The sequence below is a fragment of the Cryptomeria japonica genome, chromosome 4 (genome assembly GCF_030272615.1).
Source record: "Cryptomeria japonica chromosome 4, Sugi_1.0, whole genome shotgun sequence".
Classification (NCBI taxonomy): Eukaryota; Viridiplantae; Streptophyta; class Pinopsida; order Cupressales; family Cupressaceae; genus Cryptomeria; species Cryptomeria japonica.
The window spans coordinates 424,615,433-424,759,611 of NC_081408.1; the positions used below are offsets into that span (position 1 = coordinate 424,615,433).

Sequence of the window (144,179 nt, forward strand, 5' to 3'; positions counted from 1 at the left end):
TATGTTTGTTCTTTTACATTATGAATGAAGTTCTAGGAGTTGGTCTAGTGCAATGGGCCTTTGACAGACCCGTAGGAGTTCAAATCAGAGAATACTTATATATCTTCGATGACTCTAAGGTCTGGAATGCAAAAATCTGGGGATTATTTAAGAATTTTCAGAAAAAGATGCATGAGAGGGAAATAATTCAAGTAAATTATGGAGAAATAACAAGACACAATCTATTCAATGGTGGACACTAACCAGTGCTTGATGGAGGCTGTTGAACCAAGGATTTCATGGATCATGCCTATGGGATATGGAGTAGATGAATAGATTTTGGAACTCTATGCCCAACACTTGTTGAGTAAGTTGGTTGATCCCTTAGAGGAAATATCTGGAACCTATGCAGAGAAATGCCTAAAAATGCACCGACAATTCAAAGGCCAGAAATCTGAAAGAAGGTGAGGAAAGAAGTTGAATCCTATGAAAAGAGTATAGGGATTTCCAAGGAAGTAGTCGAGGAGGCAAGAAAAAGAAATATCTTATCAAAAGACCAGACAGTTAAAAAGGCTAAACTAGAAATTGCTGCACCTAAGCCAAGGCAATCAAGAAGTATTACTCCCTCCTCTGGTCCTGTGAAACCATCAGTCAAATCATTCGGCAAGGGAAAGAAGAGAAAGATGGTAAGATTTGTTACCATGGATGATGAACAAACTGAATCAGATGAAGCAGTGAAGGAGGTAAAGGCCAAAGCAGCTAAGGCCACCAAAGTCACAAAGGAGAAGCCATCTGGTGGAACAAAATCCAATAAGAAACCAAAATCATCCGAAATTGATTAGGTAATAAAGAAAGGAAAACTTGAAGTTAAACCTCCTATGACCTTGAATGAAACTATTAATGAAGTAGTAAAGAATGGTAATTTGAAGCCTCTGATGGAGTGGTGTGACAATTTTGATGCAAATTGTAAAAGATCATTAGAGGAAGCTATTGTAGAGCACTTGAATGTATATAGTAAAGCTCTAATTGAGATAATGTCAGAGATACCCAAGAGTTTGTATGAAATTTTGGATGTAAGAAGACTAATGACTAATAAGGAATATGAGAGACTAAGAGAATATATATTAGTTAATTTATGCTCAATGATTTCTAAGAAGGGGATAGCTAGAATTCTTAAATTATCTAAGAATAATTTCTAGAGTAAGACAAGGGTAAATGAGATAATGATTGGAAAGACAAATGAATTTGTATAGGACACTGAGACAATTTTGAGGAAAATTTTACTACAGAATCAATATGAGGTTTTCCCTAAGAAAACTCAAGATGATCCAGAAGAGGAGACGAAGGATGATACTCCTTTTGTTCTGGATGTGCAGGTAGATGATCATGTAGAGGCGAATGTTATGGAAGATACTAGAAATGAGGATGCAGTGAACAAGAAATCAGAAGAAGAGCATGATGGAGATGATGTAGTTGGGGATACTCAGAATACTTTGGCAGCCACTTTTGAGAAGGATAATGAACTGCCTAAAGTCAATGATGAGAAGGAAGTTGAGAAGGAGGAAGTTGAGGTAACAGTTGAAGTTATTTCGGTGGCAAGAGACATTGAAGAGTCAGTGAAGGGTAAGCAGACTGTAGATGATCCAAAATTCATCCAAGGACCTATCAACCTAGCCTCTTTGTCCCCCATCCAGAAGCTCCAATTAGCTACATTTTCTCACACCAAGGCTAGTGAGGACTTGCTAAAATCTCAGACAAAGGATAATGAGTTTCTCACTCAGGCATCTGGTATCCTTGAGAAGATAATGCCATCATTTCAAAAGGAAACATCAGATAGTCCCTCTAGTCTGCTAAGGAGTTTAATCAAATCAGTGGATACTCATTTTGAGTCTTTTGAGAAGTTGGCAAAGGAGAAGGTCCACAGTGAGTTAAATGCCAAGAGGATGAGGACATTTAAAAGGATGATTACTGGTGATAGAGCTATATTGGACACCTGCATTAAGATCATTCAAGATGCATTGACTGAAGGAGGTAATATTTACAAGTCGTGCCTATCTTTGTCCAATTTCACTGATGAAATTGAGAAGAAGGTCAAGGAGCATGAAGAGCAGCTTGCCAGGATCTCTCAGTCACTTGATCCTTTGTCAGTTTCTATGAGCAGTAAGGAAGATCAAGTGATATATCTACTTGACAAGATCATAAGCTTGAGCCATGAAAAGGAGAGGATCATTGGCAAAGTTGGAGAGCTTCAAAGGCTCATCACTCCTAAGTTAGATACATTGCTCAGTGGACTGCAAGATGCTCAAAATGCCATGACTTCCAAGGAGCCTTCAGATCTAAGGTTAGTAGAGATACAAGCCTACTTATTCAATGGCCTCATATCCATTTTAGAATGCCTCAAGAAGGGCTGGGACAACCATTTGGAGTCATTGAAAAACATTTTTGCAGATATTTTCAAGCTTTTATAAGGACTGTATATATATATGCTTTGTATATAGATTTTATGCAAAGTTTTGGTTTTCGGTACCCCATATTTTTTATTGATGTCAAAGGGGGAGTTTAGGTGACTTAAAAATGTTGATCTAAGGGGGAGTCTTTGATTTTTGGAGTCTGGGTGTTAGCTTGCAGTATATAGTATTTTGGTTTTGGTCTGACACTTAGCCATTTTTCACTAAGTGTTGCCATCAATGCCAAAGGGGGAAATGGTTGGCAAGAGACATTGCATAGATGATTAGATGTTGTAATTGATGGCAATTGATGTTAGATATCTCATCTACAATTCATAATTTTTCCATATAGTAAGTAAGATTGAGCTTTGGTGAGGTCCAGTGAAATAGAACAAGACATCCGGCTGAGTGTACAGTAATTTGGTTGGCATTTCATTTTGGTTGAATGTTTTGTGTTGTGGATCTCAGAGAAGCATTGTGGATGTGTAATCTACCTTATTCCTTATTTGGGGCCTTTGGTGATGAATCTTGAGTAATTTGGAAGGTCCGGTATATAGGTTTTTGGTTAGAACAATGTTCATTAGCAGTAAGGTGTGGATATTCGTTGTGTGGATCGTGCAAAGTAATTTTGGTGATTGTAATTATGTTTGAGGATAATTAGCCAACATGTGGGAAACATGTGGACAATTTGTTTGTCCGCATATACATTTGAGTTTGGATTAAGCCGACTTGGTATACACGAACTTCATTTGTGTGTTATGTGTTTTTGGGCCGACATGAAGGAGACATAATTTGATGTTGTAGATATAAAAGAGTGGTTGATATGACCATATTTGGTATCGATGGTTGTATGGAAAGCAATTGTGAGCGATTCTGCATAGTTTCACGTGTGCAAGTAAAGGATTTGTGCTCCGGAATATAGCAAAATAGCATAACAAAGAAAAATACTTTGTGCTTAACCAAAACTATAATTTGGCATTTGCAGATGTTGTTTATTAGCTCAGACATTCCAATTATCCTTTGTAATCATTTTGTAAGGCAGTGAGCCTTCTGGGGTTGTAGCCCTTATTGTAATATTGAGCAGTGAACTCTAGGCAGTGTTCTTGAATGCATGTGCATTCCCCTTATGTAATATTTATATACTTCTAACATAGTATATTAATATTGTGGGTCTCAATCCCACTATGGTTTTTCCCTTAACTAGGTTTCCACGTAAAAATCCTGGTGTTATGGTGTTGTGGATATTTGCTTTGTGTTCACGCTTCTTACTTTTATTCATTTGCATTAAGTGATTGAAGTATCATATTAATAATATTAAAAAATTGTAGAACATTGATTCACCCCCCCTCTAAGTGTTCCTTGATTTCAACAACTTGGAGGTTGTTTCCATGTTTCACAAGGTTTTTGAGCATGAGTGTTCAACAAGGATGCAAACTTTTGTGATAAGATTTGCTAGCACGACTAGTGGGACAAGTCTTTAAAATAATTCAAGAAAAAATCCATTCGCCAAATAGTTCCAACCCAAGCCATCTGTCATATCATAGTTTTCGGCATGCCCGGTGGGACCAATTGAACTATTTTTAGTTCAAGCTCTCTTACTAAATTGTTGATAGTTGGTGTATCTGTCAGTAAGTTCTGCCTTTGGATACAATATTTTACATACCTAGCTCCTTAAAGAAGAAATATACTAGTCAAGTGGTCATAAGCCCAAACCAACTGGAGATTAGATGTGTTCTTTGGTTCATCAAGCCTTTGGAGGCAACATCTTTCAAGCACCTGGCGATTCTACAATCATTTGGCATAATCTATGATATATTATATGTCTCTGATTGAGTAGATCCGTTTGCTATTTTTAAGCATTTTGTTTAACGAGACCCATTTCTTTCAAATGCTTTAAAATGAGTTCATATCATGGGTGTAACTTCTATTCACCCCCATTCTATGAGAATGCAATCCATTCTTTCCATGCTTACCAACAAACTCAAACTAGGACTGCTCCTAGTTTTAACCCCAATAACTTTACTCTAGCAATAGGTGGGTATTTTCCTAATGCTTACCACCCACCCACCCCTACTCAACCTTTTTGGCAGCCTAATCAACCCCAAAGTAATGAAAATACTACTATTGCTGAGATGAGAAGCAGGACACAACACATGATGTTAGGCTTGAGATAGTTGCTAGATAAGGTCAAGGAGGGATGGCCCTTCGGGGCTCAACTTAGTCAACAATAATAGTGGGATTTGCAACAATAAGAGTTAGAGGCCCAGAGTCAACAACATGAGTGGGATTGGTAGCAAGAAGATATGACCTGTCAGTCTTGACTTCAACAGCAAGAGTTGGAGGCTCAAAGACAAAAACATGAAGCCTTCCTTGCAGAGCAGCTTGCTTATGTTAGGAAGGAAGAAATCATGCAGTTGGCGGCTTTGGAGATGCAAATCATGAAAGAGGAATTTTTTGCCCTTAAAGGCCCTAAATTCAAAATCCCAAGCTTCAGGCAGGGGAGATCTTCCAAGCCTATAGAGGAGCCTATTCAAGAGAGCCCCAAATTCAAAATCCCAAGTTTCAAGGGAGCTCCAACTGTTGATATGCAATAACCCACTATCCAGGCCCCTTAGTGCCACTTGCAAATTTCTCCACCACCTAGGCCTTTTTCAGATACTATTTGTCTTTTTAAGGGTGGACCTTTTGTATGGAGGGCAGATGGTAATCATCCTCATCTTAAGTGTAATATGTAGCCCGCTGCTAGTGAGGACAACAAGGAGGAATCAAATAAGCTATAGGAGGAGATTAAGGATGATTAGTTGCAGTAGGCCATCAAGTAGGAAAAATTTAATATTGAGGAGGAGGACTTAGCACTCTCATTCAACTGTCTTCCTCTCTTCATTGATCATGAGCAGAAGGATATGTCTACACCTTCCCCGGTTGTTGCTTTGGAACAACAAGCTAGTGTTGGGGAGGCTGTGAGGGGTAATACTTTTGCAGCAGATACCATGGCGGATGGATCATGACACGATTGTGAGGTTATTATAGTATGTTGCCAAGAGGAAGAAACAAAAACAGAGAGATAATATGAAGATTTTAGATCTTCCTGTGAGGTGTCTCATAAATCTGAGTTTTGTGCTGATAAGTTTTATGTCAGCATGTGTGATTATGATGTATGTTGGTTCTCCATTGTCCCTCAATGTGATGATGTTGAATATGAGGTCTTCATTCAAGGTGAAGATGTTTCTTTTGGCATTAGGGATGATGTGCCTGAGCTTGAATTTTTTACTTGGGACCAACATACCAAGTTTGAGGATGTTGAGCAGCAATAATGTTGGTCATACAACCCGTCTTTTGGTTGCTCAACTTGATAGTATACCCGAGCTTCAAGATTTCAATTTGATGTGCCTGAGGTGCTCCCTTATGCGGATCAAGAAAGAGGTGTGGTATACTTGTCATCCCCATGTGAGTTTGAGGCCTTTTCCTTTGGTTTCAACTCATACCTGGAGAAAGACAGTTGTGATATCAATGACTCTCCCTTATGTGAAGAGGGTTCTTTCTCTTTTGTAAGGGTTAATTCTTCTGATACTGGACTCCTCCTTGAATATTTTCCTTTTGTTGTTGAATGTCTATTTGATGTGCTTTCATGTGTTTCAGAGGGTTTTTTATATGGATTCCTTGTAGTAGCAAAGTGAATGGTGAAGTCTTCTTTCACGACATGAGAAAAAATGTGTGATCTGATGAATGCACATGAGAGTTTTTAATTTTTGGAGTTGGCTAGTGATTGCAACTATGGTATGAGGGAGATCGGCTCCTTAAAGAGGTTCCTCTTTGACAGAGGCAAAAGGCATCAATTGCCTTTTATTGTAATAATGTAAATATTAATTAGGTTTCTTGTTTTCCAAGAAGTACACGAGCACAAGCTATTATTTCCTAGAATGGAAAAGTTTTGATTTTTGTAGGTTGTAGGGGCAGAGGTTTATCTTCATTTTTTAGTCTTGACTCTATGCCCAATGGATCTCCTAGGCTACTGATCATGTACCAAGTAGGCTTTCCACCCCTCTGAGTTGCCAAAAATGTTGACCATTTTGGTGTCAACCTTAGCAATGCAAACAACCAATTTGAGATATCTTCATTGGCTAAAAAACCTATTAAAACCCCCAGGCCTAAAACCCTAAAGGCTTTTGTGTTAACCCTTTTTGGCCTTATTCTTTTCCTTTGTTGACTGGTTGGGGCGGTCATTTCACTTAAAAATTATCGGGTGGAGGGTCCCTTCTTCATGGCGGGACCGACCGTTTTCACCCTCTACCAGCTGGTGGGAGTTCCTTTTATCGCAGTATCACGTTAGTCAGGAACTTCCACTTTTGTTCACTACTGCAACTGTTCTATTTTTTAGCGATACTGGCAAGATTTTTAAGTTGTTATCACTTGGTGGTTATTGCTCTTTCTCCACAATAGGAACAATGCTACATTCAACGACTATTCTACTTCCGTGCGACACAATAATGAGTGATGTGGCCAATGATATGAGGAAAGGGTGATATCGTTGTTTCACAACGATTAGGAATTGGGTCCCACCCTTGGCTGCGATACTGTGGTGGCTTGTTTAGTTGGTGGGGCCAACTGGTTTTTAGGGAAATCTCGGTCATCCAATTTCACTTAAGGGGGAGATCGATGATCTCGTTTTAAACTCTTTTATGAGCCCTTTTGGAGTCCTCTCGGTGCATCTCATTCATCCATTCACAAACGATAAGGAGGATCTAGTGGCCCAAATTTAAACTAGAGTTGATAATTGAAATTCAAATAGGTGCTCGAGGGTGGTTGTCGACTTAATGGGTCGAAAATGAGTTTCTAACTCATGAAGTGGGCCAAATTAGATCAAATCCCTTCCAACCACTTTCAAAGGGCCAAGAGATGATTGTCATTATTCCGTCATGACTCTATAGAGGATTTTCATATGCTGACCTTGTCGATTTATTGCAGAATGAAGACTTTTGGGTCTAACAGAGGACAATCAAACGCTTTTCTTGCAAGGAATTTTCTGATTTTCAAGGATTGTTGCTCTTTCCCAATTCTGGGTGGTATTTTTTAGACATGCAACCATTAGATCAACCGTTTGATCTAATCTTCTCTTTTTTTTGTAACCTAACCCTAGCTGGTTAGGGTTTCTGAACCTAACGTTCCATCTGAGTTATGTCTGATCTATAAAGGCAAATTTTGTAGCTCTTTATAAGGGATCTTCTCCCTTTTTTCTTACAAAATTTTATGATTTGTGCAACTATAAATTTACCTTTCCTTTGCATCAATTAAGTTAACCTTTTACCTCTTTCCAAGTTCATTTACCTTGTGCAAAATTTTCTTGTCTTTTTTATGAATTTGTTTCTTATTGGTTTTGTTTGATTTATGTGTTGTATCAACTCTGCTTATAAGATTTGTTTGTAAACGTTTCAATTCCTCTCAGTTCTTCATTAAATCATGATCGCATATATGTCTTAGGGTTGATTAAGGATATGAATCTGTGTATACTTTGGGTTGCTTCATTGATGCTTTGTGTAGTTATAGGTAGGGAAAAGGATCATTTCAATTCAGGTGCATCACCCCATTTCCCTTTCAACATTACTTCCCTTGTTTTCTCCTCTGAATCATTAGAATAGGTTTTATAAGTGTTGGGTTGGGCCAACACTGCACCTTGATTGAAAAGGAAGTCGACCTTCTTTGGAGACTCAACCTCACATGCGCAAGGTCCCACACTTTGAGGTTGTTTCCATGTTTCACAAGGTTGTTGAGAACTAGTGTTCAACAAGGGTGCAAACTTTTGTGACGACAACTGCTAATAGGTCTGTGCAACATATTCACCAAATATAGTACGACAAATCACCACATTTCAATGTTTCTCACCGCAATCTTTGCCAAAAGATGAGTTCCATCATTATACACATTATATCTTCATGTTGTGATGATAGCATCTCATTCCTTGGTTGGGGATAATGATTTCCATTTCTCCCCCTGAGTCGAAGCTCCTTGACTTAATTTTTAGAGGAACTTTCTACACCAGAGCTGGGTGCAACTACATCTTCCTTCTTCTTTCAAATATTTTTCATCACCCTTTTAACTTCTTCCACATTGACCTTCTTCGTAGATTCATGTCTCTTCATTGGATTATCTTTCTTGTTTCTACAAAACTTTGCAAGATGTCCAAACTTATTGCAATTGTAGTACTTATCATTCCTTTTTCCTGAATTTCCTTTATTTATTCTAGATCTGCACAAGTTAGTCTTATGACCAAAATCATTGCACACATAACAATGACCGCTAAAGGAAGTTATTCTTCCATAGTTGTTCAAGATCTGAGTTTTGCACTGACTAGCTTTGTGGCCAAACTTTTTGCAAGTAAAACATTGTTCTGATAATGATCTTACATTTTGATTCATCCCGTTTCTACATTCTATGACTTTATGTCCTAATCTATTGTATGAAAAACAATAGCCTAAAAGAAAATTACCTTTGATCATTTGGCTGCTCGATTGAAGATTTTTCTTTTTGATTTTGGATTTGCATTCCTTTAGCAAGTTGAACAACTTCTATCTTCTCACTTGAGCTATCTTTAACTTGGTCTTCAGTTTTCTGATGTAAGCAGTCACCAATTTCAAATCCTAATCCACTTTTGTCTTTCAGAGTCTTTTGTATAGCTAACATTTCATCAAGCTTTGATGTACTCATCCTAAAATTTTCTTCCTGATTCTTTGTTTTCTCCATATTTGATTTTAGGGATACTACTTGTTCCAATTTCTTGCATTCTTTTGTCTTTCCTTCAATTATGCCATTTAGACAGTCCTTGGTCTTTAACTCCTTTTCAATCTAGATCTTAAGATTCACATTCATGTCATTTGCTTGTTTCAATTCTTCATTTACCGCCTTATGTCTTTCTTAAAATTTCTTGATCTATTCCCTCAGCTTCTTGATGCATTCATTTGCTTCTTTCAATTTTTCTTTAAGATCTCTGTTCTCATTTTCTATATTTTAAAGATCTTCAACATATGCCTCAAGTTCTCCATTTTTGTCAAGTTGACATTTTCCTAGGAATTCTTTCAAAATGGATTTTGATGCCATATGTTCAACCTCCAAGATCTCCTTCAAGCTATTAGGCTCATTCAGAGGACAAGACTCTGATACCAATTGTTGAACATTAATAGGGTCCCACTTACAACCCAAACTTACATACAAAAATGAACTGTTAAATTTGCATCTCAAACATGCATGAAGTACAATTCCAATTGGGTTTAATACACATATTCTACACACTTCATCTGCTATGTTGTCACACATCACCACATACCACTATTATTGCTTCTCCCTTATCACTTTTCATCAAAACATTAAATATGCATATATATCAATCCATATTTGATCTATGTTGGCTTCATATTGCTACACTTTACATGCTATATGATTCATTTATATGAGTCAGCCAAAACATGATGCAACAGTGTGTCCATTGGATTTTACACATATGACCAATCCTTAGTCTTGTCCCAAAAATGCAAACCAAAGTGTGATCACTTATCAAGATGCAAATCCTCTGAGTTGACTATCCTATTCTGGAGAAATAGGGGAATTGTCGAACAAGGCTTCCTGACCAATATCTTTTTGACCACTTCATGCCAACATGAGAAAACTTAAATATAGGTACTTCAAGCATCTTCAAGCTCACTGACAAAATCACATGCGAAAACACTTAACTACGGAGGAGTGCAGACCAAAATAGAAATAGAATGTATTTTGGCTTGTTGGACTTACTCAAACTGCCCAAAAGCAATAAGCTCATATTGCCCACAAACATCAATGACAACATATCAACATTCTATGCTTCACTTCCACTTCTCTCTGGCTTGTTGATTCTTGAATCTTTTTTTTCTTTCAACTCAATTGGATACTATGTTTCAAACATGTCTTGGGATCGTAACTCCCATTTGGATGCAAATTTTGATGCCTCTAGAATATTCCCCAAAATCCCACACCCAAATTTAAAATAATAATAAAATATTAATTTGTATTAACATCTACAACACCTGTTTGGTGCCTAGGTATTTTTGGGTGATTCCAAAAACTCCCACACCTTAATTTGACCATTTTTTCATTTAATTTTTTTCTTCGTACTTCTTAGCATCTGCACGAAAGAAATGAATTAATTTCCAATCGTTAGTGTAAGAAAAGACAACATGCAAAGCATGTTGATTTAGTGTTATTCCATAACTCCTACTGACACAATCATAAATGATTCTTGAAATCAATTTTGATGCTCCTCCAAATTCCAATGCTCCTTATGTTTGGAAATATTAAATAAAGCAATTTGAAATTAAATTCCCACATAGTAATGTAATTGAACTCTTAGTTACTGATAATAACAATAAAACCAATTACCAAATAGTAAAATTTATTTATTGGACTTGCAATTTACAACTTATTGAAATATAACAAACATAAACATTAGAAAATATTTTTTGGGTGATGTGAGATTTCTCTTTGCACCCCTAGATGCTCTTGCATCATCTTGCAACCATCTACAACATCCCCTAACTACAAATTATGTCCTTTCCATCTACAAAATCCCTTAACCTATGACGCCTCCTCCACGGGCACCCCCTACAATTCTAACACACTAACTCTAAGTACTCCTAGGTGAGCCCTAACTACTATTTATCTTGAGGTTGATAACTCATGGTAATATTATCACTTCATTTTATCTTTTGATTACTATTATTTCATGCCATCTCTTTTTTGTCTTCTTATTGTGTTGTGTTGTTTTAAGGCATGGAATTGCTAATGCTAGTTTTACCATTTTTATTTGCGCCCATTTGCCTTCATTCCTTGCTACTTTTACTTTATCCAATTCTCTCCTTTGAACCTCTTCTTACATTGGTGTTAGGTACTCATGTACAAAGAAATAGGAACTGTGTGAGGTAAATAGTGTGCTAAACTAAATTGATCGAAATAACAATGAAGACAATCAAGCTGGTCATTAACTCAATACACCTCAAGATAGGGATGCTTAGAAAGGAATAAACTGAAACATAAAAGCATAAACAAGTGAATGCAAACCTCCTTTTCAACCTTTGATTTTCTCTAAAATGAGGGGGGATTAAATAGGATTTGAGAGGAAAGGAAAGGGATGGCAGAAGGCAACACTTATCCATAAAGAGGACAAGTGGAAATCCTAGGGTGACATGTGGAATAGGAGGACAAGTGGCTCAACAAGGGAGGACAAGTGTCCCTTAGAGGGCCAAGTGCAAAAAAGGGGCTTGACATGTGTCCTCAAGGACACATGTCCATTTTGGGAGGAGGCCACCCCAAAATAGGATCAATTTCCTAATAATAAAGAAATTAGGGATTTAAGTGTGTGCACACACATGTGAGGGGAGGTTAGGATAGGATACCATAAGGTTAGTTTAGGGTTGGTTAGGAGGGTTAGGTTAGAAGGGTTGGTGAGGAGGAGGGTTAGGTGATTAAAAGTTAGGAGCCATGTGTCCTAAATAGGATATTTGAATTTAAATAATTTAAATAAAAAGGGAAGAGGAGGAATTAATTAATTTATGGAAATGGAAGGGGAGAATTAATTAATCATTAATTAATTCAAGGGATTTGGAAAGGGGAATTAATTAATGAGATTAATTAATTCAAAGGATTGGGAAGGGGGAATTAATTAGTGAGATTAATTAATTCAAAGGATTGGGAAGGGGGATTAATTGATGAGATTAATTAATTCAATTAGCTAATGGAAATAAATTTGATTAAATTGATTAGTCAAATTTAGGTGTCTGCATTTTGCCCCTCTTTGCGGTGGCGCTAGAATAGCGTTGATGCGAAGACAATAAGACACCAGCAACTCGAAGAAAAAGGAGCAAGAAAATGCCCCAAGTGAATGAAGGAGGGAGTGACTAGGGATTCCCCCTTGAGAGGGTGCACGGTGAAGAAAAGGAGGTTGAGCGGCATCTCAAAAGAAATAGTGCCCCAACGGACATGGTGGAAGGCAACGCAAGGTGAAGCCTGAGGGGAGATGAATCAGAGGGGAAAGGGGAAGCAAATGAAAATGCAATGGAGATGGGGATGGACACACCATAAAGAGTGAGCACATACAAAATGAGACGTCATGTAGTGAGCACTTATTTTGATTAAGCAATGTATGTGAGTCACCAAGGTATAGGGAACTAGGGTGGAATTTCACAGCCAATACATGGACTAGCACATATAAACAGAGACACGGGCTAATCTAGCATCACACAGAGTTATAGAGACCTTGCAAGAAATGATGCTAGACTAACCATAAGCAGAAGACATGTCCTAGTGTAACATGAGATAACAGAGACCTCATGAGGGTACAACAAGGAACGCATCCAAAAGAACATGCCAAGCAAAACCAAAAAGCAACAAGATCACATCCTAAGTCTTATTATTCCTAGCACACCATGATATTAAAAGATTGTGGTGAGCAAGAGGAAACATGACCCGAGGAGCTTAAAAAGATAAACAAAGACCAAAAAGAATCAAAGTCGACACAAGTGTCTCAGATATCTTTTGTCAAAAGATGATTGTTTGGATTAGGATTGGATGATGTCTGACTTAAGGAAGGATACATCTTGCACAGACTGATGATGGATGTTGTTGATGTGAGAATGATATATTTCAAAACAACACCAGGGTGAAAGATTGATGATGATCGACAAAAGGGATCTGATAAGATCGTGATGACCAAGATGCCCAAGGATGATTGTTGAAGAGCGAGCTGATAGGATATGATCTTGAAGGACAGGACTGATAGATGCCTATTTACAATGGAAAAAGAAACCAAGTGGGAGGTGACGAGACATACAGGATGAGACAAAACTATGCAGAGAAGACCAAGCACGAGAGGGTATTTACAAGGACTATGTACAAGCAAAGTGGATGGAGGTGAGGGAATGCAGGTACCATGGGATATCGCGCTGAAAAGAGATGGATGCAAGGGAGATGTAGATGGGGGCGGGTAACAATGGATACCATGCCATGGAAAGGCGGATGTAATAATTGAAGTATAATGGGACCGCCCTTTACATGTGGTGCCTGTTGCCAGGTTTTCACCAAATGTTCATGCCCAAGGCGCTACAAGAAGTGGTTTTCACTAGAGGATGAATTTATTTTTCTTTACTATTTTTGCTCTTTTTTGTGTATTTTTTTATTTTTGGAACAAGAGGTACACTACCACAGACTAGGCATAGAATATTTTTAGGTGCAGGATGTTGAGGGGATTGTTGAGATGTTCCCCTTCTAGAGTGGATAATTGATATGCCCTTGAACCATATTTTGCTATGACCACAAATGGACTGAGCCAATTAGCTTCAAACTTTCCTTTCCTTTCTCAGTCTTGCTGATTTCTGGGATTTTCTCTACGGACTAGATCTCTTACTTCAAACCCACAAGGGTGGACCCTCTTCTTATATTGCCTCTTAAGACAAATTTGATATACTTGCAGATGATCATAGATTTTCTAACATTGTTCATCAAGAAGATCTAGCTAGGCTAGTCTTACCACTCTATAGTCTTCATCATAAATAAACTCTTTCAAGGATATGTGTAGCGATGGCAATTCAACCTCAATTGGTAAGCCCTCTTTTGCACCATATACAAGGGAATAGGGTGTAGCTCTAGTGGGATTTTAGATACTGGTACGATAAGCCTAAAGGGCGGGATTGAGATGGAGGTGCCAGTCACGACCAATTTCATTGACAACTTTCTTTAGGATATAGAGCAATGTTTTGTTAGTTGCCTTGACTTGGTCATTCCCTTGGGGGTAATATGGTGTAGACCAACGATGTTGGATATGGAATGTGGAGCATAGATCACACATATGTTGGTTTTTTAAATGGGTTCCATTGTCTATAATAATGGTAGAGGGAATCCCATAGCGACAAATAATGGGGTATAGGATAAACTTGGACACCTGGACACCAGTAGTGAAGTTGACGGGAATGGCTTCCACCCACTTGGTGAAATATTCAGAAGGAGTAATGATAAAATTGTATCCATTTAAAGAAGGCAGAGTAATCTTACTAATGAGGTTGAGGCCCCATGTAGAGAAAGGCCATGATGTTGTAATAGGCTGCAAATCTTATGCTGGAACATGAATCGGGTGTCTGTGCTACAAACAAGGCACATATTTCTTCATAAATTCATAACAATCATGTTCCATGGTGTTCTAGTAGAAACCCACTCTTAAGAGTTAATTTGCAAGAACATATCCACTCGTATGAGCACCACAAGTTCTGGTGTGCACTTCTTTCATCACAAGATTAGATTCGCTCTAATCTAAACATCGACTGAGGATGTTGTGGTAGCCGCGATGATATAGATTATCTCCTAGGAGGGTAAATTAGGCACAATGATGGATGAGTTTATGATGGTCATTACATGATATGTTGGACAGAAGGGTATTGTCTTTGAGGTAGGCATGTATGCCATGGTACCAGGGTGATTGGGGTCCAATAATGTTGCACACCATTTTTGTGTGCGATGTCTCAAATGCAGGTTGTAGAAGTTGCTCAACTAAGAACTCGTACCTTGGACTATCTAATTCAATGTACAGAAGTGACCCAATAGTAGCCATTGCATCGACTGTTTTGTTCTAAGCTTGAGGAATTTGGTCAAATATGATATTTTTGAAATTTGTTCTTAAGGTCAACAACCATTCTTTTGTATGGCATGAGCTTATCATCTTTAGTTTGATACTCATCATTTACTTGCCAGATGATTAGCTGGGAGTCGCCATAGACCAAGAGATCTAAGATATTCTACTGATTAGTTGTCTTGGGCCCAGTGAGGAGGACTTCATATTCAACAACATTATTGGTACATGGGAAAGATAGTCTGAATAATTTAGGGATAAGGTCACCTTGAGGAGTGACAAATAGGAATCCTACCCCTGCTCCCTTTTATGTATAAGAACCATCAAAATAAAGTTTCCAAGGGGGTTGTGTTGTGACTGAGCAGACATACTCATCAGAAAATTTTGTGACTAGTGGATATGTATCGACCAATGGTGTTTCTGCTAACTGATCGGCAATGACTTGCCCTTTGATGGCTTTTATGTCTACATACTGTATATCAAATTCACTGAGCAACATGACCCACTTGGCCATGCAACATGTTAAAGTTTCTTTTGATAGTAGGTACTTTAGTGGATCAATCCTGCAGATGAGATTAAGTGTATGGCTTAACATGTAGTGTTGGAGTTTTTGTGAACAAAAGACAACTGGTAAGCATGCTTTTTCAATGGAAGAGTAATTAAGCTCATATCTGACCAAGGTTCTACCGATATAGTAAATTGCTCTCTCTTTACCCTGATCATCGTGTTGAGCAAGAAGTGCTCCTACAGCGGTTGCAGTGACTAAGATATACAAAAGAAGAGGACGCCCTGGGATGGGTGGCATTAGGAGTGGAGGATTAGCTAGATATTCCTTTATCTTATCAAATGCTTGTTGGCATTGTGTATCCCATTTAAATTATGCACCTTTTCTGACAAGATGTGTAAATGGCTAACATTTATCAACAACTTGGGTAATGAAGCGTTGGACAAACTGTAGCTTTTCTCGTAAACTACATAGATTTCTCAATGTTCTAGGAGGAGGCATCTCTAGAATTTATTTGTTTTTTAGGATCGACTTCAATGCCACACGTGGATACTATGAACCCTAGGAGTTTGCCATAGGTAACTCCAAAGACATACTTTTTAGGACTGGGGCATAATTTGTACTTAGCTAGACACTCAAATATTTGGTCTGGGATAGCCAGATGTTCTTCTCATCTTTGACTTACCAAGTATGTTATCCATGTAGTCTTCTAATATCTTATGCATGAGATCATGAAATATTACTATCATGGCACATTGGTATGTGGCACCAACATTCTTAAGACCAAAAGGCATGACCTGATAACAAAAACTTCCACATGGGGTGGTAAAAGCAATTTTATGTTGATCTTCTTCTGCTATCTTTATCTGATTATATCCCAAGAATCCATCCATGAGAGATAACATTTCATGTCCTGTTGTCAAATCGACAAGGATGTTGATGTTGGGAAGTGGAAAATCATCTTTAGGACATGCTTTATTCAGATCCCTAAAATTCGTACACACTCCGATGAAACCATCAAGCTTGGAAACAAATACCATGTTAAAGATCCACTCTGAGTTATCAATTGGTTGGATGAAATTAACCTCCAGGAGCTTTTCCAATTTTACTTTGACCAATAGTGCTATTCTAGGATGCATCTTACGTAATTTCTGTTTAACTAGTTTAACATTAGGATCAACTGCTAGATGATGAACTACTAGTTTAGGGTCGAGACCAAGCATGTCCGCATAAGACCATAAAAAGTTTATAGGCCACTTATGAAGGATGTCAGAGAACACCTAAAACTCATCTTCAGATAGGGAAGCAACGATATGAGTGATGTGTGGGTTTTTTGTTGTGCCCAAATTTATCTTTGTGGTAAGATCTATGAGGATTAACAATCTTTCAAAATCATGATCATCGATGAGGGGAAGAAGATAATCCTCATCTTATAGCACCTAAGAAAGGTTTTCACTAGAAGATACACCCTTTATTTTTACTATTTCTTGTCTATAGGTGCCTTAGAAAGTTTTTCACCACAAGACTCTTGATCTTTTGATTCTTTTTTTATTTTTGTGGATAAGGATTCCTTCTTCCCCAACATAACCTTGAGGGATTAGCTTGTACATTGTGTCTTGTTCAAGATGATAGTATGGTGCACACTCAGTTGCCCCCATAAATTGTAGGAGCATTGTATCATTTTGGAATGTGTCTAGGTGTGCAACAATTTGACCCCAATCAATGAGTTCAGGGTGGTGAAGGGGAAGGCCAATTAGAAGGACTAATGTGTCAAAGAGGTTAGATGTTCCAAAGGTCAAGGAGCTATCTATATCGTCATACGCTTGTTTGACAACCTCCTCGGGCATGCCTTCAATATCGAGCGAGACATTTTCGTTGTTTCTAGAAGTGCCTGCCAAACTCGAGGCTTCATGGGAGGGACGTCCAAAACTTGACCCTTGATGATTTACATTAGGAGTCAGATCAGTAGGTCTTCTAATTCCTTGTTCTTCTTGGCCTAACCCACCACCTTAATAATTCCATTTTTTAGTAGCCCATTTATGAGCGTCTGGGTATTTCTCTTTGAACTAACTGATACGAGCATCATTATCCATAGAGACATCTTTGAAGAGTCATTGGTTAATATCTCCTTCTATGACCTCATGATTTAGTTCACCCTGAGATTGGAATGGAGCCACATTGGCAAACTATAGGTTCTTTCTTCTTTTTCTCCTTGGTAGGTTTCCCATGAGCATGTGGGTTTAAAGGTAGGGAACCCACTGTGAAAGTGGCTTGGAGGGCATACTTGCCACAAACAGTGTCGTTGATCCTGAGTTGGGAGAAATAAGATGAAATTGAAGTCTTCTTTGGCAACAGCGAGGATGGCATCAGGGTCAACATATGAGGAAGATGATGGGGTTTGAGCAGCTCTGATGTTTATGCCAGGGCAATGATGGGAATATGGCGAAGAAGCCTCAAGGGCGCGACAATACTCGAAAGGTTGAGTGTCGCCACAGATGGTGATTTCACATCCCTGAAATGGAAATTTGAGGCTTTGGTGATATGTGGAAAGGATGGCTTGCATAGCATGGATCCATGGGCGACCAAGGAGGATATTAAATAGAAAATCAAGATCAATAACATGGCATAAGGTGCTTTGTGTTGCTGGGCCCACTTGGATTGGTAGATTGATCATTCCAACTAAACTTCTCTCAACATTATCATAAGCCTTGATGGTGATGCATTGATTATGCATATCCGCGACAATGTAACCCACTTGAGTAATAAATTTCAATGTTCAAAGGTTTAAGGTAGAACCATTGTCAATCAGTACTTGCTTAACCTTATAACGCTTGATAATAGCTTCGATATTTGAGGGGCAGATATGATTAGGATCTGGAACCATAGCATCAGACTGTGTGAAACTAAGGTGGTATGTGGAAGACAAATATGCGACCATGGCTTGGAATTACGTAGGATCAATATTGCTAGGCACACGAACCTCCTACAATATTCGTGTGAGGATCTCCTCATGAGTAGGTGAGGCTTTTAGCAAATCCAGGATGGAAATATGTGCAAGAGCTTTCCCTAAATGCTCAAGGATATTGTATTGTTTGGATACATATGTAGCCAGAGTAGCATTAGGTACAAGAGCTCCAAGAACTAACATATGGGCTCTCCTAGTGGTTACCACACATTGGGTATCGAATCCTTTGACGCAAATCATGTTGACAAGATCATCTACCTGAGAAATGTAACCTATCGTGGGACCATAATCGAAGGGTACATTGTTATAGTGGATATTATTGGCCGTACAATTCTGACTAGTATTGGATGTGCTTGCTTCACCTTGATGTTTTGGAAGAGCATTCTTATACATGCCAAGATTGCCATTTGGGGATTTTCCTATGGGAGGGTTGACAAAATTCTTGCCTTGGTCAACAAGGTCTTAAACCAAGTGTCAAAGCTTCATGCACTTGTTTGTGTCATGACCCTAAACACGATGATATGCATAATATTCATTATCTTTATACTAGTCAAGCTTAGGTTTGGAATCATCAAAAGGTTGGGTGAACTCACAAAGTTGGTTCCCACTTTTTGGTACGTCCTGATTTTTGCTGAAATCGTACATTTTTTAGAAAATATAATGATTTAAGCTCTAAGAGGTCCCATTCGAAGTAATTAATTGAAGAGAGTTAAATCAAAGGCTCTTAGATCAAAATTTCTTGGATAGAACCTCTCTACTTCTAAATCATACTTGCAATGGAGTCTCATTTGCATCTATCAAATGTTGATAAAAATCAATTTTACATTAGCTTTTGGGGGGTCAAATTAATTCATTTAAAATTTGTTTTTTTTATGTATTTAGTCCTTATTATAAGCTTTACAAATAGTATAACTTTTAATATATTTAATTTCATTAATATATTTTTATTTTATTTCTTATGAATGTATGTTTTTCACCGAACATGAACTTCTTTGTTCAATGCATTGGGAAAAATAGTAAACTAATTCAAAAAAAATCTGAAAAATATCTATGCACTAGGTATTGGTGTTTTCTTTCTAAAAAAAAAAGAAAATTGAATTTTGATATATATAGAACAAGTTATGTGTTCAAACGTACACCTATATCTAAATTATAATTACTCAAACTTCAAATCTTAATAAAATAAAAAATATTCAACATATCACTATCAAACCAACTGCATGCCCTGGGTATTGATGTTACAAACCAAAATTCAAAAGAATTCAGTTTTTGTCATTTATAGAAAAAACATTATGCGTTTCGGGATACACATTGTATATGGTGAAAATGGATAACGATAATAACAATATTGAAAGGCTAAATGAATTCAACCACAAAACCCTAGCCTAACAACAACGAAGATCCACCATAACATATGAAGATTACCTAAGACAATGCAAATCAAATGAAATCACAAAGATTATACCATCACATGTCCAATAGGGTTTTGATCTCCATTCTTCCTATCTTCATTGATCTTGCTTGATATATTTGCTCTCAGATTTCATGTGCACAAGAGCTCAACAAAGAACGGAATGTGGTTGCAAGTAGGATCATAGTGTAGTCAATTGCATAAAAGATGATTCATTAGGATGATTGATTAGGGTTTGATAATGAAGGAAGTATCCTCTTATATAGAAGACACTATATGAAATGGAGGGATAAGATTGAGAGGTGTAAAAGGAGGTCGGCTATGATTAGAGGGTAGGTAGAGGAAATAATAAAATAATGAAAGGAGTAGGTAGTGTATGAATTAAGAGATGAATGACATGTGTCGTGGGTAGAAAAGGTTAATGAATTAATTAAATAAATAAAGATTTATTTAATTAATAGAAGAAGTGGGATCAATTAAATAAATAAGATATTTATTTAATTTAGGAAAAGGATAATTTAAATAAATAAATGTATTTATTTAAATGAGAAATAAGGCTAGAAGAGGATAAATGAATTAATTAAATAAATAAAGATTTATTTAATTAATAGAGGAATTAATCTTAAATAATTAAATAAATAAAATATTTATTTAATTAGACTGGACAATTTTGGGTGTCTACATTTTGCCCCTCTTTGAGACAATGCGGCTTGTCGCGTTGTTTCAAAGAAGATAAGATGAACTGATACAGAGTTGCCCCAAGATGGGAATGATATGCCCCCTCGAGAGATTGGATGAAAATGTCTGAAAAGATTGCAGACAATCTCTCGATAAGAAAGAGAGGCTAGAATGGACTGACCGGATAAAGTGACAGAGTCACAGAATAATGAAGACTGACTTGGGAAACGAGAGCTAGGGCAGTCTATAAGATAGACCCCGAGGGAAATACATCCTCATTGTCATCTACACATTCACGAGAGCAGAGTGTAGAGAGAGAAAAGAGCAGCAGCAGTCAGCAGCGATGGCCTTCATTCATAGATTCGACTGTGTTCGCCGATTTTAGAGGCCAGCAGAGGCAAGAGAGCCGATAAGTACCGCCAAACCTCCTCGTACTTTGACGCATTTATTATTGTCATTAATGCATGGTAGATAGGGCAATAAATGCGCTTAGACTAGGGTCCAAAAAATGTCCAAAAATGTCCAGGCGCATCTGCGTTGGTGCCAGGCGCGTCTATGCTCGCGAGGCACATCTGTGTTTGTGCCACGCACGTCTGCCTTTGAAACCGCGTCTGTGTCAAATGCGGTCGCGTTTGTGATGTTCAAGTGCGTCTGTGCCAAGAAGGCATGTTTGTGTCGCCCAGGCGCGTCTGTGCAGAGCATAGGCACGTCTGTGTTGGTCAGGTGCGTCTGTGTTTTTCAGGTGCGTCTGTGCAGTCTTCAAGCGCGTTTATGCTAAAAAGTGTGAATTTTTGTCTTCTAGGTCAAATCGGCAGTTTTGTGATGAACATACGCTGTCGATTGGATAAGTTGCTGAGAGGATACACTCAAGCAGGTCCTCTAGGGAAGACTAGGATAGATCAAGGCACTTTGTGATGAACAATGAGTACCAAGATAGAGTACTTTGTGATGAACAGTGAGTGCAAATGTGAGTAACACTTTGTGATGAACAAGGAGTGCCACACACGTAGTACTTTGTGATCAACAGGGAGTACCACTAGGATAGAAGCAACACTTTGTGATGAACAATGAGTGTCACTAGGATAGATAGCCATAGTCATTTAGATAAAAAGTAGCATTTTGTGATAAACAGGGAATGCCACTATGACTGACATGATTGATTTGCTTGACTGCAGGAGTATTTGCCGATGTTGGAGTCACGAGAGAGATTCCCGTCTACTCAGAGACTGCGACCTGAGCTGACCTTCAAGGACCGAGCGACTATTGAGGCTATGGGTATGAGACACGTTCTATATGTGCCTGAGTTTCGAGTGAACATGGGACTGTTGACTGCGCTGGTGGAGAGATGGCACTCCGAGACATGTACTTTTCATTTGTCGATGCGTGAGATGACAGTCACCCTTGAGGATGTATACAGGATCTTGCGGATACTGATCGATGGGGAGCTGATCCCATATGATCGAGATGGAGATAGGGAGGCCCTGAGATGAGTGTTCTAGGACCCAGGACTAGAGATGAGGGTTGGACATGTGGCGTGGGACACTATGACAGCTACAGGGCTAGCGCTGCCAGCAGTGGTAGGAGGAGCAATCAGTGGGTTCCTATGTCCGGATAGGGCGACATGGGGGTTGGTTGTGGGTTAGGGAGGAGCACTGGAGACACTGGTGACACAACACACCAGATATGCTTGGGGACTGTGTGTGTTGGCACACCTCTACTATGAGCTGCATTAGTTTGTATACCACGGATCAGTGGGATTGGGCTGAGGGGTGACATTGTTGCAGGTGTGGGCTTATGGGCATCTGCCAGTGACGAGGCCGATACACTTCAGAGGTAGGGGTCATGGACGCAGTTTTGTTCACTTGTATGACATGATCACATCGCAACCATGGATTGGTAGGTTAGAGCATTGGCGGCGAGTGATAGATGACATTGACATGGTCATATGGAGACCATACCTAGGATGCGAGCAGTGGGAGGATGATGTAGTTGAGCTTCCCTACACCTTTCGGAGTAGGTACCTGATTGGGCGGATGCCCTATGTGCTGGAGAGGCAGCTAGTGGACAGGGTTGGTAGGCAGTTTGGCAGGATCCAGAGGATGCCATGGGGCTCAGGCATGTATGCACGGACTGTCAGAGATCAGGCACAGTTTGGGCCGCTATTGTCATATGATCAGGCAGTTACGCAGCTGGTAGAGATGATGCCCCTACTCCGGGACATGTGGCCAGAGATTGAGGATGCCGACATGGATGCCGAGTATACAGCATACTGGGCGGAGCATCCATTCCCACGCCTGACGGATCCGGGAGAGCCATTGGATGGAGAGGGGGGTGGGGATGATGATGATGGTGGAGGTGATGGGGGTAGAGGCCGACGGAGGAGAAGGGGAGCAGTTGGAGAGCGGAGGGTTGCACCACGGAGGGAGGGTGGAAAGGAGAGACAGGCTCGGGTGGTGAGGGGTCGCGGTGGATTGCCACTACAGGTGCCAACAGCACAAGGTCCCAGACAGGTACAGGTATAGGGACAGGGACAGATACAGGGATAGGTATCAATATAGGTACAGGAACAGGCACCCGTACAGGGGGAGCCACAGGCAGAGCCAGAGGGAGCTGATGCAAAGGAGGATGAGCTGATAGAGCTGAGGGAGATCTACCAGGGACAGGCAGATGAGATCCAGGAGCTGGAGAGGGAGAGGGATAGGCTCAGAAGGAGGCTCAAAGATACTGAGCGGGAGCAGGATCAGGCTATTCAGCGTTATATAGAGGTTGAGATAGCACTGAGGGCCGGGAGATAGGCAGCAGAGGACACAGGGGCAGGATATGCTTATGTCCTGCGGGCAGGGGAGGAGATTGCCTACTAGCGAGATCTCTATTATGGTGCAGTGCCAGCAGATCAGCGGGCGAGGAGCTTCCATAGACCGTCGCGTACAACGACAGCTGCGGGAGGGAGCCGGAGGAGACAGGCATCGAGTGGTGGGGTTATGGGTCCTCCACCACCACCAGATAGAGGGGACAGGAGGGATGATCCTGGGGCGGGTCCTTCAGGGGCTCAAATTCCATCGAGGCTAGGCGGCTTCGAGGGAGGGAGTTCATCATAGCCGTAGAGGGCTCCCTATGTATCAGTATTGTACCATTTTTGTATGATGATGTAGACACCTGCGGGTGCTTTGTAGGCATATGATTTTTTTGACATCATTGTATCATGACACTTTATGATTATATATATGAGATGATTCACCTTTGCGGCAGCTATATGCATGTGTACCTATATGATGAGATGTTCTTATGTGATGCTTATGATATGGATGCAAATATGTATATGATGCAATGCAATATATATTTTTTTGCTCTTTTATGTTTTATATGTGTATGCATGATGCAAATGTGAATGTATGTAATGCAGATGAATATGATAATGCAAATGTAAATTGTGCTATGTATGTATGAAATGCTAACATGTGGTAATGCAGGTGCAACTACATGAAATGCAAATGTTTTTGGTGTGTCATTATACTCAGTCATGTGATAGCAGGCTATGCGGACTCGAGAAGGATGATGGAAGTCAATCAAGAAAGGGGAATGAAAGACAGAAGATATGAAAGTGAAAGAGCTTCTTGTGCATTATCATCATTGAGCTTTATTATGGCAAAATAGGTTATGACAATCGAGGCATAGGTTCGACCCAGAAAGTCATTGTACCTATTTGCATGGAGATAAGACAGTCACAAACAAGGAATGCCCCAGTTCACACTAGACTCACAGTGTCCTCATATCCTTGGACAAGTCATAGCATTACTAAGAGACAATCCATAGACAGCAAATATAAATAGGTGATGATACCCCATCCTCGCCTTTCTAGTCAAAGACATCCTAGAGATAGAATCTCTAGTCAAAGACATCCTTGAAAAGCTAAAAGACATGTCACTAGAAAGATAAAATCAAAAGAAAACCAAGACTCGACACCAACATTCACTGTAGTCCTCAAGTTTTAGTGTCTCTTGTCACTTCTATAAGTCTTATTTGATTGTGGTCACAATGTTTACTTTCACAAAAAGGATAGATAGCACGGAACCATATGTTGTCTGAGTCTGTTGAAAGATTTGATTTGTTGAAGTTCATTGTTACTGCTGTGTCTCATCTGAAACTGACTGAATCCATGAAACTGATGCTTTATTGCGAAGAAGACAGAACTTTATTGCGGATCTGTGATGCAAATGCTACTTTATTGCAGATTGTGCATGGATAGACTGAAGGAAGCTAGAAGAAACTGTACTCCTCGAAACATGTGATGTTCTTAGTTCCATACCCATCACTAGACATAGGATTTGCCTTAGCCATAGATAGGAGTTGAATTATTATGGATGGAAAGGGTGAAAAGGGGGTTATTATGAATGACTAACCAATCTTAGGTAGATCAATACCAAGCAATGATGGGAATGGGTAAGTTTATTATGGATAGATAGGTTGTGAGTGTGTGCAACGTGAAGTGATGAAAGAGAATCCCGAAGGAGGGAGGAGCAATGTCTCTACACATGGCGCTGGTGACCCAGTTTTCACCATGGTACTTGCCTAAGGCGCCACTGAAGTGGTTTTCACCATTGGACGAAATTATTTCTCTTTATTTTTTTCGATTTTTCAATTTTTTTGTGTCACAAGGCTCCTGTTTGCCAGGTTTTTGCCAAGTAACGATTTTTTTGTTTTATAATTTTTTTTGTATTTTTGAATTTTTTTTTTTTTTTTTGTATTTTTGAATTAGGATATTCCAAAGAGCTATGTGTAGAACCTGCGAAGGTGCATGCTATTGATAGGATCCTCCAAAGGTTCACCTTCTATAGTTGAGAGCTGATATGCACCAGATCCATATGCTACTGTGATGATATAAGGACCGAGCCAATTTGGTTCGAACTTACCCTTCTTCTCTCTGTCTTGCTGATTTTTGGGGTTTTCTCTGAGAACCAAATCACCTACCTCAAATGTGCGAGGCTTGACCTTGTGATTGTAGCTGCAACTCATTCGTTGTTGGTAAGCCTTGAGATGATTAAAAGCAATTTGTCTTCGTTCATCCAGTAGTTCCAGCTCTTGTAAGCGGGAGACCCTATAGTCTTCATCACTGATGATATTTTGCAAAGAGACCTGTAAAGAGGGTAGCTCAACGTCAATAGGCAAGATAGCTTTAGCGCCATAGACAAGTGAATAAGGTGTAGCTCCTGTAGGTGTGCAGACACTTGTGTGGTAAGCCCAAAGTGTAGGATTAAGTTGGATATGCCAGTTACGGCCAGCATCGTCGACTGTCTTCTTTAGGATTTTAAGGATTGTTTTATTAGATGCCTCAACTTGACCATTACCTTAGGGATAATATGGTGTGGAGAAACGATGGAAAATATGGAAGCGGTCACAGAGTTCACAAACATCCTGATTTTTGAAGGGACTCCCCTTATCAGTGATAATGGAAACAGGAATACCGTATCGACAAATGATATAGTTGAGGATGAATGTAGCAATCTGTTTTCCAATGACTTGCGTGAGAGGCATGACTTCAATCCATTTTGTGAAATACTCTGTGGCAGTGATAATGAATTTATGACCATTGGAAGAAGGAGGGTGAATCTTGCCTATGAGATCGAGTCCCCACTGACAAAAGGGCCAAGGATACGCAATTGGTTGAAGTTCTTGTGCTGGTGCATGTATGAGGTCACCATGAATTTGGCATTGCTTACATTTCTTGACAAACTGATATGAGTCTTTTTCCATATTGGGCCAGTAATATCCAGTCCTGATGAGTTTCTTGGCCAAGGTAGGACCACTAGCATGTGGACCACATATCCCTTCGTGTACTTCACGTAACGCAATCTGAGCGTCGCTTTCTAAACATCGAAGAAGAGTGCCATCTAGACCTCGTCGGTATAGGATATCAGCTAAAATGACATATCGAGAGGATTGGCGAATAAAAGTGCGACGTTGGTTATTTGATAGATCAGGAGGTAGGATATTGTTACGTAGGTATGTGAAAATGGAACCATATAACTGGGACTCGGGACTGACGACACATATCATCTCAGTAGGCATGATCTCATATGAAGGAACCAAAAGGTTATCCACCAAGAACTCATAGCGGGTCTCATTTGGAGGTAGATCAATCAGTGAAGCAATTGTAGCCATGGCATCTGCGGCACAATTCTGCTCTCTTGGTATCTGCTCAAAGTCTATCTTGGTGAAGTGTTGTTTCAAGTCATCCACCATTTGTTTATAAGGCATTAATTTTTCATCTTTTGTTTGGTAATCATTAGTTGTTTGATGGATTACAAGTTGAGAGTCCCCAAAAACACGAAGTTCCTGGATCTTCCATTGAACTGCAATTTGTAATCCTGTTGTTAATGCCTCATATTCCACGATATTGTTAGTGCAAGGAAATGATAAGTGGTATGATTTTGGTATAGAATCCCCTTAAGGAGTTATAAAGAGGATGCCAGCTCCTACCCTGTGTTGTGTGTATGAGTCGTCGAAGTACAGTTGCCATGGCTATGCATGTGACATTGTCAAAATAGATTCATCTGGAAATTCGGAACTTAGAGGAACATCATCTATCATGGGGGCATCTGCTAATTGATCTGTGATGGCTTGTCCTTTTATTTCTTTTCTGTCCACATACTCGATGTCGAATTCACTCAGGATCATTACCCATTTGGCTAGTTGCCCAGTAAGTGTTGCTTTATTGAGAAGGTATTTCAATGGATCGATCCTTGCAACTAACTTAGTCTTATGAGTGAGCATGTAATGTCATAATTTCTGCAAAGCAAAGACCACGGCCAGACATGCACACTCAATTGGTGTGTAATTTAACTCATATCCTACCAATGTGCGACTGATATAGTATATTGTTTTTTCTTTGCCCTCAACAATTTGTTGTGCTAAGAGTGCCCCCAGTGCTGTTGGAGTAGCTGATATGTACTGGTGGCATCAAAACTGGCGGATTTAGAAGATAATCTTTGAGTGTCTGGAAAGCCTGTTGATAGTTATCATCCCATTTGAATTTGATGTTTTTATGTAGCAGGTGTTGAAAAGGATTACACTTATTTGCAAGTTGCGCTATGAATCTTCGGATGGACTGGAGTCTGCCTTGTAAGGAGCAAAGTTGACTGATATTTCTTGGTGGTTGCATCTCCAAGATGGCCTTGACTTTTGTTGGATCAGCTCCGATTCCTCTTTTGGATACAATGAATCCTAGGAGCTTCCTGGAGGTTACTCCAAAGACACATTTCTTGGGGTTTAATCTTACTTTGTATTTTTCCAACCGATCAAAGACGACTGAAAGTATGTCCAAATGTGTATTTCTGTCTATTGATTTGCCCAAGAGGTCATCGACATAATCTTCCACGGTTACGTGCATGAGATCATGAAAGATAGTAGTCATGGCTCTTTGATATGTAGCGCATGCATTCTTCAGCCCAAAGGGCATGACGTTCCAACAGAAAGTTCCCCAAGCACAAGTGAATGATGTTTTGTGTTGATCCTCGGGCGCGATCCTTATTTGATTATAACCAAAGAATCCATCCATTAATGATAACATTTCATGACCTGCTGTGAGATCAACAATCAAGTCAATATTTGGTAATGGGAAGTCATCTTTTGGACAAGCTTTGTTGATGTCTCTGAAATCTATACAAATTTTGATGCTGCGATCTGGTTTGCTGACAGGCACTAAGTTAGAGATCCATTCAAGATAGTCAATTGGGCGTATGAATCCGACATCCAATAATTTCTCAAGTTCTGCTTTGACGAGTAATGCCACTTGTGGATGCATCTTTCTTAATTTCTGTTTCACTGGTTTTGCCCCCGGTTTAACTGTCAAATGATGCATTACCAAATCCGGGTCTAATCCAGGCATATCAGCATATGACCAAGCAAAGTTGATTTGTCATTCTTTGAAGAAACTTATGAATTTTGACCTTTCTAACTCTGTCAACGATTGAGCTAGGAATATGTTGTGTGGAACCTCTTCTGTACCAATGTTTGTCTTGATAGTCTCCTCTACCAACATGGATGACTTTTCCTCATATGATGCTGGGAGAATGTCGAGCCTTCCATCTTCGGGTGCCTCAGAGAGGTTTTCGCCCTCAGATATGTCCTTTCTTTTTACTTTTTTGGGGTCAGATAGTGCCACAGTGTGGTTTTCGCCATAAGACCCTTGATTTGTTTTTATTTTCACATTTTTGCGACTGGAAGGTCCGACACCCTCACCAAAATATGCCACGCTGTTGAGTTCTATAGTGTATCCTGCTTTATGGTCCCCAGGAGGAAGATCATCTCGTATGCCCAGATAGTCAATAAAAGCTTCATCATTTTGGAATGTGTCAAACTATGCAGGTCCTTCATGATCCCAGTCAATGAGTTGGTGGTGAACAAGGGGAAGGCCTTTAATGTCTTCGAAGTTAGCGGGGCTAAGAGTGAAGATGCAATTATATTCGGGTATGTCAAGGTAATTATCGAGGTCATCGATGGCACTCTCCTCATCAGTCTCGATCGTGAACGAATCCAAATTATCATCAGTAGTAGCACATTCTGGGATAGGTGTTCTCATCCTATGTGATTTCAACCTAGAACCTTGAGACAAGGACTGCGTGGAATCCTCATGGGTTGTTTCTTGACCAACTCTGAACTTGTTATAAAATTCCTCTTCTTCTGTGGGTTCATCTGGCTCTCTGAATGTCTCAGTGAGCGCGTAGTCACTAGAGGACTTATTTGAACCCCATTCCCATTCGTTGGAGTCCGTGGAATAGCGATCTTCTTGTTGAATTTTGGCAGCTTTGATTTGTAAGGCTTCTTCTGTCCTTTGATTATGGACCTTGGAAGTCAAGAAACCAAGTCCCTTCGAGCGTTCCTTTTTGAATGTCAATTCAGGTTGTAAAGGTTCAATGATGCCTTCCTTTCGTAACCCAAGAGGGCTTTTTCCATCATACCTGAATTTTTGTAGAATTTTGAAGCCTTTGCCATATTTCTCACATGGTAGATTGATGTGATCTTGTGTGTCATCTTCAATGTCTTTGTAAAGCATTTTGTATAAATCTTCCTCTTCTAGTTCACCCCATCTTTGAAAGGTAGTAGGGTCCCATTTGAGTATCATGATGGATACTTGCTTGTTAGGATGTGGTGTTCCATATTCTTTTGGGGAACTCATGACTTGTCGTAAGTACATGGTCTGATTTAAAGTGTATTCCCCCATGCCTTTGTCTTGAAACTTGCCTTTAAGCTCACCTTTTTTGATGTCGAAGGTTTTAATGACTCAGGATCAATATATGCTGAGGCAGGAACAACTTCACGATTACTGGGAATGATGGTCTCAGTCTTTGATCTCAGGTTATTGCAGTATATGAACGGATTAGGATCACCGTTAACTGTTACTTCTATTCCATTGTGAGGAAACTTAATGCATTGGTGATATGTGGATGGGACTACCCTCATTTCGTGAATCCAAGGACGTCCTCGTAATATGTTATAAGTGAGATCTAGGTCTAGGACTTGACAAACCACATCCTTTGTAACTGGCCCAACTCTGAGAGGTAAGGTGACTGTGCCCTTGGACGAACGCTCTTCATCATCATATGCCTTGATGGTGATTTGATTTGTAGAATTCACATCTTTATCAGAATATCCCAATTGTTTAATGGTGCTCAATGTACAAATGTTTAGACCTACTCCTCCATCTATCAGGACTCGTTTTATTCGATGTTTGTGTATGAAGGCTTCAACGTGTAACAGTGCATTATGTGGCTGACTTACGAAGGCGTCATCGGCTTCTGTGAATGTAAGGGAATGTGGAATGGAAAGGTATCCCACCATGGCTTGAAACTGGTCCACGTTCAGATCAGTAGGAATGACAGTATCATTCAAGATTTTGTCAAGAATAGCTTTATGTGCGGGGGATATGCGTAATAACTCAAGGATGGAGATGAGCGCGAGTGTCTTCCCTAACTATTCTACAAGGTCGTACTCAGGTTTGGTTGATGAGGAGGTGGTGTTCTTGGCTAGAGCACCTTGCAGAGTGAATTTACCTCGGCGGGTTGTGACATTACATTCAGAGGTAGGTTCGGAAGAAGATCCAACGCCTTTTAGGACAATCCTGGGTCTCTGGGTAGAATTCTCAGACATTTTGTCCTTGATGATAATAGTAGAGACATAATTGTCCATTGAGATGTGATTGATAGTTGAATCATAGTTGTAGGATGCTCTGGCATAGTTGGTTTGGTCATCTGTGGCTTTAGCTTTTCCATTGTCATGCTTTGGGAATGGTTCCTTAAACATCTCATGTTCTTGATTAGATGACTGTCCTTCAATTTCAATATCACCTCTATCAATGAGATCTTGTATGATGTTCTTCAGTCGATGGCAATTTCCTGTCTTATGACACTTGCTCTTATGAAATTCACAATACTCATCATCATTCCACCAATTTGGCTTGACTTTTGGTTCATATGGAGGAAAATTTGGAACTGTGATTACTTTGTTTGCCACTAGCTTCTTGAAGACTGACTCAAGTGGTTCTCCCAATGGAGTGTACTTCCTTCGTGATCTGTAAGTTGTTTGAGTATTTACTTGATTGCTTGTAGAACTTGATCCCGAAAAGATGAATTTGGGTCGCACTGTGTTGGCGTCAACAACACCATCATTGACTGTGTTCTTGTTTTTATTCCAAAATCTCGGCTTGTCTTTTCCCTTAAAGTCATCTTTGTTTTCCTTGAATATCTTAATGACTCCTTGTTCAATTAGGACCTTCTCTGTCACTAAGCCTTTTTCAATGACGTCCTTGAAGGTGGACAAACAAGCTTTTCTTAAGTCATAACCAATCTCTTTGTTAACATTCTGGGTGAACGTTTCTACCATTTGTTTTTGTGGAATTTCACAAGAGCATCTGCTAGCTAGATTCCTCCATCTTTGTAAAAATGATGCAAAAGACTCTTCCTCTTTTTGCTTGGTGTTGCACAAAGTAGTGACTGATATGTCTGTCTCTATGTTGTAGGAGAAATATTGAATAAATGCCTCTGCTAAGTCACCCCATGACTTAATACCAGGTGGGAGTTGGGAGAACCATTCCATAGTTTGATCACCTAAGCTTTGTGGAAATAATCTCATCAAATATGTCTCTTCTGCTACTACCTCAATGCAGGCTGTGAAAAATTGTCTTATGTGTGCCTTAGGATCCCCTTTTCCTCTATACTTGTCAAATTTAGGCGTCACAAAGTGTGTAGGAAAAGGAGGCATTGGAATGCTCATGTCAAATGGATAAGGACATATGTCTCTCATTGTGTATGTTGGCTTTGGTGTATTTATGTCCTCCATTTTCTTTTGTAAGTCCCTGATTTGTTGCTCCAAATTGCTCTTAGGTGGAGATCGACTTCTTGGACCATACCCCATGCTTGAGGCGCCAATTGGAGGAGGAGCATGTTGCATATATGGATGATATTGATCATACACATGTTCATATGGAGGAGGTCTATAGTGATGTTGCGTATATGGACCACTTGGTATAGATTCATGTTGAGGAACACCATATCTATTTTGTGCATGTATACCATACTCTACAGGCATGTCATGTTCTAATGTGTTGCCCCCAAATTTGACACGGGGTTTCCTTGTGTCCAAATTTTGAGCATGCATTTGAATATCCAATTGCTTTGGTGGTTGATCCTTAGTGTTGATATGTGATTGAGCATATTTCTCTCCATAAGACCTCCATAATGGTCTGCGAAGGCGAGTATCATATGCTTGACCATGTGTGTATGGGACCTCTGGTTTTTGAAACAAAGATGATGGTGATTCAGGTACCATATGTGGTCCTCTATTGCCTCCACTATTAGGCCTCCTTTGATCCATGTTGGAGTGAGGTTGTTGCAAAGGTCTATGTTCCATTATTTGAGACATGTCAAAATCATGAGGTATCTTGGTTCCACTTTGTGCCATCATTTGTAAGAAGTATTGTCTATCCCTTCTCATTATTTCCTCAACAAATCAATTGAAATGGGGATTCATAATGGATTCTTCCACATCTGCTGAATGTACGGAAAAGTTGTCCATATTGTCATTATGTGTAGCATTGTTGTTTGTAGTGTCCATGTTCTCAACATTTAGAATGTTTCTATAGGTATCCATGTCAGGTAATGTAGTATGATCGGAATTGAAAAAGATATCATTATCATACTCATAAGAACTCATGTTTGCGGACTCTTGAGCCTCTTTAGTTTCTCTCCTAGATTTTTGAAGACGGGTTTCAACCATGAACTAGGTATTGACCGAGATGTGTGAGACTAGATGAAAAATGGAAAAAGTATGGAAGACTAAGAGTTGGATGAAATGTAAATGAATCTGAGGTGTACTTGCAATGTCCAAAGTGTAAGACCAAGTATGTATGTAGTAGAGTAGGTGTGACTTCCAAAGAGAGGATAGTTTCTCTTGATGAGGTAAGTTGACCTTGACTCTAAGTAAGACCAAATGAGACCCAAAGGTAATAGACCTTGATGAGGGACCACTTAGCAAAGTGTTGTTGTATGTAGTGTGTTAACAAAGTATGATGAGGACAAGCAAGTGACCTTTTGACTCAAGTTTAGAAAAATGTGAATGTAAAGTGAGATGTGAAGCAATGATGGACTTTGTGAGACCCAAAGACAGGTTGAATGCTAAATGAACCCTAGAGAAATGACCTAGGAAGCTCAAGAATTCTGAAACTGACTGTGTTTGTTTGCTGGACTGTAACAATTTTTTTCAATTCTGAGCACAGACGCGCCTGTACACTTCACAAACGCGGTTTCCTGACACAGACGTGGCTCTGTTCCACACAGACGCGCCTCTGATATTTTATGCAAATTGCAATGTTGATTCTGGGGACACAGACGCGTTTATGTCCTTCACAGACACAGTTATACAACACAGACGCTATTATGTCAGACACAGACGCATTTCTGCAAAATTTGTGCAATTTTTTCCAATCTGTGAAGTCATTTTTGTTGTGACCAAATCTGACTGTTTGACTGTTTTTTGTGACATGAGGACACAGTGTTGATGAAGACCCAATGTTTGCAAGTGTCTAGACTCAAAATGACTCCAAGAAAAGTGTGTTGTTTGATGTAAAAATGTTTTGCATACACTTGAAGACACAAAAGACACAATGTTTTGTTGTTTGGTCTTGAATGTTTTTGAATGTTTAAAATAAGTCAAGCATAATTATTATGGCTAGCCAAGACAATAGTTGTTGATCCCACATGGGGTTTAACCCCCAAGGCTACGCTATTCAGAGCGGATACTTAGATGCTTGACCTCACTAGCTCCACCCTCGGCACTCACTTCTCGGGTCAGCCAAGCATCAGTCCCCACGAAAACTCCTCGTGGTGAACTTTGTATCTCTACTAAGAACCGTATGTGTGTGGGCCGCTACCAGAGGTCCGACCTCCTACCCCAACAACTAGAAGGATTTGGGCTTCTAAAACAAAAAGGTGCGAGTAAGGGCATCCACTCATGTGGCCATATATGCGGCACTTTTAGCTCTGTAAATACAGAAGGCTCCCAGTCGGTAGGGGTTACGCCCTACAACTGATCAAATAAATTTGATCAAATGGGTTTATGGGGAGACATAGTGTCGGTATGAACTAATCAGCACACGTTATCCATAGTTTTCACCATGAATACATTTGTTTATAGTGGTTCGGAAGAGGTGGGTTTTCCTCGCTACCACTTGGGTCGTTCTCTTCTCACTAGTAGTCCTAATGACCACACGGGAAGACAGACCCTCTAAAGATTAAACAAAAAGAGCCTATTGCTCAAGACACAAAAGACAATGATTCAATTTTAATGCACCAATTGAAGTGTTTGCTAGTCTATGAAAACAAGGCACACAATAAAAATCAAAAAACCCTTGCAAAGGACCTGCAACAAAGAGTTGTTAGTAGTTTGGATTGTTTCAAATAATCACCCCTTCCTGCAAGCACACAAGTTAGGTAAATTTTAAACCTAAAAGTCTTTGTGAAAATAAGGGCCTTCAACAAAACGATTTTTTGTTTTCAAGACAAGCTGCACCAATTTCGTTAGCTAGATCTGAAAATGTTAGCTCAAAATAAACTAGATCTGAAACCCTAAATGCAAAATCCGAAAACTGAATCAATAAAACCCAAAATTTGAAACTGGTGAACACAGACGCGATTACCCTCAACACAGACGCGACTTGGTGACAGAGACGCGGTTCTGTGAGACATAGACGCGACTACAGAACGCAGACGCGGCTTCTAGACACAAACGCGACTAAAAACATTGCAGACGCAACTTAATAACACAAACGCGCTTTCCCGAACCTGCAAAATAAAAAAACTGCCAGTAACACAGACGCGATTCGAGATGTCGCAGACGCGCCTAAGAAAAAAAAACACGATCCAAAAGTGCACAGACACGGGAATATCAAAATGCTGCCAAAAACGTCAGATCTGCAACTTCAAAATATAAAATCTGCAACAAGGATGTTAAATGCAAAAGGGGCAAGAGTCCCACCGGGCATGCCAAAATGTATATGGTGAAAATGGATAACAATAATAACAATATCAAAAGGCAAAATAAATTCAACCACAAAACCCTAGCCTAACAACAACAAAGATCCACCATAACATATGAAGATTACCTAAGACAATGCAAATCAAATGAAATCACAAAGATTATACCATCACATGTCCAATAGGGTTTTGATCTCCATTCTTCCTATCTCCATTGATCTTGCTTGATATATTTGCTCTCAGATTTCATGTGCACAAGAGCTCAACAAAGAACGGAATGTGGTTGCAAGTAAGATCATAGTGTAGTCAATTGCATAAAAGATGATTCATTAGGATGATTGATTAGGGTTTGATAATGAAGGAAGTATCCTCTTATATAGAAGACACTATATGAAATGGAGGGATAAGATTGAGAGGTGTAAAAGGAGGTCGGCTATGATTAGAGGGTAGGTAGAGGAAATAATAAAATAATGAAAGGAGTAGGTAGTGTACGAATTAAGAGATGAATGACATGTGTCATGGGTAGAAAAGGTTAATGAATTAATTAAATAAATAAAGATTTATTTAATTAATAGAAGAAGTGGGATCAATTAAATAAATAAGATATTTATTTAATTTAGGAAAAGGATAATTTAAATAAATAAATGTATTTATTTAAATGAGAAATAAGGCTAGAAGAGGACAAGTGAATTAATTAAATAAATAAAGATTTATTTAATTAATAGAGGAATTAAGCTTAGATAATTAAATAAATAAAATATTTATTTAATTAGACTGGACAATTTTGGGTGTCTACACACATCACTCTTAAAAAATGTTGTTTGTTGTAAAAAACTACTTTTTGAGGGAGATGGAAAAATCAATAAAATTTTATTCAAACAAATTTGAAAAAAACATATTTAGAATCTACAAACAAGATGCTAAAAATCACTAGTTTATATCATCTTCAAATTCTTAACGATTTAAAAGTTATAGGTGTTGGAAAGTGAAGGTTTTTTTCAAAATATTCATCTAAGTGTCAAAGTTGGTCAAAAAGTGGGAACCAGTATTGTGAATTCACCCAGTTGCGTTTGCGAATAGACAACCATATTATGTTGTTCCATTCGTTTGAAGATCACATCTAATGGGTCCGCCATAGGCGTAAATTGATGACGTTGGCCATTGTAGCCTACCTAATGGGGAGGAGCTTGAGATACAATGATCATATTGGTTCTATTAGCTTGCACATTTTGTGTTGGGGCTTGGGGTTGTTGATTAACATGCATGGTTGGGGATGAATTAACATATGATTGTTGTGGGGGTGGTAGATTTACAGTCACAATCATTTGCACTATTTTGGAATCAGTGACCCCATTGCCTATAACATTCTTGTTTTTGTTCCAATATATTTTCTTATCCTGACTAGGATTATCAAAATACTCTTTATAGAGTTTGATGATCCCCTCATCGATCAAAGTTTGTTCTACTAATGGTCCCTTAAACACGATGTCTTTGAAAGTGCTTGCACAATTTAATCGAATGTAATATGCAAGCTTTGGGTGAAAATTATTAATGAAGATAGGGACCAATTGAGTGTCTGACATCGTACACGGGAGGTGGCCAATGAGGGCTCTCCATCTTTGGGTGTAATCAAGAAGACTTTCACCACCTTTCTATTTAGCTTGACATAGGTCAAGCATAGAGATATGTTTTCTATATTGTAGAGGTACTGAGCTACAAAGCACTCAGATAAGTCTGCAAAAGTGGTGATCACACCAAATGACAATTTGGAAAACCATTCTAGAGAAGGACCGCTGAGACTTTTTGGGAACAATCGAAGGAGATAGTTGTCGCACCACGACACTTCCTGACAAGCTATAAAGAACTCCTTGACATGATGAAGCAAATCTCCTTCCCTTTATACTTGTCAAATCTATGCGTCTCAAAGTGCTTGGGAAAAGGCATAGTCGTTATGGATTTGTCGAATGGGTAAGGACTGAGTTCTTCAAATTTGAAGACCCGTTCAGAGTTATTTTCTTATAATGCCTTAAACTTGGCTTTCATCTCTTCCCATTTGGTATTGATAGGAAAAGGATCAGGAGATGGCATAGTAGATTGATAGTATGGTCCTTATTGAGCCACTTGATGTGAATTTTGATAGTTTGATTGTTGTGGCAGATTCTGGTAGCCTGTCATGTTTTGGTACAAAGAAAGTTGTCATTGAAATAACGATAATTGTTGATACTGGGGTGGTTGCGAATAAGTTGCAACATTCTGTTGAGAAGTCATGGGTTGTTGCATATAAGGAACATGCTGAATTTGAGCAATTCCACCTTGTAGATAATTTCCCCCAATATAGTTAGGTATAGCATTTTGTGATGGGGGATTCTGATGAGTGTCACCTAGCAACTGATGAACGTTCGTCACAACATAAGATGAAGGAGGTGCTTGTAAGTAACTGAATCACGGTTGCAAAAAAATTGGTTGCAATGTGACTTGAGCTCGGTATTGTGGGGCACTAACCACTTGTGGCCCTGATTGGACATGTGGAGGCACAAATGATAATGGCATTGATTGGACTAGTGGGGGCGCAGATGATAATGGTATTGTGTAAGTCATGCCCCCAATCGTAGCTTGTTTTCTAGATGATGGCAGATAACTTGGCATTCCCGTATTTCAAGTCGGTGCCTACGTCGAAGGTGCATTCATGGGTTGAATGACAAGATTAGTGAAAGGTGTGACTTGCATTATGCTGGACGTCATTGGCATTGGAGCCATCATAGGAAGCAATGTGATAAGTTGTATAGATGGCCCATTGATTGATGCATTATAGATACATCCTCCTGAAAATGGGGGTCCTGATGGCTTTGCATAGAATGGTTGATAATGTCGTGTAAGGATATAAGTAGTAGGAAAATTTCTTGACATGATAGGGCTAAAACCTGAATCAGGATTCGTTTAAGGTTCTGAGAATCCTAGACCAAACTAAGAGGGTTTTTGTTCCATAGCTTGTCGAGATTGGGATCGAATTATAATGGGCATGAACGCGAGATGAGATGATGAGGTGATGAGAATGTGAAACTAAAGTCAAGGATTTTGATAAACGAGTTCGATTTGATCAATATTGATGAGAAAAGGACATGATATGGAAGCAATAATTGAGTCAAAGACAAACCAATTAAGGAACCAAATGCTCAAATCACAATTGGATGACGTCTGATTAAAGTAGTGAGACACTGAATGTTACTTAAGAGGATACACTCAAGCAACACAAAAATAAACCAAAGTGAATCAAACCTTTGGCTCAAGGTGATAAGACCACTATGAAACAAAGATGCAACTCTAGACATGATATAGTCAAAGAGTTAATGATGATTTGTCATCGAAAAGATGCAAATTATTATGATTTGAAAAGATGGGAATGAATTTATCTAACTTGATTAGACTGATTGGACAAATTGAAGGGTTGAATTGTAGTACTAAATGATCAACCAACCAAAAAGGATTGATTTGATAGAAGCGATGTGATACAATTAGTGATGCAATTAATAAAATAAAGGATTTGAACTTGGATGAAAAGATTTAAAACTTGACTTAAGTAAAAATATTGATGATGATCGAGAATGCAGATGTTCATAATGACTACGATGATGATGCAAGCTAGGAATGAGAACCAAGATTTTATTAGCAATGTTTGATTGAAGAGAGGGACTAAAGTTATGACTTCTGATTGAGATGATAAAAGTTTGATTTTGCAAGTCAAAAAACTTAGTAGATGATAGTAATGATGCAATTTTTGAAATGATGACAAAGGAGATGAATTAGAAAATGCAATAATGAAAGTTTGATTTATGCAAGTCAAGGACCTCAATAAGTGATAATGATGACACAATTTTTGAAAACAGATGACAAGGTAATGACTCAACAAATGCGATAATAAAGGTTTGATTTATGCAAGTCAAAAGACCTTATAGGACAATAATAACGATGCAAATTTTGAAATGAGAACCACCAAGATGAACTGACACTTTTTCGACAACGTAACGAGACAACTAACGTGAAATCAATAGATCAAAAAGGACAAGTGTCGAAGGAAGAGACCAAACTAGGACCTAGTGACGTGAGATTGTTTGATGTTTTGAGTTGATATTTGATAAAGATTATTTTGACACCAAACACGAAAAACACACAAGTATTATAATGAAAGTAGATATGCACTTCCTAGGATAGTCAAAGACAATACTTGTTGAATCTCAACCATAAAATAGCACATCCAATAGGATAGATAGAAGATTGACAACATTGGGTCCACCCTCGACACACACTTCTCAGGCATGCCAAGCTTTGAATTTATAGAGATCCAAGGATCTAGAGAAATTTTCTCTTTGATTGGGGGGTACATGAGGGGTGTCTTCGGCATGCACGTATCACAACGCCTAAGCCAACAAGTAGAAGGATTGGAGCTGCTAAAACTTTGGTTCGTAATAATTTTTTGATGGGTCCAGTCCAACAACAATTTCATGAAGCAAGACACTTAAGGCTCTAAATGAGCTTATCAGTGTAGAGAAGGCCTCCACATATGACAAATTCACTCAACACTCTAACCATTTGACCAGGTATTTGTATAGCAGCTTGAAAAACACTGCTCGATGTCGCGTTGGGAGATATGTTATCCCCAACATGCCCTTGTTTTGAAACACTCCCTTGAGGTGATGAGGCCCCCAAGAGGTGATTCAAAAATAAAGATAAAAATGAGTGTCGTTAACCACCTTTTTCATCACCCAAGTTCCACGAAGGTGAGGGGAGAGGATAATAGGTGTAACTATCGGTCCACCCTATGAGTGCACAAGTGTGCCAAACTGATGCAGAAGCACCAGAGTAGTTCAAACCGGCACCTTGGATTTGATCCTGGTGAGACATCGATCCCGGTATTGGCCTGGTATTGGTGTGCTCTTACCGTTTGGTTTTGCAGTGTATGGAATGAAAAGGAATCAGGTTGCGGGTGGTTCCTGTAACTTGTGAATCATTGAGTGATGTTGTTTTGGGCCTTGTTCGATGTTCCCAGAGGACCACGTGAATTTTTATGCATTTGAAGATGTTCTTGGTGATTTGGGCCGACATGTTATCGTTTGCACGTTTCATCATGAACCCATTAGTCTTTGGCCAACTTGATCGAGTTGTTATTGCTTGCAGATGGTATAAAGGGAAATCTTAGAGATTCATTTTGGAAGGACAAAGGTTAGAGAAAGTAGAGACCAAGCGAAGATGTAGTTTCTAGAGAGATTCTGGTCTAGGGGGACTGAAGTTCGAAGGGATTGAAATCCAGATCAGTGCAGACTATTATCGGAGGCCTATTTGTTGAGCAGAAGATCTGCAGATCTTAGATTTGTGTTGCATGGATTGTTCTGTAATCCTGGGCTACGATCCAACCTGTGCAGCCGTTGAAGGCTTATGTAATTTTTTAAACTATTGTAATAATAGATTTATTTGCTACCGGTTATATTGGGTGCTGCTTCTACTGGCTAGGGTTGCTTATCAGTTATATCTTGTTATCTGTTACCGATTATCGGTATCTTGCTTAGTGTTTTGTGTTATACCAGTATCTTGCATGGTGTTTTGTGTTATGAGCTACAAGGAAGGGATGCCCTTCATTGGATCTCCCTACCTTGACTGCGTTACAAACACAAAAGACAAAAGGTTCAATTTTAAGCCCAATTGAAAATGTTGTCTAACTATTAAAGACACTTGGTTTGAAAATATAGTCTTTGACAACATCCTGCACCAAATATGTTAGTAGTTTCAAAGTAAGTCTTCTTCCAATGATCACCAAGGTGATACATAGATTATCAGTAACACAAAAAACCTAAGCTCTGATAATGAAGTGAATTTGACATGATTTAAAACTGAATTTCAAGATTATACCTGCCTTTCTGCTCCTACATAGGTGCAAAATAGAGAAACACGGGCATAGAACAAAGATGACACAAGTACAAGATCAGATTACACAGGCATATAAACTTCAAGCACAAGCGCAATAAATTCAATCACAAGCACAAGAACTTCAAGCGTAGGCGCAAACGTGCATTTCTTGTGCAAAACGATGAAATTTTGCCAAACAAAGACCTGTTTTGCACAATTGAGGCCTAGAATGAGCATGCAAACCCTAATTTTGAGAAATTTTCCCTATGTGAGCCCAAAGTTCATCATGATTGAAATTAATTTACTAAATTTCAATCACCATGTGATGCATCCATAGTTAGGAATATGATTGGAAATCCTAATTTGAGAAAATATAAAATTTCTAAGCCTTTTAGGATGAAATGCAGAACTTAGACCACCTAGAAACCCTAGTGACTCAATGAAAGAAACTCATTGTTCATTTCCATTCTAATTAGAGATATGTGAATTCAATTCAACCAAATTTTTCAGTAAGCCACTATGTTTGTGCCCTAAAAACATAAAAAATTGATCAAATTTGCAAGTTAGAGCAACAAGGTCAAAGTGTCTCAAAACTTTGCACAGGCGCGAGAACTTCTTACACAATTGCAAGAACTTCTCACAAATGTGCAAGAAATTCTCACACATGCACAAATTCTCTCAACACAGGTGCAGGAGTGCAGTGCCTATGCAAAATAGTGAAATTTAGTCAATCAGAGGTCAATTTGGCACACATAAAGCCTAGAATGAGCATATAAATCCTAATTTTGAGAAAATTAGCTTTATTGGAGCTCCAAATTCACCCATGACAACAATATTTCATCCAATTTTCAACTTTCCATGATGGATTCATGCCCAAGGAAGAAAATGCAACTCACAAAACAAGAAATGCAGAAGTTTTAGGTTCTCTTAGGATGAAATGCAGGACTTAGACCACCTAGAAACCCTAATGACCTAAAGAAAACAATTCATTGTTCGTTTCCTTCCTAATTATCCCAAGTGAGTCAAATAATCCTTTCTAAACCCTAATTAGACTAATTTCCATTGAATTTGAAGCGAGATTGCAAGATTTAGTGTTCATTTTATAGCCTCAAATTGACAATTATTGCTATTTTAAAGCCAAATTTGCACTAAAACCAAGCATGAAAGATTGTTATTCATTCCCAAAATCCTAATTAGAGATATATGAGTCCATTTTATCATAATTAATCCATGTACAGTCTCATTTTATCCTTAAAAGCATGAAAAATTGAGTGATTTTGTCAAATTGAGCAACTAGGACCAATGACCCCAAAACCCTGCAAAGGCGCTAGTCTGGGCCACACAGGCACAAGAACTTCAAGCACAGGAACAAGTTATCTCAACACAGGCACAAATTCTCCCAACATAGGCACAACTTCTCCCAGCACAAGCACAAGAGTGTTGAAATTGCCCAGAAAGGCCCCGAAACTGCCCTTAAAAGCCCCAAATTGACAAGATTGAACCTATAACCTCAAAATCACTTGAAACAACAACAAAAATATTAGATTGACCCACGAAGGGGGTCCCACTGGGCATGCCAAAAAATGTGTGAGGTAAATAGCGTGTTAAACTAAATTGATCGAAATAACAATGAAGACAATCAAGCTGGTCATTAACTCAATACACCTAAAGATAGCGATGCTTAGAAAGGAAGAAAATGAAACATACAAGCATAAACAAGTGAATGCAAACCTTTTTTTCAGCATTTGATTCAATTATCCCTTGTTTGGATGTGTTCTCATGACGTAGCTTGTGCTCGATTGCTCCATGATGTGCGATGTGCTAAATGGATTCAAGATGCAAGGATTGGATGAGTGGATATGAGGATGAAATTTGGCATTATGACAATGTGGATGCTAAATGATAGATGAAATTATGCATTATAGCAATGCAATGTAATGAAAGTGGAGATAATTTGGCATTATGAGGACAAAAAAATGAAGTGGAGGATTTTCTCTAAAATGAGGGGAGATTAAATAAGATTTGAGAGGAAAGGAAAGGGATGGGAGAAGGCAACACTTGTCCTCTTTGCAACACTTGTCCTCAAAGAGGACAAGTGGCAATCCTAAGGGTACCATGTGGAATAGGATTCCACACTTGTCCTCAAGTGGCTCAACAAGGGAGGACAAATGTCCCTTAGAGGGCCAAGTGTCAAAAAGGAGCTCGAGGACACATGTCCATTTTGGGAGGAGGCCACCCCAAAATAGGATCAATTTCCTACTAATAAGGAAATTAGGGATTTATGTGTGTGCACACACATGTGAGGGGAGGTTCGGATAGTATAGGATAAGGTTAGTTTAGGTTTGGTTAGGAGGAGGGTGAGACTAGAAGGGTTAGTTGGGAGGAGGGTTAGGTGATTAAAAGTTAGGAGCCATGTGTCCTAAATAGGATATTTGAATTTAAATAATTCAAATAAAAAGGGAAGAGGAGGGAATTAATTAATTTATGAAAATGGAAGGGGATAATTAATTATTAATTAATTCAAGGAATTTGTAAAGGGGAATTAATTGATGAGATTAATTAATTCAAATGATTGGGAGGGGGGAATTAATTAATGAGATTAATTAATTCAAATGATTGGGAAGAGGGATTAATTAATTCAATTAGCTAAGTTAAATAAATTTTATTAAATTGATTAGTCAAATTTAAGTGTCTACAAGAACCTTTTGAAATACCTCTATTTCTAAAAGTTGTTTCTTGTCATCTATTGTCATTATGACAACTTTGATAGGTCTTTTTATTTATTCCTTTATATTTCCCAATCTCATTGCTTAATAATTCTACCTTCCATTGCATCTAGTCTATAAGAGATTCACTCCTTTAATAATTGTATTTTGTCCCTGTCAATGTGATATATGGTGTTTTGTGTATGCTTCCATTATCTTAGCTATTGAAAATTTCAAAACTTGTGCCCCTGATTTTGTTGCTTTTAAGAAGTTACTTGTGATAGTTTCTTTCATCTTCAAGTCATGAGTGTTTTCTTTTTGTGGTTTTGTATTTTAACTCTCGCACCTTTTAAATTTGTCATGTCTATGCCTATATTTGTTGGTTCTTGTGTGAGTTGCCAATATCGTTTCATGGTTTTAGGCTCATCTTTCCTACCCTTAATGCTTCTTGAAGGATTGCTAGCTACTCTAATATTTTTTTATTCTCTTTTAAAGATTGATCTATGATATGATACCTCAAAACTTGCAACTATTTTCTTGCTCGCTAGCTTCCATGCTTTCAAATCTTCCCTTGATATTGAATAGATCCTCCATCTAACCTTTGACATTCAATAGCTTCTGAACATATAATTTTTGTGACCATGTAAGAGGTGTTGACATGGGGCTATAAACTTCTTCCATTTTCCCTTGGCCTTTATTCCCATTTATCTCCAAACTTTGTACCACAATCTTGCTTTTTAAATTTTTTTAAAAAGATTAATTTCTTTGAGCTAATTTTTTTTATTATCTATTCTATTTTTATATTGAAATAGTTCAAACTATATACAATAGAGTATCAGATGTCCTATTTACATCTATTTTGCAGTGTTTATCCTTCCACTTTTATACAATGTCCTTTTTACATATATAACCAAAATAGGTCATAGCCTTGAGTCCACTGAGTGACTACTACAGAAACAACATCATATATAAGAGATTACTACAAAATGCCTCATTGGCTATATAGAAAATAGAAAAATAAACCACCCTGGTCACTATTATCCATCTGAATCTTCAAGCTTGAGCTTTCTCATGTACTGGGTCAAGGCCTCGATCTCCTTTGGCTGCAACATATCCATATGCTTTCTGAAGTAGCGAACAGACTGGATATCCTCTTTATAGATCTATAGGACACCCTCATGAATCAAAATCATAAATATGTCTTTAGATATCTCCATGACAGCAAAAACCTGTGACATGATAAAGAAATGTGTGAGTTTATTGTTAAACTCAGTAAGCCTCCTCTTCTTGTTCTGAAAAACCTCTCCATTTCTTTCCTTCCATAAAAACCATAACACCTCACAAGATAGGACAAACCAGAACCGGTTCATCTTAAAATCAAATGACTCTACAAAGCCAACAAGGACCTCACTCCAAGAAAGACAAGGCTTGTGATTCCAAACAAGAGAAGGACCAAGAAAAATGGACCACACACCCCGAGCATATTCACACTCAAAAAAAAAATGCTCAAAGGACTCCTGCATATCACACGTATCATATTTTATAGACATGAGACCTCAGGAGATAAAAAGGAGCCAACAACAAGTTTTCTTAACAAGAGGAGCCATCTAAAACATGATTTCTTCGATTCAATGAGAGAATGCCAAAAGAAATAAAAAACAAACTGCCATATGGACTTAGGCCATTCACAACCCCAACCTTGATTGACTCTAGAGAAGGTTGAGTCATCCTCTTTTAACATTAGATAAATCTTTTTAGTAGAGATTTCCAAGAATAGAGAACCATCCAACCACTTAAGCTGTTTCAAAAAAGAGTCAGTATCCAGGATCTTACCAGGAAAAAAACACCCTGTAGCCTTACCAATGAGAGAATAAGTTTTCTTTTATGAAGCTGGAATCTCATATTTAGATTTGATCTCTATCCAAGATCCAAACCAGTTATCAATCAGTACATTACTAATCAGGGATATACCTTTCTCATTCCATATCTTAGCAGAACAACTTTGAGTCAAAGCAAGGGGTTTGTTATTGAGATTCACACCCCACCAAATAGATCTATCCACAAGAGCATATGCTGGAGAATTTCCTACTGCATCCTTAGAGGGTAGTAACCTCCTTACCTGTGACCATGCCTTCCAAAGTGATGCAAAAACACTAGATCTAAACACTTTCATGCTATAGTCCCCAAGTACAATATCACATAAAGCGATATTCCTCCATGTTTTGCCTTTCTTAACAACCGATCTTTCAATATTATTTCTTATTAGCACCTTCCAAGGTTCATTACCATATAGGGATTTTACAATCCATTTGGAGGCTAAGGCAATTCCATGAGCCCTAATATCCTTGATACCCAGACCCCCCATATATTTAGGTCTACAACACCAATTCCAATTCACATAGTGTCTCTTCTTGTGCCCCATCCCATCAGACCAAAGGAAATCCCTCGTAATCTTTTCAAGTTTATTAGTTTGATAATTAGCAAACACCCATGCAGAGGCACAATAAATATGATGGGAAGATAGAACCTTTTGAACAATCTGCACTTTGCCAACCAGAGAAAGCATGTGGGTTTGCCATTAAAAGTGTTTCTTTTCAATTTAAGAATACAACCATTGCCACATATCTTGAGTAGACGGATTAATGGAAAAGGGAATACCAAGGTACCTTACAATATGGTTCAGTCCTGCCCATTGCCACCCTTTACTTGTGATCCAATTTGGGGGATTTTCAGACCATCCAAGGATAGTGGATTTGTGAGGGGCTATCTTCGCTCTAGAAGCCAAAAAAAAAGAATTGAAGTCTTTCCATGGTGTTGTCAAAATTATCCTCGGACAGAGCTAGGAATAAGGCAGTGTCATCAGCAAATTGAGCATTAATTAGATCATCATCATTAGGAAGAGTAAGCCCTTTGATAGAGGGTCCAAGTTCTGGGGCCCTTAGAATGTAATAGAGAGCACCTGCAATAATGACAAATAGGGCTAGGGCAATAGGGCACCCCTGTCTTATCGATCTCCTTAATGGGATGGCTTCAGACATATCACCATTAATCTCAACAACTGTGGATGAGTCCTTAAAAAGAATATATATCCATTTACAAAAATATGAGGGGAAACCAAATGCTTGAAGCATTCCCCTAACAAATAGCCATTCTATTCTGTCATATGCTTTTTCAAAGTCCAGTAAGATCATTGCAACTTTCCGATTATCATCTTTTGCCCAGTGCATAGCCTCCCAACTGGTGACCAAATTTTCTAGAATATATCTACCTTTTATAAATCCAATCTGTGTGGCAGAAATGAACTTGTCTAGTAGTCCAACAATTCTTCTTACCAGTATTTTTGCAATGATTTTATATGAGGTATTCAATAGGGTGATAGGTCTCCAATTTTTAACTAGAGTCTTATCACCACCTTTTGGAAGTAGCTTGATAACACCCTTATTTATATTATCTCCAAGGGACCCCTGCGCAAAACACATCCTCGTATAGTATCAATAGTTCCAAACTTATCCATTCTATGTGCTTCTTGTAAAACTCAACAGGTAAACCATCTATTCCTGGAGATTTGTCATTGGCTAGTGAATTGATCAAACTTTTGATTTCCTCCAAAGAGATCTTATGGCTCAGAGCCTTGGCATCTTCGCCAGATATTTTCTTAGGGATTAACCCTACACATTTCTCTAAAGCCTTCTGATTACTATCCCCATGCTTAGATGAGAAGAGACTATTATAAAAAAAGAAGAATGACTCTTTGATGGCTACCGGATCATTAGTGATACCATTGTTGACCTGGATATCTTCAATAAGTTCTCTCTTATTCTTGGCTCTGATAAGATTGAAAAAATAACTGGACCCCTTATCTCCCCCTTTGATCTAGTTCATCCGAGCTCTAACCTTTCGCCCTTTAATCTTGAAATTCTGCAACTTCCTTAAGAGGTTCTTCACCGATGACAACTCTCCTTCCAACCTAAGATCATTTCCCTTATTCTGCAAATCCTGCTCAATTTCATTAAGCCTAGTCTGAAGAAATGATTCCTCCTTAGACCTATCTATAGCATTCTTCTTTCCAATAATTTGAAACATTTTCTTCTAGGATGTAGTAAGTTTCTCCCACTGCTCCCTTGGTCTGAGATGGGGTGAACAATATTTAGTCAGTTGAGAGACCATCAAGATAGCATTTGCATTATCCTCATCGTTCAACAGGGAGACATTCAATTTGAATCCAGTAGCACTTTTAGGTCTAACAACCATTGAGGGATCAAGGTCTAGATCAACAGAGAAGGAGATAAGAGAATGGTCCAAGATACTACTAGGGGAAACACAAATGGGGGCTTGTCCCCTCTAAGGGTGGAAAGAGAAGAAGGAAGTATCTACATAACATCTATCCAATCTACAGTACATTCTCTGTTTACCACTTTGGTTGTTGCACCATGTGAACCAAATACCACAAGAAGATCCTTACGTTCTCTCCATGGGGTCAATCAGATTAAATCTTCTTTTGAACTTGGACCAAAAGAATTGTTCATTCCCCTTCCAACAATGTTTAATACCTCCACTTTTATCCTCACCATGTTCAATCATGTTGTAGCGTCGTAAAATTGTGACACTTGCAATTTCGACGGCATTTGGGTCTTCACGATGGCGGCGCAACGTTGAACCTGAATGGAGACCCCGAAACCTGTTTACGACATCAAAAACTGCATCTTTTTGCACCTTGGCCTGATCCTCCTTGCACCCTGCTGTCCCGGGAGGTGGGACCATGGCGCCCAGTGCCCTGGTCCTCCAGGACCATGGCGCCCAGCGCTCTGGTCCTCCAGGACCATGGCGCCCAGCGCTCTGGTCCCTCAGGACCATGGCGCCCAGCGCCCTGGTCCCTGGCCCTATTTTGGGCCCGGTCTCTTGTTGGGCATCGGGTCTTCAAGTTTGCAATTTGGAAAATAATGTTCCTAGGTCGGCCTAAGGTCGGAAAAATCAGTCTCCTAACCCTAATTGACAAGTATATAAACTACATTTCCCCTCCCAGAAAGGGAGGGTAAAAAAAAGAAAGGAAAAATATATGTGTGCAAGAGGCGGAAGCGATAGGCAAACATTCAAACATTTAAACACTCCAACATTCAAGCATTCCTTCAAGCAATTGAGCATTCTAAGTCTCCATTCAAGGCTAGGTGTTGCATTCAAGAAAAGGATTCAACCATTGAAGAGGAGATCACTTACAACATACAACATACAACATCATTGCACCTTCGCATGTAAGAATACAAACATTCTTACAACAAGGTATCAGTACTTGTTTACATTACAAACATTTACATTTACAGCATTCTCATTTCTTGGTTAATTCCAAAACCGGGGTTTGACATAAAGGCAAACCCCTAATCCCTAACCCCCCAATCGTCCTCTCTTTTCTGTGTGTAGGTTGTAGGTACGCGGCTGTAATTGAAGATCTGGAATCCTTGTGCAGAGACGAACAGATCCCCCTTCGTTTCGCGGATTTTTCGGAGGACCGTGTGCACTCCGGGTGCCATCGTCCCGTCAACTTTCGCTCAAACTTGCAGGACAACATCGTCTCGACATTTTACTGCTAATTTCAGGTCTGTAGCTTCATCCCGTGTCCCAATCTCCGTCTACAAGCTAATCTTTCTTACTTTACATACACTCCTAGTTCAATCCTTCTATCTACATTCTTTACAAAAGAGGGTATCCCTGCTGTCTCAACCCTTGAAACTCATTTAGAATCCAGTCTTGCATTGTGTGGGATTGGATCTGGTGGGTTTCAACCCCTCTTTTGAATGTAAAGTCTCTCCTAAGTGAAAACCGTCAATCCTAGTGACCTCCTTTCTCTCTCCATGGAGTGGGGGAACACCTAGGGTTCGATTTTCCACTTTACATTTTGGTGAACCTGACGTGAACATCCTAATTCTGATTATTCATGGTTAGATCTGAAAAATTTGCTTCCTTAATTACATTTCCATGTTTGATCTTTTGCAAATTTTAGAGGTTAATTGCATAAAAACCCTAAATTTTCTTTTTAGTAATTGAGCTTGTGAAATGTTTAATTGTTAATGCTTGTTTCAGATCTACCCTTCTATTGCAAATTGTCAATTCATATTTGTGCTTTAATTCTGAAAATTAAGTGGTTAAGTGTCAAAACCCTAATTTTTAAAACCCTCTTGATTCAACCTTTGACCGATGATTTCACTGTTCAAAACACCTCCAAATCGGCTGTAACTTTGGATTCCGCAACAAAATCATAATATCTCTCATCCCTAAAAAATTTGAAAAAAGTTGCGAGGATTGTGTGCACCCCGAGCGCCATTGTCCCCGACATTTTTTCTGAAATTTCGGGAGCTAGATCTTACTGTATTTTTCTGCTAGAATCCAGAATCTTGGCTGATTTCATCAATTCTAACACTTTCAAGATTAAAGTCAAAGTTGGTCTAGTGATTGCTTGGATTAAGGCTTTTAATCATTCAAAAATTGTTGAAATTGAAATTCGTGTCAAAATTGTGTTTCTTACTGTCCTAAATCTGAAAAGTGTGTTGGCATTCATTCGAAATTTCAGTGCTTTATTCAAATTTTTTGCAATTTGTGACTTTTGAAATTAAGTGTTTAATTGCAACAACCTTGATTTCCACTTTCAAATTTGAATTTTGCATGAAATTGAGTCAACTTTTAAATTTCAAAGCTTGCATTGCTTTTAGTATTCCTTCTAAAATCTTAAAATTCAAAATTTCAGTTTCCCTCTCCTTTTCAAAATTCAAAATTTGCATTTTTCAACAATCTTGGTAGGGTTCAATTTTGAGATTGCAACTTTAATTTGGCCTATCTACAAATCATAAAATCACTCAATTTTTTCAGATTAGCTTTAAAATCATCATAACTTGCATCCCTGAAAATTTCGAAAAAAGTTGCGAGGACCGTGTGCACTCCGTTCGCCACGGTCCCCGACATTTTTTCTGAAACTTCGGGAGATTGTCATGATTGCATTTAACAACTTAAATCTAGGAGATTGGCTGATTTTATTGAAATTTGCTACCTCTAAATTCGAAAATAAATTCAAAATTCAAGATCTCAATTTTCAAGATAACAATTAAAATTAAGTGCTACCCCCTTGACCCTAATTTTCAATTGTGCCTACCTTTCTTGGAAGTTGTGCATGAGTTTTACAACAATAAGCCCTACTTATACTATTCCCGTTAGACGAAGCCTTAGAATTAAGTCTTTCCAAGGTTTAATTACCGAGGAGATGGAACCTAATTTGAATGGCCTTTTTAACAAGGACATGGGTAATTCCTCTAATCCTCTTAATGATGAAGAAGCTCTCCATGAGGTTTCTGTAGAACAACTTTCAAAATTGGATAACCAATTTGATGATTTTTAGCAATGGATGTCTCAAGAATACCTCGATAGTCAAGCTCTTTCATTAATTGAGGGTCTAAAATGTATGGTTCAAAGTGATAAGAATGGAATTGATATTTTACGTAGTATTGCACACATCGTGGATTCGAATGTGATGCCTATGAAGAGTTGTGCCGAAACTTTAGGTTATACACAACCTCCTACTCAAGTCAATCATTCTATTCCTTTAACAACTTCTATTGCTAGTATACCTACTTTTACATCAAACATAATGACTACTTCAATACAAAACATTCCACCTATGATCACCAGTCATGGGGGAAATCCTTCTTCTTCAATCAACCCTCTGCCTTCATTCAATCTGACTTCTTCATTCATTCCTTCAATGAGTGTCCCTATTACATCTCCACAAATGAACATGACGCAAGGGGGCAATTCATTTAACCATTCCATTCCTCCTTGTAGTGCTCCTTTTTTCCAATCATCTCCTATGACTAACCATCATAGTGTCCCGCCACCTTACTCTCAATCAATACCTTCTTTCAATAACATAATACCTCCATCACAATCTAACATGTCTAATATGAACTCTTCGACTGAAGTGACCATTAACAATCTTGCACAAACTGTCTCTTCTTTACAGCAACAAATTGCCTCTATGAATCAATCTAAGTTTAGTGTGCCCACATTTGATGTTGTGAGCCCACTTTCTCTTGACATTGTTCGAGCTATCCCCCCTAAGCATGTTGAAATCCCGCAGTTGGAACTTTACAATGGTAAAGGTGATCTTCTAACACATGTTAAGACATTTCAAACAATATGTACTGATTTTGCTCATGACCAAAGGTTGCTTGCAAAATTGTTTACTAGAACATTAAGAGATAAGGCTCTACAATGGTATTGCTCGTTGCCTTCCTATTCTATTACTTCTTTCCAACAACTTGCAAATGCTTTTATTCAACAATTTCAAAATAATATAAGTCCTAAAGTTACTTTGTTTGATTTAATGCATTGTAAACAAGGTGTTAAAGAAAAAGTGACTGATTTCATTGGTAGATATAAGCATTTGTGTGCTCAAATTTCTTTTCCAGTACCTGATAATGATATTCAAAGAATCTTTATTTCTAATTTACAAAAAGATATTAGAGAAAAACTTCTGTTTTCTGAGTTTACTTCTTTCCAACAGTTGTGTGCAACTCTTCACAATTATCAATTGACTGTGAGTCAAATGGAACAAGCAAATCCTATGGCTCCGAGTGATAAGGGTGATAGTAGTCAACAACCATTTGGGAAGTTTAAACCGAATAGAGGGTTCATTAAGTTCAATGAAAACATCATCAACAACAATGTGAATGCAGCATCAGGCGTGCCTCCTATTTCTAAGTTTTTCAAGAAAGAAAGAAAGTTTACTCCTTTGAATGAATCATTGCATAGTATTATGAATAAGTTATTGGAACAAAATGTGCTTACTCTCCCTCCTATAAAGCAAATAGATCCTGCAAAGATTAATTCACCCTATTTTGATAACAAATCTTTTTGTCAATTTCATCGTCAACCTGGGCATGATACTGAAAAATGTTTTGCTTTAAAGGGTAAAATTCAAGATTTGATTGATAATAATACTATCTCTATTTCAGGTGTGAATGATAAAGGCAACACATTTGTAGCTCCTCCTAACCAAAATCTTAAGATTTTTACTGATCCATTACCTTCTCATACCTCTAATGTGATTGAGACTAACGATTCCTCTTTCTCACCTGATGATCTTGTGTCTATGACCCCGAATGTGGTTAACTTTGTAGAGCAGCAGAAAATCCCTAAAGAACCTTCCATCACATTTGATTCCAGTGAAACTATCAGGGCACTTGATGGTCCTTTATATATAGTTGCAAAAGTCAAGAATACAACTTGTCGTGGAGTGCTTATTGATCCTTCTTGTATGGTTAATGTCATTACTGAAGAATTTCTTTTTACTTTGCAATTGAATCAAGTGATCTATGACAAAACAAATGTGGTTGTGAAATTATTTGATGCATTCTCTTCTCCTGCAATTGGTTCTATTACATTACCTATTGAGGTCCATAACAAATCCCTTGATGTGAGATTTGCTATTATTCCATCATCCGAACAATTTCGTGTGAAGCTAGGTTATCCTTGGCTATCTTCCATGAAAGCTATTGCTTCTCCCATTCACAAGTGTTTGAAATTTCCCCATAATGGTGAAGTTGTTACTGTCAATCATAGTCTCTTTAAACCAGCTAAAAGAACTTCTAGCATTCCTATTGATTATTTTTGGCCCAAACAATTTCAATCTCTTCCACCGCGAAGTGATCATCTTTTCAAATCTTATCAAAAGTGGAAAAAAGATATGATCCTATCTCTAAGTGAACCTAGAACACCCAAACTTGATATTCCTATCATTCTTGAGAAGGAAGTTCTTCCTTTGAAAGATAAAACTAATGTCTTTCCTCAAGAAGATTCCCAACCCATCCCTATGGATGTGACTATGTCTATGACTAATAAACTTTCTAAAGGTAGACCTATACCTCCTTGTCATGATGGACTTGGTCTCCTTCCTAAACCAAATATTCCTCCTTTATATGGAGCAGTTCCTCCTCCTTCCTCTTATAGAGAGAAGAGACCTTCCTCTTCTCCTATTGTCCAACCTAAGAGACCACAACCTAAACACCCAAGTGATAAGGATGAGAACATTCCTCCTCCTCAATCTTCTCAACTTCCTACTAAGACTAGACGAAATCGTTCTGCGCATGAACGCCGACGAAAGCGTCGTCTTAGAGCTTGTGCAGCTGCTTCTCAAACTTTGCAATCCCCAAAAACACCTTCAGCTAGCATTGTTCCATTTTCTCCTTAGCCAAAAAATTGAGTCAAAATCTCCTAAACATAAGATGCATGATGGTTTTGATCCTGTGCGAGTTAAAGATCCTATTTTTATAAATCTTGGTGATGATATAGATGAAAATGTTATTCATGATGAAAATGTTACTCCTCTTGCTTCTGATAGTGAATATGAATATGTTGATGTTGATAACCATTTATCTAACGAATTTTCTAAAGCACTTATCCTAGCTCCTAGACAAGAACAATGTGGCTTGGAACATGAACATAACCCTTGTTTGGATCTGGTGATAGCTCCATCTGCTGTGTTGGATGTTCCTCCTCTAGCGTGTTTCTTGCCTTCCCGAAATATTGATCAACAAGATCGGGGGGTGGATGACGTGCTAGACTAGTTCATTAGCATAGCAGACTCTCTCCTCCTCTCTTGATCTCTTTTTTTACTTCTTCTATGTGTTATTCTCATTCTTCTATTTGTTGTCCTTAGTGTTGTCTACTTGAGGACGATGCAAAGCATTGAGATCTCTTTTGGTCTCTCTCATGTTGACTCAAAAGACACATGTGTTCCCTTCTTCTAGGTGACCTTCCTTGATTGGGGAATGAAGAAAAATTATGCATACATACATATGATATACAACATACTGACCCCAAGGAAAGCGAAGTCACCTCGTGCTTTGTGTTTTGTGTCTATTATCCTTGGGTTTATCTCACACTTGGGGGCTAAATCTTTGTGATAACATGCTCCTTTCCCTTCTCATTTCTTATGTGTATCACTACCTTAAAGCAATCACCCCCGATGAGGCGTGTGCGATCACTTTAACGTAGGGGGCATACACTCCGTTCATATCTCTTCAAGATACTTGAAAATTTCTTGGCAAACTTAGCTTTGCCTTGAAATTTTTTGGTATTTTTCTTGCATGACTCATAGTGAGGGAACCTTAGTATTGACAGTCATGGTTCTCCCTCGTGATCTTCCCTTTTACTTTGTTAATCGAAGTCGTAAGATCCTTAGTCCACTGGGGGCTTGGTGTATCTTGCCTCCTTGACATGGTGAAAGTCTTTCAATGTTGTTTCCTTGTACTTTACCAGAAGTATGGGCGTACGCTTATACTCCCGCTAAAGTGGGGGCTAAATGTAGCGTCATAAAATTGCGACACTTGCAATTTCGAGTGCATTTAGGTCTTCACGATGGCGGCGCAACGTTGAACCTGAATGGAGACCCCGAAACCTGTTTACGACATCAAAAACTGCATCTTTCTGCACCTTGGCTTGATCCTCCTTGCACCCTGCTGTCTCGGGAGGTGGGACCATGGCGCCTAGCACCCTGGTCCTCCAGGACCATGGCGCCTGACGCTCTGGTCCTCCAGGACCATGGCGCCCAGCGCCCTGGTCCCTGGCCCTATTTTGGGCCCGGTCTCTTGTTGGGCATCGGGTCTTCAAGTTTGCAATTTGGAAAATAATGTTCCTAGGTCGGTCTAAGGTCGGAAAAATCAGTCTCCTAACCCTAATTGACAAGTATATAAACTACATTTCCCCTCCCAGAAAGGGAGGGTAAAAAAAAGAAAGGAAAAATATATGTGTGCAAGAGGCGGAAGCGATAGGCAAACATTCAAACATTTAAACATTCCAACATTCAAGCATTCCTTCAAGCAATTGAGCATTCTAAGTCTCCATTCAAGGCTAGGTGTTGCATTCAAGAAAAGGATTCAACCATTGAAGAGGAGATCACTTACAACATACAACATACAACATCATTGCACCTTCGCATGTAAGAATACAAACATTCTTACAACAAGGTATCAGTACTTGTTTACATTACAAACATTTACATTTACAGCATTCTCATTTCTTGGTTAATTCCAAAACCGGGGTTTGACATAAAGGCAAACCCCTAATCCCTAACCCCCCAATCGTCCTCTCTTTTCTGTGTGTAGGTTGCAGGTACGCGGCTGTAATTGAAGATTTGGAATCATTGTGCAGAGACGAACAGATCCCCCTTCGTTTCGCAGATTTTTCGGAGGACCGTGTGCACTCGGGGTGCCATCGTCCCGTCAACTTTCGCTCAAACTTGTAGGACAACATCGTCTCGACATTTTACTGCTAATTTCAGGTCTGTAGCTTCATCTCGTGTCCCAATCTCCGTCTACAAGCTAATCTTTCTTACTTTACATACACTCCTAGTTCAATCCTTCTATCTACATTCTTTACAAAAGAGGGTATCCCTGCTGTCTCAACCCTTGAAACTCATTTAGAATCCAGTCTTGCATTGTGTGGGATTGGATCTTGTGGGTTTCAACCCCTCTTTTGAATGTAAAGTCTCTCCTAAGTGAAAATCGTCAATCCTAGTGACCTCCTTTCTCTCTCCATGGAGTGGGGGAACACCTAGAGTTCGATTTTCCGCTTTACACATGTTAAAATCCCCCACAAAATTTCAGTGTGCATTAGGTAGTCCGGTTGTTAGCCAATCCCAAAGTCTAGCTCTGTCTCTGTAGTCATTAGTAGCATAGATGTTGCATATACCAAAAACACAATATTTCTCCTTAAAGGTAACCCACAAGGCTCTTTGACAGAGGGAGACTCCATTAGTAATGATCTTGTCAGCCCACTTGGGGCCAACCATAATGGCAGTGCCACCTTTGCTCCTCTCATGATTGGAGCGAAACCCTGTGGCTTGCTCCCATAGAAATCTCAACATAGTATAAGCCTAGAACCCCACCACCTTGATCTCCTGAAGACATATAATGTCTTTTTACTTAATACTATTACACCATTTTCTGATAGCATATTTTCTATCAGACATCTCCAGGCCCCTAACATTCCAGCTATGTATGTGCATCATCATAGAAATTTATTTGGAGGATGGTTTCTGATTCTTGTATAATCTATTAAAGCATTCAGGAACCTCATTAGCTTTCTTGCTATTATCATTGGAAAGAGATTGTCTATCAGATGTTTTTCTTTTCTTCCTCATTTTTTTACTAACCACTTTAATGAACTGTTCATTATTGCTGCCAAAGGGAACAATCTGTTTATCAACCGAGTCGATCAGTGCGAAGTTCATGATGCCAGGTAAGGGATTACTCACCCTCAAGTTGGATGGGACTAGGGTGGCATTTCTAAGATGATCAACCTTCTTCTTAATACTAGCAAGAGCAATATGTTGGGCATTTAACCTGGGTTGGAGAGAAGGATTTACAACCCCTCCTTGGTTAGGGGAAGGAGGATCAAAATGTATTGATTAACACCTGCCAAGATTCTTGGAGGGATCATTTATGCACGAGGCTTGAACAACCTCATACTCATCCTCAAATAGAGGATTTGAGAGGCTAACAAATTTATTGCCATTACTATCACCAATAGGGCATTCTAAGCCAAACTTAATAGTCTCTTGGCCTATATCCATATGAGTATCCACGGGCACAAAGATCCCCTCTTTCAAGGAGGAAGCAACATGCAGCATTCTGCTATTCTCGTTCCTCGACTTATTATTATCATCAATATTAAAGTTAGCATTAGGAGATTTCTTCAAAGAAGGGCAATCTTTTCTTACATGTCCATTATTCTTACAGAAAAACAAGCCCCCAAATTCCCCAATAAGGACACTTCCCAAGCATAATTGTCCCTTTCAATTTTCATAGATATTATGTTGGGAAACACAATTTTGGGGTCAAGAGCAACAAGTGCTTGAGCATTAAAATGGGGGAGGGTAGTTCTCGAACCCTCGACTTGCAGGACGGAGCCCAGTGGCTTCAAAATATGGGAGATAAAGGGCCAAAATTCTGGTTGCAAATTTTCAATTTCAACCTAGTTAGGGGATGAATGAGCAATGACCTGCTTTGCATTCCCTTTGGGGGACCAAGGGAAAGCCCTAAACAAAGAACGCCCGACATTCCAGAAGTTCTTTTTTAAAACTCTATCTTGCATATTATGGGATTTAAAGAAAATTGCAAACAATCCCTTCTGAATCATTCTGCAAAAATTAACATGAATTCCTAGTTTTTTACCCCACACATTAGCAATCCAGTCATCAAAAAACTTCCTCGATGGTAACGACTCTCTATCCATGCATACAAAGAAAATTGCAATATTTCTTAACTGAGCCCGCTCGGCTCTAATAGCTTTAACCATGTCCTCATTAGGCAACAGGGAGAGGGTTTTCAACCTGAGAGGATGAGACTTACCATTTCCTCCTCCGGGATTGTCCGATGCTCTATCATCCTTGGGTTCACGTCTATCTCCATCGACTGCGGATCCTCCTGCGGTGGTCTCTGTGTCCATGCACTCGGGCCTGCAAAAGGATCCATTAAAACAAGCAGAAGGTGGGCAAATGGTGGTCGAGTTCTCTGAAACCACTGCCTTGTACGAGAGTTTTTCATGCTCTTTCTTCTACAGAATGTCAGACTCATCACCCAGACCTCCTTCATTATTAATGATACCATTCTCATCATTCCTTTGAGAGGGATCTTCATTGCATAGACTCCCCATCAAACTCGCATGAGCATCCTTAATGCAAGGGCACGAACGAATCTAAATCCAGAGGCAGTTTGGCACAAGGGAAAACAAACAAGCCAAAGGGAAAAGAAAATAACCAAAAGAACAGAGCACTACAAATGCAAACACGAGGCGAAAAAAGAAAACACGAGGAAGAGGACACGCATCACACGAAAGGACACCACTATGACCTCACAAGCGGGTGCCAGCAGACTGGTTCAAAATCCGAGGAAGGTGACAGGGCATCCTCCCTGGATCCGTATAGGTTGCAGAGCGCTCTCCATTCTAATTTTGATTTTCTTATCTATTCTATTTTTACTTGAGAAATACTATGTTTTATTATTCCTCTATACAACTTTGCATTAACTAAAGCCCACTTTCCATTTTTATCCCATAGTGCAAGCTTTGCTTGTCCTAGATAGTTGTTCCCTTAATGATGTGAACCATGCCAACCCATATACCTATTTGTGTTTATTCCATGAGTTTTTTGATGCTTTATTTTTGATACTATATTTGTCAATGTGCTATCTTCCTTTGTCCAAACTCTTGCATAAAATGATGTAGAAAGAAACAAAATTGAATAGCTAAATATACATATAAGTAGAAGTAAGCTCACCTTTTGTTTGCCCAAAACCCTACACCGAACCCCACTTTCAAGCATATGTGCTTTCTTCTTTCTCAAAATTCAATAGTTCACTACTGAATTTGTATTGTTTTGGTGCTACCAAATGAAACCATTGTCTGTTTGAAACCTTTGTTTGCATCCAAGCACCTCAAAACCATTAGATTTAATTTCTTTTTCTATTTGATGACTCAAGCTTTAATGGAGTTAAAATATGTCGTCTTATGATATTGATGATTTGAAATAAATGATTAGTAATTTGGAGGAAGTGAAATATCATCAAGCTTCAATAGAGTTAAAATATGTCATCTTATGATATTGATGATTCAAAATAAATGATCAGTAAGTTGGAGGAAGTGAAAAATTTGATTTGTTAGAGGAGGAACAAATAGAAAAGATGGCAGATCATTTGATCAAAATTTATAATAGAAGAAACTTGATTAATAAGAATTAATGGTTGCTCGTTGTTTGTTTCTAAGATTTGTTGGTTAATTCTTTTGAAGTCATTGTGTTGTTTTCAACTTTAAATCATCTAGTGAACGCCATTAAATTTTTTTCCTTCATCCATCCATTTCATGATTCCATCCCCTATTATGTGAGAGAACATGATAGAAGAATGCAAATTGCGCTTCTTTGAAAAAGGTAAACAAAATTGAACAAGTACATATCCTTTTTGGTTTATTGGAACTTTGGAACAAAATAGATGCAGAAAAGCGAAACTTTGGGATTGGAAAACTAGGAAAATCCTTTTTGATTTATTGGTCACACCGGTTGTCCTTTATGGGTGTGAAGTGTGGGGAAGTAGCATGTCAAATTGCAGTTGGAGACAACTAGAAAGGATCCAGAAACATCTTACAACGAGCAACCTCAAAGTTAAAACCACAGTTCCATATGGAATTTTGTTAGCTGAAGTAGGTACTTTTCCATTGGAAGCATTGACGTTAATCCGATTGATATGCTATTTAAAGAAGGTTGATAACATGGATACACATCATTGGCCTAAAATGGTTGTAGGAGAGACGCTAGACAGGAGGAAGAAAACTTGGATGAAGCAAAACAATATTTGGATGAACAAGTGAGACATCAAGTTACATAAGTATCCTAGCACCAATAGTGAAATAAAAAGTTATGTTATTGAAAATTTCAAAATGCCATGTGGACAAAACAGATTGGGTCGAAAAAAGATTACTACATCAAAGAGTTTAACTCAACAAAAGACCACAGTGAAAAAACATATTTAGGGGCTATTAAAGGGAAAGCGAGGATGCTAGTTGCACAACTGAGAACTGGATGGCATCAACTTAAATGTGAGACCGGTAGGTGGAAGATACCCAAGGAAACATGGGAAAAAAGAACTCGAAACAGAATGACACTTTATCATGGAGGCACAACGTATGAGGATATCCGCAACCAGTACGAAAATGGATTAAAGGTTGACAACATGCACTAGTTATTTGAGAAAGATAGAATTAACCAAACTGCTAGCCTCCTGATCAAAATTCTTAGCAGAAGATCCGACATCCAAAAGAGTCTAAAATCAAATTAAAGATGCTATCTTCGATCCCATAAACTGCTATTTGAAAAAGATAAAATGCATTAGTTATTTGAGGAAGATAAAATTAACTAAACTGCCAACCTCTTGATCAAAATTAATAGTAGAAAATCTGACATCAAGAGTCTAAAATCAAATTAAAGATACTATCTTCGATCCCATTGAGTGTTGGGTCTAATGAAAGTTATTAAAATCAATCTTTCTTTCATCCATATAAGCATGGATAAAAATAAAAGATTCACTAAACCAAGTGAATCGAAAGAAATGGGAAAAGTGACAGACGAGAATCCGGGGTTCGAGGCTTCCATGGACTGAGAATGATAAGGGTTCCGCAGGGACTTTTCAGCGTTACACAAGAATTAATGAAAAAACAGGGCACAAACTGTCGAATTCGTTGCGGATATGATCAAGTCTGAGCTATTTTATTGTTTTGTTGGATTCTTTGGTACTCAGATGGCAAGTCAGGTGGAGGGAGGTGGCCAAAACTGTCAAGCCCACGTGTCTTGTAAGGAAAGCACTGCTGCCATTGGCATCCCTACCATCCTCTCATGACGTCATCGTTACCTCTAGCGCCTTGCCTTTGCCTTTGGCCAGCTGACTAGATACAGCTATATTTTTGTTTCTGTTTAGCCAAATCAACAATCATGGAGCACCCAGATGAAGCAGTGGAGGCTATCAGGTGAGTTTACACTGTTTCAGCTTGCATTTTATTGCGATTCTCTGTTTTTACTGGGTTGCTTCCAGTTATGTATACAGGATTTGGGTGGACATACTATGCACATATTCCCACATTTTACTCCAGATTTTTTTGTTTCATTATTCAGAATGTATAGTGATTTGTGAGAGATCAACAATTTTTCGCTTAATATGCACATATACATTCAAACCATAGCCTTTCCTTGCCGTTTTCGCAAATCATTACAGCTGACGGAGTACAAATTGTTTGCTTCTGTTTGAATTGGTAGCTTAGGATGGTTCTCTGTTTTTTCTCTAGCACTGATAACCTAACGAGGGAATCTGTTCTCTTCTGATACACTAGTTTAGAGCCTATGCCCGATTTGAATTTCATTTGGAAACTGGAAGACATATCTTAAGGGTTTATATATGTAGTTGGGGAGGGGGATTACCGGGGGTGGGGGGGGGTCCATGAAATGTATTAAGCCCATTTACTACACTCACTCACTGCAAATTTGTATCTAACTTGTGCTTTGTCAAAGGTTTGAAACCCAAAAGTCGCAAATCTGAACAAAATGTATAAGGGTACAGGTACTCCCGTGAAACGTGTTGGTCAGGATATTAAGTAAAATAATATCTTTTTAGATTTCTGAATTGAAGTTCAGATTTTTCAATTTTTTCACAGAGATATGTGGAGAAAGTAGTGGGAAGATGAGTGTCAATCAAGAAATTTGTTGATGTCTCAGTTCAGAGGTGTCAATAATGCCAAGCCGGTTTAGGTTATAGGTTGAAAGTATAGATGGCAAATTGGATTAAATTAATCCGAGGTTTCAGCTTTTGACACCCGACGTAATTTTCAAATAACTGGCTCAAAAGTGTGAGTGGAATCTTCTACTTTTTAAATGCTAATCTTTACAACAATTTTTTCAATGTTAACCTTTACCAAAATTAATTCGGGCTCCCTGCATTTAAGAAAATGTTCACCGAGTAGTTTTAGTCAGATATGAAATGTGATGGATACTTTACAAATACTGCTTCCAAATCTCATTGGCAGTGCCAAAATGCAGTACCTAGACACTTAAACCTTGTGGACTAAAATATGAGGGCAATAAGCATTGCTGACGTTCCAAATTCTTTTTATTTAAAGAGAAAACAAGGGCCGATTATATGCTTCCTCCCTATTTTCTGTTTGTAGTTTTGAATGCAAAGCAAAGTTTACTTCTTTGCTAAAAATATCAAGGAAATTTTTTTTTAAAGGGAAACTTTATTGCTAATGCCCTCCAGAACAAAGAGCTATGAGAATGACAACATAAAATATTGTGGATTCTGCTTTGGACATCCGACAGATTCAAATGAACTTTTAACTCTGGTATTATAGGTTGATAATTTTTCATAAATATGATTTAGTATGGTACAATAGATTAATTTCATTTACCAAATCACTTAATTGACATATGTTACTTGGCTATTATTTTCTTGTCAAAACTTGAATGAAAAAGCTGAGGTATCATTTGCCACGCAACTAACTGGCCAAGACGACTTTGAGTTATAGAAACTTAGTATAGATGAGCATGCTAAAATGGGAATGTGCCTACTAACAACTAAGTGGAGACACATAAATATTACATAAATTTAAAAAATTAAAAGATATTCAAGAGAGAAAACATGTAAATTTATATAACTGGTGAACCATGAGAATTGTGTTAGAAGAGTTAGGGAAATGCTTGAAGTTGCTGTTAGCTTTTCTGGATGCTGCAGTACTAGGGTGAAGGTGGAAATTATGTGACATTACACGTGTGAATTGTTTTTATCTTATTTTTTATTGTGGGAAAAAATACACTGAAAAATGGAAGAAATTTGTATACTGCCAAGTACCAAAAGTGTCCACAATTGTGGGAAGCAGTTATTATAATACGACTTATAAGTTATTATCATTTGAATGTATTTTCAACTCTGTATTGCAAGTATGCTGCCGAGGCCTGCATTTATCTAATTTAGGGTATACTAAAAAATTGCGGCAAACTTATGTAGTTAATGATAGCTCGATGAGTGCATTCTTAATTCAAATGACATGTTTACAGGACTGAAAATTTGGTTTGATTATCACCACCAAGAATAGGATTTGCAGGGATAATTATATTCGAATGATTATATGGTTAATTATTGAAAAGTAAAATAAAGATTTAATACTTAGTCAATTATGACAGCATAAACAAGTCATTGCTTCTGAAATCTTTGTCCACTCGATGCCAGTGCATTCTTAATCCAAATGACATGTTTACAGGATTGAAAATTTGGTTTCATTATCACCACCAAGAATAGGATTTGCAGGGATAATTATATTCTAATGACTACGTGGTTAATTAAGTAAAAGTAAAATAAAGATTCAACACTTGTCAATTATGACAGCATAACTAAGTCTTGGCTTCTGAAATATTTGTCTATAGCAGCAAAGTTGTAAATAGCATGATGCGTTATGGTGTAATGGTTTTGGGTACTTGTAAGAGCGTGGTCAATGTTTGACTTCCCTTCTCTGCAATAAAGAGGTCCATAACTCCAGCAGACATGTTGTGCAAGCCCACTCCATGCCATATGGAAAAGAAGGTGGCTAATAACTTTACCCAAGATTTATTGCTAACAATAACTTTTCCTTTCCATTTTAAAAAAATTCTGAAAAACGATAAATTCTGTTTCAACAATCACTATTTATTTCAATTAAGCATCAATAATCAAGCTCTACCAAGTGTGAAAAAGTGCTTGGTGATATTGCATTTGATTATTCGAATGGCATTTTATATTCCAAATGGAGCAATTAATAATGTTAAATCTATATGGTTCGTTAGTTATACTTTTGTTTATTGGTTTTCCCTTTTGGTATACATATCTTTATTTTTGTGTAATTGCTACTCAATGTCTAAATTTGATAAAATTTACAACACTGGAGTAAGATTGATCTCTCAAATTGTTAGCAGAAAGGCACGTCTTCTGTAAAACATTTGCAAGAAAAGGTTTTGTGATTATGTGCTTTCTGAATTTACTTGGTGAGAATCTTTAGAACATTTAGTAAAAGGTTATTTTGATGGGGAGATGTTTGGAATTATGAGCTGCAGCAATTGGATACTGGCACAATTTGAATCTAGCATGAACTTCTAAGCTGGGTTTACATAACAACAAATCAAGAGATGTACAAAATGACATTTGAAAGTTGGTAATTCAAATCACAACTTTAATGAGCAGGTCCTAATTGGAAATATTTGAAGTGGAGAAATGACAAGGCCTTTCTAAGTATGTGAGAAAGTACTTATATGATCAAGTGTGGCACATTCCACTACCTCTCCATTGTTGAACAAGTGACGGGGGCAAGTGATCTTGAAGTGTGTTGAAGAAGATGCTTTCAGACTATTTGGAAATCAAGAGCTCTTGAAAATATAAAGTCTAAGGGTTGCTAAAGCTTCACCTAGGTTGGGTGGCACAACAAATGCTTATTGCAGTCTACATTGGAGAAAGGAGTCAATTGGTCATGCCTTCTGACAATTCCTTTTGGACATTTGTTACAGGTGGAATTTATTCATTTATTTATCACATTCCTCTGATCTTTCTTTCGGCATACTTAGGTAACCAGGGATTGTAAAACTCTTTGATGTACAATTTGTTTGTTTGATGATAGGTTGATTGAAGTTAGATCTTGCTTTTTTGGCTCTCAAGCTCATAACTTTTAGTCACAATGTCTGAATTTTGTGATTCTTGTAGCGTTGGAAAGGTATTGAGGAGCTCTATCTAGCCATCTATGCACTTTTTCCTATTTTTTGTCCCAGGTATAATGTTGTTTCAGTTCTTGCCCAGTGGGTATCTTGGAGGATTACTTGGATATTTTGGCAGTTAGGAAGGTGTTGCTTTGATCTAATCACTTCATTTTAGCCACATTTCATATATTGATCTTTGATTTTATCATTTGAGAAGTGTATCATTGTTGTAATCATGGGTTATGCAACTCTTCTTTCTGTAATTTTGCTGACTAAGGACAATTATGAGTATTGGGAAAAAGGCATCCTACACATTGTAGGTGGCTTAATCTTTGTCTTATCTTTGTGGACTCATATCTTAGCTAGAGAGGACATTGAAAAAATTCAGTTTGGGCTAATAAGAATGATCATATCGTAGGATTGATTGGTTCTAGTTTCAGTTTAAGCATCTATAGAGAGACCTACAATCAGATTTTAGTTTGGACCAGGATTTGGGAGATTTTTGGAGATCCACATAAACCAAGATTCCTAGATGATCCTGCATTAGATTGGCTTATTCCACTTGATGATGTTGACAATCTTCCCTTTGACGATGATACCTTAGAGGAGTTTGAATATGATGTAGAACTCGAGCATCTTGATGGTCCAGAGACTTATCCAATTGAGATCACACATTCATCTTCTGTTGTTGATTTATTGAGAACTTTAAATGAGTCATCGCAATAGGTATCACATTGTCTTCTTGATTGAGATTTCTATTTATCAAACATTGCATTTTTTGTTTGCGGATCTCACATTTCAGATTTGGAGGATCAATTTGAGGGGTTATCTCTCCTCTTTGATGACAGTCATGGCACAATTGTTGTCACTTCATCTTTGTCTTTGGAGCTAGTTCAAAATCAGTTTCTATTGTTCCTTGTTTGTCAACTTCTATTGTGATTGGGTGTGCACCTCATTGGTTTGTGGCATCATCATCCACCAAGGACTCGACAACACATGAGAAAATTTCAAAGACATCATCCTACATTTGGATTCTTCCTACTAATACCTATCCAAAATGGAGAGCATTCTTGCATTGTACTTAGTTTATTTTCTTCCCAAGGGGAGACATGTTGTTTGTAAGTATTGGACTATGTTTTATCTTCAGACACTCACCATTTATGTAGGATATCATACATTGTGGGGGGATATCTTGTCTCTTTCTTTCCCTCTTATGGGGGGGCTCATTGATTGTATTTTCATGATGGATGTAGTCCTTAGGAGGTATCATTGAGTCCTCCATACATCATCCTTGATTGTATCTTTTCTCTCTTTTGGAGAGGAGTTATGCTTTAAAAGGTTTTCTCCTTTCCTTTGTTTGTGAGAGATTGCATTTTACATGGGTACCTAACATGGCCTAGTACTCGAGACCCATAATAATCTTGCATCTTTGCATAATAATCTACTCTCTAAGTTGCACGTAAATGGGGGGTATTGGTGTGAATAAGGTTTTGTACGTAGTAAAGATGTTGTACCTAGCTAGTTCCTAGTAGGTGACTTATTCACATGATTTAAGTTTGCTTAGGTCCTAGGTGTCCATCTAGAAGTCTTAGTTGTTTAGATAAAATCTTATCATATCTTATATTTATGACCTTATTTAATTCTAGTTAATTAGGTCATTTAATAATTGATTGAGGTAGTTGTCTCATTGTATAGGATTAAGACACATGTCACAATCCTATCTAATCTTATGTCTCAACCTTGTCTTTAAAAGTAAGGCCTCTCATTTTATATTTCATATTTACTCAATCAATCTTGCATTATCGAAGCAAGCTATTCTTGCCATTTTCTCTATTGTGGAAGATATTTTGGTCTAGCAGCTGATCCTAGGGATTTTGAGGAGTCACCATTTACTCTTACAATTCTTGTTGTAATGGCATCTGTAGGAAGGTTGTTATTGCAATTTTGTTTTAGGAAGAATGAGACATAGTCTGATAAATGTATGCCCATCTACAAACTGAGTTTGAATGAAGAATATATATTTCAGGGAGGTAGGAGATGCAATTGCAGCATTCAAGGCTGGGAATTCTTATCAGATTTAATCAAAATATGATGGCAAGGAAGTGCTATAAAGTTGTGCAGGTTATTTTATAAATCATTGGTGTCTAGGTCAAAGAGCACTCGGCCAATGCAATTTGTGGGCATTATCTTATAAAAGCTTTGGCATTTAACCTTAGTGTGAAAATGTATCTTTTAAGGGGGTGTCTTTTAAGTATTTTCTCTTTAACCATGCTTTAGTGTTATTGAATGGTGCTGATAATCATCTTGCATGCTGTTCCCATGCTTATTAGGTTCAAGTTTGCTGCACAAAGGAAAGCCTTGGAGATGTCTTATGTAATCTTGAGAGAGATTAAGAAGTCTCCAAAGAAGAAAGGAAAACCAAGAAAAGAGTTGGAAATGCTGTTTGAATTGAAAGATGGAGAATTTGTATTGGAATCTAAATCAAGAGAAAGTGAACTAGAAGAAGAACCGCATACCCCATTTTCTGGAGATTGGTTTGAGAACGAAAGCAACTACAAAGTTATACTCCACTTGATTGTTGTTCACCTTTTGTTTTATATGTAACTAATGACGATCCTTGAACTGTTGAGGAGGCACCTGATTTAAATGAAGGTATATTTTGGAAGGCCATGGATGAAAATATTATTAGAATAATATCTTCGTTATATTTGTTTCTATTCTGTTTAATGGTCAATATATTCTAAATCTTGTATAATTAGTTTCTTTCTAATTTTGACGATCGTTTCTTATTAGAAACATTGTTCTTTGTAACTCTATTTAATGATCGGTTTGATCATTAGTAAATAAATCAATTTTTTACTAAATACTAGCATATTATGGTATCAGAGCACTAGTTATTTTGAAATAATTTTTCAAAATTCTAACACTTTTTTGAAAAATTTCTTTGCTTATTCAAAATTACTCCTAGTTCGTGTTTGGTGGATTGGTCGAGGTTTTTTTTCCACATCATTCTTTGACGCGTTCGTGCTGTAAATTCCGTTCATTATTGGACGTTGTGGCCTGTCTTCCTCGTTGCGTTTGTTCATTTCACGCGATCTTCTGTATTTGCAGTTTGCGATTTTCAGATCGCGTTTTTTCTTCTCTTTGTGCATCGGTTTTGCTTGCGCATTCTTTGCGACGATTGCATTTTCCGCAGGGTTTTTTTTCTTTGATGCGATTTCTTTTGTTTCGTGTTCTGCATTTCACACGATTTTATTGTCGCGTTTGTTTTTTTGCCCGTGTGACGTTTTTCCCACCCGCGTTTTTTCACGCGATTTGCAGAATTTGTATTTGGTGGCGGCTCGACTTATGCAGTATTTCGTCTGTTTTTTTTTTGTGATTTGGGTATTTTTTCGGCCGAGGCTAGGTCATTCTTCACGATTTTTCTACTGCATATTTTTCTATGCGGTCTGGGTGTGTTTGTAACAAACATTTTTCATGTTTTGTACTTTTCTGCCACCTAGGGTTTTTCACGAACTCTCCATACCTGTTCTGTGGCTAGGGTTTTCTGAAAATTTTGATATTTGGGTTTTTTGAAAATTCATCTGGGTCATTGTCAGAATTTTTGGGTCGTCAACAATCCATACATTGGGATCCGTGTCGAGTTTTTTACAAATCTGCCTCGAAATCAGTGCTTGTTTTCTTGCATGCGTCATGTTTACACATCTTCTACCTCGATATTCATGCCATTATTCGGTCAATCAACTTTGACCTCAGTTTTCAGCAATGGCATTGTTGTCATTTTATGACACCCTTGGTCCATCAGTGAGAACCGATTAGAGATATGTTCCATGGACCAGCACTGCCCCAGTTGATCAAGGAGAAAAACAATCATGGTTTGAAGTGTTGCCTTGTCGGAAGTTCCTAGGCCCCCTTTTTCTTCCCCGAAACTCCGAAACCCCAAGGTTCCGAGGTTCTTTGCCTTAGCCGCTTTCTTTCCTTCTCCGAAACCCCAAGGTTCCAAAGTTCCCTTCCTTCCCTTAGCTTTTCTCTAGTTTCTTTGGAACTCCGAAACCCCGAGATTCCGAAGTTCTTTCCCTAGCTTAGCCCCTCCTCTCCTTAGCCCTTCTCTCTTTTCCCCCAGAACTCTGGAAGCTCGAGGTTTCGAAGTTCCTCGTCCCTTTTCTCTTTCCCTCTTCGGAACTCCATAACCCTGAGGTTTCGAAGTTCCTCGTCCCTTTTCTCTTTCCCTCTTCGGAACTCCAGAACCCTGAGGTTTCGAAGTTCCTCGTCCCTTTTCTCTTTCTCTCTTTGGAACTCCAGAACCCCGAGGTTTTGAAGTTCCTAGCCTTCCTTTCCTTCGCCTCTTCTCTTAAGCTTCTCCTTTGCCCGGAACTTCGGAACCTCCCTTCCTCTCCATAGCCTTTCTTCTATCCTTGCCCGGAACTCCGGAACCCCGAGGTTCCGAAGTTCCTTCCCCTTTTGCCTTCTCTCCCTAGTTTCTCCAGAACTTCGGAACCTCGAGGTTCATCCTGGAACTCCGGAACCTCGAGGTTCCGAAGTTCTTTCCTTAGCCTTTTGAAGTTCTCTGGAACTCTGGAACCCTAAGGTTCTGAAGTTCCTTCCCCCTTCCTTTGTCTTCCTCACTTCGAGAGTCCGAGCTTCCGAAGTCTCTGGGCTTCCTTCGGACTGATGACACTTCCGGATGGCGTGATCGACACTCAAGGCTTTTAATGCTCCGACAGCTTGGTGACTTGTACACTTTCCTTTGTGGAGCCACAAGGGTGCATTAAATGTTTTTGGCAGGATTTCCATCAAAGGAGGTACGGGGCCATGCTTGGTGACTTATGTCATGACTGACTTTGGAAGGTTAGTCAATCCACCTTCCTTAGGATTACCTTTTGGTGGTATGGCTAGGTTGCTTGCATGTACAAGTCAAGTGCATGCACTTCCAGACTGACATGCAGGGGTCATGATCACCATTGCAACCCATTTCTCTATATAAGGTTGTTAAGCCTCATTGTAAAGGGTTCTCTCCCTGTTGGCTTGAGCTATTCCATGCTCTCCCACTTCTCTTGTATTTATCTTGTATTTATGCAACTGTAAGTTTGGCCATTGGCCTTATGATTAATTGAAATCACCATTCTTGCCTACTTTCAACTTATGTATGTTGTGTATGCTTTCTTACCTCGATCATAGGTGTATGTCTTGTGGCTTTTTCTCTCCATATATGACGTGTTAACTAGTTTTCTGAGTGTGACTTGTGGGAATCCTTCTCCCCTCTTGGCATTCAGTGAATTCTAACCTTCATACATGCATTGGGGTCACTCGTACAACTGAAGTTGTGCATCTCCTGGGTGTTTTCAGCTGATTTTCTTTGTGTCATTTCGGTGGGGAGAGAAACAATCTCTTCTTGGTGCATCACCTCCCTTCATTTCAAGCATTTCTCTCTTCACTTTACCTCTGCAAATTGTTAGGATAGGCTGAGTTAGTTTCGAAGTGTTGAGTTGGTTCAACACCTACACCTAGATAGAGAAGGAAGTCGGCCTTCTCCGGAGATTCAACCCCCTTGCGCAAGGTCCCACACTTCGGGGTTGTTTCCATGTTTCACAAGGTTGCTGAGTTGATAGCTCAGCAAGGGTGCAAGCTTTTGTGAGAACATGCATCTTTGACGAATATTTTGCTCGAGGGAAGCCAGAAATTCAATGGCAGAAACTACAATACTTGGAAACAGCGGATGCTCACTATTTTTGAGTATTGCGTCATTGATCAGTTGGTTCTTGGAAAGGCCAGATGAACAAAATTGTGAAGCAGTCATGCTCATCAAGCTCTCAGTGACCGACAATCAGCTTCCTCAGATACCTTCTGGCAAAACAACTGTCGAGATATGGGAGCATCTCAAGATGCTGCTTGAGATGTCTGATAAGAGCAGAGCCTTCTTTCTGAAAAATATGCTCTTCTCTATTGTCATGGATGAGCGCAAATCCCTTCAGGATCATCTCAATCGGATTAAGGAAATCCGTGACTAGTTGGAAGCCATCGGTCGGAAAATGGAGGAGGACATGGTCGTGATAACTCTGAAGAGCTTACTAAAGTTCTATGAGCATTTTGTTGAAACACTCAACATGACCTCAACTGGTGTTGATTTGAAGTTCGCTGATTCAGTCAGTCAACCTTCTCTCAGTCAGTCAAATTCTGAGACATTCTCCTCGGCTCGACGTGACCTTCAGTTCACATAAGTCAAGTATCATTGATCGGGAGACTCAAACAACTGTTGCTGTGGGTCTTGAGGATCATGGTCTTTTTAGACTAGTTGACTCGGGTGATTCTCAGGAGCTTGCCATGGCAGCCAAGCGCTCCTCTATTAGTACACTTTGGCATTAGCGGTATGGGCATTTAAATGTGCACTATCTTTCTCAGCATGTTCGAGAAGATCTTGTCATCGGATTGCCAGAGATCCAGACCCAGAACCTTGGAGTTTGCGGAGCATTTCAGGCTGGCAAGTAGCATTGGACTCCGTTTTCAGATGGCGACTCCTGGAGAGCCTCTAAGGTACTACAACTGGTCCATGCTGATATTTGTGGACCTATGGCTACTCTTTCTGTTACTGGGTCTAGGTATTTTCTACTTTTTGTTGATGATTTTAGTAGAAAAATGTGGGTGTATTTTCTTCATAAAAAATCAGAAGTGTTTGTTGTTTTTCAAAAGTTCAAAGCATTAGTAGAAAAAGAGTCCGGTAATCATATTATTACTCTTCGCTCTGATAATGGGAAAGAATTCTATTCTTCTGCCTTCTCCTATTTTTGTGAACAACATGGCATCAAGCACCAACTCACTACACCTTACCCCCCTCAGCAAAACGGTATCGTTGAGTGAAGAAACCGCACGATTACCGAAATGGCCCGGTCTATGCTTGAACACGAGTGTTCCGAAGAAGTTTTGGGCTGAAGCAGTTAATACTGCAGTCTATCTTCTGAATCAGTCTCCTACAATGGCTGTGAAGAAGAAGACTCCGAAAGAGGCCTGGTCAGGCCGCAAGCCCAAAATCAGTCACTTGAAGGTTTTTGGCTCTATTGCTTTTGTTTGGATCCCTGATGCTAAGCGCACCAAATGGGATGCCAAGAGTCAGAAACTCATGCTCATCGGCTACAGTGATAATCACAAAGCCTATTGACTGGTTGATATTGAGACAGATCGTGTCATCTTTAGTCAGGACGTGGTTTTTGATGAGGGTTGAGGGCCATTTCAGCTATCTCCTCCAGTTATGGATTATGAGGATCAACCTTTGAAGGCTTCAGACTTGGGTGTCCTTCTTCCATTAGGTCCACCTGATGGGAGGGCTCCAACTGTTCTAACTCCTGCTCCTACACCGGTTCCTTCTCCTGCAGGATCATCCAGACACGCAGCTGCTCCACCTGATTTTCCTCAGGGTTCATCTGATCTTCTGTTAGATGAACCTGATCCTGTTGCACCTCCTGCATCTAATGTTGGCACTTCTACCCTCCGGCCTAAATGGTGGGCTAAGACATTTGCTGATCTTCATGATGATGAGCTCATTGAGGGTAGAACTGCTCGGAAGAAGAGCAAGTAGCCTGATTATGTCAATTTTGCTCTCATGGCCGACATTCCCAGTGTGTATGAACCTCAGACATACACAGAGGTGAAAGGGATACCTGAATGGGAACAAGCTATGGCAACTGAGCACCAGAGCTTGTTGAAAAATAATACTTGGGTTCTGTCAGATCTTACTTCAAGGAAGAAACCCATTGGATGCAAATGGGTCTATAAGGTTAAATACAAGACTGATGGTACTTTGGATAAGTACAAGGCTCGTCTCGTTGCCAAAGGCTTCTCTCAGCGTGAAGGAATTGATTACGAAGAAACCTTTGCTCTGACTGCAAAGATGAGCACCATTAGATTAGTCCTAACCATGGAAGCTTAGTGTGGCTGGAAGGTCCATCAAATGGACGTCAAGATTGCCTTCCTAAATGGTGAGTTACAGGAAGAGGTCTACATGACGCAACCTCCTGGATTCAAGGTTGCCGGAAAAGAACACTAGGTGCTCAAACTGGTGAAAGCACTCTATGGCTTGAAACAGGCTCCTCGGGCATGGTACATGAAAATTGATAAGCACCTCACAGATCAGGGTTTCCAGAGGAGGCCTTTTGACTCAAATTTCTATGTCAAGACTACTAGTAGTGATATCATTATTCTGGTTATTTATGTTGATGATCTGATCCTCACTGGCAGTTCAGCATCTTTGGTTCAAGGAATCAAGTAGAATTTATGCCAGTCTTTTGACATGATCGACCTTGGGCTTCTGCACTACTGCCTAGGTGTTGAGGTTTGGTAGCAGTCTCATGGCATCTTCATTTCTTAGTCCAAATATGCTAGGGCTCTGCTAGACAAGTTTCGAATGCAGGACTGCAAACCTGCATCTACACCTATGGAGAGAGGCCTGAAGTTGTAAGCCAAATCCGGTTCTCCAGTTGAAAATGAATCCTATTTCAAGCAACTAGTGGGCAGTTTAATATATCTCACCTCCACTAGACCTGATCTGAGCTATGCAGTGAGTTACATATCCTGCTTCATGACGGCTCCTACATCAGAACATTGGGCTGTAGCGATGCGGATCCTGCGCTATGTCAAGGGCACTTCAGACTTTGGTATCCTTTATGGACGGACCAAAGATCCTAGACTCATCGGTTACACAGATTCGGATTGGGCAGGCTCTGTTGATGACAAAAAGTCTACATCCGGATATGTCTTCAGTTTGGGCACAAGTGCTATCACTTGGACCAGTAAGAAGCAGCAGGTCGTAGCTCTTTCCTTGACTGAAGCTGAATATCGAGGAACAGTCAAAGCAACTTGTGAGGCAGTTTGGCTTTGTCGGATGCTTTCAGACATCCAACTGTCTCAAGCCGGTCCTATACCCCTCTTCTGTGACAATCAAGGGGTGCTGAAACTCGCTAAGAATCCAGTCTTCCATGAGCGGACCAAGCATGTTGAACTTCATTGTCACTTCATCCGCAAGCTGGTTGAAGATGGATCCGTCGATTTGCAGTATGTTCCTACAAAGGACCAGACTACAAATATCCTCACCAAGTCCCTACTTCCAGATAAGTTTACTAAGTTCAGGGGGCTACTTGGTGTCGTAGACAGATTGACCATTAAGGGAGGGTATTAGAATAATATCTCCGTTATATTTGTTTCTATTCTGTTTAATGGTCAATATATTGTAAATCTTGTATAATTTCTTTCTAATTCTGACGATTGTTTCTTATTAGAAACATCGTTCTTTGTAACTCTATTTAATGATCGGTTTGATCATTAGTAAATAAATCAATTTTTTACCAAATACTAGCGTATGAAATATTGTAAGATTTGGTCAAGTTGCTTGCTAGAAAATAATCTATTGTTTGGAAATGGGTGTTCAAGAAGATGTTCAATGCAAAAGGTAAAGGTGAGAAGTACTAAGTTTACATGGTAGCAAAAAAATATACCAAGGTGGAAGGAATTGACTTTAGTGAGATTTTCTCTCATGTTGCAATTGGATTTGATTTTTAAGCATAATAGACGGATGTGAAAACAACATTCTTTCATGGGGATCACGAAAATATATCTGTGACAACTAAAAAATTTCACAAGTAAATGAAAGAGGACTTAGTTTTCAGGTTGAAAAAGTACCTTTATGGCCTAGAACAATTATTAAGGATGTGGTATTACAAGTTTGAAACTTGTGTAATAGGACTTGAATTTGTATGAGGCAAAGTTGATTGGTGTGTATATTTTAAACAAGTTAGTGGCCATTTTGTTATTGTGGTATTAAATGTTGATGATCTGTTACTAATTGAAAACAACAACGAAATGGTGAAGGATATTTAATCTCAAGTCTCATTGTCTTTGATATGAAAGATCTTGATGTTACAAACTTTGTTTTGGGCATGCAAATTAAATGGGATTAAATAAAAAATGAAACTTTGGTAGAATCAAAGGAAATATCTTGAGATGATATTGCATAGGTTTAGATTGTAGACATATAAACTTTTAATATTTTTTCCTATAGAACTGTATTCCAAGACACAAGGATATTGAGGACATGGCTCACGTTCCTTATGCTAATGCTGGTGGAAGTCTAATATCTTATGTTCTTTGTGGTCTGTAGTAGATTAGACATCATTCATGTAGTGGGAGTTTCGAGCAGATATATATCAAGCCCAAGAAAGAGACATTGGACTATTGTAAATAGGATTTTAAGATGTTTTTGTGGTAATTAAGATTATCCAATCTACTACAAGGGAAGACTTGAGCTGAATAGAGTGGTAGATGTACAAGGTTTCATTGATGTTGATTGGTTTGGAGCTATTGATTCACGAAGTTCAACAAGTGGTTATTATGTCAAAAGGCATAATTATGGTGGCAGCAAGGGGTGGAGTGTAACGGTGTGAGTGTGTTAACAAAAACTATTAAAGATACAACATGTATTTAAAAAAAATAAATTGTTAATTAAATAAAATAATTTTTAAAATAAAAACAAAATAAAAAATGTAAAATAAAAAACTTTATAAGTACATAAAATGACTTTGATATCTTTGGGAATTTTAAAGAGAAATGTATTCAAACTATACTTTTCAAATTAAAAACAAAATACAAGAATTACCAAAATAATGAATGTTGGCTTTTTTAAAAGTAAAATTAAAATTTACATACAAAAGGAAAATAACTCTTTAAATAAAACCACAACAAATAATGTAATAAAATAAAATAATTTTAAAGTCATATAAAATAAACCTTAAGTAAAAATAAAATAAGTCTTAAATATTTCTAAAGTAAAATAAAATGACTCGAGTAAATAAAATGTTGTCTCAATTTTTGAAAATTCAAAAATTTGACAACCTTTACCAAATCTCGGTTTAAATGTGTTGTTTTTGTCTCCAAGGTACATTTGACGAGGCGCAAAACTCATATTTGATAGGGTCAAATCATCAGGGGGTGTCTTTGCCATTGTTGTCCAAGTTTTGGTGAGTTTTGGCCCGAGTTTTCCTAATTTTCTGTGCAATTTTGGGTTTCAGAGCAGTCATTGCAAATATGAGATTTTTATACAAAATTTATGATTTTAAGGCTCTAGGGCAACGCTTCCCAAGGTGGAAAGTCTACATTTCTTGATGGTAAATCAATCACAAGCTTATCTTCCATCTCTGTGAAAGTTTTGGTGAGTTTTGGCCTTCATTTTGGCTGTTTTCTATTCAATTTCGGGTTTCAGAGCAGTCATTGCAAGTTGGGGAACTTTTAGATGTCATTGCAAGTAAATGCATTTACCTATAATCGGGCTTCTGTGACCCGATTACAAGTGGGTTCATTGTTTAAAATGTCAAGTTACAAGTCAAGTGGGGGTCTTTTTGAGGTGATTACAAGTAATTGAAATTACAAGTCTTTCAACTTGTATTTGTCTCCAAGAAACCCGAAATTGGCTTTAAGTCGAAAAGTAACTTGTAAAGTGACTTTTGAAGCTTGAAATTGGCTTTAAGTCAAAAAGTAACTTGTAAAGTAACTTTTGAAACCTGAAATTGGCTTTAAGTCATATTGGAAACTTGTAAAGTGATTTTAAAAGCCCTATTACAAGTTATTTGTAAAAAGTAAACTTGTAATGGGTCATGAAAAACCCTAAATGCTTGCAATGAGGAATTACACGTTATTTTAAACTTGTAAAAAGTCTTTCCAAACCCGAAATCAGTTTTGCAACTAATTTTTACTTGCTCTTGCTCATTCAAATCCCTATTGGAGGGATTTTTGGCATGAAGAACACTTGGCAAGGTCTGCAACTTTATTGAATCCCCATTTTTTCTCTACCTTTACCACGTTTTTGCGGATTTGGTTTTGGTTTTCTCTTCTTTCCTTGACCATGTGAAGACTTGGTACTTGTTTCATTGTCATTATTTGATCTTTCAAAGGGTGGGCAGGTATGATGGTTATCTGTATTGCTTTCATTCTTGATTGTTTACTGATTGTTACTTGCTCATTGCATTTAGGGTTCAAGTTTTACTTGTAATCGGGTTTTCTAGACTCGATTGCAAGTCGAAATGCTCTTTTGAAAAGCCTATAAGAAAGCACTTGCTTTCGGGTTTGTGTGGCCTTTCACCATGTCAAAGTTAGCCTCATGTGAATACTTGCACTTGTAGTCAGCCTTCCAAAACCCGAAATTGGTCCAAAATGCACTCAAAAGCACTTAGAGTCTCTAGGACCCAATTACAAGTACAAACTTGTTTTTTCCCATTACACATGAATAAGCATGTTCATTCTCCATAATTGCAAGTCAATGCTTTTGTTTTTCACACATGTAATGCAGTCTTCAAAATCTGAAATTCACTTCTGAGCCCATTTTTGCATCAATTTATCCCTTCCCTTGTCAGTCTTGTTTGCACACACGATCTATCAAACCAACAAATCAAGGCATGGGCATTGTTTCATAATAATTTCATCTTGAATAAGGTGTCATGGGTTCTACATCAGTAAACAAAAGAAGAAGAGGTCTAGGACACTAAAAGAGGGGCTCCAAGGAGGCATTGAACAAAATCCCAAGGTCTGAAATAATGTGGAAGACAATAAGCAATGATAAAATATGTGATAAGAAGCAAATCTTATCATTAATGCTTAGAAGACACAAGATCACAGTAAAAAAAGATAGTCTCAAAGCATATATCAGTCTCAAGAAGCTAATGACCAAATTGCAGGTCTGAAACAAATCGTCATCGGTGACTTGTAGCATGCTGCCAGTCCTAGACAGCCCATGAAGGTTATTGATCAGTTAGAACAGCAGTTCAAAGAAGCCATTGTAGTTGTAGACCAGTAACAAAGCTTCAAGTGCAGCCCTTACAAAAGATTCACAAGGGCCATGCCTTTAAGCTCATAAGACAGTTATGAAAAGATGTTGTGAACAGAAAGAGCTCTTTTCCTATATTATGGCCGTAACTTTCCTCTTCGCCTGATTGTTAGAATCATTGTATATATTATTCCTATTCTGCCTTTTTGAAGATGCTGCTATAAGTCTTATAGGGTGTTCCTTAGGAAATTCCTATTCACTGTTTTATGAAATCTGGGTTTAGACATATAAAGACAGTGATTACAGTCCATTCAAAGAAAGAGTTCATGGGGATAATGAAGAGTAGTTTCTTCTAGAGATGAATGAAAGCAAAGCGAATATCAAAATGGATAGAGACCAAGGGTTTCTAAGGAGCAATGATATAAAAAGCCCCAAAACTTGATCAAAGACAGTCATCAAGCATTTTATTATATTAGCCTAGAAGATCAAACACTATATCTGTAGGCCTACAAGATAAGACTGTTCTTACAGATACATAGCAGAGAATGTAAGCTTCATAAAGCAAAGAATACAGTGAAGCAAAGGTCACTGTCATAAACATTGAAAGGAACCTCTACACAGTGGATGGCAGTCATTAATACATGCAGTACACAGTGATCTTATTCACAGTAGATGAGCAATAATACATCATCCATTTGCAGGGATAAAGACAGTCAAATGTGCAATCAGATTAAAGGCTAAGTTTCAAAAGGACAGTCAATGTCTCGAAAGACAGTGAAAAATCAATACGGTACAGTCCAATAAGGGCAGGTCATAAAGGAAAAAAAAGCAGCCACAATGAAAAACTTCCCCATTCACAGCCATGGTGGAGTCTTGAAAGAATGTGTCAATACAGAGGATCAAAAGACCATTCAGGAGCCTTCATAACAGAAAATCTAAAGACAAAAGCAGAGTAAGTACTCTTTGAAGGCTTAAAGAACCAAAGATCATTGTGTTAAATGACAAGTTGCAGCCTCGAAATGAGAAGGTTACAGTTAAAATCAGCGACTAGGGTTCTGAGTTTTGAGCCATGAAATCATATAATTATAGTCTTGATCAAATCAAGACAACCACCATAAGGATACACATAGTAGATTGCAGCGTACAGAGAGCAGTCTTGAGGCAGTGGAGGAATGCTTTGTAGCAGCACGAAGACCTTCACAGACAAAGGATGATGTAGTTAGAATCGCGTCTTCGGACACATAGAATAGTTTCAATTGTGCATTTGTAATTTCATTTTGACAAATTACATGTAATGTCATAAATTGTAATTGCAAGTGTCACTTTCACTTGCATTTTTGTAAAATGTAATTACATGTAAAGCAACTACAAGTTGAGTTAAATTAGGACTGTAGTTGGAATAAGTCATGGTGGTTGAGAGAATTTCTCTAGTTAGTTAGGATCCTCCCACCTTTTTCTCAAGACTCCTCTCCTATATATACTGGAGAAGGTGTATTGTAATCATTATCTTTTGACAATGCAACAAGACTCTGCCAGTTTGTATGTGCACTCTAAGACTTTGAGCTTAGTTGTAAATCAGATTGTCATCAATTAAAATAGGCAAATTGCTTTCAAACTTTGTGTTGATTCAAGGTGTTATGTGACTACATTTTTTGGAGATTGATTGTGAGTTTTGAGGTGTTATACAAGAGGGATTCAAGCTCAATCTTGCAGACTTTGAGCTGTTTATTGCGTTTGGAGTTTTAGATTGGTTTCCAGATTTGATACTGCAAACTTTGAGCTGCTTGTCACGTTTGAAACTATTGTAGGACGCTCAAGCAAAGGGGGTAACTTGCAGACTTTGTGCTGCTTTATTTTCTATGTTTGTGCATAAGAGGTGTATCATGTAGTTAGACTTTGAGCTGCTACATTGGTTAGCAAAAAATCATCTAAAAAAGTTGATAGGAGAGTAGATAGTTGAAGACTTTGAGCTTTCTTTTTGTTTTCCCGTCCCAAAGAAGCAACAGAGGACTTTGTGCCTTTATGGAAACTTCGTTTTTTTATTTAGTTTACTTCATTAATCATTTGTGCTTTCAACTGTGATTCATTTTTGAAAGAAGAGAAAAGAATAAGCGTGTTTTCTGAAAAAAGAGAACAAGATAGAGTTTCACCCAAATTTAGAGTTAGAGTTTATTTTTGAATTGTTGAAGTAGAAAGCAAAGGGGGAGCCTTCCCTTTGAAATTAGGAGAGTATATCTCACACACTGTGGTTGAAACCACAATTTTGCATGCCTTCCCAGGCGTACAAAATTTTCAATCAACATGATGAAAATAGTTTTTCAAATAAAAGATGAAGTAAACAAAGTAAATTTTTTTTCTTAAATAATTTTTATATAAAAGAACATTTAAGTAAATAAAATCTCTCTTTAAAATATTGTAAGAGACATTGAAATATATTGTTCTCAAGGTGCCTATTCCACAAGTGCACTTAGAAATAGGCATCCCGAGAATGATTTCTTGACATCTTTTAGATATGTGAGTGTATAATTTGTTTGATGGAGTATTCAATTTGATTAGCAAGAGGTAAGAAATTGTTGCACTGTCAATTACAAAAGCTGAGTATATGGCAACTACTCATGTAAGCACAAAAAGTTGTATGGTTAGAAGGTTGGGTTTAGATGTTGGTTTGTTACAAAAAATTATATGATTAGATTAAGATAGTCAAATAATAATCTATTTGGTTGAGGTGCCTATTCCACTTAAATCATAAATCCACTCAGAAATAGGCAACTTTAGAATGATCCCTTGACGCCTTTTTTATAAATTTTTTAAAGATAGGTATGCTATTGTGTATAATTCGTTTGGTGAGGCAGTCAAATTGATTAGTGAAAGGTAAGAAATTGTTGCATTGTCAACTACAAAAGTTGAGTACATGATAGCTACTTATGTAAGTGCAAAAGTTGTATGGTTAGAAGGTTGGTTTGTTACAAAAAAATATATGAATAGATTAAGACACTCAAATTATAATCTGTTTGGCAAAGAACCATTCTTATTATGCTCAAAGTTCAAATGAAGCATATAGATGTATAGTATCATTTTGTTAGACTTGATTGTAGACAAAAATGTGTTGTTATAGAAGCTTTATACCTAGGAGAATGTTATTGACTTATCAATCAAGTCTATTAGCATTGAGAAGTTTTCTTGGTGTAAGAAATCAATGGGCATGGCTGCCCTTAGCAGCTGATTTTATGTATGTGAGGCCCTTTATTTATTTTTTTGGAATTCAACACGTGGGAGTTTGTTGGATATGGGTTTGTATGCTTTGCAAGTTTGACATCCCTTGTAGATTGTAATTCTTTGGGTTCCTAAATGGTGATTTTCTACTTTGGGTTCTTATATTGATGTACCTATATCTACAAGGATTGGGGTTTAGCACAAGTATGAAATACTTTATTGTATTATGAATGGGTGAGTTAATGTAGCGTGTGAAAGACCTTATATAGTTGGGCTTGCCATTATTTATTTTTGCTACATTTAAGGTTCTATTTGTATTGCTTCTTGCTTCTGCTACATAGGTTTATTGGTTTTTTTTGTTTTATCGTTTGATGCATAAGTGCCATGTAGAGAGGAGCATGAGGAGGGATGTGTATGAGTTCCTTGTAGAGAGGAGCACGAGAAGAGATGCACATGATGTAGGGTGGGATGGCAAACCAGTTGTGGAGGTGGTGATGGATCTGCTTTTAGGATGTGCATGAGTTCCTCATAAAAAGGAGTGTGAGAAGGGATGTACATGATTTGAAGTGGGATGGCATGCTACTTGTAGAGGTGTATGTTGGATGACCTTATGCAACAAGGATGAAATGTTTAATTTTTTAAAATTTCTCTTTTTTGGGTCAGGTGGAAACGTTGGCATGGAAACATTGTGATATGATGTACCTTGCATTACTAATAATAATAGGGGTTCATAGGGTAATTAATCTACTAAATTATGAATCATGGTGATGTGCATGTTGGGGATATATATATGTGTGTGTGTGTGTGTGTGTGTATAAATGTTGGCATGGAAACATGTTATGGATATATATATATATATATACAACATATCACAATGTTTCCATGCCAACATTTACACACACACACACACACACACATATATATATATATATATTTACACACACACACACACATATATATATATATATATATTTACACACACACACACACACACATATATCATAGTAGCATTAATCGTTTGGGGAATTAATCGGCAAAACAAAAGTATAAGATTTTTTGAAAAAATTGAGAAAAAATCGGATTTACAAAAAAACGTAAAAAATTGCAGAAAAACAATAAAATCCTACTTTTTTTTTATATTTAAGGGCATTTCCATAGCATAAAGATATTGTAGGCAAATAAAATAGACACTTAAACACATGAATTGTAGAAAATAGATTTTTCGTTGTTTATATTCACATCGTTGATTACATTGCACAAAACATACCACAACATAAATAATATCTAGATGGTGATAGATGTCAAAATGTCGATTACAATATAGTTTGTGACTTTGTACAAAGTCAACCTGTAAACTAAGTACAAAATTCCAAAAAATCAACTATAGACAATGACATGCTAGAGGGTAGTAGGCCCTGATGATGAAGCTCCTAGGTGAGAGCCGGTCCTAGCTCGTTCAACCCTTTCGGAATCCAAGCTGGCTTCCATCATGAGATCAAAATCTTTAGGCCCAAACGAAGTATCATCAAAATCAGCAGCAATCAACTCATTCTCTGGATCTATCTCATCGAGGTCAATTGGCTCGTCTTCCTTTCTAGTTCCGAATTTTTCCCATGTAGAAATTAGTGTTTGTCTTACAAGTGAGAAACACAATGAATAGAGAATACAATTTGAAATTACTGCAACTATATATTAGTATTCTTACCTTGAGCTTTCTTTATCTTCAAGCGGAGGTTGTGGTGAACAAATACCAAGTCTTTCATTCGTTTTTGTGTTGGGTGGTTGCGTTTCTTGGAATGTGTGTTAAAAAACACTCCAATTATGCTCACAAGCTGATGAGCTGCATGGTTGGCTCAAAATGCGCATTGTCATCCACCTTAGATTTGGTAATTTGTCTCCAAAAGAAGCCCACCATTGAGCTGAAAAACATATTATATGGAGATGATATTGTAAGACTAAAAATATCTTAAAATCTTAACAAACTTAACGAGCATGTTGGCAAAATAAAGAGAATGTCAAAAGTTTATAGAGCCTACCTGGTTGGATGGTCTTTTGGCCTTGCATGGCAGACCTAGAAGAGAGAAAACCCTTAGCTTGCTTGTACACTTCCAACTCTAACATAGCTGCATCAAATTTTTCAATGTCTGGAAACATTTTGTCCATGCACTTGTAAAAGTCGTGTTTGATCTCAGCATCGATATCCATGTATGAATCCTTGTAGAATAACAAAGGATTGAGCAAGTATCCTGCAACATAGAGAGGAGAGTGCATCTGTCCATCCCATCTTCTATCAATTATGTCCCACAACGGCATGTACCTCTCCCTGTTATTTCCCAACTTACTCCTTATCACCTCCTTGGGCCTATCCATGGCCTCATACACATATCCCATGGGGAGTTTTTTCCCATCCACTAGTCTCAAGACTTTTACTAGAGGCTTTGAAAATTCTACAATTTGTTCAATAGATTCCCAAAGCTGGTAGAATACATGTACTCTGCCACTGCTATGCCATTTGCTTGATTTGTGAAGCCAGACTCCATCCGCTCAGCCGAAACAAACATTCGCTTCAAATCAGTTTTTTGCTCACGTAGTTTCTGCAATGCAAAGAAGTGTGTTGCAAATCTTGTCACCCCTAGTTGAACTAGCTCCTTGCCTCTTGTGAAAGAGCGCATTATAGTCAAAATCCTCGTATGATTATAAATAAATTTAGTAACTTTGTGAACCTTCTGTAGTGCCTCCTTAACCAATTCAATTTTTCCAATGTCCTCGAGGGTTAGATCAAGGCAATGTGCTGCACATGGCGTAAAAAACATAGAGGGGTATTTATTTGTCAAAAGTCTCCTAGCAACAACGTTGTCTATGATAAATTGAACCACATTTTGTGGCCCTACATTCACAACTACCATGTCATACATCTGAAACAATGCAACTGTGGATTTCATTATATTAGATGTATCCATAGATTCCAAAAAAATAGTGCCAATCTCAGAAGAGACAAGGAAGTTAATGAGAGTTCAGTTCTTTCCATCTGTCTAACCATCTGACATAATGCTGCAACCAGTTTTGGCTCACTGTAACCGATGCTCTTTTACAACATCTTCAACATCACTAACTGCATCTTTGAGCATACCAACCCTCAATGACTCATAAGATGGGGCTTGAAACCCAGGACCTACAGCTGCAATGACATCTACCATAGGTTGCCAATATGGATTTTTGGAAGCATGGAATGCCAAGTTAGAGGAGTACCAAAAATTACCAATTGCCTTCTTGGCTTGTTTAGTGATGGTTTTCCTCCATCCCGTGCTCTCCAAAGTGGTTTGTGATCCTGGTGTAGTACGAGGTTGGAAAAAAGTATTAATATTTCGTCCACTTGTGTTTGGTCCACGTGTTATAGAATTAGGTGTTGACCCACATTCCCTGAAACTCCCATCTTTGCCATCCTCCTCAACCAAATGGTTCTTCCTAGGATCTATAGAACTAGAACCTAGTTCAACCCCAATTCTTGCCTTTATGGCCTTACTCTCAGCAATCTTTTGTCTCGTCAAGAGATTGCTTTGCCTAATACGAGACATTTGCAGGGCATCTTTTGCATATCTCGATGTTATTTCTTTGTACTTTTAACAAATGCCATTTGAAACGATAATTTCCACCACTGATGTCCTCTAGACACCAATTGCACTTAACTTTCGTGCTACCTGGAAGTGCTGTGTAGTGTGTCCACGCAAAGTCTTTTTGATGTGGCATTGTGATTGATAATCAAATCTGCAAAAACATTACATTCAGTCTTTAACTTTTGAGGGATATAGGATTGGGTTTGTGTACATAATTGCATTTGAATTTCATTGACATGGGAAATTGGAAGTGTTAATCTAATTGAATATCAAGTTTACAACATCTGAAGATATGGTAGAAACCTAGAAAAATAGAAATTTCAAAAGTATTTGTAGAACTTTCAAATGTATTATGAATCCTAATCTGATTTAAGACATAATAATGCATACACAAATTACAGAAAATTTAAAATGTATTTAATGTAATAGTAATAATAAATAGAAATACATTTAATACACAAAATACATAGTATAATAATCTGATTTATCACTGTATATTCTGATTTATTTCTGATTATTATCGCTATAATAAATCAGATAATAAACAAAATAATTATACACGAAATAAATCTGTAATAAATCCGATAATAAACAGAAATTATTTATTACTTGTAATGAATACATTTGAAAGTTATTATACTTAAGCCCCAATCCTTGCTTCTTTCCTAATCATCAATCCTAACTGAGGATGGGGAATTACTTGTAATAGGGCACTTGGAAACCAGTCTATAGTAACTGTCAAATGTTTTATGAATCATAATTGTTTCTTAATTTTAATAATCTGATTTAAGACATAATAATGCATAGTGATGTTTGTTTAATCATTGGGAATTCTGTAAATATATAATAATCATTGCCAATTCGCAATGATTAACATACATCACTTTGCATTATTATGTCTTAAAGCAGATTATTAAAATTAAGGAACAATTAGGATTCATAATACATTTGACAGTTAAGATGGGGAATTATTATTACTATATATTTACAAAATTTCAATTCTGTAAATAAATAATAATAATAATAAAGATTACAAAATTTATTTAACAAAAAAAAAACATAAATAAATTCATGTATTTATTTTTGATAAACAGAAATATAATTATCTATTTATTTAACAAAAAAAACAAAACAATTTCATACACCATACATTTATTTTGATTAAAAAAAATTATAAAAAATAACTCAAAATAAGATTATTATAAAAATTACTGAAAATAAATATATGAATTTATTTTTGTTTTTTTTCTTTAAATAAATTCTTCATTTTCTATTTAATAAATTCTGTAATCTGTCTATACAGAGATTACATAATTTTATTTAATAGAAAATGAAAAATTTATTTATCTAGAAAAAAAAACAAAAATAAATTCATATATTTATTTTTGATAAACCTTTTATCTATTTATTTAACAAAAAAATAAAAATTTTGATACACCACATTTATTTTGATAAAAAAAATAAAATAAAAAATCTAGAAATTTTAACCAAAAAAAAATGGCGGTAAATACCTGGCTCTGATCGAATGCTAGCTTGAACAAATCCAAAAGCATGCACTCTCCAGGGAATAACACCTCTCCAACACCTCTCGATCGCTCGCAAGAAGATAGGCAGCAAAGGCTCACAAGCAAGCAGCAAACAAGCTCATTGATGAATCGATGAACAACCTGTAAACTTCTAGTATTTTTCCGTCAACATTTCGCACCATTTTTTTGCCTTTTTAGGGTTTCCACCGCAGGTATCTGTGCGCGCGATTTTATCCGCATTAAACCGGTTTAAATTGCGTTTAAAACGCGCCAAAAATCGTTGACTCCTAGAAAAAACGGTCAACGATTTATTCCGAATTTTTCCCCGAAAAATTTGGAAATTTCCGCGACTCCTGATTAATCAGGTATAATCGCCATTTTTTCCTGATCATTGCTTCTTTGACACACACACACACACACACACACACACACACACATATATATATATTGTTGGTGAAAATTTTGTACACCTGGGGGATGTGCAAAATTGTGGTTTCAGCCACAATGTGTGAGTATGATACTCTCCTAATTTAGGGAATGCTCCCCCTATCTACAAACTAACCTAATCTAATATGGGTGAAACAACAATCTTTCTTCTTCTTTCAAGAAAAATTATACTCTTTTTTCTTCACAAAAAAGTAATAGCAATTGCAAATAAATAACAACAAATACAGAAATGAGACTATTTTGTAGGATTTTTGGGACATAAAGGGAAGCAAAGTATCCATGAAGGCACAAAGACCTTCGTCACTTCCTCGGGACGAGAAAACAGAAATGAAAGCACAAAGTCTTCAGCGATTCTACTGTCCTATCAACCTTCTCATAATAATATCAATGTACAACACACAACAACTCAAAGTCTGTCTATATGATGCACTTCACCTTACCTGCACAAGTCTTAAAAATAAAAGCAACACAAAGTCTACAAGTTTATTTCCTTATTTGAGCTTTCTACACTAGCTTTAAACGTGATAAACAACTCAAAGTTTGCAAGACCAAGTTTGAAACCAAACCTATATCTCCAAATGCAATTAGCAGCTCAAAGTCTGCAAGATCGAATTTAAATCCCTCTTGAACAATAGAACAAAAATCACAATCAACTCCAAAAAATGTCGTCACATAACAACTTGAATTGGCACAAAGTCTCAACACATCTTGCCTCTTTTATTGAAAGCAATCTGATTTACATCCAAGCTCAAAGTCTTAGAGTGCACATACAAATTGGCAGAATTTTGTTGCATTGCCAAAAGATAAAAGTTAGAATAGATCCTCTCAAGTATTTATAGGAGAGGAGCCTTGAGAAAAAGGTGGGAGGATCCTAACTAACTCGAGAAATTCTCTCGACCACCATGACTTATTCCAATTACAGTCCTAATCTAACTCAACTTGTAGTTGCTTTACATGTAATTACATTTTACAAAAATGCAAGTAAAGTGACACTTGCAATTACAAATTTGACATTACATGTAATTTGTCGAAACAAAATTACAAATACACAATTGAAACTATTGTATGTGTCCGAAGACACGACTCTAATTACATCATCCTCTATTTTGAAAATCCTCATGTTGCTTCAGGGTGCTCTGTGATCGAGGTAAATGACATCTTGAACTGGAACAATAACTTGCACCCTTGATAGTCTTTATGTCTTTAACCAACGAACTTCAACCTTTCACATGCTTGGGGTAGTACTGACTTTTCAGGAGGGAAGTTCTTTGCAAGGCTGAAGTAAGAAACCTATCTTTGTCTTGAAAGCATTCTATACTCTCAACCATTCATGTCACTTATCGATCTCCTTGTGTGGCTCTATCATGTTATTGTTCTTTCTTTGTATCATCCTCCAATCTTGGAATTTGCTTGCAGAATAAGGCCAATGCCTTAATTTACTGATTTGGTAGGTCGTGTGTGCAAACAGGACTGACATGGGAAGGGATAAAATGATGCAAAAATGGGCTCACAAGTGAATTGCAGGTTCTGGAAACTGCATTACATGTGTAGGAAAAACAAGAACATTAACTTGCAATTGTGAAGGATAAACATGCAACTTCATATGTATAATGGGTAACCACAAGTTTGCACTTGTAATTGGACCTTTAAGACTCATTTTTCAAGTGTTTTTTGAGTGCATTTTGGACCAATTTCGGGATCTGGAAGGTTGACTACAAGTGAAGACACACGGGTTTTAAAATTCCAACTGCAAGTAGACTTTAAATGGGAAAAATGAATGAAGGAGTGAAATGAATGGATAAAATGGGGTTTTGACATGAGGGGAAAATGGAAAGAATGATACCAATTGGTAATGGCAAACTTGGAAAATGGGAAAAACTCTTGTTTGCAATCAGATTTGTAAAACTTGAAATCAAATGAATGGGAAAAATCTGAAAGAGGGGAAAATCATTCAAATTTACAAATTACATTCAAAGAATTTATCCATTTGGGAATGATGCAAAGATTCTTGGAGTAGATCCTAATCACCTAGTTGTCTTTGTTGCTCTCATCAACCCTCTAACTCCTCAAGCCTATCCAATGGTACTTGGTAAGGGTTTTGCTAGTTAGACCTTCAAGGCCTAATTCACTTTGGCTTGCCTCCAAGGTATAGCCATTGATCTTTAACAACCAACTCTTCCTATTGAGGAATCCACCTCAATCCCTAACACCACTTCCAAGTGCTCCAATAACCTCTACAAGGATCTTAACTCTCAGACTTGTTCCATGAGGGTAACATGAATAGACATAATGTTTTTGGTGTCTGCTAGTGGTTTGGTCACCTTTAAACTCTTCGTCAAGCCTTCCCAAGGTCACCTTGGCTATACCGGCTCCAAACAGGCCTAATGCAATTAGCCCTCCTATTACGGTTTTTCAGGGCTTAGTTTCAAATCTTCCCACACAAGGCCACAAATAAATTACATATTTGAGTACCCTTTTCAGAGTTACAACCAATATTGCAAAATGGCATCTAGGTTTTTCGTACACATGGTGTGTCCAAAACTGTCCTATTTTCAAGGGTTTTAGGCGTACTAGGGTGACTTGCAAAGATGGCTTTGGAAAGCTTCACCAGTCAAAACCACTGCAAAAACCAATCAAGGATTCTTTAAGGGCATTCAAACAGGTCTCTAAACATGTTCCAACTTTGGCTCTACCAATCCATACGTGCTCTGAAAACGCACATCTTCTGCTGTCCTAGTCTCACCAACTCCTAGCTGTGAGCCTAGGGTATCATTGTAAATTCACCACAAAGATCTGCAAAACCAAAACACCTACACTAAACCTATTTACAGACCCTAACCTAGCATTCCACATGATTTCAACTGGTGCCATCAGTGGATGCTCAGGCTAGAGCCATTTCTTGCTTAAACCCTAGCTTATAAGGGTTTTGCACCTAGTCACAGAGAATGGATTGAATCTTTGCAACCAAACACAATCAAAATTGCTAATCTACCTTGTTGGAAGTAGACTCACCAAGCTTTCATGCCCTGCTATTAGATTCTTCTGACAAGTCCGTACTGGACCGTACAACACAACAAAAACAAAGAAAACAATAAAAACCGGTGTCAAACAAAGTTTTCCTCTGCAAACAAAACTTGCTTTGCATTCCAATTCCTCCAACCCGTACAATGATGTTGTTTTTTGGCTTTAAACAACATGATTCAGTTGGTTAGAACCAACTTCTTCACCGCCAATCAACAAAAATGCAACTTTTTGCAAAATTGCAAATGTTGCTTAGCAACTTTTTACATCTTTTCATCCCGAGAATGTAACTTTGCACTCAAGTGTACTACAAGACTCCAAAGGCCCTCTGTGCACTCTAGGAGACCTAAAAACAATACATTGCACCCTATTACATATTGACCCTGTTCTAGAGTAGTGCACCTGTGAACAATATCAACATTACAACTTCCTAGGATAACAACATCCTGAACTCAACAAAAGCTTGGACAACTCAACCATGACTTCATGGAGTCCCAAATGGTTGGTCCACTTATTACAACATAAAAGACAACATAAAAAAACTTAGAACAAACCAAAAATTGCATGGAGTGTTAGGTGCCCTGCACCATACTCCCCTGGGACAAAGAATTGAAGTCCCTTGAGTTAAGAGGTTTGCAATTTCCACACCATGCTGAAGTATATATGATTCTGACATCCACATAGCATTTGATTCAGGTCACCCTGCCCACTTTACAAGATAATGCTTGTATACACCTTTCCTTGTCTTCTTTACTACCTTGGTGTCCAAGATACTTTCCAACTTGACCGGTTGGCATTGTGGCAAATCTCTCACCCAATCTTTAGTACCTTGTGATGAGGTGTCCAACTGATGTGTTTGTGATTCTCCCTTGTATTGACATTAAAGATAGGAGAAATACCCAAGGTGGGAGGGAGTTCAACTTCATATGCATTCTGACCATATTTATGCACCACCTTGAAAGGCCCAATCTTCTTCATCAATAGCTTAGTAGGCTGCCCTTTTGGAAGTCTCTCTTTTCTGAGGTATGCTAGGACCAAATCTCCAATCTTAAATTGCACATTCCTTCTTGTTTTATCTGCATTCATCTTATACTACTCGGACTTTTGTTGTAAGGTCCGCCTTACCTTATCATGCACTTCTTTGATACCTTATGCAAAATTCTCACCTTGTGCACTCTTAGGTGTCATAGAACTGAGATCTCTGAGCTCTAGTATGCCCCTAGGATGAAAACCATACACTATATCAAAGGGACTTTTACTTGTACTTCGGTTAACCGAGTCATTGTATGCATATTCTGCCTGGCCGAGTACCAAATATCAAGTCTGCCAATGTTGTTTGGTGAGGCATCTTAATAGATTACCTAAGGATCTGTTTGCTACCTCTATCTGACCATCTGATTGAGGATGGTAGGCAGATAAAAAAGATAATCTTGTGCCCAACTTTATCCAAAGTGTCCTCCAAAAGTGGCTTAAGAACTTTACATCCCTATCACTGACTATGCTGATTGGAAGGCCACGAATTCTAACTATCTCTTTGAAGAAGAGTCCTGCAATATAGGTGGCATCATTGGTGCTCTTGCAAGGTATAAAATGTGCCCTTTTGCTGAATCTATCAACCACTACATACACACTGTCAAATCCCCTTGGAGTTCTTGGTAAGCCTAACACAAAATCCATGCTTAAACATTCCCAAGGCCTCTGAGGTATGACTAAAGGTTGGTACAGACCTGCATTACTTGATGATCCTTTTGCTCTTTGGCAAATTGCACATTGTTCTACAAACCTTCTCACTTTTGATTGCAACTTGGGCCGATGGTAAAACCTACTAACCTGCTCCATAGTTTTATCTATGCCAAAATGACCTCCTAGACCTCCTTGATGCTTTTCTTGAATAATGTTTTGTCTCATAGAACATTGGGGAATGCAAAGAAGGTGTCCCTTGAACAACAATCCCTCTTGTATCATATACTCTGAATAAGAAACATGTGAGGTGTTAAAAAAATCAAAACAAACAACATATATCTCTTCGAAGTCTTTATCATCCTTGTAGAGGTCTTTTAACTTAGTCAATCCCACACTTTGCAATTGTATCTCCTGCATAGTCATGACTCTCCTACTTAATGCATCAGCTACCTTGTTTGCAGTGCCCTTTTTGTGCTTGATAGTGAAGGTGTTGGATTGTAAGTATTCAACCCACTTCAGGTGTCTTTGATTCAATTTCTCTTGCCCATTAAGGAAAACTAAGGGCATGGTTGTCAGTATACACTACAAACTCTTTGGGTAGCAAGTAATGACGCCACTTCTTCAATGCTTGCACCATGGCATATAATTCCAAATCATATGTGGAGTATCTTTGCTTGGCTTCATTCAATTTCTCTGAGAAGTATGCTATAGGATGACCTTCTTGGTTCAGAACAACCCCTATTGCCTTTTGGCTAGCATCACACTCTACTGTAAACAACTGACTTATTACAACATAAAAAACTTAGAACAAACCAAAAATTGCATGGAGTGTCAGGGGCCCTACACCAGGGAAGATCACTTAGAAACCCGAATCCTTGCTTGGTCAAAGGCCCTAGACCAAAACAAACGAGCTTGGGAAGAACTGAAATGCTCCATAAATAGACATTCTGAAAACCCTTGGTAGCCAAAAAAGAAATTTGATTCAACCTCCTCCTTCATAAATGGCATCCAAGGAGGAGAAAGAACGGGTCAATACGCCTAGCAAACCCACGTATGGAAGCAAAGAGATGAATTGTTTAGGTTAGAAGACCAAAAACACCTCCATACATGCTGCAAAAATGGATTGAAAGGAGGCAAAAAATGTGGCAAAAGGGCCATGACTTGTTGGTTTAAAGCGCCTAAGAAAAGGCAAAAACGTGGCAAGAAAACCATAAAAAATGGAAGCAAGATCTCCCACACCTGTTTCCCTCAACACTTGGCACCATCAAATCCGGATTCAAAGCAAAAGCAATGGATTCAAACTCTTCAAAAACAAACTCCTTGGAGAAAAACTAGGGTCGGGTTCTTGGGAAGAAGAAACAAGTTAAAAATGCTTGCAAAGGACATGTAATTGGGTTTTAAAAACCCTTTTACAAGTTTTAATTGTTTCACTTTTTCAACTCCTAAGGCAAATTCGGGTTTGTGAGAGGAAAAAACGAAAAGACATGTCAAAATAACTTGTAATAGGGAAATAATATCCCCTTTACAAGTTTAAAATGACTTAAAGGACATAAAACATGTAATAGGGAAATAAAATCTCGATTACATCTAAAAATCACTTAAGTAGGAACTTTTAAAGAAATTACAAGTTCTTTTTAAACTTATAATTTGTTCAAAAAGTTCCTACAATGACTTAAAAGACATAAAAAGCAAGGGGGAAATAAAAAGTAAGTTACAAGTGACAAATTTTTTATTTATTTTTTAAATATGCCTGGTAAACTTTTTAACGTGATCGGTGACGCTAGCATGACATGCGCTCCGGGTCCACGTGAACGCTTTTGACTTGGAGCTATGAACTGGTGAGGCCACAAACGGGGGACCTCATCCCCACACTTCACTCGTTCAAACTCGCAAGCACAATGACCCAACGAAGGCACAAGGCCTTGCGAGCACAATGGCCCAGCAGGGATTTGAACCTTGGTGGTCGCTTCACCAACGAAGTGTTTTAACCGCGACACTACATGTCCGAAGACACAAGTGACAAATTTTAAATAAAGTGCACTTGTAATTGTTTTAAAATTTCCCTACAACACTATAAAACAAGAGAAAATTAAAACTTGCAATCAAAGGAAAATTTCCCACATGCAGTTAGGAAGAAAAAACCCGAAATCGAAGAAAAAACATAGCAAACGAACTTGAAATGTGATGAAATTTGAAACGTGGATCAATGATGGACTAAGGATTAATTTAGTCCAGGGGCGAACCAAAATTTCGCCTCGGAAAGCAAGCCTTAGAGTAAAAATGTTCATTTTTTAACAAAAAATTTAAAGGGGTTGTCTATTTTTGTGAATACAAAAATACGGACAACAACTAGCTCTGATTGGGCAATTCATTTCACTTATTGTGAAAGAATAGAAACCAGATCTCTACGTGCCTTCCTCCTTATCCATTGGGCCACAGAGTCAATCAAAGCAAAAACCAAAAACCAAACAAAAAACTCAAAACAAAGAAAAAGACTTGGACATTATTTACAAAAGTTCAACTTGAACCTTAACTTGAAGTAATGCTTCAAGTGCTGGCCACTATAGGGCAGCACAAATGGTGTACCATCATGATAAGCCAAGATAAAGCTATCTTCTCCAGCAATACGGTGAATGGTTAGAGGTCCACGCCATAGAGAATCAAATTTTCCATGCAAGCCTTTAGGTTCTCTGCGCTTATCCCAAAGCAACACACGATCACCAACTCAAAATCCTCTTTGCTTAGCTTTTTTGTCAAAAAGGATTTTGACTTGTTTCTAATGCTGAGCAATTCGGTCTACCACTTGTGTCTTTTGCTCTTCCCAGCTGGGAAAGATACATGATTCTTTTGTCTAAAGCACTTTCAAAAGTCTCATCTTCAATCGCTTTAGCCAATTTAAGAGCAAGAAGTTCCAAAGTGATGGGTATTTTTGCATCCGTCCCATAAAGAAGCTGAAATGGTGACATACCAATAGCTCTTTTGGGTGTAATTCTGTCTACCCATAAAGCATCATAAAGAGTCTTATGCCAAGACCTTTGATTTTCTTCCACAAGCTTGCGTATGATAGTGATCAAGTTCTTATTACTTGATTTTGCTTGACCATTACCTTGAGGATAATATTTAGATGAATGAGCCAATAAGATACCATATTCAAAACAAAATTGTGTTATCTCAGAAGAAGAGAATGTGGCTGCATTATCAGTCACAATCTTGTGTGGAACACGAAACCTGGAGATTATGTTTTCCTTGAGAAATCTACACACTACCTACGAGGTAGCATGTTTCACTGGTACTGCCTCCACCCACTTGGTGAAGTAATCTGTTGCCGTGAGAACATATGAATGACCTGTACTTGAAGAAGGATTGATAATACTAAGGAAATCAATTCCCCATTGCCGGAAAGGTTCTTCAATCACTACAGGCATTTAATGGCAATGCTGCAAGCTGGTGTACACCTGGGGGATGTGCAAAATTGTGGTTTCAACCATAGTGTGTGAGTATGATACTCTCCTAATTTAGGGCAGGCTCCCCCTATCTACAAACTAACCTAATCTAATATGGGTGAAACAACGGTCTTTGTTCTTCTTTCAAGAAAAACTATACTCTTTTCTCTTCACAGAAAAGTAATAGCAATTGAAAATAAATAACAACAAATACATAAATGAGACTTTTTTGTAGGATTTTTGGGACATAAAGGGAAGCAAAGTTTCCAATAAGGCACAAAGACCTTCGTCACTTCCCTGAAACAGGAAAACAGAAATGAAAGCACAAAGTCTTCAGCACTTCTACTGTCCTATCAACCTTCTCAAAATAATATCAATGTACAACACAACAACTCAAAGTCTGTCTATATGATGCACTTCACCTTACATGCACAAGTCTTAAAAATAAAAGCAGCACAAAGTCTACAAGTTATTTCCTTACTTGAGCTTTCTACACTAGCTTCAAACGTGATAAACAACTTAAAGTCTGCAAGACCAAGTTTGAAACCAAACCTATATCTCCAAATGCAATTAGCAGCTCAAAGTCTGCAAGATTGAATTTAAATCCCTCTTGAACAATAGAACAAAAATCACAATCAACTCCAGAAAACATCGTCACATAACAACTTGAATTGGCACAAAGTCTCAACACAGCTTGCCTCTTTTATTGATAGCAATCTGATTTACATCTAAGCTCAAAGTCTTAGAGTGCACATACAACTTGGCATAATTTTGTTGCATTGCCAAAAGATAAAAATTACAATAGTTCGTTCTTGCTTGTGCTAGCCATTTTGACAAAGAGACAAGAACTATCAGGAATGATGATGGGGAAGTGATAATCCATCTTGATGCAGACACTATTGAGAAGGTTTTGAGAATACCACCAGCACCTGTGTACATAGAAATCTCCAGAGATAGTGCAGCTGAGTACTATGTTTCAAGAGAGAAATATTGCGAATGCCATATCAATAGATGGATCAGTGAGACATGGGCTGCTTTTACACGGTGGGATAAGTTGTACCGTTGTGATTTCAAGTGGGAGATTGGAGACACAATCACATTTTTTAGCAGGATGATGGGTTTGGAACATTCTAATGTTTTTGAACCATGGATGTATAAGTTCATCATGCGCATAAGACAGTCTCAACATATCTCTTGGGGCGAAATCATCAGTGATACCCTTTGTGAACAACTTGCAGCAGTTCCTTCCACTATGACGTTCTATATGAACTCATATTTAGTTATATAGCCCCTGGTCTTTTTACCAAGGGTGATCGCTCGCTTATACCTGTGTGGGATTACTATGACCAATTGCCTTTGAGACCCAGCAGATTACACTACAGGAGGGTCCAGGATGCCTTCTTTGGTCATTATATGTGCCTGTTTGACAAGACATTGAAAAACAAAAGAGTGTCAGATGCCGCATGGGAAAAGGTGAATGAATATGGCTGCTTATTCCTTCAATTCCCAACTTTCACTTACATGAGAGTTGGATGTAATAGAGAACAACCATATATGCTTCCTAGGTATCCAACTGATAAGATCATTCTTATGGAGTTGGGGAGACAGATCATGGCTGTTCATGCACATCAATCTGTTAAGTATAAGGTTGGAATGAGAATTTCTACAAATAACCCATTGAAAGTTGGCCATTATTCCCTCATTATATCCACCAAAGCCAAGGCCATGAAGATTGAAATGCAGGAAATAAAGCTCAAAAGATTCAAGCCAAGAGCAGATTTTGATTACCGAGGCATGAAGGAGAGGATCAAAAAGTCTTTCATGCATGTGCATCAGATAGAAGACATCTGGGTTGATCTCCATACAGAAAAGAAGGTTCGTAAGATGGATTATTGCAGATTCACTCTTGAGCAGATTGTTTACTTGAACTTGGTGAACATTTCTGAAGGAATTATTGATGATGGAGAGGTACTTGGTCCTGAATATGTTAAAAAGAGAGTTGATGAAGCACCACTTCCATCAATTCAATGGTCACATAAGGAATGCACTTCCATTCTTGATAGATTTCAACCTATCTTAGCTAACACCAATACTTGGCTCAAGAGCAACGATGTTAGACTCATCAAGATCAAGATTGGAAAGGAAGATGATTCTACAGGACTTGTCGGACTCAAGTCTGAAATCAAAATAGATAATAAGGAAGGTGCATCATCTTCATGCACAAGAATCAAGTTAAAAGTTAGCAGAGCAATGGTACTACCTCCTGAAGAAGTGACAGTTCGAGGGAAAGAAAAGCCTCAGCTTTATATTCATGTGATCGATTCTGAAGATCCAGAAGAATTAGATAATGCTCTCGAGATACCCATTTCAAAGTCACCTCATGAAGTTCCCCCTCAGATTCCTTTAGAATTACCTATGTCTTCTCTTGATGCGAATGTGGATGCTTTCTCCACTGCTCATATTGTTCCTGTTTCAGCGGGTGAATCTCCTCAGACGGTCATTCAATTTCAGCAGCAGAGCCGTCTCTTGATCACCCTCAAGAGAATTTGATGAATATCTTTGAGGATGATCCTGCGTATGGCCCTTTGTCAGAGACTGATATTTCTGCTTCTAGTTTTGATGAGTTCATGATGCAGTTGTCAGGTCCTTTGGTTAATGAGCAGTCTATAATTGCTGTTCAAACAGTAACTTCTCCCAAGATGACGACTATCATTGGAACAAAAATTACTTCTCCCTCACTTTCAGCTGTTGCTCAAGGAGAATTGATGGCTTTACCTCCATGGCTTAGTTCCTTTACTCCTAAAAGAAAGATGCATGAAATCTCTCTTGACACCTTTGATTTCTAGCATCTCAAGCAATCAAAACCCAAGGTTGCCAAAAGAGCTAAGATGATTTCAAGGGTAACAATGGATAGTAACAGAATGCAGGTGGCTGAAATTGTTGAACCAATTGTAGACAAGCCACAGGAAGAGATGCAAGTTGCAGATTACAGAATCACGAAGGTGGAGTTGGGCGAACAAACACATGAAGTAGTCAAGCATGATGCTCAACATTCGGTAGCCTCATTGGTGCAGCGGTATGATAAATTTCTAGTGAAGAAGGATAAGATAGAAGAGGAAAATGTGCAACTTGTTGCAGCAATCCAAAAGATCACCAAGTCTTCTAATGAAGGGAACATCCCTTCAACTTCGTCAAATGCGAAAGAATCAGTCCAAGGAGTTGAAAGAGCTGCTCAAAAGGTACAAGCGTTGGATTCTTGGGTAGATCAGCTTCATGATCTATGTACCCAAGTGTTGAAAGATGTGTTCCAAATAATGGTCAAGTTGGAGACCATTGAAGAAAAATTGAACTAGGCTTCTCAGGTTTTCAAATATTACCTGGAAAGAGTTGAAGGCAATTTGATGGTTTGGCACAAGATGCCTCAAGAAAAGTTGAACGTTCTTCAAGAACATGACATTATTCCTTCCAAAGTCATGTATCTAGAATTTGAAGAACTCTTATAGAATAGAGTCCTTGTTCTCAAGTCACTCATTGAGGATATTGATGATGCCATGAAATTGCGCACTGAAGTGTTACAAGATGTTGTTTCTCATTGTGAGAAAGCTTCTTGTAATATTATGGATCAGAATGGAGAATTGTTGCCAGAAGAAGTTTTCTTAGATCTGCAGATGAAGATCATCATGAATGGAGGAATGAACAATTTTTAGTTGTATCGATTCAAGCTTTGGTGAAATACCAAATCTTCTTGTAGGAAATCCAGTCTTCTCTTGAGAAGAACAACATTACAATCCTTCGTTGCAGTGATGTTATTGTAAAAACCACGATCGTTGCGAAGAATACTCACAAACCGAATCCTAATGAACTGCAAATGATCATCCAAAAGTTCGAAGGATTCATGGCCAAACATGCTGCAACATAAGTGTTTTTCAACACACAGTTGTAATTTCAAATTTGTAATTTCAGTATTGTAGTTTCCCTTTTGACAAGCTTACTTATAAAAGCAATTTTGTAAATTTCAAGTTAAGTCATTACTTGCATTTTTGTAATTACAAGTAGGCTGATTACAAGTCAATTTAGAATAGGACTTGTAATTTTGAATAAGTCTTAGTTAGTAGTTGAATAAGTCATGGTGGTTGAGAGAATTTCTCGAGTTAAGATCCTCCCACCTTTCTCAAGACTCCTCTCCTATAAATACTTGAGGGAGTCTATTGAATCTTTTATCTTTTGGAAAGCAAGCAAGTAAACTCTGCTAAATTTACAACAAGAAAGACTTTGTGCTTTTTATGTGTAAATCGAAGTTGAAAGAAATAGAAGAAGATTGCTCAAGGATAGAGACTTTGTGCTAGATATTTTGAGTTTGTGTTCAATATTATCTTTCTTGCTAGTGTTTCTATAAGAGCTTAATCAAATTTGATTTGCAGACTTTGTGTTGCAAGTATTGGAGATTAATATCCATTAGAGTAGATTTTCTGTTGAGAGAAGCTGCAAGACTTTGTGTCTACACTCATTCTTAAAAAAAAATAGAAGTAGATTTTGTGATAAGGAATAGTTGGGAGACTTTGAGCTCACGCTAATTCTTGCTGTTTTATGTAGAGAAGAATAAGATATTTCAGACTTTGTGTTGCCATACTTTGTTCTTGTTATCATTAATATAGAAAAGGGTAGATAAGATTTTACATATTCAAGACTTTGAGCAAGTGATGGAAGTCTTTGTGCTTTCAGGAAACTTCATTTCGTTTCTCTCACTTTGTTTTATAAGTTGTTGCTATTGTTATTTTCAATTGCTACCACTTTTCTGTGAAAAGAAAAGGATATAGTTTTTCTTGAAAGAAGAGGAAAGAGTGTTGTTAAATCCATTTTTAGTTTAAGAATAGTTTATAGATAGGGGGAGCCTTTCCTTAATTAGGAGAGTATCATACTCACACACTGTGGCTGAAACCACAATTTTGCACATCCCCCAGGTGTACAAAATTTTCAACCAACACATATATATATATATATACACACATACACATATACATGTATATGTGTGTGTGTGTGTGTGCACACACACACACACACACACACATATATATATTACACACACACGCATATATAATTTCTGTGTGAAATCACTCTATGGAATTTTGGGTTTTTGCCCTCCAATCCCAGACCTAGAGGGGTTTGGTCAGGTTAATTGAACTGTAGTTCCATGCTCCACAAAGATTATAAAGAAAACAATAAAATGTCTTCTTAATGATCCCTTCTCCATTGCTTGGTCTGTCTTGAATACCTTTTTCGTTTAATAGACACAACTCTTAGCATGCCCCTTATTATTAAAAATAAACTTTAACTTTAAATATAATTTTCATTTTATAATATTAATTAATCTCTTTTTGGAATCTCATTTGTCCCATAGTGGCAATGTATTTTGACAGCATCTCCTTCTGTTCCTCTTTATAGGTGAAAAAGTTAATCCTTGGTAGCGACTAAGTTACTCCCTTCTGTGACTCTGTATAATTTCATGATTTTCTTAATCTCTTGCAGCGGTTTAAGAAAAGTAGTGATTTGCCTTTCTTCAAACCGACACTTGACATCCACTATTTTCCTTTAGTGGTGGATATAATATGAGCTACTAAAAATAAACCACAATCGCCTTTTCTTGGTGGCGGTTAAACAAAAATGGATGGCTCACTTTGAAAAAAAGGGGCATTATAGTTTGCCCAAGACTTTTCTCCACTTGACTGAGTTTTTCTAGAGTTGCCTAGATCCCAAGCAACCTTGGAGATTTGCAATTCCCAATCCTTAATGCTCCTTGTGATGTAGTTAGCTTCTGTTGTGCTACTTCGATTTATTTAGGAATTGAAACTCTACACTAGGTGATGCTTCTCCATCTGTCTTAGTTATGCTGGAGTCTATACTACGATGATATCCTTGAACAGTTATTGTTACTATGCTTTCCTCAACTTGTCTACTAAGGCAGTTCTTCAATGCCATAATAAGGTTGATGCCATTTGTATACAGTACCATACCGTGCAAACCCTGTTCTGTTGCCTCAAAATACCTTTCAACCACTTGTACTGACTTAGCTAAAATGTTCATCAATGCCCTACCAACATGGAGAGAAGTATGTATGTTCTGCCAATCCAGGCAATTAGAAATTCTACACACTTAGCTAAAATGTTCATCAATGCCCTACCAACATGGAGAGAAGTACGTATGTTCTGCCAATCCAGGCAATTAGAAATTCTACACTTTGTTTGTCCATCCATGAAACGAAAACCCATTGCAATTGTTCCAATGTATCCTCTTGCAAAGAAAGGAGTTGCAACCTTTGCAATTGATGCTCACTTGCTAAAAAGTTGTTCAATACCTGTGGACAAGATGGATGTTTCTTTGCATGTGTCATTTCTTCCAACATTCCTCAATTTCTGATCAGTGAGAACATCCCAATGAGGCCTTTCCCTGAAAGAGTCTTTGAAGAACCACTCTCCTGGGTTACCTTTCTCTGATTGCTGGTCATACACAACTCTATGAGGTTTGGCTGTGCTCCTGTAGGATAGAAATAACTATCTCTTTCCAGCTTTGGTATATCAATGGACTGTTCATTTCCTGTATCAACACAAGCATGATAAGTTGATGGTTGCCTAAAAGAAATTTGTGTTGTTCAAAATCAGCTGTAGGAGCAAGATGAAGTTGTGCCTTTGTTTTATCAAGTATCCTAGAGTCCCAATTTCTCTTGGACGTTTTGGCCTCATGACATTGGCTGGTTGTGATCATATTAGTATGATCTATGAAGTATCACTGCCATTTGATTTTTATAAGCCCAAACTGTGGTGCAAGTGAATTTTGGATCGGTTACTGGTTGACTCTTCGCAAGAACCAATATGACGCTTTTTGCCAATGCTTACCTTCCTGCTCACTTATCTAAAATGTTAGACATAGGAGCTTTATATTTCTGCACTATGTATGAATGATTGGGATGCTTACCTTTTTCTTCCTTGATGATATTAAAGTAGACTAATCTTCCTTGGTCCTTGGTGGATGAAAGGATCAATCAATCCAATTTGCAAACCCAAGACTGATTGCCTTGTCGTCACCTTTGAGGTTGTTGTTCTTGTTTCTGGATTAGAATGTGTATAATTATTTGCATCAATGTTTCGGATCACACTTTGTGATCCATCATCATGGATGATAGAAAGCTCATGGAGAAGAAAGATGGACTGTTAGAGTAGGTTCAAGGAGGGTTTGCACTCCAAATAAGGATAGACACTTGAAGCAAAAATTTAAACAATGGATAAAAATGAGAAAATAGAAAGAGCAAGAAGTAATGAAAAATAAAAGAATAATACTAAAAAACAACACAATAAAATACTAAATTAAAATAACAATAGTAAATACATAAATTAACCCCTCAAATAGCAATAAATGAATAGAAATAAACAAATAACTAGCAAAAGAGGAGCTAAGCAACATTAAAAAAATAAATAAAAAATAGACGAGCCAACCAAAATCGAAAAAAAAAATTTAAAAAAAAAAACTAATAGACAAGCCAACCAAAATCTAAAAAAAATAGAAAAACTTAATTGATAGACAAGCCAAGCAAAATCTAAATAAAAAAAAGAGCTAACCAAAAATGAATAGAAAACCAAAAGAGAATAAAAGAAATAAAAATAACTAAGTTACCGGTTCCGGTTCGGATTCGGCAAATTTTTTTTTTTTTTTTGGTACAGGTGCAGGTTCGTCTATACACATATATATATTTTAATTTTTTTTAATATATATATATATATATATGTTCAAACTTCAAACATCAAAATTATATATGTTCACAGTTCAAACATACAAATATGAAACATACAATGTAACTTTCCCATACAATGATACATAAATGATAACAGATAAATGCAAGTAGAATAGGTTGAATGCATGTTTTGATGCATGAAATGCATCATAGAGGGGCGGATTAGGGTTTAGATGTAAAAATAAGATTAAAAAAATTGTTTTTTAATTGTTTTTAATTGCTTTCTAACCCGTGGGCCCCGTTTTTGGGAACCCACGGGCTTGGGTTCACCCGGGTCCTCTTGGGTTCACCTGGGTCCTCCTGGGTTCGCCCTGGGTCCCACCCGGGTCCTGCCCAGGCGGCTGGGTTCCCTGTGGATCCTGTACGCAGGACCCACAGGGAACCCAGCCGCCTGGGCAGGACTCGGGTGGGACCTAGGGCGAACCAGGCTGGGACCAGAACCGGGCAGGGACCAGGACCAGGACCCAGCCAGTTTAGGCAAGAACTGGTAACTGAGAAAAATAATAAGCTAGATAAACTCTTAAAAAGCTAATAAGACTGAGCAAGAAACAATACACAAGAAATTAATAAAGGGAAAGAAATTAAAAGTAAGAACTAGAACCTAATAATACAAAGAAGCAAGCAATAACAAAAAAAAAGAAAAGAGCAATAGAAAAGAACAAGGAACTAAAAGGAAAAGCAAAGAAAGACAAAAAAGAGAAAGCCAAAATAAACAAAAGTAATAAGTAAAAAGGAAAGGGTGCACATAAAAGAAATAATGAATAATGAAAAATGAAAAAAGAATTCACTAAATTAAAAATAATAAGAAGTAAATTATATAAGGAAATTCGATAAATAAGTAATAAATAAATAGAAAAGAAATTAAAAGAGAAAAAATGAGAAGGAAAAGAAAAGAAATACCAAGATGTCAAAACAAAACTAAAATAAAGAGAACTAAGAAATTAAGAAAAGACATAAAATTTTACACCTAATAATACAAAGGAAGCTCTTAAAACCTTTGAGGTTCCCATGTAGGATGTGGGACTGCATCGAGATGTTGCCTAAACTTTTGCTTTACGTTATTCCTGTGAGCAAACCTTTCGTTAAATTCCTGAAGGTGTCGTTCCGCTTGAGCAGCCATCATCAACCTAGCTTCTGTTGCCCTTCTTTGCCATTCCTCACATAATTTAAATCTTTCTGTTGAATATGGAAGAGGGGAACCTGATTTCCTCAAGATGAATGAAAAAGAAACCGTGTTGTTGATTCACTCCTTGTTACATCTGCACTTGCCTGTAATGAGGTAAGCTTCCCTCTTTTTTCTGATTTGGAAGGATTTGAAATAAATCAAATGATACAACAATCCTCGTGACCTGAATCTGTAGCATGAAGATTAGTGGAGCCAAATTCCACATTCTCCACAATTTCATACTCCTCCATACCCTTGTAAATTAATTTCATCTCTAATTGTATGGTGAATTCCTTTTGTTTTTGCTCACTGATTTGTTCCCTTGTAGTTTTTGATAGCTTTGATCTTAACCATTTTTGTATCAATCTTTTTTTCTTTATCAGCATTCGTCTCCTATTATTAATAATTCCTAATGAGAACAATTGTTAGTTTTTGTTTGCAACCCTTCTCAAACAATTCATATAACCACCGCAGATTGAAAATGATATTGCATCTTGGAAACCTAGGGTTTGATAACAAGTCGTCGGTATTGTTTTGATTGATTACAAACAAACTTTGACACTGCTATTGTAAAATTGATATGATGATTAATAGCTCCAAAATTCCCTTGCCTAGTCAATATGTTTGCTGTTTCACTGCTAATACAGTGAAATTTGATAAAAATTGTTTAACTTTAGATGATGATTATCACCATAGATCACTGAACACTGCTATTGTAAAATTGATATGATGATAATAAGTTCCAAAATTCCCTTGCAAAGTCAAATGTTTGCTGTTTCACTGCTAATACAGTGAAATTTGATAAAAAATGTTGAACTTTAGATGAGGATTTGCACCATAGAATCTAGATCACTGAATTCCAATGAAGACTGCCAGAAAAATGTTGAATTTGATCCCAAAACCCTCATGAAACGGCAAATGTCATTGTAGTTATGATGAAAACTCCTATTGACAATCATTATAGTTACGATGAAAACTCTTATTGACAAATGTAGGTTACTGAAATCCTGCAGTACTGATGTCTTAATCATTGAAGCTAACCTAACCAGCCAAAATTTGCAAGTTTGAAACAATGAAAGGAGAATGCGATGATTGATGTATAGTTAATATTTATGCACACAAATTAAGCGATTTCCAGCCATTCCAATCACCTAAATATAATTTCTGCCTTTTGCTTTCTGATCTGCTATTAAAATTTCAATTTCCTTCTACGGGTGCAACTTTATATATAGACTACTTTTTTGTTTTCAAAATTTATGTCCATCAATAGGAAGGTGTGCCTTATTAATAGCTGTTCTTCTATTTTCACAGAATTGCATCCATCAACGGAAAGCATTCATGAATAGATTTTGATTTAAATCTTTCTCATGAAATGTCTACCAGCCTAATGGTTCCTTTTGTGTAATATTGATTCTATTTGTCGTAACCTTTGGTTTGCTAAATGTAGGACCTTGAGATCTATTGTTCTTGAAATATGTTTGCATCCTCAGCACTATACATCTTATGAAGGGCCTTCATAAACCCCTCCATTATCTCATCATCCTCTGAAGGAGGAACTCAGCCAGCTCTAGCTGCATACCATTTGGGATTAAGAACATAGGTAGCCATTGGAAGAGGGATGATCATTGTGTTTCATGTCTTTGTGACAATAGGCATAATATGCTCCTCATAGAATTATAATTCAAGATCCTTGTCACGAATTGCTTGCTTCATTTGATCAAGCATGGTATCAAAAGTCTCATAAATCTCTCCGAGGGTAGGAGAGTTTGTAACTGCATACTTGATTCCCCCACATGTGATGATAAAACAAATATATTTAAAAGCAACATTTAAAAAAATTAAAAAGTTTAACAATCTTAATGTAAAAAATAAAAATAAAAGCAAAGTACAAATCTATTAAATAAAGATTTCTTACATAATAGTAGACCACCAAGCGTCATCAAGCACCATTTGTCTCACCTTATTCCCTTATTTTGTCTTTGATTCAACCACGTCTCTCACTTACCACAAACCACCATAGATTGTAGAGCATCTTGCACCTACAATATCCTTTCAAGCAAAATAAAATAGCTAGCATATGTAGTCTCAACTAATTCAGATAATTCTTTCTTAAAAAAATTTGAAATGATGTAAGTGATGTCTAGTCTCAACTAATTCAGATAATTCTTTCTTAAAAAAATTTGAAATGATGTAAGTGATGTAAGTGAGCATTTGTATGTTTCTCACTTTGGCCATTTTTCACCGAATCAATTTTTCTAATGCTTTTCAAAGCATTGTTCAAAGGGTGTACATAGCATGGATTGCAAAAATTATGTTTGTAAGCGCTTCCAACCATCAATTAGTTAACTCCCAAACACAAGCTAGATCTATCAGAAGTTGCATAACATTAGAAGGCCCAAATCTTCTCCATGGCCAAACTGTTAATCAACATCCTCAGGTTTCCAACTCTAATAAAGTATGAACTAACAAGAAATATAACAATGATATTAATGAGCGGCAAATGTCAAATATCAAGCCACCCATCCATGACCCATGGATTAACCATTTCTAATCTATATTTGCTTTATCGCCTTCTTCAATATGTGTTCAATTACGAATATTGTTTGTCAAGGAGGGAGATATGCAATTTGTGTTATCTAGGGGCTGCATAAGAGTCTCTATTGCAGTTGTATTTCTCAACCTTTATTTGAAATAATGAGATCTTGCCACATGAAATGGCATATAAAAATTTGGCCATTGAATCATCAGTCTGTTAATGTTGTTGCAAATTCAACAACCCTACCACTGTTTTTTTTCCCACTTGCAATATAAGTGGCCTTTCTCTTCCCTCTATCACGACTCTCTTTAGCTAATATATTAGAATACAGGTGTGGGTACACATTTACTACTCTAGTGGTTTTTGTCACATTCTCCCAAACCAATTTTGCCATTTCAATCCATTGTTTCAATGTTTTATCTCCTCAAACTCTAATTCCATGTCCACTGTCACCTAATTAATGGTGTCCACCTCTACTATAACTCCCATGAAAATTGATTTTGCAAATATGACACAATCGATGCTTGCTGCCCTTTGCATATTTAAATTGATTATTGCTCAAAACGGTGACAAATTATAGCAAGAACTTTTTGGAGTTGATAGGGCATTTTGCAAATTTCTGAAGAGGTTTAAGGGCATGCAAAACAGTTTGTTGGTGTTGCACCAGCACTTGTGTTTGGATTTTCAGAATAATGGGAACCCCCAACACTGTCTTCAACTTCCCTTGGGTTTACTTCTTTACTGTCCATTTCATTGTCATAACTATTGCTCATTTTTACTGTCGAAGATGAAAGATCAAAGAAATGTTTCACATGCTCATAGTGCCATAGAATTGTGGTTTTGTGAGAGCAAACTGAAAAACATAAGTCAGTCCCTAAGTTTATGAATGAAAGGAAAAAAAGAAAAGTAAAATTGTTTGTTATAGTATGACTGTTAGTGTAGAGCCTATCTTAATGGTCGGAAATGTCTTCAAAATTGTAGTCCATCCCTTCCAAAACATTGCTGCTGAAATTGGACTATGTTGAGTGTGAATGTCCTCAAGATATTGATTGGGGAACTCAGAACGAGAAAATTATAAAGCAGAAGGTTCATGAAGCCTCTTAACCGGCAGCAGGCACAAAGGAATATAAATGTTTATATTCTAGGTTGCCGGTTCAGGTTCGAAGAACCGGTACGGCAAAATTTTGAAAAGGGGTTTGGGTTCGTTAGTACAAAAACATGTAAATTATATATATATGCAGCCTATAAGCATGAATTAAGATTAGCATGTCACATAGCATCATATAAACAACAAAACCAACATAAACTTGTAATCATAGCATCATGATCATACCATAACAGCATCATATACATCAAGTTTAATATCAAAATGATAAAATATTCAAGTATCATTGTTTCAACTTTCAACAATTTAAAGTTTGATCATCAAATGGATTCTCTAATTCGTCATCCTCATTCTCCTCCTCCTCATCATTGACATTGACATTGACATTAGATGAATCAATGCCAATGCCAATGACACTTGCATTTGCACTTTAAGTTTGCTCGCTATCTGAGTCATCAATTGCAACAAGCTGAGAAGTGAATTTATCCAAATCAGTATGTTTTGGCTCCATATGCCACATCTTCGTTTCCCCTTGCTTGTAGTCATGTTGCTTGTGTGAAATGAGCCAAGTTAATGTTTTAAAACTCACTTTTAGGGTCATTTTAATTTTTTATGTGGTGGATTTCAAAAAAAATTAAATTTTGCAAAAAAAAATCCATTTTTGGGCTGTCAAACCCCTGGGTTTGACTTGGGTCCTCTTGGGTTCGACCTGGGTCCTCTTGGGTTCGCCCTGGTTTGAACCAAGCTTGTGAACCACGAACCCTATCCGAACCACAAGCGAACCGGACCCGAACCCCGAACCAGGACCGTACCGGACCAGTACCAGGGGTCTAGGGGGCCGAACCCGGTAACTCAGTTTATATTTTACTTTTTAGGCATCTAGGGTTGGAGAAGGGGGCATGGGAGGCCCTGTGAGACCTCTATGTGCTTTTTAAAACTTTTTTTTTCATTAATTTCAATTTTCATTTTTAAAACAACTGAAATTGCCCCTTTTCCAATTTGGAATGCTTGGACATCCCTGGGATGCTCAAGGAATGTATCAGACGTGTTTTGTAGATGTTTCCTATCTATTTCTGCTGTTTTGGGGCATCTTGCAGATATGGAAGAAAATAGGGATGGCCAGGGGACGTTCACAGCTCTCCGGATGTCTTGGAAATGTCGTGGGGGTTGGGGATGTGTCCCCATGGAACACAGGATATAATATATGTTGTTTGTCTAAAATTTGACTGCTTTCCAAATCTGTGTAACTTACTTTATCCAATGAATAAAGTTACTTAAATTATTAGTGTCATCTACCATGATAAGAAGAGCACACTGCTGATTAATCTGTGCATGAATGTTATTCCTTCTTACTGCCTATTCTTCCGTTAAGAACTTAAGATGTACTACTCATATACATATGTTATTAATTATCCTTGATTATCATAGGATTATTGCATTTTGCTCATTTCCTCATTGCTTTTCAGGCATCAGGACAAACCGGTCAATTTCATTTGCAGAGAATTAAGTAAGAAGCGCAAGTTGGAAGAGCAATTAAACTTACCATTACCAAAATACAAGTTCAACACAAAGCTAGGCGATTCTGAGAGAGAATGCCCTTTGCTTGATGCTTGTAGTGTGTGCAATGATTCCTCGAGAAGTTTGGACTTTGTCACACTGCCTGAAACTGATTCTGCTGTGTCGGAAGTCACTTTTGTGAATGAGAGCACTGTGTTGGCATCAAATGAAGGAAAATTAGATACTAATGCAGATATTAAAAGGTCTGGCAGCGTTAGATACAGCATTATCAGAGAAAAAAAGGATGGAAATGGTGCAAAATCTAGTTCTTTACTACAGTTCAATTTGGATCCTGCAGATGAAAGACCAGTATCTTGTTCAACGGGATATTCTTGCATTTCTGAATTACCCAAGCATACAGCCTGTGATGCTTCATGTAGTTACAATCAATTATGTCAACCTACTGTCAATCAATCTTGTAACATTCCTAGTAACGAATCTTGCAGTTCTCCACACGCTTCTACAACCTTTGTTGGACCAGAGCTTTCTGAGCATTCTATGTGTTCATTAGGCAGAAACGCAACTAAAAAGAGAACACCCACAGATTTGGATTGTCTGCATGTGAATTTAAAAGATTGCACAGACAAAGAGGATAAACTATATGCTCAACAATCATATTTGGAACATGATCAGTTTAATAGATGTCTTTCCAAAGATGGTACATTGGGAGCAGAGGAAAATGATGTAAATTTACTGGCAATAGATACAGCTGAAACAAATTCTGTAGGCTCTTTAGACTCTACAATCAAGCCTGCCATCGGTAAAAGGCACAAGTCTGTTAATACAACAAGCGGCACATGGGAATTTGGTTCTGGAAGTACAAAGGGTAGCCACATAAGGGCAGAGTACCAGTTATTAGCATCAACTGACAATAGTTCCCCAGTTGAATATGGAAGTAGTCAAAATTCTCTAGTTTGCCATTCAATGGGCATCTCTTCTCCACGCAGGGACATTGGGGGTTCAATCACATCAAATGAAACATATAAAGAACTAGATGCTAATGATGAAACGTATTCAGAAAGAGAGACCCTAAGCAACGAAATTAGTGCTGACATCACTGAGACATTGCCAGCATATGTTCTTTCTTCTGGACGTGTAAGCCATAAGAAAGGTAAAGCTCTTTTATTCTATTTTTTTTGGGATATTTGTAAATGTATGCAAGTTATTGTATTTTCTAGTCCAATTCAATATTTGGACCATCATTCTGTGTTGCTAGTTATTATATCGACAATTACTTTTTAGATATTAATCTCCAATATTCTTTCCTTGTGCAGAGGAGCATAGGGATTCAAGACCCCTAACAATTGATCAAGACTTCGAACAGTATTTTTCTATGTTAATGCTCTGACCATAGCTTTCAAGTTATTTGTAAATTAGAACTAGATTTGTTCATATGAATATCTCTTTCTAGATTTTTTAACAGAATGTTTCAACTTTCCATGTCCCTTCTATCGTGCAAAGGTTTAATTTCGAGAGAACTAGGGAAATTTCTCACTACTTTTCCCGGCAATAGCGTTTCTGGTGCAGAAGGTAAAAACTTTGAAAAAGGGCATGTACTAAGAGAGCTTTGAGTTTGGTTCTAGAAAGAGTTACATGTACAAAAGCTTCTTTGGTAAATGACTATTAGTGAGTTACGAGAATCGCGCCACCTTTGAGTTTTGTCAAATGCTTTAGTTTTGTTAACCTGCCTTAATGAATGGAGATCTCTTCAGTAATATAATAACCATTGGCTACCAAACAAATCCAGGAATCAAGTACTCATGGAGATGCTGAGTGATGCAGTTTGCTTTATATGTGTTTTATGATTAAATTTAAGCAGTCGGAAGTATTCTCATACAAACTTTTAATTATGGAAAAAGGATGATTTGAAATCTTTTCCTATTTTAATACATGGTTTCACAAATTTCTTTTAAAAAAAATATTTGTCTGTAATGTTTTTTCAAAATTTCACTGCAAAAGTTATTATTAATACCATGAATACATATTTAAAATGACTGCTTAAAGATACGAAAAAAATTAAAGATTCATGAGCACCAATTTCACATATAATTCCTAAATATTTTGAACAGCGGCTGCTAACCAAAAATAAATTAAACAGCCGCACAGAAGCTGCACTAATGATCTCGTAAACTCATCTGAAGTATTCATTAGACAGTTTGAGTCGAAGTAGCTTTATAGCACTTAAAAGCATCTCATCAGTGCAATGTGGGCCGTTTACCTGTACATGTTTGATATGATATTTGATATTGATGATGGGTTTAACAGTTTCAAAACTCACGGACCTTGCAAATCGAAGAGACTCGCGAGTTGCCCAGTTCTCAACAAAAATTTGCCTAGATAGAACTCGCTAAAACTCGCGGAACTCTCAGCGAAAAATTGCAGCTTCCATTTGAAAACTTAGCGGACGAATGTGTAGAAGAGCCGTCGCCCTGATTGAAAGCTTCCCATTTTGTCGAACCAATCAGAGTGCGTTTCTCTTGACCAGGGCGAAGGGCTTGCAGAATCTTGGAAGTTTGCTTCCATGTCTGACCGAAACATTTTTCTCCATTTTCTTCCTTGTGCCATATCGATACATATCACGAGCGCTTCTAGCAAGAATCGTCATAGAATACTGCCTTCTCTCTTGCAACGAATTCGACTAATGCAGTCTGTCTTGGGCTGGAAGCATGATTAACTTTGCCCTGGACCAGGGTGTAAACAAAATAGCAGAAAAGTCTCCATTATACACGCATGGAGGGATAAATGGGAGCATTTTAATTTGGCTCTGCTTGGGAAGGCTAGGCTAGAGGTAGATGATGTTATCTCATGTTTTTTTTTGTGGCTGTTTAAGTGTGTTTTCTGCTTATTTTGAACAGCTAGAATGTTTTCATTTCATTTAAATTTTTAATTATTGGAAAAGGAATTTTTGGAATTGATAAGCTCTGGCCCCCACCCTATCAATTATATATATAAACTGTTATTAATATCATTTTTTCACTTAAAAAATAATAATTATTATATTATAATTAATATTAGATTATGATATTGTAATTAATATTATTATTTTTTTGCTAAATTAATAGTTGAATAGGGCCAGCTTCCTTTTATATTAATCCAAAAATGGTTTTTACATATGAATAGAGAATACCATGCCCGTTGCTATCTAAATACCTTCTATAATCATATCTTTATGATGTTAGTATGTGGAAATAGACATAATTAATTAATAGGTAAACTCATAGGAGTGATAATTGAGAGGAGAAAATAAATAAAATGTTTTGTTTTGTTTATTTTATTTATTTTTTATTTTTTATTTCAAAGTGTCACAAACACATCAAATTTAATGTTTCTAGTTTTTAGTGACACATATTTGTGCATCCATTATGTGAGTGTAATACGCCTTCGATGTGATTATTAATGAAAATTTAATAAAAGTTTAATTGGGTGGACAATTGTTCACGATGTAATGCTCCTCATTTTGTGTTATTAGTTGATTAAATAAATCAAATGTTTGATTATTATATTTATAATCAATTAATTAAATTTAATGTGTATATAGATAATTGACTATCTTTATGGGTTGAATATGATTGTAGTATTAATGTAATGGTGATAAGTTAAATTATGAATATATGATTTAAACATCTATAATGCATGTTATAATTGTAAAAGTTTTAGATATGTGAAATTGCGTGTTATTTTTGACAAACATGTAGATAAATAATTGTTATAATTTTAAAAATATATATTTCACAACTAATGCTATTACAATTTTTAATCTTATGTTTATAATGATTATTAATGCCAATATATTGATAACAACATTATCACTATAAAATTGATGCCTTATTCCTAAAATATAAAATATTTTAAGGGAGTAGTAAATAATACATAAGGAATTGATAAAAAGATTTATATTTAGTAAAAGAAAATAAAGATACATATTTAAAAGGTAAGAACGAAAGGATTTTCTTTGGAGATAAAGGTACAAGGTAAGTTCAAGAAAATTATTAGAAAAAGGAAAAATTTAATGGCTCTCTTATGGTGTTTGTTAGAAAATTATTCTTAAAAAAGGAAGAATTATAATAAGAGCATTCTGAATTTATAAAATTGTAGTGTAATTTTTCTTAATTTTTTTTTGAGTTCTCATCATGGTTAGAGTAATATGTTTTGGATTGTTTTGTTAATTTGTTTGTATGTGATTATGCATTGTCTATATGTTGGTTTGTTGCTGATTGTATTTTGTTTCAAGTATTTTAAATAGGCTTGATTGAAGAAATTAGCTTAATCCTTATTTGATCTACCAAGCCTACTTCTATTTAAGAAATTACACGAATAAAGACATATTTTTGCTACTCTCTTTGTAATGCTTTGTTATTTGTATTTATTTATGCAAGTATTACTTTCATTAGATATGTAAGTAGACATTGACATTGTTGCCTTAAATAAGGTAGGCCCAATTTAAAAATTAATGCCCTTAGATCCAAATGAAGGTGCAAAGAGAGCACAATGTGGTCATGACCAAGATATTAGATGGTCTCTAAAACTTAAGCAAAGAGAATATTGAAGACTAAGTGAACAAAACTCATTAATGCAATCACATCTTTGAAATCTAAACAAAAGTTTGTCATTGAAGTAACATAAAAAGTAGAAGCATGAGTCACAAGGATAGTTGGAAATGAATGAATGCAAACATTTAGTTGATTGTGAATGTTTGAGGTTGCAAGGTAATGAAATCTCTCAAGCATATAATTTGAAATGTCCCCTCCAACATCCTCTATGCCTCAACCTACTCACATGGATTTCATTGTAGGGCTTGTTTTTCCCTCCCTAGCTCCTTCTATATCACATTCACAAAAATATCATTTCAAGGGTTTTTTTTTTGGTTGTTGTTGTTATCTTGTGCTTGTGTTTGGGGTATTGATGTATTGCAATTTAGTTGACATTGTTATTACATGTGGCAGGGTATTGGTTGTTTCTTTGGTTGCTTTCCACACACTCCTCACCTCTTCTACTCGTCATTCAAATATTCCTCTTTCACTCTCATCCCCTATCATTGGTGGTGGAACTTTAGGTGGTGTTGTTTGTCCCTTGTCTTGATATGATAATGAAGGTTGCTAGTGTTTCCCTCATTGAAACATATAATCGTTCTTTTCTTAATCATTGGGTCAATGCGGTTGCCAAGTCTATTGCATTGGGGTTAGGTCAATAATCCTGCATGAATATTGTTGATAAAGGGTCTCATGCTTGTGCTCCATGTGAATTTTTTTGCCTCTTTGTTGCACACTCTCTTCCTTAGTGGTGGTGTGTGGGTAGATTGTGTTGGAGGATGAGGATTTTTATTTGCATAGGAGCTTGGTTTTCATATTTAATTGTTTATGGTGTTCCCTTCTAGATTTGCACGTGCTTGGGTATCAAATTCATTAAAGCTTCTCATTGAGAGCAAGATCAAGCTCTTCTGTTTTGCTAAGGGTTTCTTCATTATGTCTTTTGACTCTTCAAAGGGAAAGGATTTAGTGCTTTACTATGGATTGTGGTTGTGGGGTGAGCACTTTCTCTTAGTCAAAGCTTAGTTTGCCTCCTTTAATCCCCCCTTTTAACTTCTCAATGTCAAACCTATGTGGGATTGCCTTTTGAATCCCCCCTGTAGTTTTGGAAAGATTCTTGCTATAAGGACATATGCATTTCTATTAGGTGCTTCTTGAAGGTTGAATCTACCACTTCTTACATGGACCACTATACTTTTAGTCATATTTTGGTGGACACTGATATCTCCAAGCCTCTTCACATATATGTTGTTAGGATGTTGGTTCTTTTGTGCCTAGTGTGCCTTTGGAAAATCTAGGCCCAACAACTCAAACTCCCATTGAAGAGTCCCAAACATTGCTTGCTTTAGTCTCTCAGTCTGCTATACCTTTAGCCTTGCTCTTGTGGTAGCCTATTTATAGGGTGGTTGTTCAATAATAGTCTTCTTCACCTCATCATTACATGGTTCCTTCTATGCGCATTGAGAATGATAATGTAATGTCGTAAATTGCACCCTGTGCAATTCCATGTTACATAAGCATCTTCACTACAAGACGATTGGGAAGATTCGTTGCTTGTTTGTCCTCTTGTCCACATGGATCACCTTGTCAGCTTGGAACTTGTCTTTTATCAAACATATTGACTAGTTGACCAATGGACACTAGCGCGCCATGGAGACGTTCGTGCGTTGCGCTAGCGTCCCGTGAATTTGTCAGTCCACAGGGGGTCATTTGAAAGTTACGCCTATTCCTGAAAGAGTTTGTAACGCCTCTATTCGTGACCACCGACGTCGGGATTCACTTTGGAGGCTATATCTCTTGCATTTTTGTAATTGGAAAGGATTCTTGATCATTTTGGGAAATAACTTGAGCTCTCGGTGTCCTTTATCCTTATCATAAATAGATTTTCTAGCATTTAAAGACCACCATTGTTGCAGCTTCTTGGAGGATCCTTGGTGCCATCTTCACAAGTGTTGGAGGAGAGTTCATTCTCTTTCTTAGTTCATTTGCATATCTATAATCTCTCATTTCAACTTATCTATTGTCTTAATTGTCCATTTCTTATCTTTATCATTTTATTTCTTATTGTTGCTACTATATGGGTTGCCCATGGAGGTGGAAACACCGAAATGAGGTCTGACTGAGGCAAACCTCTAAATACAACCCCCAACATTTTCTTCTCTTATTTGTGTGTAGGTTCGTAATTGAGAGGGAAAATATCTATCTTGCTGTAGGCTTCAATCATGGACTGGTTGTAAGTTTTCCCCATCCCTCTCTCACTTCGTTTTAGTATCGTGCATTTTGTATTACTTAGTTTAACTTATTATCATATCATTTGCCTAGTAGTATAGTCATCTCTGTCGTTTCCGTACGATCTTTGTACTTTGTCCGTATAGGATAATGTGTCACACTAGTGTCCCAATTTCGCGCATTCATCCCCAAGACAAAGACTTAGCAGGGTTGTCTGGGAGCTTTGTTTGTTGGTCATTTATATTATTCTATACTTAGCATCTCTTGGCTCACCTTTAGCACCAATTTAAGTGAGGTAGAGTGAAGGTAGGTTTGTTCCTTGAGGTTCATCACACCGAGGGTAACAAATCTTGTCTTCTACATTTTGGTGACCCCAACACGAACCAGTTGCATTATAATTTCTATAGTTTTTGTTGCAAAATTTCATTTAAAATTTAAAGTAAAGTAAAAAGCGAAAACAGAGAGACAAGCATAAACACATTTTAACTTTAAATTTAATTTAAACCATCTTCCTTCATCACTAAGCATTGTAGACTTGCGACCTCCTTGTAGTGTGGTCGAAGCGTTGTGGAGCTTGTCTATGAGCTTTACGACCTAGACTACCAGAGGAGTTGTTGTGAGAAGGACTGCTAGGAAGAGTATTACTATGAATTGTTAGAATCCTCCTATGTCAGGTCTGATGTTTAACAATCTAATTCCTGATCCTAATGACTTTATGGCCTCTCACCCTGTCAAAACCATTTTGACAGCGGGACCTTCTCCACTTGATTCACAATCAAATCCTCAGAATAATACTAAGAGAAATTCTCCTTAGTCCTCTCCTCCTGCTGTTGATCATGATTCTGTTGTCACCATTGACTTTGAACAAATTAATATGTTGGAGCAGAATTTGAGAGACTTTGAGGGTTTCTTGGACCAAGATAATGTCCTCCCCCAGGTTGGAAATGTTGCAAGCACTTTGAGATATGTTCATCTTAGATAGAAGAGGCCTGAAGATGTTGAGGGCATTATCTATGATTGTCAAGAGTCACGTGCCTTTGGTTGGTACCTCTCCCCAGGATAACTAGTTCGACACTTGTGATTCTTAGCTTGGTGTTGACATATCTAGTTTGATGATACACATGGTTGATCTTGGACCCACCATCCCCAACATCAATTCTTCTACCGTTCCCTTGGGTTACACTGGTATGGGTGGTAGTTCTACTACCACTTCTGTTGTAGGGCATGCCACTTCTATCGGCATTGGTCTAGGTGTTGGTGTTATCCCTAGTGGTGGTATCGGTCCTCATGTCAATGTTGGTGGAGGTGGTGGTGTACATGGTGCTCCTCCTCCTCCTCCACCACTTGCTAATCTTGTCCTAAACACCATATTGCAGAACATGGGGAAGTTGTAGTTGTAACTCACGAACCTTGCGTCCGCCTCTGGCCAATATTCGATACCTGCCTATTATCGCAAGAGCCTACTTGACATCACCATCCTTTCCTAGGGGGCTGAGTCGTTGAAGTTTGATTGGTTTAATGGTGATAGAGATCCCAATGTGCAGATCAATTCGTTCATGACCATGTGTAGTGACTACCACAGTCTGGATTTTGTCTTGCTTAAATTATTCTCGCACTCTCTTAAGGGGACTGTGTTAGAATGGTATAGCTTATTACCTGATCACTCTATCCAGATGTTTGATCAACTTATGGATCTCTTCCTCAAACGATACCCGTATAACATTGGCAATAGGGTCACCATCGTTGACCTTGTTCATTGTAAGCAAAAGATGAATGAGAGGGTTACAAGTTTTATCTCGTGATACCAATCAATCTTTACTAGGATCCCCTTTTCCCTGCCCGATAGTGATTTGCAAAGGATGTTCATAAAAAAATTGTAGTCGGCATTGAGGGAGAAATTATCCCTTAATTGCTATCAAAACTTTGCCAATCTATGTTTTGCGTTCACTAACTACCAGCATACGATGACTTAGTTAAGAGAACCCTCTTTGAACCCTCGTACTGGTACTTTCGTAGGCATGTCCACAGAAGGGTCCTGAAAGAACAAAGTTGTGGCTAATGTTGTAGTCACTCCTCTGATAGCCGCTAAACAGGAATGACAACGCAATAGGGTCTTCACCAAATTGAATGACTCCTATTTGAGCTTAATGCAAAGGTTATTAAAGACAATCTCATAACCCTTCTAGAGATTAGGCCTCTTCCTGATAACAAACCATACCCTCGTTAGTATGATGGTTCAAAGTTTTTCCAATATCATTGTGTGCTTGGTCATGACACCGAGATGCTATCATCTTAGACACATAGTCCAAGACCATATCGACAGTGGAGCTATCAAGGACAGTGATAAGAAGCATAAATCTAACAATTCTATTGATAAAACTAATAGTGAGTTGCAAATATATACAAATCTATTCCCTCCACATTCGTCTAACTTTATCTCTGCATTAGATTCAATGCCGGATGATGGCCCTTATATTAACATGGTTACTATCACTCCAATCTCGACTCCTATCCAGAAGGTAAGAGTATTTGACATATCATTCACCCTTTTGGATGCCCCATATTGTGGAGAGCCTACTCCTTTGTACATCCCTACGAAGCTCAACGATCAAACTGTCATAGGTGTGATGGTTGACCATTTGTGCATAGATCGAGATATGATGAGTGTCGTGCAACTTTGAGAATGCATAATGGGCTATCTTTCTCCTTTGGGCAATATCACCTCAAGACGGTTCTTGTGGGACCTAAGGTTGTGTCGTCTACGTTTATGATCATTTCTAAATTGGACCTTTTTTGAGTTAAATTAGGTATTCCTTAGTTGATTGTTATGGATGCAGTCCCTTTAGTAATTCACAAGTGCCTGAAGTTTCCTCATGAGGGTTCAGTGCATGTCGTCTAGGATATTGGATATTGACCCTTGGTAGCCGGTGGGGATTTTTTTTTGGATCATTTTTGGCCTGCTCTGGTAGGGCCCAATGCTTCCCCATGGCGACTTGATGTATCAAGCATATTATCAATACAAGACGAGGGAGTTGGCCCCTAAATTTGGTTCATCCTAGCTATTTGTTGCCTCAAACTGCATCGACCTCTACTCCATCTATTCTTGTGTTGGAGCGGGTACTACCTTATGCCCCTTCATCGTTGGGGGATGAGGTTAAGAATATTCCTTCAAATAGACTTCCTAGTTCTCCCAGGACTACGCAACCTCCAATGGTGCCTTTTGTTCTTGTGACTGTACCTAGTGCAGACAAGGGAGAGGCGTCCGCACAATCAAAGTCTACGACCCACCCTCCCTTCGAGCTCCCACTCATGGCCGATATCCCTCAACCTTCTTTATATGTGAAGGGTAAGCGTTCATCTCATGCTCATTCATCACCACTTGATCCTACTTCATATCCCGTGTCGACACCCTCTATTCCTCCAGCTACTCATTGAGCGAAGCAAGGTAGGATGCTCGTTGTTGTGAATGTAGTGCCTATCTTGGATGCATTCCCTTTTCCATTGGTTGGGCCTTCTCTTGTCATTGGAAAGGTTTCAAAGGCCTCTCCTATGGAGCATGATTCTCCTAATTATTCTTGGGCTTTGGATCTTAGTCCCCATCTACTTTGCGATTAGTATGTGCACGAGTGTAAGTGTTATCGACAGGCCATGGCTCGATAACATGATGATGCTTTGCAATTTGGTAGTGAACCTTTGGCACCTATTCCTGTTGTAGTAGATCCTCTCTCTTTGGATGTTCCGATCTTTGCATCATCTTCATTGTTGCTTTCGATTGTTTCAGGGCCTATCAACAAACCTCCCCCTAAATGGGTGCAGGTCTTTGTTGCTCCTTCCCTGGAGCTACCCCTCATGATCACCTTGCTGCTCGATGTACCTTCATTGTCCCGACCTTTGGATATGCTTCACATGTAGGTGGTGTCTCATGCAACTTTGTCTAACCCTCCTATTTCACAACCATTACTTTATTAGATCTTTCCCGGGGTCCTCCAACCTACCATGGTTGACAGGCAGCCTGTGCCTCCTGCGCAACCTAAACTCAAGTTTGAGAAAGGCCTCCTTCTGGAGTTTTGTCAGTGCAAATTGGCTCAAGTATGCTCCTCCCCTATCTCTCCGTTTTCTTTCGTACCTATTTCTGTGCCTATTTTTGTTTGTGTGGTTGAGAAGGCCCCACCTTCTCCTGGGTTTGTCACTACCCCTCTTACTGAGGCCAACAGTCTAACTCTTGCCTCACCTTCTCGGACTGAGTCACCTACTTCCTCTATGAAGGCATGCTTGTTCTACTCTTTAGATGATATCTTGACATTGTCTATGATCTTCATGCAGTCATTGACCCTTTGCCTCTTCCAAGATCATGGATGCGGATGTTACCACAACCTTGTCCCTTGCCCTCATTGCTGGTGAGGCGCCTGGTGCTACCCTTGTGATTGTTCTGCTTTGGTCTCATCCTCCTTCCCCATATGATCAATACTGGGAGGATGATGATCTGATCTTTGAAGGGTTGTAGGAAAATTCCCTCTTTATCTTGTAGCATAGTGTGTGGGCACAATTGTGTTTCCCCATGCTTGCTTTACATGTTTTTCCCTCCTAGATGACCTAAGTTACTCTGCAGGTTCTTGGAAATGGGAGGTTGACTGTCTTTATCTGTTGTGCTCTCCTAGAGAACTCGAGTTACTCCGTAGGTGCTTAGATAAGAGATATTTTTTTGTCATAAAACTTCTTCTATCTGTTATCTACTTCTTCTATCTGTTGTATCTTCCTTTTCAACATTCGAGGACATTGCAAAGTGTTGGGGGCATTTAGGCCTTCTTCCATGTTGACCCGAATTTTTTATTTTCTCTTTGTCTTCCTGTGTTGTTCTTCAGATTCAAGAACTTTGGCATTATGATGAAACACCCATCTACAATTCTATTACACATTTTATCTCCTTGTTATGGGTTCTGACACCAAATAATTAGATCCCCATGTGCTCTTGCATCTTTGTTGATGTTGTGGGTCTTATGTGTCATCCGTTGAAGATGACATTCCATGGAAACATCTCATTATGTTGACGTGCCACAACATTTATTCTCCTTAGAATGACATGCCTTTCATGCATACCATTCTAAAGGGGGTTTATCATATCTGTATTTGGAATTTTAATCTATTTATCTTAGCATTCTTGTTTGCCTTGGTGGGGGCCAAATCACTTGATCTATTTTATTTATCTTGTCGCCTTTTGTGGGGGACAATCCACTACTTATCAAATCAATCTACGATCACCCAATCACATGACTCTCTAGCATTTTTCTATTCATGTTAGCCAAATCTTGCCCAATCGCATGACTATCAAGCATTTTTCTATTCATGTCGATGAAGTGTCGCCCCATCATATGGATATCTAGCATAACACAACTTGCTACCTATACTGGTGAAATCTTGCAAATCGTTGCCCTATTGTATGGCTATTTAACATAACACACTTTTCTATCCATACTGACATTATCTCTTTTATCATGGTAGCTACTATTCCTTATCTTTCGTAATAGGGGTTTTCCCCCATTAAGTGGGGTTTGTTTCTATTACGCTATTTTATCTATCTTATCTATTCCAATTTCTCTTTTTCCTAACATGTTAGTCTGCAAGTAATGTGTTTGTGATGAAACAACTTAGCAAAATTTAACTCAATCTCAAGTTCATCTAGCTGAGGGCAACTTCGTCTGATCAATGAATGTCGATTCCTCTTAACAAATCTTGATATAATTTCTCTACTTTAGCTTCACATTTATCGATAAAAGATATTCTCGCTAAAGTGGGGGCAAAATGTAACATCGTAATTTGCATCTCATGCAATTCCACATCACATAAGCATCTTCACTACAAGCCAATTGGGAACATTCGTCGCTTGTTTGTCCTCTTGTCCACATGGATCGCCTTGTCAGATTGGAACTTTTCTTTTATCAAGCATATTGACCAGCTAATCAATAGAATCTAGCATGTCGTAGAGACATTCGTGTACCGCGCTAGCGTCTTGCGAATTTGTTAGTCCATAGGTGGTCATTTAAATGTTACACCTATGCCCAGAAGAGTTTGTAACGCCTTTGTCCATGGCCATTGACATCGGGATTTGCTTTGGAGGCTATATATCATGCATTTTTGTAATTGGAAAGGATTCTTGATCATTTTGAGAAATAACTTGAGCTCTTGGCATCCATTATCCTTATCATACACAAATTTTCCAGCATTTGAAGACCACCATTGTTGCAACTTCTTAGATAACCCTTAGTGTCGTCTTCAAAAGTGTTGGAGGGGAGTTCAATATCTTTCTTAGTTCATTTGCATATTTATAATACATCATTTCAACTTATCTATTGTCTTAATTGTCCATTTCTTATCTTTATCATTTTATCTCCTAACATTGCTACTATTTGGATTGTCTACGGAGGTGGAAACACCAAAATGAGGGTTTGACTGAGACATACCTGTAAAGATCTGATGCCAATAGTTAATAAGATGAGAGAGGGGGGGGGGGTTGAATCATACAAACTTAATCTTCAATATATTCAACAGATTCAACCTCGGTAGCTTATACTTCAGAATATATAGCCAAAACTGTAAAACATTCAAACTCATGAACAGATAACATCACAACACATATAACACCACATTTAACGTGGAAACCCAAATAGGGAAAAACCACTGTGGGATTTCGGACCCACTAAGAAATATACCCTTCTAGAGTATGCTCGGTTAAAAGCAAATCCTGTTAAATATTACAAACACATTGCTAGATGTGACCTGGTTAAGGGATTTCCCTCAGATCTGTGAGAATCTTGCACTTTGTTAGAAGTGACCTTGTCAAAGGATTTCAAACACTCAATTAGAATGTTACCTTGCTAGAGGATTTAAAAATAAGACTGTTAGGTCCACTCGGTTAAGAGATTTTCTGTCACTTACAAGATAAATAACAGTAATAAAATATATCTGCAACTTCACATCTGAAATGCTAAAGCAGATTCTATTTGCTCAAAACAATCTTGTCATAAGACTTATCTTGTACCTTGTTGGGCTTGTTGGGCTTCTCAATCTGTTCTTCAATCAGATCTTCAAGCTTCTGTGCTTGGTGAACATTATTGTAGCATCGTTGTGCATACATTTGCCCGCATGCATTGTTCATCAACAATTCCTTATTTATAAACAATTTCTAACCACTTAATCTCCTTGATCACATTTCCCATGATCAATCTTAGCCATCAAATCATCAAACTTGACTAGGTTCAATGTATCCTTCGATCAGAAAATTTTTTTATCTCGCCTTGGAACTTGCATTCCTTCCTTGGAACTTGTGCTAGGTTATTGCGGTTCAATCTATGCTGTAGATCTTCCTCTTGATTTTCCATTACCATAGATTCTTAACAAACTTCTTACGCGACATACCAATCATTTATTCATCTCCAGCTCATTAGCATCCTTCATTAAATAATGCTTTTATTCATCCAATGCGTTCTATTATAACTCGGTTGTTACTCGGTTAATACTGAAATTCACTCGGTAGACATTCTGCCTTCTTTAACCGATATCGATAACCTTAGGGTTTACCGACTAGGTTCTTTGCTCGGTGACATAGTACAGTATCAAACTTATAATCAACAACATATGTAGGATATCAAAACAATCAAAACAACATGATCTCATCATTGTCTAACTTGGTAATAGTTGCCCATTGAATAACTTATTTCTCCCCTTCATTATCACATTCTTTCCGTGTCTCTTACCGACATCTTTATACTCATCAAAACATACTCATTAAGATATGACAACATCATACTGAATTAGAAAATCAATTTCTTGACATCAATGACAAAATAATATTATTAAGACAGTAATCATCCTTCTTCAGTTATATCAATAATCTCCAACAACCTTCTCAATATCCTTATTGAAATGCCAACAATCTCCTTTCTATTGAAATACCAACAATCTCCTTTTTATTGAAATACCAACAATCTCCCCCTTTGGCATTGATGGCAATACCAACTTTAAATGGCAATACCAACTTGATTTATTCCAACTGATTCGGATTCAGATTGCTGTTTAGGCTTCTCTTGTTATCCTTGAGCTATTTAAACCATCTCCTGAAGTCTTCTCCCCCTGTCATTAGTCTTCTGTTATCTTCTCCATTTAGTCTATCTTCTCCATTTAGTCTTCTCCCCCTTTGACAACAATGCCAAAAAGAAAAAGACCTAATTCATGGTTTCTTCCCCTGTGAAGTGAGTGCCTTGCTGTGTTGCACATGTATCATCTCAGTCTCGGTCAGAGCAACTTGTCTCTATTCACTATTTCCTGCACACCTTTAGATAACCTCCTAAAGTGCGTAAATCAACATCAATCCACAAATAATATTCTATAGAGTCATCGAATTGATTCTTTCACCGAACTCTGTCAGTGAGTAGAAGATAGGGGTAGGACCCCTAACTTGCTTCTGAGATACTCAAAAGTGTCCCTTGGTAGTGGCTTTGTGAAGATGTCTGCTATTTGCTCCTTTGAGCTGATATATTCCAGCATAACTTTCTTCTCTTGAACTTCTTCTTTGAGATAATGATACTTTATAGAGATACGCTTTGTCTTAGAGTGCATTACCGGATTCTTTGAAATGTTAATGGCACCAGTATTATCACAGAATATAGTTACTGGCTCGGTAACATTTTCATTTATACCTTCCAACAGTTGTTTGATCCATTTTATATTGGTACAATTCAATGCTGTAGCGACATATTCAGCTTCAGCTGTTGACTGTGAAATGCATCCTTGTTTCTTGCTAAGCCAACTTACTAGTCTTTCTCCCAAGAAGAAAGCTCCACCACTTGTGCTTTTCCTGTCATCAATGTTTCCTGCAAAATCAGCATCAGTATAAACTTTTAAATCAAAATCATTCCTCTTTTCATATACTAAGCCATAATCTTCACTACCTCTCAGGTATCTGAAAATTCTCTTGATTGCTGTCATATGGGTTTCTTTGGGATCTGTAGAAAATCTTGCAACTATTCATACTGCATGTGCTATATCCGGCCTGCTGTGAACAACATATTGTAACTTTCCAATCATGGATCGGTAAAGTGTCTCATCAACAGATGTAGATTCATCATTCTTTGATAGTTTACAGTTAGTAGTCATAGGAGTACTTACAGGTTTAGAATCCTCCATTCCAAATTTCTTCAAGATTTCCTTTATGTACTTGGATTGAGTAATGAAAATCTCATCTTTCATTTGCAGTATTTCTAAACCTATAAAATACTTTATCTCACCGATTAATGACATCTCAAATTCTTTGCACATTTCATTTCCAAAGTTCTTGCATAGAGAATCATTTCCACAAAAAATAATATCATCAACAAATATGGCTGAAAGTAGTATACCATTGTTTTCATCATTTTTCATATACATGTTGTTTTCAATTGTCCTTATAAATCCAATCTTTATCAAATAAGACCGCAGTCTCTCATACCATGCTCTAGGTGCTTGATTTAAACCATATAATGCCTTGTTTCAGCTTACATACCTGATCTTTATTCTTGTCTTCAATAAATCCTTCAGGCTGTTCAATATAAACTTCTTCTTCTAGTATACCATTCAAAAGTGCAGATTTAACATCCATTTGATATACCTTGAAATTTTTGTAAGCAGCATATGCCAACAATGTTCTCACTCCCTCAAGTCTAGACACAGGTGCAAAAGTCTCACCATAATTTATTCCTTCTTCTTAAGCATATCCTTTGCAAACTAGTCTTGCTTTATTCCGAATGACCTCTCCTTTTTCATTTAGCTTGTTTCTGAAAATCCACTTTGTACCGATTACATTTTTGTCCTTCGGTCTTGAGACCAATGTCCATGTTTCATTCTTCTTGATTTGATCAATCTCTTATGTCATAGCATTTACCCAATTTTCATTGGTAAATGCCTCTTTTACTATTCTCGGGTCAAATTTAGATATCAGACATGTGTTCTGTCTCAGTTTGTTCCTTGTCATCACTGGATCATCCTTATCTCCTATAATCTGACTTGATGCATGATTTCTTCTGACATATTTGGCTAATATGGGCTCGATATACTCTGTTTGATCTTCTTCATCACTCGGTAACTGAGTATTTTCTTCATTTTCTTCAGCAACTTTCTCGATAGGACTTCTCGGTTGAACATAAACAAACTCTTCATAATTTTCTGGTTCTTTGGAATTTCCTTCATCATTTCTTTCTGCAAATTCATTAATTTTCACATTTGTACTTTCTACTATTTTGTTAGATGATTTGATTAGACATATAAATGCTTTACTTCCTGAAGAATAGCCAAGGAATATTCCTTCCTCGCTTTTCTGATCAAACTTTCCATTTCTGTCATCTTTGTGAACATAGCATCTACTTCCAAAGATTTTAAAATAACTTACATTAGGTTTCTTGTCATACAGATTTCATATGGTGTCTTCATAGTTCCTTTCTTCAGTTGTACTCGGTTCAGGGTGTAAACTGCAGTGCTTATTGCTTCTCTCCAAAATGTTTGAGGTACCCTCTTTTCAATCATCAGGGTTCTGACACAATCTACAATAGATCTATTTCTTCTCTCAGCTATCCCATTTTGCTATGGAGTTCTCGGTGCAGATACTTGCCTTTTTATACCATGATCATTGCAGAATAAGTTAAATTCATCAGAAGTGAACTCTCCTCCTCTATCAGATCTAAGACATTTCAGCTGTCTTCCTGTTTCATTTTCAACTCTTGCCTTGTACCATTTAAACATTTGAAAAGCTTCTGATTTTTCTTTAAAAAACATAACTGACATCATCCACAAATAATATGAAATATTTATCACCATAATAACTTTGAACTTTCATGGGACCACAAAGATCAGTGTGTACAAGATCTAAAATTCCTTTAGAAGTGTAAGGCTTACTTGTAAAGATTGATCTTGTCATCTTACCCATCTGGCATCCTCGACACATAGCATTCTCAGGTTTTTCCAAGCTCGGTAGACCTCTTACTCAGTGCTTCTTACTTGTTTTGATCAGATTATCAAAACTTACATGACAAAACCTTTTATGCCATAACTAGGTATCTTCTATTTTTGCATATAGACATTTCTTCTGAGTTGAGTCAAGATGAAATGTATTACCTCTTGTTTGAGTCCTGGTAGCAGCTAGCTTTCCATGCTTGTCATGAACTTTGACAATTCCCTTCTAAAATTCTATCCGATATCTTGTATTGTTTAGTTGTGCTACACTCAACAAATTGTATTTCAAACCTTCAACCCAGTATACATCATTACATTTAGCATTGTCAAGAAGTGTGATAGAACCTTTACCTTTCACCGGACATGGTGCATCATTACCAAATCTTACATAACCTCCATCATAATCTTCTAATTTAACAAACTTGTGTTTATCACCTATCATGTGATGAGAGCATCCACTGTCTATGATCCAAGAATCATTATTATTTATGTGAGATATTAGGGCTTTTTCTTCATACCTTTTTTCTTTTGATCCATCTTTAATAGCCACGTAAACAACTTCCTCTATTTCAGTTTCATTAGATTTATCATCGTTGGATTCCTCATCAGCTACTAGGCATGTCTTTCTATCTCTCTTTCTGAAGTCTCGGTGTCCTCTGTAGTGATTGTCTTTCTGTCTGTCTTCTCAGTATTCTCTCTTTTCACTAGATTCTTTGTCAGGGAAGTTAGAAGCCATATGTCCTATTTTATGACAATTGAAACATTTCAAAGGTAGCTTTCCTTTATACTTACCTTTGCCTCTCGGTAACCTTCTGGCCAATAGTGCTTCAAACTCTTCTTGCTTTCTGATTTCCTCGTACAGTTTGTGTACTTCTTCCATGTTTTTACGAAATCTCTCACTTGCTCCACTGTGATTTCCTTCAGAATACTTATTCATTCTATCATTATAGTCATTAGATTCACCAAGATGAAAAGAACTGAATGCAGATTCAACTTTATTTACCGAAGACCCACTGTTATCAAAATTACTTAACTCAAATGCATGTAGCTTACCGATAGTGGCATCCAAAGAGACTGGCATGTTTGGTACAGACCTTAATTCATTGATTGCATAGACTCGAATGGCATAAGAAGGTAGAAGGCTTCTCAACAACTTACTTGTTACATCCTTTTCTTCAATACTTCCTCCTGCTCCTTTAATTTGATTGACAATTTCCTTTAACCTTGTACTGTATTGTGTTATGTTCTCACCTTCATTCATTCTCATGGATTCAAGTTGTCCTCTTAGACTATCTACTTTTTCTCTTTGAACATGTTCATCACCACCATACACAGATATGAGCTTAGACCACATCGCCTTTGCATCATTACAGCCTTCTAGATCATTAAACTCTGAGTCGGTCAATGCTGATGTTATTTCAATCATAGCTTAAATATGTTCTTGCTTTGACTTTATCTCTTCCATTGTCATCGGGTTGGTGCTAGGTGCTATGTAATCATTCTCCAGATAATATGTTGCATATTCTCCAATTCCTAATAAATGCAGCTTCATCCTTTTCTTCCATGTGGAGAAACTTGACTTGTTCAACTTTGGTGCATCCCTTTTATACATCTTCAGATCTTTGCCTCAAGTACCTTTAAACTTTTCTTCCGGAGTCCAAAGCTCTGATACCAATTGTAAAGCTCTGATGCCAATAGTTAATAAGCTGAGAGAGGGGGGAGGGGTGAATCATACAAACTTAATCTTCAATATATTCAACAGATTCAACCTCGATAGCTTATACTTCAGAATATATAGCCAAAACTGTAAAACATTCAAACTCATGAACAGATAACATCACAACTCATATAACACCAGATTTAACGTGGAAACCCAAATAGGGAAAAACCACTATGGGATTTCGGACCCACTAAGATATATACCCTTCTAGAGTATGCTCGGTTAAAAGCAAATCCTATTAAATATTACAAACACATTGCTAGATGTGACCCGGTTAAGGGATTTCCCTCAAATCTGTTAGAATCTTGCACTTTGTTAGAAGTGACCTTGTCAAAGGATTTCAAACACTCAACTAGAATGTTACCTTGCTAGAGGATTTACAAATAAGACTGTTAGGTTCACTCGGTTAAGAGATTTTCTGTCACTTACAAGATAAATAACAGTAATAAAATATATCTGCAACTTCCTATCTGAAATGCTAAAACAGATTCTATTTTCTTAAAACAATCTTGTCATAAGACTTATCTTGTCCCTTGTTGGGCTTGCTGGGCTTCTCAATCTATTCTTCAATCAGATCTTCAAGCTTCTGTGCTCGGTGAACATTACTATAGCATCATTGTGCATACATTTGCCCGCATGCATTGTTCATCAACAATTCCTTATTTATAAACAATTTCTAACTACTTAATCTCCTTGATCACATTTCCCATGATCAATCGTAGCCATCAGATCATGAAACTTGACTAGGTTCAATGTATCCTTCGATCAGAAAAATGTTTTACCTCGCCTTGGAACTTGCATTCCTTCCTTGGAACTTGTGCTAGGCTATTGTGGTTCAATCTGTGCTGTAGATCTTCCTCTTGATTTTCCATTGCTGTAGATTCTTAACAAACTTCTTGCGCGACATACCAATCATTTATTCATCTCCAGCTCATCAACATCCTTCATTAAATAATGCTTTTATTCATCCAATGTGTTCTATTATAACTCAGTTGTTACTCGGTTAATACTGAAATTCACTCGGTAGACATTCTGCCTTCTTTAACCGATATCGATAACCTTAGGGTCTATCGACTAGGTACCTTAGTGTTTACCGACTAGGTTCTTTGCTCGGTGACATAGTACAATATTAAACTTATAATCAACAACATATGTAGGATATCAAAACAATCAAAACAACATGATCTCATCATTGTCTAGCTCGATAATAGTTGCCCATTGAATAACTTATTTCTCCCCTTCATTATCACATTCTTTCTGTGTCTCGTACCGACATCTTTATACTTATCAAAACATACTCATTAAGATATTGCAACATCATACTGAATCAGAAAATCAATGACACAATAATATTGTTAAGACAGTAATCATCCTTCTTCAGTTATATCAATAATCTCCAACAACCTTCTCAATATCCTTATTGAAATGCCAACAATCTCCTTTCTATTGAAATACCAACAATCTCCTTTTTATTGAAATACCAACAAGATCTCTTAACACAACCTCCAACATTTTCTTCTCTTATTTGTGTGCAGGTTTGTAATCTAGAGGGAAAATATCTATCTTGTTGGAGGTTTCAATCGTGGACTGGTTGTAAGTTTTCCCCATCCTTCTCTCACTTTGTTTTAGTATCGTGCATTTTGTATTACTTAGTTTAGCTTATTATCACATCATTTGCTTAGTAGTATAGTCATATCTATTATTTTTGTATGGTCTATGTACTCTGTTTATACAAGACAATAGCGTGCCACACTGGTGTCCTAGTTCTACACACTTGTCCCTAAGACAAAGACAACACGGTTGTCTTGTAATGCCTACCAAAATACCCTAGAGAAATAATCCATAATCTACTAACAAATGCAGATAATTTTTTTAAAAACATCCATTACTTTTATGTTATCACTAACATACATTAACGCAACAGGGTGAACCCACAATAATGGTTCCCACTTTTTTGCCAACTTTGACACTAAGATGAACATTTTTAAAATAATCTTCACTTTCCGACACCTATAACTTTTAAACCATTGAGAATTTGAAGATGATGTAAATTAGTGATTTGTAACATCTTGTCTACAGATTCTAAATATATTTTTTTTTCAATTTTTTTTGAAGAAAATAGTTTTTATTTTTTCATCTCCCTCGAAAAGTAGTTTTTTATAGCAAACAACATTTTTTAAGAGTGATGTGCCTCCCGAAATGCATAATTTTTTTTCTATAAATGATTAAAACTCAATTCTTTCAAGTTTTAGTTTGTAACTTCAATATCAATGGCATGGAGTTGGTTTGATAGTGATATGTTGAATATTTTTTATTTTATTAAGTTTTGAAGTCCGACTATTTATAATTTAGACATAGGTGTACGTTTGAACACATAACTTGTTCTATATATATATAAATTTATTTATTTATTTTTTTGTTAGAAAGAAGACATCAATATGTAGGGCATTAGTTTACTATTTTTCCCAATGCGTTGAATACATAAGTTCATGTTCACTGAAAAATAATATTTCGTAAAATTTAAGAAACAAGATCATAATAAACTCATAATGTACTAATATTATAGTTGTTGGAAAGCTTGCTTCGAGCACTACAATCCTATATTTTTGGGTTGTCAAAATTCTTTGATTTGAACCTTGAAGTAGAGGTTTCAAGGCTAGAATTTTGAAGAAATTTGAAGAATTTGGGAGAGAGATGTCTAGGAAGTAGGTTCGTGTGAACAACCCGGGTTTGTACGAAGGGGGTTCGCTCGAACCCCTGTTCGCCCAAACACCGACTGCACAAAAAATGACGTAACTAATTGGTTCATACGAACATGGTTTTTTAACGATCAATGTTCGTACGAACCTAGGCCAACACAAAATTATAGTTTTTTTACAATTATGAATCTCATATAAATAGAAATGATTTATTTCACTTTTTCAAACATAAAGTATCAAAGTATTCAACATTTTTTAGTGGAAGAAGACATTTAAAGGTTATTTTAAGGGTGACAATTTGAAGGTCATTTTGTGGGCGAAAAATTTAAGTCATTTGAAGATATTTGAAGGTTATTTTAAACGCATGGGGAACAAGAAGACAAGGAAAAATAAGACTTCAAGGATGTATTCAACAAAGACAAAACAAAGATATCGAGAATTGAGAATGCAAAGATATCATCCACGTATGTATCTTTACTTAATTTCTAATTAATTTTACATTTATTACGTATCAAAAATTGTGTTTATTTGATTCTAAAGTTTTAAAATATTTTTTATGTAATAATTTTATGAAAATTATTTTAAATAAATTTAATTTAATTAAATTAATAATTTTAAAAATAATTCTATCTTAATTATTTCTAAATTATGTTATTTTTATTAAATGTTGTTAAGTATGTTTTGTGCTTTTTTAAATTATGAGACATTTTGAATAAATGAATTAAAATAATCAAATGTGAAATTAGTTTATGATGCTCTACTTAAATTAGTCTATGATGCTCTACTGAAATTGGAAATAGTTGGATTAAAAATAATCTCGTTTTAATTAAAAATAATGTATGTTTTTGCATTTCAAATTCCTAGTCTAATTAGGTTCACACGATTTCATTGACATTTTCTTTGTTTATTGAGGGTGATTAACTTGCTTGGTGTGTCTTGTGCCTTTGGCACATTGTGTTTATTTTAGAACCCAAGGTGATAACAAAAGTATCCTCTCCCCTCACGTTCCATTGGATCTTGGGTGTAAGAGAAATTGTTATTATCTTTAGAGGGCCTGCCTCCCGTTCGCTATACAAAAGATTGTGGTTATGGATGAAAGTCCCTTATTACCTAGTTCTGATGTGTTATACTGACATCTGTCTCCTCTAGTGCCATTTGGTGCGATAAAACCTATAGAGCGTAACCTCTGTAGACTAGAAGGCCTCATTTAACATGAGAAAAGTGCCGCATGTATAGCCACCAGGTGCCCCGAAACATGACTAGACACCTTTAGATTAGTGGCCCACCCTTTTTTGACCAAACATCACAATAGCTTCATTGCAAGGGGATAACTGGTTTCCCCCTCAAGATACTCACCATAAGGCTCCCGTGGGATGAGACATAAATCCTCGTCTTAGAATAAGCTACTTGAAGCTTTCCAGGGAGAGGGTGATAGGGTCATCCTTCCAATTCTGGAGGCCCCTAGCTGTCCGCTTGCGAAAAAGGAAAAATTAGTGAATACACCCCTCAAGGTGTCCCTACAGTTGAGCCGACGAAGATTCCATGTTGTGGGATAAGGTTACCACCATGAGAACAATGTCCTTAGGTTAAGTAAGTGTTTGATGTGTTTTCGATTGTGCTAGACTCGTGGAAATTTGGACTGATTCAACCTATAGAACATACACATTATGATCATTTTGACAAAAACACCTTTAGACATTATGTCTTTGTTGTTTGTTATGTCTTCTTGCCACAAAAACATTCAAACAAACATTGTCAGTATCAACACAAACCATGTCCGTGTTCAATAAAATCAGTCTTGGTCCCACATAGTCAATTTATCATTTTCCTTCATTCACAATCCCTCCTACATAAAAGGTTGCTTTGTTGTCCTTATCACACATCTTGCAAACACACTAGATTAAGTAATTTATTAGATCTTGTATGGGTTAGAAACATCAAACTCCCAACAATACTTTTGTTTAAGTTGTCTCATCAAATATTTTAGCACCATTATCTCTACACAACACAATCCCATGAGCACTTGGAGATGATGCCCGTCACAATCAATCATATTGAACTTATTCAAAGTATCCTTTGCATATTCGTTTGACAAATAAAAATTTCATCCTTACTTTGATAAACCTCCATTCCTAGAAATATTTTATAATACCTAGATCTTTCATTTCAAATTCATCCACCATAGAAATTTTGAACTCATTCTTCATCTTAGAGGTACTGCCCATACACAAAAAAGTATTAACATACTTGAACCAATAATAAGTTAGTACTACAACATATCACTAAGTGGTTCCCTTATCAGATCCATCATCTTAGGGTCCCATTTGGTTTTCTTACAAACCAAGCTCTCTCTCTTATTTCTTTTTAGTATCCCTCTCTCTCCCCTTAAGCCCATTTCTAGGATCTCTCTTTTTAGGATCTCTTATTAGGACCCCTCTCTACATTAGCAATTTATATATTTTAAATTTTGGTGTATTAAAAATAATAGATAGTTTTAATTTAAATTAGATCTTTAGGTCTCCTCTCTCTCCCCTTAAGTCTTCTTACGACTAGATCTCAGATTCTCTCTCCTTTTAAAAAGTCTTGAGTCTACCTCTGCCTCTGTCTCTGTCTCCGTCTCTCTCTCTCTAGACATGCAAGTATTTTTTAGATCTCTTTTTATAGGTTCTCTTTTTAAGACCTTTATCTTACTATATATACACACATTGCCATCTTTTGTGTGCAGAATGAGCTCAACAAGAAGGAATTTCTCAAGCACCTGTTGAGGCAAACGAAGCTAAAGAACACATTATAGTTGAAGAACATAGGGAGGAGGCCCAAGTTGAATCAATGGAGGTCAAAGGAGAGGGGTCAGGCTCCTTACCTCCTACCCGTATGGATGAGAATATTGTGGATCTAGCCAAAAAGGTGAAGATAAATACTTATAAAAATTTATATCATTTACTTGAAATGGATGTTAATGAGTTGAAATGTCTCAGTGAAGAACCTAGACATATCGATAGGAGGTCAATGAATAAAAGTGCAAAAGAAATAATATCTCATTTCAATAATCTTGATACTAAATTAGAGAAAGCTCAATTGTTATCAATTGTACTTACTCATAATGAGTTAATAGATCCATTAAAATTGTTGGGTATAGATACAACAAGTAAAAAGAGGAAAACTTCTCAGCTACAAAAATCTACTGTTGAAAATGTAAAAAAAGGTTTGGTGAACATTGGTAAAAAATCTTGAACAATAGATAAGACCATTTCAAGAAGAATGATGTTGATATCTCTTCACTGTCATCTGAGTTTGGTTTTAGTAGAAGGACAATATCAAAATATGTGAAAAGGAGAAAGACTTTGGATGATACTACCTCATAAGGGAATTGGGCAATTATGTGTAGAGATCCTCATTCTGATAGGATTGAAGATGTTGTTAGGAACTTGGTGACAAGTTTTTGAAATGATAATACTCATCCTTCATCAAACAATAGAGATGTTATCAAGCACAAGATTGGTCCCGATCGTTATGATCTCCATGTAAAACATTGGTGAGACACAACAAAACATGAATTGTATGTGTCGTTTACTAAATAAAATCCTCATATAAAGATTGGACAAACAATATTTGAAAGGTTAAGGCCATATTATGTGAAGGTAAACAAAGTCTTTGAAACTTGTTGTTGTCGTTATCACATTGAATTTGATCTGTATTATTAGGTGTTTCAAAAGATTAGAGAATATAGTGATGGTTATGAAAATGCTCCTCCTAAACGAACAAGTCAATTCATAACATCCATCTTATGTGATAAATCAGATGATAATGCAATCGGTCAAATAAATTGCATAAAAGCAATTTGTGGAACATGTGGGGAGTGGGCTAAATTGCCTTTGAGAGATGGAGATACTGACATGATGAAGATGGTAAATTGAAAGAGTTACAAGTACAAAAAGTTTGAAACAAAATTTGGAAAGGAATCTACAAGGCTAGATTATGTAGAAGAGGAGATACCTATTGGAACATTTATGGAAATTTTTTCGTAAGATAAAACCATACATATGCCATGGTTTTTTTGCCAAGTGGCAAACATAATAATTTCAAATATTAAGAGACACTTTCCCACTTGGAACAATTCTATCAGTAGTGGACTATGCAAAAAAATACTCTTTTGCACATCAAAAAGAGATTCAATTAGAGTATCTTTTTAAAGCAAATCACTTTTATGGTGCATGTGTGTTATCGACATGCACAAATGGATTTGGATGGTGTCAACAGTACATTTGAAAATCATGTCATTAAGAAAGAGTACCACTTCTATATTAGTGATGATAAGGAGCATGGCACACTTTTTGTACAACATTGCTTTAAGATTTTTTTTGAATATTTGAAAGAGAGAGGCTTAATAATAGTCAAACATTTTGTTTGGTCTGATGGATGTGTGGCACAATTCAAATATTTAAGGCCATTTTATGCACTATGTATATATCATCGAAATGACAAAATACCACATATTTGGAGTTTTTTTTAGAGTGGGCATGGAAAAGGTGAACATGATGGTCCAGGAGCTTGTATCAAATGTGCTCTAAGAAAGCATGAAATAAATTATACAGGAGATCATATAGATAATGCACATGATGTTGTTGAATGGTGTAAGAAAACATTTGTGCAACCAAATTATCCTAGTTCATCATCAAGAACATACATGCCCATTCCATATAGAGTGTTTTGGGAGATATTAGGTATGTGATCTCTTTTCAAAAAAAAAAAAAGTTCAAAATATAAGTAAAAAAGGAATTGTCTTAGAAGTAAATTAAATTAAATTTAAATGTTTAATTCATTAAAGATGATATGTGTGCACGTACACATGTACATTTTGCAGATGTGGATAGAAGATAAATGCATAAATGCAAGAGCATGGAGAAGAAAAGATCTTTGCATTGTGTCATGAGTACATATAATCGCCCATGTACATTGTACACTAGGGATTATTCATGTTTTTGTTTTGATTGCATTTTAGAAAACTATGTTGATTGCAAGAACCAAGATCTTGGATATGTCAGTGAATGGAATTTGGTGCTACTAGCTGTTACTGACACATACGATGGAAATGAGGACGAAATCTTTGAAGCCATTCCTTTGATTTCTACTGATTATGACCATATTTCAGGATTGATTAAAAAAGGTATGTATGCATGTACGTGTATATAACTTTAAACAATATATATCTTTTAAAAATGTTGCAATTTTTTTATCAAGTACATTTTATTTATAAGTTTTAATTTTGCATGTAAATTTGAATTGTAGGAGATATTTTTGCAGTCATAGTAGAAGTTGAAAATATAGAAGGTGTTAGTTATTATTTATTGTGTTGCATAGAAGAGAGAAATAAGTTAACACAATTTGAAATGACCGATGGAATGTCCTTTCCCACAGGTTTGAATTGATTCATGTGTTTTAATTAATTAATTTTATGCACATGCATTTTTAATTGTTATACATGTTGGCATAATGGATGAATTGATCATGTGTTGCATTGATGTTTTGTCATTGATGTCAACACTAGCTATTATGGTTGGTTACCGACAGACAAGTTTTGGTTACCGGTAAGAGATCTAGTGTTACCGACATAAGAGACTATCTGTTGGACACTTTCGGCATGTTTGGATTAGTGAAGTATATTTGATTTCATGTGTTATATGCTCCATGAGCATGTTTTGGTTAGTTGGTATTGGCTTGGTAATTAGATGCTATCACACACTCTGGTAAACCCTTACCAACACTGGTTTAAGGCTTTACCGACAGAGCTTTCATTGAGGAATCATGATAGGATGCATAATTGGTGTTGGTGCAGCGTCTTCATGGATTTTAGGATGCTGAAGATGTTCTTTGATCATGCTTCAACTGCTTGAAGAAATTGCTTTGGCATGATGGACCCATAATAGGTCCGGTACCTATCTAGTTTATGGACCGGTATCATGCTAATGTGTACTCTACACGTTATCGAGATGATTTATGGATTTGTTATTATTGTTTTGGTCTTAAGCCGACATGGCATATCATTGTAATATGGAATCATGTAATGATCTTATTGTAATATCTTTTAGGTGGCCAACCTAATTGGTTTAGGCCTTAGGGTTTGTATAAATAAGTGGTAGAAACTTTTTGTAGAGTATCATGGTTATTGGAAAGGTCATGGTCAAGGAATGTAATGTGCGAATATTGTAATATCATTCAGGCAGAGGAGTTGGTTGATCATTGGTGATCGAATTGGATTCAAAAGAGGATTTAGTCCTCCGACATTGAGCTTAACCGAGACTGTGATCAGGCGTGGTAGATGTTATTTCTGGAAGTTCACTCTATTGGATTGTTATCCATTTATCTTGAGATGGTTGTAGCCTCTCTGTAGTCAGTGATACTCTTTTGTAATGAGTAGTATGCTCTAGGCAATGTGCCTTCCTGCAAGTGCAGGCCCCTCATTGTAGCACATACTTTTTGCAGACATATCATCTGACTGTGGGTAGGCTTCCCACCATGGTTTTTCCCTTTCTGGGTTTTCCACGTACAAATCATGGTGTTATGTGGTATGGTTGCTTTGCATTGATTATCTGGTTAATTGTTAAGTTGTATTGTTTACCACTATCTGTTCTTACCGACATTTGTATGTGTTTTACCAATACTTGATTTGTTTAAGGTTGTACTGTGGATTAAAAGTATAATCTATTAACAACTTATTCACCACCCCCCCCCCCTTAGTTGTTCACTGGTTATCCTAACAATACACTTTCACAAATTTTTGAACCTAGAGGAATTTGTTGTTTCTTATGTACATGCAGGCTTAGTTGTACTGCAAGGGACATATTTTAAACAAGTTAAAATTGTTCAACATGGGATTCATTTCACTGAATATCAAATTGACAACAAGGTATATCAGTATAGCCACTTGGTCATTCCCGTTGGCCTAATTCTTCATACAGATCCATGTCGCAGACGGTTTCAAAAGTGGAGACTAGATAGTGAAGATCATGAGAAAATATTAAGTGTTACTGAAGAGCAGTCTGAACCAGTTGATGTGGTATGAAATATTTAGTACACCAAAGTACACATGTTTGAAACCATGAATTGAATTAATAACTTTAGAATTTAACTTGTTTTGAAACTTGGATAAATTATTAAATACAAGTGTTTGAATTTAATATGTGATATATATATATATATATATATATATATATATATATATATATATATATATATATATATATATATATATATATGCCTTGTGTTGACCATAAGTTAAATATGAAAATTTTCATTATATTAAATGAGGATGTACGACTAATGTGCATGTTAAATAATAGTACGCGTGTATGTAAAGTAAATTGGGATGTGGATGAGTTGAAAATGTCTTAAGGGGACATGCACAATTAGGATGTATATATATCTAATTCTAAATGCACATGCATAATTTGTAAGTTGTTAAAATAATTTAGCATGTATGTAAAGTAAATTAGGACATGTATTCATTTAATTAAAAATGCATTTGTATGAAATTTGATATTAAATTAGGACATGTGTGTAAATTTGAATAGGTCTTAAGGGGGTCACATGTACAATTGGTATGCATATAATCTAATTCTAAATGCACATGCATAATTCGTAAGTTGTTCAAATAATTTAGCATGTATGTAAAGTAAATTAGGACATGTATTCATTTAATTAAAAATATATTTGTATGAAATTTGATATTAAATTAGGCCATGTTGTAATTTTGAATAGGTCTTAAGGGGGTCACATGTACAATTAGGATGTATATATCTAGTTTTAAATGCACATGCATAATTTGTAAGTTATTGAAAATAATTTAGTATGTACATGTATTTAAGTAAATTAGGATGTATCCATTTAATTAAATGCATTTGTATGAAATTTGATATTAAATTAAGATATGTATAGTGTAAATTTGAATACATGTCTTAAGGGGACAAGTACAATTAAGAAGTATATAACTAATTTGTAATTTAAATATACATAATTTGTAATTTATTTAAATAATTTAATATGTATCTAAAGTAAATTAGGATACATATTCATTTCATTCAATGCATTTGTATGAAATTAGATATAAAATTAGGACATGTATGTGTAAATTTGAATACATGTATTAAGGGGACATGTGTATAATTAAGATATATATATATATATAATTTTAAATTTATATGCATATATTAAATGTACATCTAATATATATATATATATATATATATATATATATATATATATATATATATATATAATTTTAAATTTATATGCATATATTAAATGTACATCTAATATATATATATATATATATATATATATATATATATATATATATATATATATTTGAATTAAAAGTAAACGTACATCTAATCTATAGGACATAAGTTCATGATATATGTTCAAAGCAAACATCTAATCTATATACACACACATGGGCATGATATATTAAAAATAAACATCTAATCTATCTACACTTAAATGCCAAACATATAAAGTATATAAAATGTCTGAATATATGATATGATGTCTCGTCAAACACACATGTATTATAAATGCCAAACATATATAAAGTATATCAAATGTATATATAAAGGTAAACAATCAACACATGTCTAGGAAAGTCTATATAAAGTAAGTTTGAATGTAATAATATGTAGAATGAAAGTCCATGTATATATAAAGACAAACACGTGTACTACAACCCAACACATGTTAGAAGTGGCAGATGGGTCTGAATCATGTTGGCCATGAATGGAGTGACCCTCTGAGTGAGAGTCCTGGTCTAATGGATGTCCAATCGACCCTTGAAAAAGTAGAATTTAAATTAAATATCTCTACATGTATGGATACTAAATCAAATAGACTATTAAAATATATTGTAATGTACATGTACAAAATCCATAACCAACCTATCCACTGGCAGGTGTAGCATTGAAAGAATCTTGCCATCGCACACACTCTGAGCTCAAGCTAGGAGTGACATGAGGTAACTGTTATACATATACACATTTTAGGATTAGTTTGAACAATAAATGATACTTAGAGTTAAATTATAAAAAATATTTCCATAAAAATATACATGCATATATCGACATGTTTTTATTTATCAAAAATTACGTGCACATGTACTTGTGTATTAGGAGGTATAGTCTGATCATCTCTTGCGATAATATTAGCCATATCACCTACATCTGCACATCTCTCTTTGGCAGTATGAATGAGTGAGGAGTGTAAGGGGCTATGTAGATGACTTGGCATCAATGAAGTGTCTGATGCTAGTAGCATATCCATATAACCAGTCTGGCCCAAATCCCAAAGCTACTACTCAAATGAATCCAATCCCTCATCTGTGATATGGACCTAATAAGCCCATATCTCCTCCTTTGCAGCAATAGACTGATTTGTAGGTGGGTCGCCTAGAGCATATGTAGAGTGATGAGAATTTTGAGAATGTCTCGGCATATGAGTCGATGCAGTAGCCTGCGTGTCTCTAAGAATCTCATCTCTGACATCAGCCAACGAAATCTGAAGTCAGGATGAAATGTAACAGTATGCATGTAAGAGGTCCTCAGATAAATACCGAGACATCTGTATATGTCGAGTGTAGTACCCTTCCCCGATCAAGCTCTGGTTAACCTAGTTTGACCATGGTTGACCTTATTAACATTTTGCATGGATGGGTGGAACACTATGTAAAGATGATTTGATTCATATGACGGGCTATGTTAGCCAAGTAAATTAGTGAATGTGGACCTCCTTGTGGATAATTAGATAAATTGTCTTATGCATCTTATATCTGTTAGGGATTTGGGGTCCTATCCCAAACCCATCATAAGAATATCTTTTATTTCTGTTATGGACTTATATTTCAAGATAGAACCTTGATAAGTCATGGTCATGAGACCTCTTAACACACAATCTTCATGAAAACTAGTGGATATGATGTATTCCACATTATGCTTGATTTTAGTACTTATTCTTAGTGATGTTCTAATCTTTTGATGCATGCTTGTTTGGTGATAGTTTTATATGATTTCATTGGTGTTGCAATGGGTGTATGGTCACATGTGAATTATTGGGAAAAGTACTTGAACTATGCTATGAAATCGTCTTACCTTGTAGTGCATATTTTGATGCTATGTGTTTGACGTGTATTTCCTTGCGTGTATATATATGCATATTGTGTTGGACCTACTGATGTGTGAATTGAGATGGGCAGGATACTAATCCATGTGACCATGGAATTACACGGGAGAACTAGGACCAAACATATGTGTAATAGTGAAGCCAAGGTTTGTTTATTTGGAGAGACAATACCTCGTTTGTAATGTGTTTATTTCGTGTAAGTAAATTCTCATGTGTATGTTCAATTGTCAATTGTTAATTTATTCTTCCTAAAAGGACATGTCCAAGTGTAAAATTGTGATGTATTATATTTTATAGTGTCACTTGACACTTGTGATGTGTTGTGAGTTGGCATATGACATGTCCTTGGGAGGGAATTGTGAAAACCTATGCATTTTCAAATCTCATGTAGTTTTCCCAAAAGACCCCTTGGTTAGAAAGCCTTTGGATTGGTCAAATCAAGGTTGACCCGTAGGTAAACTTTAGGTGGATTTTTGGGGGATCAAACTAACTCCTATAGTTGTGGTTAAGTTACTTTTCAAGGCCCACTTGATATACCTATGGGTAAGGGACATTTTTTGCCATAAAACCACCCATATGTGATTGTCAAGTCACTTCAAAAGAGAGATTTTCTAGATGGACGAAAATCAGCTTTTAGAAGACTGTCTTGGTTAGACAATCTTCCATTCTTGTGATTGGATGCTCTTCCCCACCTTACACTTACCTTTTCAGTTTCCACTTTTAGAAACCTTGTAAGAAGGTTGGGAAGATCAACCTATGAGATCTCACATCCTTTCCAAGGAAATTAGGAAATGTGAGGAGAGTCTACTTAGGTGAAGAAATTGAAACTTATTTTTTTCATCACCCACTCTCTAGTTTTGGAAACCAAGAATTGTTGAAGGAATTTGCATTGTGAGAAGAAAATTTTAGCTAAGTAAGGAGGCTTGTTGCTTGTTTCATTTTGGGCTAGGTTGGGATTGGAAGCTCCTCATAAAAACACAATCCATTGCACCAGTTGAGGTTGGTGCTTTGTCACCCATGTGATTAGGATGCATAATCTTGTATTTTATGTGAAAATCTGAATGTAAATATATGTGTTTAAGTATGTCTTAGAGTTTTTATGTTATTATGAATCAAGTTAATTTGGTGTTTATTTTTGTATGGCTTTCATTCAAATTGTTGTTTATGGGAGTCAAGACCAAACTCACCCTTGAGTAGTCTTGGGGTGAAGGGAGTATGACAGTCATAGGGTGTAGAGTCTCTCTTCCAAGAAGAGATGCAAAACAAGGATCTGAGGTCCTTGATGTAATTAATTTTTTTAAATTTTAGGGGTCATAAAGGGAGAATTTGGCATGTTTCCTTCGGGGGTCATAAGGGTTTTGTGTTGGGTCATGTGAGACCAAGTGAGAGAGAAATAAAAAAAAGAAAAGAGAGAAAGAAAATTGTTATTTATGATGAAATTTGTTGGATAATGTTATAAGAACATATGTTAGCTCATTTCTATGGCAGATCTCCCCTTGATATTTGGTCCACCTTCACCCCTAATGTAAATGTCACTTTGATGACTATGTGTTAAGCTTGGGTTGAGAATTTTGTGTTGAATGCTTTCCCCACAAAATCTGGAAAATGAATGTGTGTTTGCATGCGTGTGTAAACTGTTTGGTATCTAGTTCTCCCAAGCTCGGGGGTGGCCTCTTGTAGGCCTAGGCTAGCAGGTGAGCCTCCATGGTCACAACCAAGCATTTCATCTACTTGCAGGTCTGCAAATTATTCCAGAAGATGAAGAAAACACAAGTTTCCAAAGTGGCTATTAAGGAGTGTTTTCAAGAGATCCTACATGTATATTTTCAGAATTTGGTTCTTCTTATGAGAAAATCTGGAAGGGATTGTAATGAAGAAAGATTCTATGAATTTGAGTGTTCATAATGCTATGATTTAATTTTGAATCTCCTGTTATCATTATTAGTAAATGCATGTAAAGAAAATATAGTGTTCTATTAAGGCCCTGTATTTAGAAGCAAAGGAAAAGAGACAAGGAAAGAATAGTATTATTCTTGTATGCCTTTATTGTTGTATTCCTTAATTGAATAATACAAAATAAGAGAGAATCATGTTTAATTTTATCAGCAAAAGGATGTCAAGTTTTAGATTTAAGTACTACCAAAATAAAGAAAGATTTGCAAACCTCTAAACTTGTATTTCATTTACTTACATTCTATTTGCACTCATATATTCTCCTAAAAACATTTCTTCATGCATATATGTGCTTGTAGTAAATCTATAGTAATAAGTAATATTTAATTGAATGTAATTACAAAAAATAAATTTCCTATCTTAGCTTGTGTTTATTCATTTATTTGCATTAAATATATTGCTGGATAGTAAATAAATCAATGTTGTTATAATACACCAATCTGGGAAAATAAGAAAAGAAATAAGTCACCGTGTCTACACAGTGAGTGTATATTTCCATGAAAATATACACACCCACATGTTTACAAATGAATAAGCAAATACATATATGTTTTATTGTGCAACTAAGGAAGTGAAAGTGCCGTTAATAAACTAATTGTGGTAAATTAACAGTGAGTATATTTTGAGAGTTTAAATTTGTTATTTATAACATCTAAATAAATATTAATGCTGCTGCTAAAGCTAAATAAACCTAGTCAAAAACACATAGAGAGCTTATCTCTGAGTATATATATATATATACACACATTTTGACAATTTAAATGTTGATGTATTTAACTGGAATATATATATATATGTATGTATATATATATATATGTATATATATATAGATATGTATATATATATGTATATATGTATATATATATGTATATGTATATGTATATGTATATGTGTATGTGTATGTGTATGTGTATATGTATATGTATATGTGTATGTGTATATGTATATGTATATGTATATGTCTATGTCTA

At 37.2% G+C, this 144,179-nt stretch overlaps 1 protein-coding gene across 1 annotated transcript; it reads left to right on the forward strand.

Annotated features, from left to right (window-relative positions):
* The first annotated feature begins 60,799 nt into the window (after window positions 1-60,799).
* On the forward strand, window positions 60,800-110,577 carry LOC131030648 (uncharacterized). Its single transcript, XM_057961560.2, has 3 exons — window positions 60,800-61,306; window positions 108,847-110,048; window positions 110,212-110,577. Exons 1-3 carry the CDS (start codon window positions 61,272-61,274, stop codon window positions 110,283-110,285), a joined length of 1,311 nt encoding a protein of 436 aa, XP_057817543.2. The 5' UTR covers window positions 60,800-61,271; the 3' UTR covers window positions 110,286-110,577.
* Window positions 110,578-144,179: the final 33,602 nt, after the last annotated feature.

Bases quoted from the DNA above. Each gene is read 5' to 3' on its own strand.
- LOC131030648 (XM_057961560.2), top strand. From the start codon at position 61,272: ATGGAGCACCCAGATGAAGCAGTGGAGGCTATCAG. The intron at 61,307-108,846 runs GTGAGTTTACAC...ATTGCTTTTCAG, and splicing joins GAAGCAGTGGAGGCTATCAG to GCATCAGGACAAACCGGTCA. The intron at 110,049-110,211 runs GTAAAGCTCTTT...TTCCTTGTGCAG, and splicing joins ACGTGTAAGCCATAAGAAAG to AGGAGCATAGGGATTCAAGA.